Source organism: Thermobia domestica, chromosome 8, assembly GCF_964235325.1.
Source record: "Thermobia domestica chromosome 8, izTheDome1.hap1.1, whole genome shotgun sequence".
Taxonomy (NCBI): Eukaryota; Metazoa; Arthropoda; class Insecta; order Zygentoma; family Lepismatidae; genus Thermobia; species Thermobia domestica.
Genome location: NC_137461.1, coordinates 18,254,987 through 18,378,649, shown reverse-complemented (window position 1 = coordinate 18,378,649; position 123,663 = coordinate 18,254,987). Strand labels below are relative to the sequence as shown.

The following is a 123,663-nucleotide window of genomic DNA, read 5'->3' as shown; positions in this document are numbered from 1 at the left end:
ATCTAGTGATTCCAAATATGTTAAATGTTGTGAAATCCATAGCGTTATCTGAGATATTGATACATATGTGCTGTGTATATACATATATATATATATATATATCGAGATCGATTATTATACACTTAGTGTTTTGTTATTGGTGTGCGTGTGTGTATTTATTGTAGGTCTTCCTGTTGTTGATTTTTCTTTCTTTGAAAGCTATTTGTACAAATGTTTTAAAGTAGTAACTTATGTATATTTAAATCAGGAAGTACAGAGTTACAAAAGTGGTTAATAATCAAAGGAACTCGTAAGTTTTGGCACTGCCGTCTCATCGTTGAAGAGAAATGTAGTTTTTCCAATCTTTATTTTGATTTTGTGAATTTTTATGCTTGCTCAAATACAACTATTTTTGATAGTAAGGATCTTTTGCACATTGTGTTTTGAAGTCACTGGATAAGTCCACGAGGAGTTAAATCCTTCATAGCCCCGGGCTCATCTTGAGCTATGTCACGCACTGCGTATGTAAACTGTGTTATTTAAGATATGGATAGCAGAAGTTAGTTCAGTAACTTAAGAAATCTTTATAGCATTTTCGTTAGTTAATCCAAGTTATGACCTAAAATTGTATACACTATAAACTCACCTATTTAGGGTTCAATATCAATGTTACAATTCATATAATTTTAGTGACCTTTTGACTATTACTTTCATCGAAGCGGTTAAATTTTAAGTGTTCTAAAAGATGAAAAATGAAAAGAGACCGTGCCTGTACGAGGGGCGTCCAGTAAGTTAACTACTTAGACAGGAAGTAATGCAGATAGGCTTACCTAGTCATCGTTGTTTTTCAATGTAGTCCCCATGAAGATCTATGTACCGTCGCCAATTTGTGGGCAGCGAAGAAATCTCAGAGAAAAAATAGTCTTTTTCATGGCCTGCAAACCACTGGGAAACAGTCTGTTAAACCTCGTTGTCCGACGGAAAACGTTGACCCCGTAGGTGTTTCCACTGCATGATCTCTGCTTGGTCTCAGGATCCTAATGGTGGATCCAGATTTCGTCCTTTGTCACCAGTTTAGCCAGGAATTTGTCCATTGTTCGCAGCGTAACACAAGCACTCTACTCACGGCCACTGACCTCAAATTGCACAGTGGAGTTTCCCACAGTAGGCTTGACGTGCGTGTGAGCCATCGTTATGCTCCCTCCTCCCTTCCTGTCGAGTTAGACAACTTACTACACGCCCCTTGTGCCTTACTCTTTGCAATGTCGTTCTTCAAATCACTTTGTGTTTCTTTTGTACACCATTTTGTTTCTTTTCTGTTTGTTAAGATGTTTGTCTGTCATCTTGTGTTACTGTTGAGCTAAAATGCTTAAGTATCACTGAAACTGCAGATTTCTCCCCATTTTTCTAATGTGTTCATTAACTCTTTATTTTGAAAGAGACTTTTGTTAGGCAAATTATTCTTTCACATTCATGTATGGTTTCATAGACAGCAGAGTTGTTTACAGGGGTTTAATTACGACAGTATACGTTCTGGCAACACGGATTAGGAATTGAATACATAAAAGCAACGAAATTGTTTTTAAAGAATGAATTTTAAGCACAGATGGCAAAGAATATAACAATGTCACAAAATAAGATCAATTTTCTTTTCTCATTAATTTATTCTGTAGCACCATAAAATTTCACGTATTATTTCTAATTGCTTTGATAAAGGTGATGGTCATTGGGGTTATAAGCAATGTAACATTGATGTGTTTAAATCTGTGTTCTTTGCATACTTTAAATAAAAGAATATACCTTTGACCCATCTGCATACATTTCAGTTTCATCCCGGTTAATTTCGTTTAATAGCTGAAAAAATGCGGACGAGATTTAAATTAATGGAAACCTTGTAAAATACGTGTCTGTAGAGCTATTGACAATCACATGTAAGACTATAATCCATTAAAATCACTCTCTTCTTTGATGAATTCACAAATAGCATACTCTAAGCCTTGACATTGAAAAACACCTGGACAATTTCTCCGTTTATTGTGCGTATTTCAGTTACAGGTATGTAGTAGGTCCAAAAAAGTTATTTTTACTGCATTTACTGAGTAAATCTGGTGTTGGTTATCTACAGCTAACGAGCTCTTCTAGTAACATACTATTTTGTGTTCAAAATAGTTAAGGAAATTATAAAAATAAGATCTCTATTTTTATACCTTAGATACACGGGAAAGGGACTGGCCACCCTACTACTCCTACTATAGTGGCGTGGCGTGCCCAGTTCTGCCAAGGAAATAAATTGGAAGCAGTGATCGGTTCGAACACGCGCTCTTATACTGCATTGTCCGTATAACAGTTCTTCCATATTGTTTACCTGTCCGCAAATATAAGAAGAAAAGGCTGGTATATTAAAATAAATAAATAAAAAAGGCATAAGTGTAGAACAATTCAAGTATACTGGGACTTCGATCCTTAATAAATCGTTTTTAGAACTAAGAGAGTTCAATCGTCAGATCTGTTCCTCAGATAACGTTATATTCCTTTGACAGCTAAAATTGCTTGTCTACCTCGTTAGTATTGGTATGTGCTATACGAAACATACTAAGTGTCCTGAACAGAGTTATTACAATGATCCACTTTTTTCTTTAACTGCTTTTATCACACAATATGTTCACATTATATTATAAGAACTGGGAACTTTCCAAGGTTTATTAACACCATTGTCGTTTATTCATCACACGGCAATGTAAAGTTTCTACAAATTGGGGACACGTAAACAATCTCTAACGTAACGTGAAGAGTGCGGGGGGAGGGGATCATAAATAAAATAAACACTTAAATAATACTTTCCAGTTTCTAAAACATAGAACGCTTTCTGCTGCAAAGTTCCTGTTTTACTAACAGCTCGTGCTGTCGTCTGGTTAAGTGACAAAGGGAGTGAGCCACACGAACATAAAAATTAGTGCGGCCGTACTTTTCTTCACTGCTTATTGATTAGCGCTTATAAATGCAGCATTTAGAATGAAATTAAGCAAGCATTTGTAATAATCACCTTTTATTTTGAGACACGTAAATATGGTTAGTTTTAAATATTGTAGTGACGTCATACGAGTAACCAAGCAGCAAATGCGAGATGTGTTTATCCGTACATAAAAATGTTATCAATTTATATTACAACGTTCGTCACGTTAAGAGCGTAGGAGGTTAGGGCGGTGGGGACGCGAAAAAGAGAACGTCAACCAATTTGAATTAAAAAACTGACTAAAGACAATCAGCATATTTTCATATGTGCGGGACATGATCGTAGAACCTAGAGACTTTTTTCTTTCTTTTAATTTCCAGAGTTGCTTGCTCTTTAATTGCCTGTTCCATCTTAGAACTTTGATTGACATTGTCTATCCTGCGAACTTTCTATGATCTACAGTTAAAGCATCCAGTTTGCATTTATTCTTTTCGCCAGCGTCATAAAATATTATACTTCTGTACGAACAAAGCAGTTACTGCATTTATACTTGCAAATTTTTTTTCTCCTCTTCTTTCTTTAATCTCTCTCTCTGTCTCTCACTGAGATATTCTTAATCTCCATGCCACTGTAGACTTAATAAACTACAAATTTTCGTGTTCTAGTACGTAAGAAAATAAATCTGTTTATTTTTTGTACTTGTAGATGTATTACCAATTCTTTTTATTGATTTGAGTTTGGTAATCGCGGCTGCATCACTTAACTGTACTGTTTTTATAACAATAGTGATTGTATATAATCTCAGAGGGTGTCTATAAAACGCTTTATTTCCGAATAGTTATTTTAATTACTAGAAATTAACATAAGAAATATTTAGTACAATATGAATTGAAACGGTTTGTTGTAGAAATATCACTTGACATGCCAAATGGCGCTCTTTAGATATAACTTGAATAATTTCAATATGATGCGTCCTTTACACCCTATGTGTTGTAGGTTTACTCCTCTGCCATTGCTATGAATTGAACATCTATAGTTCAGAACTACTGAAAAAACAGCTCCAAAAATAGCACTTTTGTCTTTTTGTAAATTTTGAAGGCTAACTTTTGTTTCTGTGGCGATAAACCTTCTGGTTTCGTAAGCCAGACAGAGAGAGAGAGAGAGTGTGTCAGTATTAACGAAATTTGGATGTTCTCATTTTTGTTAAGAGTTGTAATGCAGCATTCAGAATATATGTCTAAAGGCAACATACGGGTACATATAGTACGCATATATATTTATATATAATCAGGATATGCATTTTTCGGAAATTTTCACTTTCGTTCGAGAAAATGGATTTTTATAAAATTGTTCCTTACTTGAAAATTCCGATTTGAAACCAGGTGAATAATTCATGGACGCTATGTTTACTGTTAAGAGAGAACTTCTTACAGTCTTCCATGAACAATATTATACTTTTATTTTATTAGTGAAACGGGTAGAAGAGCGTGAAGTTCTTTTTAAGTACCAAATATTTCATGTGTTTTGTTTGTTTTAAGTTGTCAAAAAAAAAAAGACGGTAAGTGTCCAAAGCTTACGAGAACCAACGAAAAATAAAAAGGATAGTGTTAAAAATTGCTCTGAAAACTGATAGAGCAATAGTTATGTAATTAGTAATAAATAAGTACCCAGTGATTTTGAGTGTAGTTACTAAAGTACGTATGATAATACTATGTATGCATAATTAATTATCCTTTAGTATATGATGTTAATATTCCTTTAGTAACTTGTATCAGTATGTCATTAGCTGTTGGTTATTTTTGGTCGAATCTTTGTGCTTTTGTAAGTTGTTGCTTGCACTGAAAACCCAAAATTCCAACGTACTATATAATATGTGTATGTATATGTTCTGGTTTGATTTTAGTTTAGTTATTGCTGCATAGTATTTTAGCATTGAGTGATGGTTTTGGAGAGTTACCTGGTGTATACGGTACTAGTCGATTGGTAAGATTAAAGGTTCCTGTGTGAATTGATGATGTACTCTTGATGGGAACTGGATATTGCCGTGTATATTCGTATCGGAAATTTGTGACGACCGTGTGTATTTGTAGATTAAATTTGCTCGTTTTAGAACCGAAAAGGCGCGAAGGTTGAACGATGTGAGGCAAGTTTTTGACCCATTTGTTGCTTGTTGTTTTGAGTTTCTTGGCGTAGCATTACCAACTGAATACAGTGATGATACGTCTACTGCTGAAAATAATCAGGAAAAATGCCGGTACAGTTAAAATATAAGCGCATACTACCCACACTTGCACATGTCCTCTTACGATAACCTCGGAATAAATAGGTTAGTTTGAGTATGTATTCAAAAAAAGAAATCAACGCATTTTTAATACGATTAAAATATGATATGGAAGTATCATTTTTTTTTCTTTTTTCTTTCGTGAATGGTTTCAGCCAGTTATTCTCTGGCCCTTTTTTCCAACAGGTTAAGTCATTAACTCACATGAAGATCAAACCACTTTTATGTGAGAGGCTTAATCTGACGTAAAGGACCACCGTATGTGGCAGGAACCATCCAGGGAAACTCTTAAAAGATGCAATAAACAAAATAGGTCCACATTATCACTTTCTTTAACAGTTTGGGAAGTGATTAACAAAATAAGGACTGTACGAGGGTCATAAAGACCGTTTAGTTATAGAAAATGCAAAACATAATAGGTCTTATGCAAAGTCATTTTGTCGTATGATTAGCGTTATACTAACAGCCTGAGTACTGCAGGAAACATGCTAGTCAAACACTTTAGTATGGTACTAATAAAGCTTCAGAACGACTCTGCATAAGGCCCAATATGTATTGGAAAAACAATTCTGTTACATACCTGAAAAATTCTACATAATCACCACCTACATTTGAACAGCTATCGCATCTGTTCATGAGCTTCAAATTCCCGCGTTATATCTTCTGCCGCTAGTTCATTAACTCATTGAAAAAAAAAAAAAAAAAGGAAATAAGTCTAAACTTTCCGTTCACCATTTAATTAACAGTAAATGATACAAAGTGCAGTTGATGATGGTTATTCCTTGTTCATTTGCAATTATATTTGGATAACGTACGGGAAAGCTGAGAAAATTATCAAACTTCAACCCTTAAATCGAAGTTATGAACATCCGAAGCAAAGTTGTAAGTGCAATATATTAATTATCTTAAAGTTGCTGACTTGAGTGGCTTGTATCTGCTAAAATGTGACCTCAGTGTACTAAATGATAACACGAATAAGTTTAAATCTGTAATTTTTCTTGTTATTGTCTAATATCAAAGAAGTAAGATACGGGGAAGAAAAGCGTAAAGTGGTGCGACAGTCACTCGAATAATGGTTTGTACTATGTGTAGTAATACGCAGTTTCTTTTTAGAAAGAATACACGGCATAAATCCAGCTGTCAACAGTGAATTGATATAGTAAATTTTTCAAAGAGAACTGGTCATTAAATATGTATATTTTGTTACCGTTGTTTAGTTACACTGTGATATGACCATTTTTTTCTTTGTTCACTTCAGTTTCTACTCTCAGGATAACTTTCCTTCAGGAAGTTCAGAGTAATTTATAAATAGTAATATTTACAAGAAGAAAAAAACAAGTTGGTTGAACTGAAAAAATAAACTGCCAATAAATTTGCCAAATTTGTAATAAAAATTGTACCCACAGGAGAAGCTAGTAATGTGTAGTTTCAAAACAAAAGCCATTCTTGCATTTACATTTTTGGAAGGAAGAAAAAAAGTATATTTTTGGCTACAAAAAAATGTTTGTTGAGTAAAGACAGCGTAGTTTTCCGTTATTTGTTTTCACCCTGGCACCTAAATTAGAAGCAAAAATATTACAAATAGTTCGTATAAAAAAAGAGACAACAAGTGTACAAAAGTATATTTTTAATAAAAAAATAATAAAAAGAGATAACCGTTATTTATTTCGTGTACCCATATTGTGAAATTTTTTATTCTTTCGTAACCTTTCTATTTTTTCCAAATTTTAGTAATCGAATGTTTCATAGTTTTTACTGTCAATAACTTAATGACAAATTGTCAGATAAAAATAATCGGAAGAAAATGCGTTACAGAATTAACATCTGCAGAGGACCTGACGTTAAAAATCGGTGGTTTCTTCTTCCATTAATGTCTATAAGAAATTACAACCGTCATAAATGGTCAATATTACGGACACACGGATTGTCCAATTGGCGTGAGAGACCCGGGTTGGATTCCCGGCGGGAGCTCATGTGGTTCGGATTCCACGTTAATCAGTAGGTCCACGTCCCATATAGCCTCGCTGCTGAAAGGGACGCTAAACTAAAATCAACTCCACTCAAGGATTGTCCAAGCACATCAATGATCTGTGATGTACAACCCACGTGATCTGAGTGGAAAATGAGTGGCTGTTCTGGAAAGTGGACTGGGTGGTGTAGTGGTTAATACATTGGCATGGTATGTTGGAGGTCCCGATCCAGTCAGCCACTTTTTCACTTTTTGTGCATTATAAAATTCAAATATACAGAGGAACTGGTGTGCTAAAAATCGGTTGTTTCGCCCAAAATTTGCGATAAATCGTATTAGGTACATTTGGATAATACCATCCAGTCGTTAAAAGCTACAGAATATTCTGTGGAGAAAAAGATATCCTTAGTATGTGTTTATACATTGTGCAGTTGAGAATTGTTTGTGCTATATTATACATTCTCGGAATATCCTCACAGAATATTTCCGTCAATCCACAGCAGTGTTATTTTGGCAAAATAAAATTGGATGGATTTATTCTTTACGTTACTAAACCAAAGATTAAAAAAAAAAAAGTTTGTATATCATGTTCGATTGTACAGTCCGCAGCAAAAAACCTGCAACACGAGCATGTAAGTTTATTGTGAAACTACACCTAACAGCACAGGAAATCAACATAACGTCTAAGTGGAACCAATCAAGCCAGGAGAAACCTCGGCGTCCTCCCCTGCACACTTATTTTGGAGCAAAAACCTTCGTCGTTTCATAATAAACTTACATGCTCATGTTGCAGGTTTTTTTTGCTGCGGATTGTACATAAATGGAAGCTAGCAAACTTGGACTTTAGATACAAGGTATGTTCAAAAATACGATGATTTTTTTTTTTTTTTTTTTTTTTTTTTTTTTTTTTTTTTTTTTTTAAGCAGCACCTGCTGCCGCTACTACAACCATTTGATGTAATTTGCTCGATAGTCTGTTCCGTTAAGACAAGCAGCGTCAAGTTGGAACACGTTCTGACTTGTCAGCGTCCAGAGCCGCTAGAGTGAGGGTTGTGTTTACTGTGTCTGTTGCGCATCAACAACCCGTTGACATTTTCTGTTTCAGGTTGCAAAACAATGCGAAAGATACTCATGAAATATTGAAATTGGTGTAAAGCGATTGAAGACTTTTGACAAGTTGTATAAGCAATTTAAAAGCGGAAATGAATCTGTAAAAGACGAACAAAGTTCGGAACGTCCACTAACCTCAGAAACAGACGAAAACATTTTAAAAAAAGGAGGGGAAAAAAAAATCATTCAAAGAGGCGAATGATTATTCCAAAGAACTAAACATTTCGCACTAGTCCGTAGAAAGCTTTTTATCCACCAATTTGGAAATAAGAGTGAGTGCGAAATTCGTTCCCCGACTTTTGACTAACAAACAGGGACTTTTGGCCGAAAAAATAATCCTGTCTGTCCACATCCACCGTACTCCCCAGATAAAAATGACGCGACTTCTGGCTCTTCCCAAACGTTAAAACCGTGCTTAAAGGAAAGTTTGGACACCATTCCTGACATTGAGGGGCCCACGACAGAGCAACTGAACGCCCTTCCGACAGAAACTTCCAGTTATGGATTCAACGTTGGGGTAAGTGTATTGCTAGCCAAGGACAATGCTTAAAGCAAATTCCATTTAAGAATTATTCACCGTATTTTGTGTTCATATCTAAGTGGGGAAAGCCTCCAACCTATGAGGATAAACAATTATACTACCGATCGAGCGTAGAATGGTCGTTAGGGCTCTTGCTTCGCACATCGGCATATTCCGTAGCCAGTTATGTTATGCTTTCTAGAATGATGCCTTTAGTTATAGGCTCTCCTTTTTTTAAATTTCCATTATGATTTTTAATCATTCCAGTGTGTTCGTTGTGTCTGGAAGGTCGTTACATATGTTTTCTTTATATTATTTAAAGACTTTTCAAGAAACGTATACATATTAAATGTGTTCCAGATTGTTCATTTTCTTGCTTCCCTTCAGATTGGTTATTGGTTTATAAATTCTGGTAAATCGTGTCTTCTGTCTCCTAGAATATAAAGAAGTGATTTATCAGCGTCGAAATTGAATCTACCTTTTTTTTTCTTTCTTTCTTTATATACGATACCCTTGAGATAATCATGAAGTTATGAAGTTTTCGGTATTTATAGTGGCTCGATAAAGCATTCGTAGTTATTATTTCTATAGAAAGATGTCATGTTTACGACTATTTTATGGGCAAAGTAGGTAGAGATGGTACATAGTTATATCATAAGTACTGTCACAAGTTTGAATGTGAATAACACAGAGTATTAACACCAAGGCAATTTATTTTGGTCATGTTTTATATTGATATGTTGTACACCTGATGCATGAATCATTTTTCGAAATGCCTCCCCCTTGGCCTTGATGCAGGCACGAAGTCTGTGCGTCCACTGGTCAATGGCATTACGCACCACGTCCATGGGAAGATTGTTCACTGCTCGGGTCAAGGTTGTTTCAGACTGTCGACAAATGGATGCCGTTTATGGCAGACTTTGCCTGAAGGACTGCCCAAAGTTTGTAGTCCAACAGGTTAAGGTCCGGGCTGCTAGAAAGCCAATCAGCAATAGAAATGAAGTCTGGGATGTTCCGTGCCAGCCAGTCCTGGGTTGTTTTCGCTTTGTGGCCTGGAGCGGACTCCTGCTGGAAGGTCCACCTTTCTCCAGGGAACATGGTAGCAGACAGTGGTTTCACTATAGGTGTTAGCACTGTCCTGGTACACCTTGCCATATGTTTTAACACCTTGTTCGCAAAAGTGCAGCTGGGTTGTGCCTGAGTAGCTCACTCCCCACTAAACCATCACTCAGGCAGGATGATGTGCCCTCTGAACCCTTGGAGCTGCCTCAGCAGCTACAGTAGATGACGTGGCATACACACGGTCATTTTGGGCGTTGTAGGCCTGCTCAATTGTGAACACCTTTTCGTCAGTGAACAGTATCTTTCTGTGCAGATTGTTGACGTAACACCGCAACAGTCTCTTTGATTTAAGGACCCTCTGCGACATTAATGTCTGGGCCAGAAAGTGACCAGTCCGCCTCTTATACGCCCGTAGATGTAAGTCACTCCTGAGCACATGAAACATTGAATTTCTGCTGATGTTCATCTCAGCAGCCATCACACCGTGTTCGAACAGGATTTCTTCGGATTCTTGCTGCGACTGCTTTCTGGACCTGTGGGGTTCGTGGTCTTCCACTCCTTGCTCGGTCAGCTGCCGTTCCAGTCTCGGTGCATCGCTGTATGGCGCGATACACGAATCTCTTGCTGATTTGTAGGGGTTTCAGGAGATTGAAAATCTCACCTGCTGTCTTCCCGACCTTGTGTAGTGCAATTACTGCTACACGATTTTCGTAATCGCCCCACTCCATCAGAACTAAGTACAATATCAACGTATGTCATGAACAGTCACACACACTACATGCATCTTCCGCTTTATACGCAGATGGCAGCACTGCCACTCCGGATGCCTACAGCGCCACTCCAAACTTTGTGACAGTATTTATGATATAACTAGGTATATAGCATATGAATGAACCCCTGGCATTACATCTACAATATCTTGAATCATTAGTTTGCTAGTTGAGCCATGTATGCAGTGTTGTTTGCTGGATTTGTGCCTTACCGGCATAGAAAAAGTATTCGTACACCGTAGTTTTGACTTTAGTGTAGTCACCCTCGCAGTTATACATAAAAAAGGTTGCTGGCAGGAAAATCAACTAATTTCTTGACCTCCATTGATTGCAAACGTATTTTAAAAGATAAAACAAATGGCGGAAGGCGAAAGAAAATTTATCAGATTTCACAAACAAAATCTTTGTCTGACATATCTTAAATAACGTGACAACTTCGTCCAACACTGCAATCGATACTAGATAGATACTGCGTTACCCAGTTCAGTTAAAAACAAACTTAGGACTAGTCACTCAAGACTACTATCGAATAGAGTAATATATATCAGAAGGATTCCTAAGACAAGTGTCCCTCCGATTCAAATGAGTTGAGAGACTAGGAATATGTTAAGAGCAACAGATGTGATGACCAGGTATCAAGATGGTAAATAGGCTAATGACCGTTGGGGCCAAGTGATTTTCACCGACCGAGAAAAACTTATTTGAAATGAAAAATAAAATATTTCAATTTTACGTCCCACGATTATGCCGGTTAGGCTGAAGGAGATGGTGATGATGAGAAATGAATGAAATGAAGAAAGTGGGAGAACCCAGAGAAAACCCAGGAGCACGGTGTTTGTCCATCACAAAGTCCACTACAACTTATTTGATTCAGATAGAAGAACCGCATGGAGAAAGAATACGGAGATAGGCCTCAAGAGTCTTACTCCCACAGTAATATGGTGGGGCATCCATGTGCTTGTTTGGAGGGCATTAAGTGCTGTTGGAATTGGAATTTGTGCTTCGCAGAAGAAAAATGAATGAAACGAGCTTTACCAATGTTCTGAAGAATAATCTGCTATAAAAGTGTTCTAAGAATGGGTCTCAATTAAGATTTAATTTTTATGCAGGATAACGATCCAAAGAATACTGCACATAACACCAATATATATATCTAAACAACTTCTCACAATCACCAGACATGAAATCTATACAGCATGTATGGGGAATATTTGGCCAAATATAAGATGGAGGATTATTTCTAACAAATCAGATCTAAAAAATGTGCTACTGGAAAGAATGGAACACTACATGCAAGTACAGCGAGTTAGGTTCCTTGTATTCCAGAAAAGCTTCAGGCTAAAGAAAACCCCACAAAATATTAATCCAAAATAGTTATTATTTTTTGCATATCTCAGCTGCACGAATACTTTTTACATGTGTGATTTTAAAATTATTTTTATTTATTTTATTTTGTTTTAGAGGAAATAGCTTTTAATTAAAAGTATCAACGTTAATATCTTCGTAGATGTGTAAACTAATACACGTAATTTAATTAATCACTTTATACATTCGATATGAATGGTATAATTGAAATTGTACGAAACCTCGTACTGTACAAATATATTTTAGAATCAGTGTGTTGACCAGCAATACTATTTCCTAAACTTAGTGTTTACTGTATAGCAACTACTGTTTTATTATTATTATTATTATTATTATTATTATTCCTTTCGCTTAAAGCTTCAAAGCCATTCACTTCACAGTGTGAAATTACGGTGGATTTCCAAACTGTAGGAATTTAATACTCAAACTTGAAGTAGTACATGGTTACAATAGAATAATATCAAAGATACAATCCTGTTCCTCGGACGCTGAATCCGTATTAAGAAGCCATTAATCGCTATGCGTTACTGCTTTTGTTCTATGGCGATAAAGATTGAAACCGGAAATCGTTAATTTGAACCATTTCCAGTTTGAATAGATGGTTAAGGGAAGAGATACAGGGTGGGGCAAATAAAAGTGGCCCGGAGAACAGAGTTCCAGAGCAGCAAAGGAAGTAGTTCGCTAACCTGCTTATAGCAGATGTTGAAAATGACCACAATTTCAGGTGTTCGGACACGTTTAGGAATACTTTTTGCGTTGTTCAAAACAAATCCTGTCTAACGCCATTATCTGACTAATCATTGCACTGTACTCTTTGCTGGTATTTTGACAGGATGAAATTCATGAGCAAACAACTGACCACACTCTTTTCACAACGAACATCCCATGCTGCACCATGAATATTATCTTCACCTATGCACTGCTTAACTCACACTGACACAACCCGCACTAAGATCTGAACCGATGGTGTGGTTCCATGCATACATTCACGTCTAATCGTATCCACTCGTCCGGGTCACTTTTATTTGCCTCACCCTGTAGAAGCTACTCTTGGGAAACTGCATCTCGATATCTCTTGTAGTTTGCTCTACGAAAATCAGCATTGAAACTGAAGAATAAATTACAACCACTTCCGGTTTTATATGTTATCTTGACATCTTGAATTGATTGCAGAAAACCGTTTGCCATTATGTAGTACCATTTTTGTTCCATGGCAATAAATGTTGAAACCGGTTCTGGTTTGAATAAAGAATTAATGAAGAAGGCGGGACCTGTTCCTTGAAACTGAATCAATTGGAAAGGAAAAACCGCATCTTAATATCTCCTACCGGTTGTTCAATGGAAATTATTATTGAAACCGGAATTAGTAAATTTGAAATATTTCTGGTTTTGGTAGTTTTGCGGGTTATGATGATGTGTTCTCTTGACACCCTGAATCGTTTACGAAAAACAGTTTGTCCCTCATAACCATTTTGTTCTATGGTGATTTAAAAAAAAAAAAAAAAAAAAAAAAAAAAAAAAAAAAAAAAAACAGTATTCTTTTTACCAGTTGTATACTTGCCACGTTCAAATCATCCCCTACCGGCGTCCTTTGTACTAAGGCAGAATATTTACCCTAACAGCATTTATAAATAACATTCCAAACAAACCATAAACGGCACGTGTGTTGTATCGACGGGGCGCGTTGTTGCCATCGTTAAACTTATGTTAAAAATGGTTATATTTTGGGTAGTATCAATAATAATAATATCACTAATAGAAAACACTAAAGAATTGTTTAGTTATCGAAGTACATATTTTTTCTTGAGATGTTTGGATCTAAATCCCTGAATCGAAGTCGGCAATAAAATGAAGTTCTTATGGAATTAGTTTAAAGTAATGAAGTTACACTGAAGTTCTAGTATTGATTACTTGAATTTGCATGACTAAGTACATAAATTGCTTTCAAAGTCTTGACTGGTAGACCCATAGGAAAACGACCATTAGGAAGACCTAGGCGCAGATGGGAGGATAATATTAAGATGGATCTCGCAGAGATAGGAATACAAAGTAGAAACTGGATGCAATTGGCTAAGGGTAGAAGTCAGTGGAGAGCTTTTGTGAACGCGGCACTGAACCTCCGGGTTCCATAGGCCATAGAGTGTGTGTGAGTGTGAGTGAAGTACATAAATTCGCTCTGGTCTGGGACACCGCGAACATGTATTGTTAGGTATTAAAAAACGACGTCCACCATCTCCATAGTAATCCAACGCATTCCTTTTTATTTTTTAAACGCAGAATAAATTTACTTTCTTACAGTAAGTACTTATAAAAAGGATGTAGGAATGAGATTTCTGGGCTTTCGGCATCTATGGCTATTTTAACCCGTCACGTTTATGGGATGACGTCCCTCGGCGAGCACACTTATCCGAGGAAAGGGAAGGAAGAAAACGGCCTGGGACCTATATGTTTGGTACCATCTTGGCATTTGCTTGGTGTAAATGAGGGAAACTTCACTCAGGATAGCTAGCCTGTAAAAGCCTTTAATTTTTCGACTGAGTGTCCCCACCCAGAATTGAACCCGGGACTGCTTGCACTGTACTTATAAAAAGTCAGACCTCCTGCATTTAGAATACACTATAAAACTAACAATGATTGTGCACTACCTTCAGTATCTTTGCATTCTAAATACACTTATAAACAAGTATACCAATTTGGCCTATCTCCTACAATCAACACATCTAACTTTTGTGTAATGCTTGAGTTTTTAAATTTATCATTTTTCTTTCACTTTGCAAGTTTTAACATCTTTCTTTCGAAAAACTGTATTTTCTTTTTTTACGTTTTTTCCTTTTGAATTGTCTCGAACTCTTCTGCGAAATATAGCGGATTTTCCTGGCTTTGAAAGTTAGTGTGAATCCCATTCCTCCCCCCCTTTTTTTTTAATGTCAGTTTCACGTGACGAGACCCGGGAACAATTATAAGAAACTATGAATATGTTATCATACAATACTACAAGGAAAAAGTGCACCACAAGGTCTTTCGCTAAATAATTCATCACATAGAAAAAAAAAGGTAGCTGTAAATCGTCCATGTGAGCGCAGCTTTAGAATACAATCACGTGATAATGTTCACAGGCTCAGACTTACAGACGAGCAACTCCTTATATGCGCTATTGAAATTCATTTGTATTGTCTTCATGGCGAAAGAGCCAATCAACGTTCTTTGGGATGTTGTTTCGTCGTGGGTTGTCATTGTTAGGTTTGCTCGTATCTCAGCGTTAGGTGCAGTGCAAGATCAGATCAGCAATTACCTGTATTAAAAGAAAACTATTCTAAATTCCTTTTTTGGTAACTTTTATAGAACAGGGTGTCTACTGATACTGGAAATACTTGAATTATACTGGACTTTAATTTTGATACTTAAAACACTAGAAATATACTGGAATTTTGATCCACATACTGGAAAAATTACAAAACTGGTAATTTGTCAACAATACTTTTTTTATAATTGTTTTAGAAACAATTTTTTATCCATTGAGATTGTAAATATTTCCAAAGCAAAAGTTGTATACATTTTGTAATTAGACATTTAAAACAATGGGTGGAGTGGAGAGAAGTTCGGAGGCCCTTTAAAAAATGTTAAAAATCATTGTATTAAAAAAAAAATCAAGGTTAACTAAGTTTATTAAAAATAAAATATTCTTTTGATGACAAAACAATTGCAAACCTGAAATCATCAAGAGTGTGATTATTCCTAAACATTTTTTTCTTTAAAAAAATCATTGTATTAGTACTGGAATTTTGCTGATAGTTACATTGAATATACTGGAATTTTGCAAACGAAATTCAGTAAATACCCTGTAGAAGCATCTTCTGTGTGTCTGGATTGCTTTGTTGATAACTTCGAACGTCGTTATCGAGCATTATGTTAAAATAACTTTACAAACCATCGGTCAAACACAAAATAAATGAAAAAGCACATGGTGGTATTGCACACACACACCACAGTTTCATCCATGTACCACTAGAGACGGTTATTTTCGAAATTTCCACGTTGCTGACGGCAGATAGACTGATTAGTTCCGTCGTCGTATTTTAGAGGCGCTACTGATTATAGTTGTGGTCCTTAGTCCTATATACAGAAAATTTATATACCTCTTTCAGTATGACAATGAGCCCTCTCCTTATGCCTATAAGCGTCTTTTCTTGTATAATCCATACTTTATTTTGGCAACTTTTCTGCTTTCTTTAAGAAAAGTGATTGTACAAGTTTTCTCATAATCTACAAACACCGTGTGCGTGGGTTTTCTCGGGGTTCTTCCGTTTCCTCCCACTTTCTTCATTCCACAATTTCACTCATCTCTCATCATCACCGTCTCCTTTAGCCTAACCGGCATAATCGTGGGACGTAAAACTCAAAGATTTCATTTCATTTTTTTCCCTCATAATCTCTAATCTCTAGAAACTAAATTTCAGCATCGTATGATGTCAAGACAGGTAAAAAGATACTTACCCCTTTGCTCAGAATATGTGCAGGTATCAGTTCCTATTCACGAGACGACTGATGTCTTAGGGAGGTACACTCTCGTCCAAAATTATTGTCGCATGTCTATAAATATGCTGTTGTAGGAATATAACTTGATAACGAATTCGCCCGGTATTTCTTATAATGTTAGTATGTGTATAATCGGCAAAGACATGTATATGGCACATTTCATGTCAAAAGAGCAATAAAACGAAAAGAAAAAACTTTATTGTCCATTTAGCAATATTTTCTTTTACTCACTCTAATTTTCGTATTTATAATTATTTTCCTATGAAATTTACCACAAATATACAGGGTGTCCGAGAAGTCCTTCCCTGATTACAGAAATTGATAACTCAGGCTAGAAATACGATAGAAATATGAAACTGGTGTTGAATTGTTTACAAACTATAAAAGTTTTGGTCACATCAGTACACTTCCACATGAGCACCCTTGGTAGCACGTAGCACATCTAGGCGATATTCAATTTCCATCCACACATTAGCCAACGTCACTGGAGGGATCGATGCAACGACTGTGGTTATTCGTTGCTGCAGGGTTTCAAGATCTGGTACACGTGTTCGGTAGACCTCATCCTTGACATAACCCCATAAAAAGAAGTCTAATGGGGTTATGTCAGGAGAGCGTGGAGGCCAAGCTGTTGGTCCATCACGACCAATCCATCGCCCAGGAAATGTCCTATCGAGATAGGCACGGACGTCCAAACCCCAATGAGGTGGTGCACCGTCTTGCTGAAAAACGACATCGGGGAGATACTGAAGCAGCTGAGGAACAGCATACAGCTGCAACATATCCAGGTACACTGCAGATGTGATGGTATCCTCAGCGAAGAAGAATGGCCCGATAATTCGATTGTGCAATAACGCGCACCAAACATTCACCTTTGGACTGCCTCTGGTGAACTCCCTGACCTCCCTGGGGGGTTCTGAACCCCAAATGCGTACATTATGGCGATTCACTACTCCACTGACAAAGAATGTCGCTTCGTCGGAAAAGGCAATTCGTCTGAGATAACCATTATCGTCCTCAATACGTGATAGCATTTCGACCGCAAAGTCATATCGACGTGTACCGTCGTCGGGCAACAAGGCCTGAACGAGTTGCACTTTGTAAGCACGAAACAATAAACGTTTGTGTAAAATGTCATGGATAGAGCTTTTTGGCATCTGTAATTCACGTGAGGCCCTGCGCACCGATTTCTTAGGACTTCTCAGAAAAGACTGCCGCACAGCCTCCACCGTTCTGCTGAGGTTCTTGGTCGACCAGACCTCGGAAGGTCAGCAACCGACCCTGTGTTCTTGAACTTCTCATACCAGGCTTTAATGCTCTTGACATCAGGTGGAGTCCTCCCACATGTTGTCTGGAACTGTCTCTGCACCGTGGTTGGTGATTGTATCTCATGGTACCACAGGACACACTGTGCCTTCTCCTGGTTGGTTGGCATGGCTTCTTGGGCTTCTTACTTACGTACTACAAACCTAAAACAAACAAAATTGAGACTTGGTAAAACAGAACAAACCTAACACAGACAAAAACTTTTATAGTTTGTAAACAATTCAACACCAGTTTCATATTTCTATCTTATTTCTAGCCTGAGTTATCAATTTCTGTAATCAGGAAAGGACTTCTCGGACACCCTGTACATTTCCCGATTATACACGCAGTATCAGTATTAAAAGTACCCTGCAAAATCATTATCAAATTATATTCTTACAAGAAGACATTTATAGATACGCGACAATCATTTTGGACATGAGTGTACATTGCGGAAAACCAATCTTAATGAACCGCCAGAAATTTATTTGCTTGCATGTAAACAATTAGAAGAATTACAAACAATAGTATAACAATTGCTCAAGTGTTTGTTTACTAATGCTTTGAATTTACGACGGTCACAGGAATCAAATATGAGGACACTATTTTGTTATTGACAGACGCAGCGCCATATATAAATGCCAGATGCAGCCTCTTCGATTCCTGTTTCCTCGTGTGCTTCGTATCATATGCACAACTCATGAATTTCACAGAATTGCAGAACAAATTCGTAGTTTATTTCTGGCTGTGGCCAGAGGTAAATGCTCCCTAGAGAGGATATATTTAAAAAAAAAAAAAGCCCATGTCGGTTTCTTCGTCTTTTTTAACTATAGTCTTTTTGATGGGGCCTTGGTGGCTCCCTGATAAAACGTTCACCTGTGGTGCATGGGGTCTTTAGTTCGATCTTAGCTTGTGCCAAGTAAACTTTATAGTGGACAAACACGGTGCGTGGATTGTCTCGGAGTTCTGCTGTTCCCTCCCCTTTCTTCATTTTTCATCATCACAGTCTCCTTTAGCCTAGCCGGACGTAAAACAAAAATTTCATTTCATTTCTTTACTTAATATTGTTTCTGACTACAATAAGCCTTTTTAACAGTAAGTTACTTTTATATTAAACTTTAAATTTGCAGTCACTGTAGTAGCCTTAGAATATTTAATTCTATATAGCTAATTCTGTTTGTTACAGAGAGCTTGAACAAGACTTGTTCAAGACCATTCAATGAAGAAAGAAAGAAAAAAAAAAGCCATTTTCGTCTTGAATTCAATAGTCTCGTTTCGGTCCTGTCCTAAAAACCTAATTCAACAGCCAATTAGCGCCCGCGTTGATTGCAAGAGAATACAAAGGTTTTGTGTTGGCGTCGTGAGACAGAGCGGCAGTTGTTGAATTAACTTCTTTTATGAAACTTTTCCATATTTATATGTTCAAAGTGTGCATTATCATAATAAACAAAAGCAAATATCTGCGCTGGAAGATACTGAGACTAATCTTACTGATAATATACTTGCAGCTTGTGCGCCCATAATTACTGTTAAAGTATGAACGAATGATAGGCATAAATATCAATTTGAGAATTTAATACACTAGAGTATTATTACCCTGACGCATGCCAAAATAATTGCGTACAAATTGAAAATATGCGTGCAAACTGAAGTGATCTGCAAATGAGTAACTGTTATCCTATTAAAATAGGTGCAATTATTTCATCACGAAATTCACTCTTAGTACCTTAGAAGTTGTTTCTTAGAGGATAGGGATTGCGTTCATGGATGCAGATTAACTTTACGATCGCTTTCCCGACGGGTATAAATACACGTCCGGACGGATACCATAAAAACGATTGACCACTAAAAGCGAGAATGCTATCTAACCGAGTCTCGGCAGGAACGTAGCAGGGCGGGCCGCGCGGGGCTGCGTCCGTAGAGAGTAAGTGCGTCATCGATGGAGTGTATGCGCATATACGGGAAAAGTGCAACAAAGTGTATATCGCATCCACTTATTTTGACTCTGCTATAGCTTCTCTAACGGTTTGACACTAGTAACATTAAACTTTGTAACATAGAACACTGAATTCCTACATTATGCAATAATGCTCCGACAGCGGAAATTAATATCTCAGATAAGCCTCTTTTATGTGCTTATTTTAACCATAACATTTCCATTTTTATGACGAACTATTCTTAATCAGTACCGAATATCGGCTAGGTTTGAGAAGAGTGTCTGATGTAAATATGGACAGGTAAGTCCAATATCTATCTATCTATCTATATATATATTGCTGCGCTTAATTTCCTGTGTTCTTAGTCTCTTCTTTAAAACAGTTTTCTATACCATAGCATAAATAACATCAAAAGACAATTGCCTCGTGGTATTAATCCCAATTTTGGGAAAAGTTTCGAAGATTTTTTCTTGGGTGTGATTCTATTATCCGTATATCATATAAAGAATATTAAAAAACTCAGTACAAGGAACGATTTTATATTTAAGTAGAACTACACTTAACTAAGCTAACCTGACATACATTTGACGTTTTTTTTTAAAAAAAAAAAAGGTTAGTAAAATATTGATGGCGCAGCTACAAAATGAACTGATATGCTTTTCTAAAGGATCTAATATCATTATTAAATTCCAAATGCTTGCACAAACTTAGGAATGAAACGCTAATATTGTAGTTATTCATGCGCGAGTCTGAACTAAATCAATACACAGTTTCGTTTTCAACTGTTTGCATATTTTAAATCACTTGTTTTGGACTGCTACCTATCAACAAGTACATAAAATATGAGCCAATACTTCCATAATCATATAAATGGTTTCAATGTCATCAGAGACTCTTGTTCAAGTGTCTTGAACAATATTCTTTTGAACAAGTATATTACATTTGAAGTATTGGATGGTCTTGTTCAAGCTTTCTTTGACTTTGTATAAACAAACATAACAATAATTAATGATTCTCAGGAACAATTTATGCCCTATAATCACGAACGTCAGAATTGACTAGTATAAGCATTAATTTTTCTCGATCAGTGCTCTTCATGCTATTCACTGGATGATCACCTTCGCCCACAAACACAATTACAAAGCAAACTAACTCAAGATTTTAAATCCAACTTGTAAGGATTAATTAAAAAAAAAAAACTTGGAGAAAATGTAGTTTCACACCTTTGTTGACTTTTTGGTGTAAATGAAAAACTAATGCTGCTTCATATCTCCAATTACATAGCTGATCGGTTAAGCAACTAAAAATTAGATACAAATATGAACGATGAATACTTGATGCAAGGCGCAAAATTTCAGACAGATGTACTCGCCAATCCAAAAATGAGATGGCTGCCAGTATCTCTAACATACAAATTAGGAACTTCCCCCCCCCGCCCGAATGGTCTTTGGTTTGACATAGAAAAAGATTACATCAGGGTATAAAATTTCAAAGCCAAACAATTAATACATGTTAAAAAATATCTTACTTTCAGACTTCAGGTTTGTAAAACGCTCTCCGTATCTGTTGACTCCCATTCCGTGTTTTCTCTCATTCAGTGACAATTTTTTTCGTGCGAAATAGAAACTCCGCAGCACTGTGAATTTAGGCAGAAACCAAACCTATTGAACATTGGTCGCCAGCTCTAAATTTCTAATCGCCAATGGCGCCCGGAAATTTTGCGCCCTGACGGATTTTATACAGACGAAAAAGGTTATCTTTTTAATTCCTTAAACTGAAGCAAAATGAAGAAATGATCTAACTTGTGTCAAGGGTCTTCCTTTCTTTTTTACTAATTCCACGTACATATGTCGAATGAAGGAAATTTTGATATCATTCCTTCCTTCTTATATTTGTTTATAAGAAATGATTACCTGAATCACCAAAAATTTTCCAAGGACACACTAATGATAATAGAAGATTTGAGTGGACCGTATATCATGTGAAGTACAGTGTATTCACTTTTTATGGATAAAGATGCATTCGTTGACAATTCTCAAGATTTTTCCGTGTATAAACGGCGATATTACAATACTTCACGTTGTATATAGCTTAAATGTCCTTTTATTCAATTTTACCGTCGAACATGAAGGTTTCCTTCGAAGTTTGTAAGTAATTAAAATAATTTGTCCTTCTTCAATACGTATCCTTAGCGGAAGTGCGTGTTAGATGTTTCACAGATATAGTTTTGTTCAAAAAAATGAAATTAAATCTTTACGTGTCACGTCCTACGCTTATGCCGGTTAGGCTAAAGGAGACGGTGAAGATGAGAAATGAATGTAAATGGTCGAAACGGGAGAAAACCCAAGAGCACGGTGTTTGTCCACCACAAGGTCCACACGGACCGAGCTGGGATCGAACCAGGGACCCCAAGCACCGGAGGTGAACGCTCTACCAAAACATTCTAGTCAACCATCTTTTTCTAAAAGGCCATATTATGGGTAGGAAATTTTGATAATTTGAGATTCTAAATGAAGATTTCAAATAACTTGATTTAATTCCAGCTGTGGGTAAGAGTACAAGGCTTTTTAAACAGGAATGGGTAGCCAGTAGTTTTTAAACAATACTGCACATGAAAGAGCAGTTTCCTTTAGAAATGAATATCCGTACCACAAGTTAAATCATTTGGATGGCATTTAGTATCTCCCCCATATCCATCGATGGCTTCGGAGCCGATACTGCGATTTATTTTAAACAATCTCGTTTATGTGTATACGCACAGTCACCGATGCACCTGCTCCCTACGGACGCACCCTCTCGTTACTGCTCGGGACCCCCTGCTGTACCCCTGCCCTGACTCGGTTAGATAACATTTGTACCTTTTAGTGGGCACCTAGCACAAGTTGGTTCGCTTTTATGCCATACGTTCACACACTATTTATACTCCTCACAATTACAAATAACGAACCGTAATCACTACTAAGTGAGCCAGAGTCACTATCAAGTGACTTGGGGAAGGGGGGGGGGGGCAGAGTAAATAATACCCGATCATTTGTCCATATTGCTTCAATTTAAAGAATTAGAAAGGTAACCATTTTCGTCTGTATGTAATGCATTAAGTATTCATCTACCACAATTGAGGAGTTCGATGCAATAAGGGCGTAAGATTGAAACATGCAGTTGGAGAAAAACAATCTTGAAAATTTCGGTATTAATTCTTTTCTTACATAAAACAATGTAATATGTAGCATTTTATCCCGATATCGAGTTGAAATCTTGACAGGAGGCTAAACAAGCATGGTAATAGCCACGAATGCGTTTGATGCAGAAAGGGCGTAAACTCGCTTACGCCCTTATTACATCAAACCCCTCAATTGATACTTTTCATCGGCTCTTAACTGAACACAAGTATGAAATTTGACAAACCAAGCAGCTTTAGTTATTCATCTACATTGATGAAGTCAAGAAAACGTTCACATCTGTAGCCTATTTTCTACAAGAATTTTGGGACGCATATCGACTAAATTTTAAATATTAAATAAATACAGAAGGGGGCCAATAGTATCTTTTAAAAAATGAGATCAATGGTTAACAAGAATAACAATAAAATTCCGACATAATTATATAAAAGTTATATAAACCACTTACATTTATTTCATTTATACTTTTTTTTTCTTTTTATAAAGGGGGAAAATATCCTCCACAAAATATTCGTAAAATATACATATGTATTTAGTACATAAAATTTAAAACTTCCATGTATATTTTGTACCTTACGTTTTAAAAATAAAAGATAAAAAATTGATACAATAAGTACAAATAACAGAATGTTACAGACCAAGACCTTCACAATAATAATAATAATATTATAAAATAACATAAAACGTTATTATGCAGAGGGAAGCGTGTATTCGTATTATTGAAGCTTTTAGATGCAAATGAACTTGATGAAAAACAGAAAAATTACAACACCAACTTAAAACCAATAAAAACTAGTACAAAATACAAAAAGTTTACTATCAATAATAATTATAATATAATTCTACATATGTATACAACTGATAGTTCTAAAAATACTATGCCAGCTGTATCATTAAGATACTGATTACATTTCTAAACAATGTGCTGAATCTACTGGTACATGGCATTGCTCGATTGTTCCAGTAACGGTACATTTTAATACATAAAAAAAGAAAAGTTTGAAATTTCTTATTTTTAATAAGATTCTATTGTTAGGCGTGTTTACGTAAAAAGCAATAATCTAATGTGTCAATTCCTAATCTTGGCTTCCAGCACCTAAATCCAATCCTGTAATAATTCATCTGCCTGTTCTTCCTTTCCACAGGACTGTCTTGTAAGTACATTTTTTTAAAGTTGTTCTTACAAGCTCTTCTTACTGCTGGACTTTTTTGAAATATTAGGAAGCCTAGATTTGAAAGAACAACTGGAATCCGCCGGAAAAAAAAATCGAAAAAAAAGACGATGAACCATGCGTAGATACCGAAACAACAGCGTAGGGAGATGGTAAATTCGGATAACCAGAATAAAAAGACTTCATCAACAACAGTATATGTATACAAAAGAAACATGGGTGAAGCCAACGCTCGTAAGAAGACATTGACGGATGTACTTTAATCGCAGCCATGCTGTAGTAAAAAGCTCAAGCAAATAAATTGTTCCAGAGTCAGGTTGAGGTCCTCGAAGACGAAATTAAAAACTTAGCAGATAAACTAGAGGGATTACAACCACTTGCAGGAAGAAGTCCAGCAAATGAAAGAACTCACATGTATAGCAAAGAGTCAAAGAAAGGTACGGTAATGCAACAATTGCTTACCCTTGGAATGAAGTTATTCAAAAATGAAATAATTTAGAATCATATGCCGAAATCCCCTTTTACATGATAATAAGAGAAAATATCCAACGTATTACACAATACTAAATAAGCCTAACAAATAAGTGTGAAAATATAAAAAAGTTCCTTTTGTATTTCCACAAGAGAAAATTTATGTTATTTTTTTATTTTAATCTATTGGTCAATATTTACGCAAGTGCATCAAATTAATGATTCATCACAATAACTTCGTATGCTTATGAAGATGTCGTAAGCGTTTTCTTCTTGTAAATATAAAAGTAAAATGCAATTCCTTCACTACTAAGTACCGTCACAATTAAGTAAAAACGAACCGAAATTCTATAAAACAATAAGGCTGAACACCATGTACCTACCCACACACTACATACTACTTTTTCCCCTTTGATAATCTACTGGACTCCTTTCTCCTGTGTAATTAAAGCAAAAAAGTCAGAAAAAAAGATTATGATTCGCTAGGTTCATCGTTTTTATCCTGATCTTTGTCACCATCGTAAAATTCATTCGATGGCTCAATGCGTTTGTCTTCTTCACTTTGATGAACTCTAGTATCAGGATCCAACTCCTCTGAGTTTTCCATATTAAAAGCATAATCTGGTATATCATGCATTTGTACACTAGGGGCATGTTGAATCATTTTTAAATTATCATACACATGTTTTACAATAGTTTCTAAATATTGTTTACTATTACCATTTTCTTGACGAGTTACAACATCCGGATGTAATGTAAAATCAGGGGCAAAATATTCCAAATACTCTGTGTATGGAAGCTCATTACTAATTGCTTCGTCAACTAAAAGTGAAGTTTCGTACGTCCAACACCGTGCGACATTTCTCAATGTGTACCCGCCGCCACCTACAGCCAACAACGGAACATTAAGGTCTCGCACAAACTTCACACACTCACCATGGCCTTTCGTACTTAAACTGAAACAACCCAAACGATCATTCGCAAGAGAATCTGCACCACACTGTAATACAATAGCTGTCGGCTGAAAAAATTCCATTACGTGTTGGATAACAGGTTTGAACACTTGTACATAACTTTGGTCATCGATGCCTTCTTTCAATGGGACATTTACAGAATAATATCGTCCACTTTCTGCACCTATTTCATACATGTCACCAGTACCGGGGAAAAAGTAATTACCGTATTTGTGAAAAGAAACAGTCATAACCCTATCCGTGAGGTAGAATGCTTCTTGTACACCGTCACCATGATGTACATCAATATCAATGTACAAAACCCGAGCATGATATTTTAGAAGTTCCAAAATAGCTATCACAATATCATTCACATAACAAAAACCAGACGCCTCGAATTTCTTTGCATGATGCAGCCCACCCGACCAATTGATTGCAATATCGCAACAGTTATTGTTCAGTTTCATTGCTCCTTCCAATGAAGCACCTGTATACATTGAGCAGAAATCGAACAATCCTTCAAACACTGGACAGTCATCACCAACATTAAAGTGACTCAAATATTTTGTATAGCTCTGCAAATTTTGAGGTGTTACGCGCTGCAAAAAGTCGATATATTCGTCGGAATGAAACCTACACATGTCATGCGCTGAAGCTCTGTACGGTCGATAAATTTGCATTTTTTTGTACAAACCATAATTCAAGACAAGACTATGAATCACAGATAAACGATGAGGTTTCATAGGGTGGCCTGGTCCATAATGAAAATTTCCAACGTCTGGATTATAGAAATACGATACAACTTTTTTTGAGCTCATTTTGGATTAAGTGTTTTGTTCCGGTTTAGCACATTTGGCTTAACAACTATATTGTATTTCATATACACATTTTAGACAAAACTACATCTTGAAGAATATAACACTTCCAGTTTTTCATGGAAACATTAACACATATAAATAAGCAAACCTCTTCCATGTCCTAAAGGAAATATTATGCATATCTAACTCTTTCCACTAAAACTTCGCAAGCTTCGTTCCTGACCTTCCATAACTTGTCTTGGATCGGAAGCGGAACTTTGCAGTGAGAGTAATATTATACATTTATGTGAACTCTTTCTTTACAGAGTACTCTTAATCTTACAAAGAATGATTTCATTCTATACCGTGTTTACAAAATTTAGCAGACAGCAACGCAAAGCAAAAAGCTGCATCGCAAACTAAAACGCATCTTTACGTTGCATTGACACAAATTTATACAGAATGAGATACTGTGATATAGATATAAATATAAATATACTATTCCAGTTAAGGTATCCATAGATGTGTAAAATTTGCAAAAGAAATATTGAATACTGTTTCAAAAGAGGAATGTATAAATAATCAAAATGTATTGGGTTCGATGCTGTTCCAGTTTAGGTGAACATAGATTTGTACAGTAGTGCAAATCTTTCTTCAACATTGGGGGGCACGGGTAAGATCGTCCCCCTAACCACTTTTTCTTTTTCTCTCTTTTAAGCGATGTTGAAAATATTTATGAAGTTGAAAAACAGTGCTGTGGAAGATCAGGGGAGCAGAGTTGTCTTCAGCATTGGGAGGCGAGCAAATTTGAAGCTTATTCTAGGCGGCCATCAATTTCATCAATTTCGGACACAAATAATTACATTTCTCTCCCTCCCCCCAAAACACATTTCAAATCGGATTATTGGGGCGACGGTCCCCCAGCTACAAGATTGGAGGGGACATGTCCCCCTCACCTCCGGGATTTGCGCAAGTGGATCTGTAAAATTCACGGAAGAAATGTGTTATTTTATTTAATAAGACCAATGTTTAAGTATCCAAAATGGTGGAGATTTATCATACGGATCAATACATAAATCCATGGAACATACAGTTTTTTCATTGAATCGACTGTTTACATTTAAAATAATCATTTTTCGGGTGTAATCGTGCATTTCTGAGTGTAGATAACCCGTACGAGAGCTTGTACAAGAAATACGAATCAACATTACTAGGTGGCCATTAAAATGCAAGGGGTGCTATTTAACCGAATCTGAACAGGAGCGCAGCAGAGGGGGAGGGGGACTAGCGCGAAGAGTGAGTGTGTGTCCGTGGGTAACAGTTTTGTAGTGACAAAGAGAATAGCGCAATACATTGTATACAACAAGAAATTCTTACCTTACTTGTTGGGTAATGTGTTACTAAGGATGTTATAGGAAATATGCCGATATGTTTTCGTTACTTGCAGGCTCATGTTCCTATTTACTTACGTTAACTTCACAAGTATGTGGATGCTTTAACGCTCAGACACTTCTATGGTTGCATATCATGAGTAAGCATTCTGACTTCAGATATTTCACGTTACACACTGTGGTTAATAGTTAACGTTTTGCATGAGTCCGTGATTAACAAGTTTGACTTTCATTGATGTACAGTACGTCTACGTAAAGACGCATATATAAACTTGTCCATTAACTAAATTTTACAAATACGTGGATCCGTATTCGGCATCCTCAAAGTATACCGAGACTCTAGTAATACAAAATGCAAAGTGTGCTCTTTAACACGTAATACTTCATAAACTACCCGTGACGAAGAGAAGCATTCTGTGAGGGCAGTGTGCAAGGTGATCATGTGCGTAATGATAGACGTATCGCAAAGCTATGTCACACGTAAGGTATGAGTTTTTATACCATACGAAGTGGCTCGTTTACGTGCATATTAGTTAATATTTTGCTTTTATTATAAATGTTTTGAGAGAGATGAGAGTAAGATAAGTAGTCCCCAAATAGAGAATGTAGAAAAAACAAATATCGCAATTTTTGTAGTCCAATGTCTTTTCATAAAGGATAAAGATGTTGCTAGTGCCAACGCAGAAGATAGACCTACCTGTACGAGGTTATTAAGAGTTTGTTCCAATTGTTATAAATAAAGTTATTATCTACAACACTGGACAGGTTAGATATTAGAAAACTACGGAATGACATTTTGCTAGGATTAGAGAATAGATTCCATGGCTTTCGGCATCTATGGCTATGTTAGGCCGTCACATATAAGGAATGACGCCCCTAGGCGATTACACTGGTAGGGGTTTTGGGGAATAAGAAAGAGACTGAGACCTTTATGGGAGGCACCATCACGACATTTGTCTGGTGTGAATGAGGAAAGTCCAGGAAAACCTCATTCAATGTGCCTGGCGTGGAAAAGCTTTTACATTCTTCAGACCGAGTCTCTCCACCGAGAATCGAATCCGGACCCTAATACTTTATTAAGAGAAACGGTAGTTGAGACAGAAATACGAAGCTATTTAAATTGGATAACATTGAACCAATTCTTATATCAGTATTACTTCATCGTCTATTGAATGTCAGTCGGGGAGTGATTTCATGTTGGGATCTCTAGAACGCCATTGAAGAGAAAATTAAACTTAAACTAGCAGACCAAGGTGTAAAAGTAGTTCGCATTAAAAGTAAAAAATGTTAGGTGAACTTAGTGATGACCGCAAGATCTTGGTCTTGCAGTTTGTACAAGAGTCTTGCACGCAAGACCAAGACCAAGAAAGATCAAGGGGTGCAAGACCAAGACCATACCTACAAGACCAAGACCAAGACCAAGATTCTTTCGCAAGAGTCTTGCACAAATACCGGTACTACTTGATTTTTTTATAGAATGTGAAAAAGGAAGAGGATTGAATTTCTTGACTACACTAAAAATGCCGCTGAAGTGAATGTGTTCTCAGTAGTTTATGCAATCCGTGTGAGTCGATCTGCCGCTGTAGCATATAGTTACAGTATATCGTTTTCTGAATCGGTTGTTTGCGAAACGACCGACAACATAATTCTATTAATTGTTACAAGGTATAAGAACTTCAGTGTCTGATATACTTTGGTCATTCTTTGATTCATTTACGATGGCCCATGATTGGATTTTGGGAAATCATAGAAAGAATAGTTGTATCCATAAGAAGCGGATAAGCGAAGAGTAAACTAAAACATGTTATCGTCACGGTGGCTCAGTGGTAGAGCGTTCACCTTTGGTGGATGGGGTCTCTGATTCGATTCCATCTTGCGTCATGTGAGTTTTTTGGTGGACAAACACTGTGTGCGTATGTTTTCTCGGGGTTTCCGATTTCCTTTTTTCTTCATTCCACCGTTTCATTCATTTCTCATCATCACCGTCTACTTTAGCCCCAGTGCATATTCGTGGGACGTTAAACTAGATATTTCGTTTCATTTCGAAATATATTAGTGGTGTTCTTCCAAGACTAAAGATAAATGTAGTATTGAACATCGGTAATTCCGTACACCATAGGTGCCGACTACAAGGGTATGGCCTTGGCTCCGAGGCTCTTGCATCCGTTGGAAATTTTTTATGTGTGCTTATAAAATGAATATCTAATTAACATTTTCATGACAGACAAAAAGTTAGTGCATGTGACCGCAAGTTTTATTTCATGGCCGGATGCTTATACGTTGAATAATTATTTATCAATATAACTTTTAGCCTTCTTAGGTAAATGGCATATCGAGAATTGAGCGATATAATATTATACAACATTAAATAATCCATATTCACAAGTGAGAGTGATTTTGTGCAGTTATATCAAATAACTTGGAGTTTATTTTGTATTTCTAATATAGGTCAAAAGTATTTATATATTTATAAAAATATTGAGTTTACACAAAAGACATAGGCAGTTGAGTCGTTTTCAGTTTTCACTAAAATTATTCTAAAATATGAAGAGGTTTGATTATAATTATTATTATTTTAATTTTTTTCTCTCTTTTTTGGCCAATATTGCTAAACATATCATCATGATCATCATCATCAGTGCTATTCTGCCATTATTGGAAGGTCGCTGGTTGCAACTGAAAAGCTTCGATGTACGGTGGTCCTTAGCTAGTCTATTCGTCCTAACGTAGCAGTTTTCTATACCTTCCTTCAACTACAGTCTTCTTCGCCCTTCACTCTCTTTCCTTCCCCATACCCTCTAGCACATCCCTCATAATACAGTTCCTTCTCAGCCAATGTCTAATACATAATAATTTACTACATAATTTATACGGTTTACCCAACATTCTTAGGGTCGTCAAGTCTAGGAGGCTTAGGTGGGCGGGTCATGTAACTAGAATGGAAGAAAGTAGAAACGCTTTCAAAGTCTTGACTGGAAGACCAATCGGAAAACGACCATTAGGAAGACCTAGGCGCAGATGGGAGGACAATATTAAGATGGATCTCGCAGAGATTGGAACACAAAGTAGAAACTGGATGCAGTTAGCTAAGGACAGAAGTCAGTGGAGAGCTTTTGTGAACGCGGCATTGAGCCTCCGGATTCCATAGGCCATAGAGTTAGTTAGTTAGTTCTCAGCCAATGTTCTAATCAGTTCCTCTTCTTCTTAATTACTTCTAACATTCTTATTTTCTTCTCTATTGCTACTACTTCTAACACTTTCTCATTCATTTTCCGTTCAACGCAGCTAACTCTCTAGTTTTTTTTTTATCCATGTCCACGTTTCAAAAGCCTCCATTTTTTTCATTGCTTTTGCGTAATGTCCATGTTTCTGCCCCATAGAGTACATATTGGAATCAGTAAATCAAAATTTCAATATTTAATTAGAAGTTTGTTTAATACAAAGATTAGCTAATCGTGGTTGAAAAGAAAAAAATCTAACGCCTTTAGAGTGTAAAATAATTTTGCAATTCGTGTTATTTGAGTAACCTGTGCCGTCTTGATTTTCTTTCATGTGTTTCAGGGGTAGTCTCCCCAGTTGGGTAACTAGTGGATATTGGATCTGTTAAAAATATATATATATATATATATATATATATATATATATATATATATATATATATATATATATATATATATATATATATGAAAAGATTATGAAATATTGTGATTTATTTTATAAGTAGTGAAGCGTGGGCACCCGTTGAAAAAAATAAAAGTCATCGGCTATATTGTACACTATCATCATACTTACACGAAGGTAAACTACAGGCAGTGCTGCAGTCCTAAAATTTTCAGAGGGTATACGCTATTCCTGATGACAGTCCTTGCTTAAATCACACCATTAGTAATATAAATGGGTGTGGATATGGAGAAGAAACCAACTCGCTCCAAGAAGGGACACACACACACACACACACACACACACACACACACACACACACACACACACACACATACATACATATACACACACACACACACACAAATCGCGCCCGATGTTCCAGAAGTAAGAAAATTGTGCCCAAATTTGACTCTTTAAAATGATTATGTTTTGTTTGCCGCGGTATTGTTCTCTCTGATTTATCTTATATCATAATCGTGAAGATTTATACAAAATTGACTCATAAACTGAGGGTTGCCATCAGGGATGTAATGGGGCGTATACGGGAGTATACGGCGTATACCCACCTAAAATTTTTATAGTCCACCGTATATTCACCTTAAATTTACGAAAGAATGAGTATATATTGGAGTGAGTATACGCCAAGTAGTCTTGCGTATACGCTATACGTTTGAAAACGATCGAGTGTATACCTATCAAAATTCTAGCATTACACCACTGGTTGCCATGCATATGACTATATTATAATAATCAGATCTATTATATTTATAAACAGAATACATACAATGCAAACGGTCCCAAACACAGTTACTGCTTGTATTTGGTAACCATAGTTTTGAGTATCCATTAGGCATTTCTCTCCAAAGGTATTTTAGGAGAATTTTAGTTTATTCTCAAAATTGAAATTATATCTGAATGTTCCATTTCGTATCCTCGACCGTTTGGCAATAGACAGTACTCTATCGCGTATTAATTTATGTTTTAATGAGTTTCTATAGGCTAATTCTATTGAGATACACGCGGTGACTCAGTGGTAGAACGTTTACCTCTAGTGCACTGGGGCCCCGGTTCGATCCCTGCTAGCTCCAAGTGGACTTCATGATGGACAAACACCGTTTGCGTAGGTTTTCTCAGGGTTCTCCCGCTTCCTCCCACTTCATTCATTCCCCCATTGCCTTCGTTTCTTACCATCACCGCCTCCATTAGCCTAACTGGCATAATTGTGGTACGTAAAACAAAGATTTCATTTCATTTTTTTTGAATATATTAAATCCAGTTCTTTAGTCGCGTAGCATAACAAGAACAGAACCTTATGTAACAGGAGGATATATTAAGAACTTCAATTATATATATTAGACCTATATATCAATTTTATCAATGAGAAAATACAATTATATCAATTTACTAAGTTATTGTGATATTAATGGTGTTTGTATTCATTTGTTTGGACCTTACTGTTGTCTTTCAGAAGCAAGTCTAATGAAATCTCTCTCGTTCCTAAGGCGAGAACACTTACATGTTCGCACTTGATCCAGGGGATCACAAACAGAGCTACCTGGCAACCCTTTCTTTTTTATTCAGATGCGTGTGAATCTTCAAGATAATGAGGTCTGATAAGATCGGAATGCAAATATTGTGGAAAAATAGTGGCAAACTACACGAAAACCGAGTCGTGGCAAACAACACACCACCTTTCTTTTTTTTAATTAATAGGTTCTGTATTGCTCAAAGTCACGTATTACCATTGGTGTGATGTTAAAAATATTCATACCTTAATTTAAAAATGTCTACCAAGCTTGGTTCTCTTCAGCAGCCATCCACCTTCACAACGCTTGGATATCCTGTCACAACAAAAATACTCCATTTTGCATCGATCTATCCAGCTGATCCTAAAGCTAAAAATTTTGTGTTTTCATTCCTTCCTGTGTAATAACATCCAAATAATAGTAGCTAGTAACAACAGTAACAACGAAAACCTTCGACAAAATAGAAGACTTGACACTAACCTTGATAAAGTCTTCTCCGGAAGCTACCTGCCTGTGACCACCGGTTACTATTTGTTATCAAAATAGTCTCCATCCTCTTATGTATTGATCAACGGTAATATTATCTCTCTGCGACCTACGGTTCCCAAGATATGGCTCCTTAAATCTCCCGAAACCGGCAAGTTTTTGGCCAATATTTCGTGAACTGCAAGAGTGACGCGAAAAATTCCATGACTTTCTCAGATAGTTTTTGATGCTCTGTCACAGCGTTGAGTAAGTTACTTGTAAAAATGTAACGCGTTACAAGTTACTTTACTTTCTCTTAAAATGTAACGCGTTACTAACGCGTTACTTGCCCCCCAAAAAGTAACTGTTACTTTACTTCGAAATAACGCGTTACTTTTAGATCCGAAACTTTGAGTATGTGAAAAATCTTATTACTTCAATTTTCCGTACACTATTACTACCGCCATTATTATTATTATTATTATTATTATTATTATTATTATTATTATTATTATTATTATTATTATTATTATTATTATTATTATTATTATTATTATTATTGCACGTTCTGAATTGCTTTATGTAAATACAAGGACAAATTTTTACTTGACAGCTATATGAATATTTTCATATAATGTAACATTGACTAAAATGCCATACTGCGTTACTCATAGGGATGGGCTACGGTGATGAGACGTACTGATTTTCGCAGTACAGTACTGTTTTTCAAAGAGCTGTACTGCGTGTTGCGAAGACGCCTAGAAATCGAGAAATATCCTTCTTCTTTTAAATGTCCTGCGAAATGTCCAGAATTAATTTATTTGCAATATCTTAATGTTTCATTCTTTATTCACAATATTTTGAATCAAAGGCACTCTTTTCCTTAATGATAAACCGTTGTGTTTTTACACTCCTCAAAAGACTAGGGATGGAGAACAATCAACAAACCGTTTTTTTTTTTTTTTTTTTTTTTTTTTTTTTTTTTTTTTTACAATACATCGCTTTTACTGAGAAGGGCTTGTTGAGATATCGGTAAGGTAGGAAAAGTTTATTTTTCAACTTATGTTAGTGATGATCAAGTTAAGTACCTGTAGAAGTCCCCTTGTGCCGGTCTAAATTTTCTCTCATTTCTTAAAATAATATCACTTCGAAAATCATTTTTTTTTAAGCCCAACACGAAGTTTCACTGTACGTTCATAAAAATAAACCATTTTGTCATTCATCAAAGCATTTGGAGTTGTGTTGAATTCCTGGAATACTTTAGTTCAGTGCTTCTTCTTCTTCTTTTTTTTAAATGACTAATTTAAGGTTAACATTAAATGAAATAAGGATATGCGTATTGCCGACGCAGTAAACTATCATATACTATTATACTTGTGTCCTACTTTTCGTTTGTTAGAATCTGATCACCCTAGGATGGGCACGAGCGAGTTTTCTTTGAAACTCGATTCGACTAGAAAGACATCTTTGAGCTCGACTCGAGAACTCGTCTCGAAAAATTTCCTCCAACTCGACTCGAATTCGGGTCGAGTTTCAAGTGGAATCGAGCCAAATCTGGTGTGTAGTTTCGAGTACTCTCTTCCAGTATCTTGCATAGACAATATAGGTTATCAATGATACTACTACTACTACTACTACTACTACTACAACTTTTATTATTATTATTATTATTATTATTATTATTATTATTATTATTATTATTATTATTATTAATAATAATAATAATAATAATAATAATAATAATAATAATAATAATAATAATAATAATAATAATAATAATAATAATAATAATAATAACACTGTGTATAAACATGAAAGCTAGGCGGTTTGTATTTGAATACTAAAAAGCTAGTTGATTGCCAACCTCGGTAGTCGTGAAGTCTAGGAGTCAAGGACATTGTTCACGAGCTTCTGAATTTGGGTTGAGGGTCTATGTTGAGTATTAGAGCTCGAGCCAAACATTGTTAAAAGTTATAGGACACTGACTAAATATCTTCAAAACTGCTCGGCCCGGGTTTAGAATTGTAAACGACTTGAGCAGCTCGGCTCACAGCTCATTCACTATCGACCCGAACCGAGAAGTGAGCCGAGTCAACAGCTCACCCAACCGAGTCGGCTAGAGCTTTCGGCCCAGATGAGCCGAACCGAGCAAATGGCTCATCCAAACCAAGCCAGCTCGAGCCGATTGTTCACCCCAAGCGAGCTGGCTCGAGCCATCGGCTCAGTTGAGCCGAGCCGAACAGAGCTTGTTGTAAAAAATCTCTTGTGGTCTCGAGATTGAGACGAGAAGAGATGCGAGCAGTGTCCCCTCTCGTGAGCAACACTAAAAGTATTCCATATTACTGCTTAGTTTACATTTTTCATGGCTTTCGCTTTCTAGTGTAATCAGGCCATGATTTCAAAACGAGCGAACCATTTATCAAACTCAACTCGACACGAAACTTGACACCAAAAACAGTGAATCGGCTCGGAACTAGACTCGACAATATTACCTTCGACTCAACTCAAAACTCGACTTGAATTCGAGTCGAGTTTTAGCTCGACTCTTGCTAATTAATATGCGTTAGAAAAAAATGATTGCTAATTACTCTTTTGCTAAACTAATTATATAATAATAATAATAATAATGTTGTTATGCAATATTGAAAATACAGAATATTGAGAAACACTACACTACAACTAATAAAATGAGAACACATTAACTGAAGGTGAATCAAAACTTGCCAGTAATTCTAAAATAGATACATGCTTTTAAAAGCTAGTTGTTCCAAACTCTATAATCCACGGGACTCTAAGATACGCAAACTGATCTGAAAGAACTCCAATATTACATACCATCAACAAACTATTTTCTAGCAATGAAGTAGCCTGCTCATCAGAACACAGTTTATTCATATTAACCCCTTACTCTATATCGTTAATTATGGCACCCTATTTGTTGATAAAATTTCCTGCCGGGACACCACTTTACTTTTCAATTCTGTCCACCATCATCTTCAGCTTTTAAGAAGAAGTATCCTTCAAATGTTCGAACGGTAAAATCAGGGGCGTCATTTCAGACTTCGCTTGAGGGGGGCAAGAGCACCACCGATATAAGACTTTCACGTTTTGTACTAGTATATTAGTAGACAATTTATTAAAGCATATGTATTCCTCAAACTCTTGGAAGGGCAATTGCCCCTCCTTCCCCCCTTCCTAAATGATACCCCTGGGTAAAATATTTTCGTTCTCCGTCTTTATAAAAACAACACCAATCAAAGTAAAATAGACTAACGGCACAATTGCACTTATAGTTCATTCACTGAATGGATTGGAGCTGTCAAAATCTATGACAAAACCTTCCAGGTGCTTGCAATCAGTACACGTGGTTTCCCTGAGGCTGTCCTCATCTTCCAAAAACAGCAAGTGGTACTATGATCTTATCTGACCTCATCTTTGAGTGCCGGTGACTGACTGTCGGTCAGTGATATCGTTCATGCTCCATTGCTCCATTCCGAGAAATTCACTTACAGGAAAGAAACGTTTGTTTCCGAAAAATAATATACATATATTGTAGTTACTGATCCGAAATGTAACGCGAAAAAAGTAACGCAAACTAGGTACATTACTTAAAAATTAGTAACGCGTAACGCGTTACCGTTACAGTTACTTTGGAAAAAATGTAATGCGTTAATAGGAAACGTTACTTAAAAGTAACGCGTTACTTGCGTTACGTTACTTCCCAAGACTGATTGTCATACTATATGAGCATACTTATCCTCGCTTCGCACATGTTTGTTGTGAAATATTTCTGCGCGGGCCCATCGACTTCGGCCAGCTCTGAACGAAATAGATAGAAATCTTGCTTATAGTGGCATTTGACAGAGGGTGGTGACTGTTTATTGCAATTGCTTTACTTTATAGAATTATTTCAGGATATATTTCACGTTTTTTTTTTTATATATAAGCGTGAAACAATACATTGCAACATTTGTTACTCCAAACACAGGATGGGGGCGCGGTGGCTCAGTGGTAGAGCGTTCACCTCCGATGCTTGGGGTCCCTGGTTCGATCCCAGCTCGCACCGTGTGGACTTTGTGGTGCAGAAACACCGTGCTTGTGGGATTTCTCGGGGTTCTCCGTTTCCTTCCACTTTCTTCATTCCAATATTTCACTCATCTCTTATTATCACCGTCTCCTTTAGCCTAACCGGCATATTCGTGGGACGTAAAACTTAAAGATTTCATTTCATTTCATTTTCCAAACACAAGAAACCATGGATCCGGCTGCCTTGACTGTTCCGACTTCCCGCCGAAGCATAAAGTACTCATTGCTGTCAAGGTTTACCTTTTGCATTCTCTGGACTCAGTTTTAATTCAGAGCGTATCTGATAAATCTGATGGGGAAATGACTGGAGAGTGCGCCCTGTAAGGAATCACTTGCGCACCAATTGCACATTGCAGAAATATGCATTTTAGGATGGCGTACGTGTACTGTTACAGGTTGTCTTTCCATGGTTCCTCGTGTTCGAGATAATGCTATTGCAATATAGTTTTTCTACGCTTTCTGATGCCACTAGTTCTGACACTTCCTTGCAGGTCCACATGACCTTTTTGATTTTGTTGCGAGGAATCATCTTTTACTGTTTGTAGGTATAATTTATTAACACCTTCTATATATCGGCGATTGTAAAAATTTCCTGTAAAGGGGACACGTTTTACGTCAGTTTGAAAAAATGAAATAAAATCTTTAAGTTTTACGTCCCACAGTTATGCCGGTTAGGCTAAAGGAGACGGTGATGATGAGAGATGAGTGAAATGAAGAAAGTGGGAGGAAACGGGAGAACCCCGAGAAAACCCACGAGCACGGTGCTTGTCCACCACAAAGTCCCACGGCGCGAGCTGGGATCGAACCAGGGACCCCAAGCACCGGAGGTGAACACTCTACCACTGAGCCACTGCGCCCCCACTACGTCAGTTTGAAGAACTCATATCGAAAACTATAGACTTTTCACGTAAACTTACAGAAAATGACTTAGTATTGTTACCAATAGTGGCAAGAGCGACTGGCAGCAATGCCGTATTATCGCGCCGCCACTTTATATACCTCGTATAAGATAAATTCCTCGTCTTCATGAAAATTATGATGTCATGCTAACTTTTCATACACAAATAACCGTATTATAGTAATGCTACTATCTTTACAAACTCACAGAAATTATGATTATAGCATGAAGGATTAAAATTTGTTTGTAAATGGTTGAGAGATTATTTTTCAATGCTACTTTGTACTGTAGCATTCACTTAAAAAAGAAGTAAGACTATTCTGCTAATTTTCAATGCTACTTTGTACTGTAGCATTCACTTCAAAAAGCAGTAAGACTATTCTGCTAATTTTGAGTTTAACGTCGCGTTCAGCAGCAAGGCTATGTGAGACGTGGACCTACTGATTAACGTGGACTCCGAATCACTTGAGCTTCCGCCGGAAATCGAACCCGGGTCTCCCGAGCCAAAGGTACGTACGCTAACCGCTTTTTTAAAACTTCCTGACTTATTTTCTACTTTCACCACTTTTCAGGACTACTAGACTCTTCAGGGACACGAACACAGAAACATTGAGGACAGTTAAAATTCCACCCTTGGTCTTCAGAGGGATTCGAACCCCCAATGGGTTTCAGCACACGATTGTCAGCATAACGCTTCAGACCGCTCGGCTACACCCACCGGCTTTAGCCACAAAGGAGCTTACTGCTAATTTTATACCATATAACAAACAGAATATAGACTTTGATTTTAGTATGCTTTATTCAGCTGGTATTCTAAATACAGTTTGCTACAATGAAAGAATAAACTTTTTGCACAGTATTTGGAACTAATTTTGTTTAATGTTTGACATCGCACAGTACAATTGTCCACGTTGAACAAAATTTATCCCTCTTGAAATGTTTTATTAATTACGCACCAAATTCTTAGACATTTTCTTACAAATTCTAGAGAAAGACAAAGGCAGGTAGATTTAATTAGATAGGATACGTTATATTTAATGTGTAATTAATATACACAGACACATTTGAATTAAACATTAATGACTAAAATCAAAGGAGTATATTTATAAATAAAGATAATAAGTAAAAAAAAATACCGCTTAATAAAGTTTAATTGCTTATTTGGCATCTTAACTGTGTTTTATGTTAGCATATTTTTTAACTTTACATATTACATGCACTTAGAAATAGTTATAGATATTAGGAAATATCGAAACATCATACATGGGCATGGGTGTACTTCGATTTTTATTTTCATAACTAATAGTATTAGCTAGAGCCTGCCTATCTCAGGTATGGCCACAGAAAATATGTGCAACATACTTCGGCCCCACTCACGCCACCCTCTAACGGGGGAAACTCTTCCCTTGCTTAAAAAAAAGAAGTGAATGGCCTCAGCTACGTTGCCAATTTATCATTCAGTCGTTTGGTCTTGGCGAGTGAAGATCGTAGGCTACTTAGACTGGCTAATAAGACAGAGCACAGCGAAGTCCGTGAAATAATTCATTGTGACAACGTTTCCGCATCCAAAAATTGAAAGATCTCGACCGCAGCAACTTTTCCCTCCTCTTTCGAGGGAGGTACAGGAAAACACACATCGACAGTAGCGCCAATAGGGGCACAGTTCAAATAGAAAGGATGTAGTAATATTAAACACCTACAGAGATTTCACTAAATATACTAATTATTCCTATTACATCACTTGGGGATTGAAAGTAGACACGAGAACAAGCGAAAATGTTTATTACACCGAAGTTGAAAGCTGCGTCTTTTCCGAGTTATGAGCCCCGGAAAATGCAGAAAATTGAACTTTGAACAAAGACCAATAGTGTTAGAAGAAGTGGTATAGTGAATTTCAGAGGAAACCATATTTGTACTTTCGAAAAAAGCCATATTCAAGATATTCGAGAAATTACGTAAGATTTTAATAAACCTTGCCCCATTCGATTCATAATTATCTATGAGACCTTGACTTAATTTGTGAAATTACGTATCTCCTTTCCCCATACCCTTGAACTTGGTATTTCCTGATAACACAGGTATGGTTTCCTCTAAAATCAAGGTGACCAGAACTTTTACTTTCAGAAACGGGACGCATAAGAATCGGCGACGAGGGGGGGGACTTCCACAATGCATTTTGGGACTCAGCAGTGTTTTCAATTTACAAAATACACAAGTAAGAATGATAACACAGCGTTTCTAATTTAAGTACTACCCAAAAATACATTTAACTACTTCAACACTCAGAGTTACTACTCAATTCCTACTTGAACCACAGAACACTTAATTCTCATTTGAATATTCAGAAGTTCTAGGCACGGCTGAACCTTCCCAATGAGTGTTGGTACGGAAGAGTGGAGAATTAGCATTGGCCATTTATATTTTGAATAATAATTACGGGACACCTGGGTCATGTTTCCTTAAAAACGGGACATTTAGGCGTCCCGTTTGAGAATCAGAAAAAAAACGGGACAACGGTTGAAAATAAGGGACTGTTCCGGCTAAAACGGGACGTCTGGTCACCTTGTCTTAAATTTACCACACCGCTTCTTCTAACACTATTAGTATTTGCACTATTAAGGTTCAAAGTTCAATTTTCTGCATTTTCCAGTGCTTATAACTCGGAAAAGACGCAGCTTTCAACTTCGGTGTAATAAACTTTTTCGCTTGTTTTCGTGTCTACTTTGAACCTCCAAGTGCCGTAATAGGAATTACGAAACACTCTATATTGGTAAATTCTAGCGAAAGACAAAGGCATGTAGATTTAATTACATAGGATACGTTAATATAATAAGCTAGTTTCTTGACACAATAAGATATCGAAATACATTATTTAGAAGGAATGTTATTAATGTTTTGAAGTGAATACTGTGTAACGGATAAATTCTTTAACAGCAGGGACAGTTGGCCCTATAATAGTAAATTGTAAGCTAGCCAATTGCCTAATTGGATTTGCCGCTTTGCCGAACAAGTGCTAGCTTATTCAATTGGCATCGTATCTCCTTCGAATCAAGTAACATTCAGATTGAGAATGCAAAGTCGGAACTGTTGAATAAAAGTCGGCAAGTTGTTGGTTGCCAATCATACACTTTATTTAGATTGCGTTAGACCAATGCATTTTTGAACGAATTCCCAACTATGCCGACTATGAGCCTACGCAGGGCCAACCAGTATACTGCTAGGGTGGTTGTATATTTATTACAGTATACGTGACTTTCGTAATCCTAATTTTAAATCTATTTTCACACTCCAATCTCTATTCCTTTCTTTATATTCCGGCTCTCCGTCGTGAAGAACAGAGCAAGGAGTTCGATATTTTGCTCCTGCTTTACTAGATAAATGGATCAACCTAAGAATGTTCGACAAATGGATTCAACCATCCCTGTGGATTCGACAGTTAGGCAACAGTTTGATGGATGTTAGGCTTCATTACGTTACTATTAGAACTGTTGCAACTGATAGAACAGCACGATGTTTGAAACAGATCTTAAGTAAATCTAATTCTAATTTGTTATAACGAATTTTTAAGTTAATATCTTGACATTTTATGCTTATAAGAAACTAGCAGAATTTATTCATTTTGGACATAAAGGGCACCAAAGCTCTCACCAATAACTTAGAGTCCCCGAAAATCTTGAATTCTACACTAATATCGGTCATTTTCAATTATTTTTACGGCACCATTTCCCTTTAGGAATACTAATGGTGCTGAATTTGGGTTTAAACTGTATCAAAAGTGTTACTGTTTGTCTCCTCGATCCTGAAAACTATGGATTGGACATTAATACCGGTCATATTCATGTATCTCCTCCTGTCCTCCCTTAAGTTGCATAGTCAAAGTGAAATGATTTAAACCATTCCAGGCCCGAATCCATCTATGCGACAAATTTGATCGAGATCGGTGGGGTGGTTCAAGAGTTATTAACTTTTATTTATTATTACATATCTCCTCCTTCCCCGAGGTTGTACTATAAAAGTGAAATGATAAAAATCCATCCCAGGCCCGAACCTCATCTATGTTGAAAATTTGATTGAGATCTCTTGGATGGTTCAAGGGTTATTAAATCACAAACATAGCAACTTTCACTTTTATATATGCAGATATATAAGCTACTCTTTCCCTGAAGATAAATGAAAATATTCTTATGTACCCAATTGGCGAACCAAGCATTTTAAAAGTAAACTACATTCTCTTTAAAGGTTTTAGCCTACTTCTGTTTTTGAAGAGAAATGTTCAAAACGTCTTTTTATTTTATATATATATACGACGTTTTGATCGTGTGATTCTTATTTTTCGACTTCTAAGTTTTCTTAAGTTAAATCTTGTAATATGGTACCATCTCAGACCAAAGTAGCTCACGACAAAAATTAGCTCAGTTGAATAATATTAAATGGTGTCCTAAGCGAACTAAAGCTTTGAATGTGTTTACAGTATACGAGGCAAACGTATCTTACAAGTTTGGAATGGCTAGAGTGTGTGACACCATATCTTGGAATGGGGTAACGGTGGTAGAACCATATCTACTATTGTGCACTATCATCATTGTGGCCATTTTGAAGTGTTCCATCTTGGATACAGATGTCCAAAATTTTTAATAGGAAGGGGGCAAGTGACATATCGTTTTGGTGTACTTGTTCACCACAAATATACATCTGATGATATTTCCATCTTATCTCAAAGCATTTAACAGTTATTAGCTACATAATATATTTCATTAGCTTAGAATTATCTTTTCAAACTTACGAGGAACATTTGCCTCATATTGTGTAATGTAAATGTATTCAAAACTTGAGTTCGCTTATGCCAATTGTAGTGTGCCTAAACTTCATCACCGCCTAATTCTTTTTGAAAGTTGAGAGAGTAAAAATTCTGCAAAAAGCTGTTCTGAAGTGTTATTTTATCGTTAGACTCTATTTTATATTGCTATAACATATTACAACTTATCAAAGCAGGAAAGTTGTACTCCTCCACTTCCGCGGGATCGATTATTTCACTTCTACAGTCACATTTCGATATACGATTTTGAGGTTATAATACAGGCAGATATAAAAGTGGATCTGAAAAGGTAGGGGGACGCAAGACGGCACGCCATCCCCCATGCCTATCTTTGCCCATTGTATTTATTATTATTATTATTATTATTATTATTATTATTATTATTATTATTATTATTATTATTATTATTATTTTTAGAAAGTGGAGGACGCCACATATATTTTCTGAAAGTTAGAGGATGACGCCCCTCCTCGTTCCTCTCACTTTTACTCCCGAATACAGAGGAAAAACATGTCCCCAGTAACAGCGTTATATAGAGCTTCCCCTGTATATGGAAACCATTTAGTTTACAAGATTGCAAAATGAGACAGCACAGCTTACAGAAATAATATTTTAACAGATTGTATTAGAAATATACCACATTACTTATCTTTTTACAATATTTTAAATATATACGCCCTAATGACATCACATCGAGACACTAAAATTCTTTTCACTTCATGCTTATTTGATCCATGCTTATTTGATTCAATCTGGTATATCTACGGGTATTGCGTTTATTTTATTTATTTATTTATTTATTTTTACAAAAGCTATATAAGACGCATATTTTTCACGCTTGACCCTAGCAATAGAAACTAAATACACGCTTCTGATTGGTTGCGTGGGGTCAAGATGGAACAAAACGAGCCATGCGGGGCTTGTAATCGGTTCCTCCTCCTCCTCCTCCTCCTCCTCCTCCTACTACTACTACAACTACTACTACTACTTATACTACGGATTCGTATAGCAAAACTGCACGCGTAACGTAAGTAAATCACTTTTTTAACATTATTTTCATCTTATTTTAATGAAAAAAGTGTTATGAAAATTTAAAAAAATAAAAAAAAACTTTCCTTGTGCTGGGTTTGAACCCACGCAAAATATCGATTATGATTACTAGCCTGTTGCGCTAACATGCTCGGCTACGAGAATCGATAGCAGACAATCTTTGATTTCTGCTTATATGTATGCTACATGGCAAGAAACGGAAAACTTCAACCAATCAGAACAGTGTATTTAGCTCCTATGACTAGGGTTGAGCGTGATTATAAAATATGCACAAGATACAGATAAACTACCGATATCTATAGGAAGACGGTACCACATCTAGTTTCTGTTTCTTCTTTTTCTTCTTCTTCTTACGAATGCACTGTTCTAGGGGATCGCCAGTGTAGCCAGCTGGACAGCTACATACTGGTATTCGCCTTCGAATAGTACACTTAGCATCGATTCCACATGCTCCCTGACAAGGGTCTATGCATGCTCCTAACATACACATTTGATCTTCTGGGCAGTCCGTTTCCAACTGACAATTGAGTCTAATACAACCTATACGAGGATCGCCTGTGAATCCAGGAAGACAATTACACATTGGAACATTATTGGCGTTGACTGTGCACTGCGTGTTGTTACCACATGGAGAGATAATGCATGAATTAGGACTTTGTCGTGCTGCGTCAGGTGGAATTTGGTTTGTCATCAGAGATTGCGGCTGGAGAGGAACTTGAGGACCTATAAACATAAATGAAAATAAAAATTGAAATATAACAAAATTGTACTGGGCACTCATAGCAAAATGGCGACATTTTATAATTTCTATTTTATACTTTATTCAGGTGTAGCCTCGCGACATTGGGAAGGGCACCTTTAAAATGTGATGTTGCTATCATCTCTTTAGAGCTCTCTCCATTTTTACACGAAAGCGAGTGGTTTTCAATCGTATTCTTTCATAGTAGCCTACTAGATTGATTGTGCTAGAGGTATGAGATTCCATCATACTTCGCTGGCCGTTTCCTCGAATAATCTGACAATAATGTGAATTTTTCTTTGTAAATTAGTCAAAGACAACTTACACACCATCATTATTAGTTACCCTCTTCAGGAGATGAGGTACCAAGAGTGTATACATTGAAACAGAAGAATTAATTGCAGTGGTGGCGCTACAGGGGGCGAGGAGGGACGACCACCACCCCCAATATTTTTTCTCGCCCCTGATTTGCCCTCCATTTTTATATGTACAACCGGTGAATAATAATAATAATAATAATAATAATAATAATAATATGTACAACCGATAATAATAATATTCAAAGCAAAACAAGTGTGTTTGCCTCGCCTTCCCTTTTACCCCTAATATTATGAGTCTAGCGCCGCTACTGTTAATTGGGTCTCAAACTTATACCTACACAGTATAAAAATGAGGTGTTGAAATAACATAAAATGACTACCACTTTAACATGTTACTTCTATGCTGATTCAACACAAACGATTTTTTGTCCCTCGTCCCGTTTAAAGGGTTGTGCCCTTTCTTCGGGTAAGTGTTGTAATGTAGATCAATGGAAATGTAGGTGGTCTAAGGGATTGTCATGTTTATTTCTTTATTCATCATATTAATATTAAACATACAGAGATTGAAATGATTCCAAGAAAAAATTAACAAATCTAAATAAATATATAACGCAAGCAGTAATAGGTTAATGGCTAGAAATAAACATTGATAGTTATTACATAAACACAAACAATGGAAGGAGCACCACGATTTTTTTGTTCGTCTCCCGTTTAAAGGGTTGTGCCTTTTCTTCGGGTAACACCAACGACATCGCCTTCCAACCATATCAGAAATAACGAGTTACTGGCTATGAGAATTTGCATTTGCTTTTATTGTTTGGTATAAGCAAAGCTTTACGCAGTATATTTGGTATTTATACCACGTAAAGAATATCGTTCTATATTTTCTGTAATCAGTCACAATAATAATTTTGTAAACCTTGAATTGTCTCAAATTGTTACATGAAGAGCAGTGCTGCCATCTGTTTTCCATATCTGTTATTCTTGTCTTAGCACGTAAGAACAGAAGATAGCAGAACTGCTACTTGTGTAACTGTTGTGAGACAATCCACAGGTTTACAAAACTATTATTGTGACCGATTACAGAAAACATAGAACTTTATTCGTTCTTGGTATAAATGCCAAATATACTGCGCAAAGCTTTGCTTATACCAAACAATAAAAGCCAATGCAAATTTTCACAGCCAGTTACTAGTTATTTGTGATATGGTCGGAAGGCAATGTCCTTGGTTTAAAACAACACATAAGTAACACGCTAAAGTGGTAGTCATTTTGTGTTATTTCAACACCTCATTTTTTGCTGTGTATCCCTTCGTGATGGCACAGGCTACACTCGAAAGTGCATAAAGTGTAAGGTGATATACAAAAATGACCATAACAGCACTTCAAGATTTTTTTAAAAAAATACATGGTATTTAGAACAACGATAAATAGAACCATAAGATCTTCTCTTATGTTCACTGTTGCCACAATCAGGTAGTTTAAAAAGTATTGGGTCTTTTACGTGTTAATCTCCCGAACTTAATGTATATTAGTCACAGCCGGTCACGCCTAGCGTCATTTGATAGCTAACAATTGAAGCTTGTAAATGAGTCAATCCATTCTAAGTGATCAAGCATGTGCCGCTCGACCACCTCCAAAAAATCTCATTTTTTTCATGAATGATTATAATATATCAGGGTACTTCAAAACCACAATTAATTATTTTTTTAAAACATCTCGTAGCGACGCAGCTTCTGCCGCCATTTTGCGTTTTCTCGACTTCGGGCGTTTACGTTGTTTTGAATATCGGTTTTGAATCTAATTAATTGTGGTTTTTGAAGTACCCTGGTATAGTAAAAACATTCATGAAAAAAATATATATTTTTGAAAAGGTTGAGCGGCAATTTTTCTTTTTTTCTCGATCACTTGGCATGGACTGACCCAAATGTAAATGTTGGAATTCTTATAGTCAAATGTAAGGTATTGTAGCGTGAAGATGAGAGAACTTTCCACAAAATTGCAATATTTTGCAATTCTATTTTGTTAAAGGCATAAATGCTACACAGGCCCGTGATGGAATTTGTGCTGTTTATGGGTAAGACGCGTTATCAAAAGCAACAGTCAAAAGATGGTCCAGTTGCTTTCGTTGTGGAAATCTCGATGCCCAAGATGCTCCTCGTTAGGATTAATCACAGAAAAAAATGGATAATTTTGTAACAGAAGTCAAGCAAGACCGCCATGTAAGCAGATATGGCATTGCCAATGGCGTAAACATCCATTACCAAACAGAGAAGACATTTGGGAAATCTGGCTACGAAAAGAAGTTGGGACATTCCATGTGAAATCAACCAATGAAATGATAAAATCTGATCTGACGATCTTACAAGTAAGGGACCATATGGTTGTCGCGCAAATAAGATGCAGACATACGCCATCTGATTGAGCATGAAAAGATATGGAGAACACAGAAATTTAAGGTGCTAAGAGCCATAGGGAGCGGAGCGAGGAAAGAGGAAACATTGAATGTCGGCAAAATTGAAGAAAGTCAGGAATGACGGGAAAAGTTAATTTCGTGCAAACAGGGAAAGAAAGTCAACCAAAAGAACGAAACTAAACATAACAAGGGCATCAAGGACGAAGAAAGTACATAATCAGGGTTGCCATCCGGACCGCAGTGTTGCCAGCGCTGCATAACATTGATATGGAAGATATAGCACAGTATAGCAATTCATGCACAAGGAAAAATATTAGTAACACAAAAGACAATTGAAAAGACTCTGTACACGTGCGTAAAAAGGTTTAACGTAGTCGTGAGTGAATATTACACCCGCGTGAATACAAATGGAGGAAAATAGAGAACAGTACGCACCATTTGTAGTTTAATTGCAGTTGACGTGAAGATCACGAATGAATGCGTGGTCAACACACAAACATTTCTCGCGGTGAGCACAGCGGATGAAAGCAAGCTGGCCACACGCGTCTCTGCAGCATTCCTCTGTGAGTCCTTTTTCAAAGCAATATGCGGAAGGTGTTTCAAACTGTCCAGGATGTTCATTGGAGTAGGCACATTTGAAAAACGCAAAGCGTATCATCTTTTGGAATCGCCTAGAGGAAAACTGGTAATGAACAAATGACTGAAGGCGGAGAAAGTTCTCACGTTGCCACACATTAATACTGCAGAACACTAACGTACCTGAACTTCACCATATTTTTGAATGGACGAAAGAAGAACACATCAGCAGGTTGTATAAGGTCTGTACATTTCGGAGGAATCAGCTTTTTGTAGAACTGAACACCGTCAGGAACTGTCATGTTGTAAAGAGTGTCATCCTTGTTTGGAGTCCAGGAGTCAAGCAAAAGCAAAACACGATCCTTACCCTGAAGATCAGGCCACAAAACTTCTTCCAGGAAGATTTGCAAATCCCGTTTGGTCATATTCGCTGATCTGCTTGCATATGCTTTCACATTGGGGAATTTAGCGACCATGCGCGCTGGAAAGTTACCACTAGGTTCCGAAACAATGTACCGTCCATTCCAATCACCGGCATAATCATATAGGAATGCGTCGTTGCGGTAACTGAACCTACGGCACCAAAGATTGGGTTGCTTCCTTTAATGGCAAGGGTTCTGCCTGCATGCAACCCTTTAGCAAATCTCGACTGATCTGTATTAAGGACCTGCTCTGGTGTCAACTTGTGCTCTACAATGGAAGACTCGATCTCGTTAACAAAGTCTGTGGCGGATGCTTGAACTGCAGCAGTATCAACGGCGACTCGTGTACTAACTTCATGTCTATATTTGTCCTCCCTCATGTACATTATTCACTCATGACTATCGTTAAACCTTTTTACGCACGTGTACAGAATCTTTCCAATTGCCTTTTGTGTTACTAATATTTTTCCTTGTGCATGAATAGCTATACTGTGCTATATCTTCCATATCAATGTTATGCAGCGTTGGCAACACTGCGGTCCGGATGGCAACCCTGATTATGATCTTTCTTCGTCCTTGATGCCCTTGTTATATTTAGTTTCGTTCTTTTGGTTGACTTTCTTTCCCTGTTTGCACGAAATTAACTTTTCCCGTCATTCCTGACTTTCTTCAATTTTGCCGACATTCAATGTTTCCTCTTTCCTCGCTCCGCTCCCTATGGCTCTTAGCACCTTAAATTTCTGTGTTCTCCATATCTTTTCATGCTCAATCAGATGGCGTATGTCTGCATCTGATTTGCGCGACAACCATATGGTCCCTTACTTGTTAGATTTTTTTAAAAAAAATGTGCACAGCTTTATTACAGTGGCAGATGAAAAAATCCCAAATATTACCTCTCTCATCCTGAAAGTGTCCCCGTATTCAAAAGTGTCTAAAAACGACATTTTTCAGTTACAGTGATTATTAAAAATTGTCATAAAATGATTAATATGTGCACTAGAGACGTGAAACAAACACCTTTGGAAAGCTTAAAGATTGCTCTACAAGTTACTCTATATTGAAAAAACGTATAAAATAAAAATAACACTTCAAAAATTCAGATTAAAATTTGAATTTTTGAAGTGTTGTCTTTTATTTTACAGTTTTTTCAATATAACACAACATCTAGAGCAACCCTTAAACTTTCCAAACGTGTTTGTTTTACGTCTCTAGTGCACATATTAATCATTTTATGACAATTGTTAATAATCACTGTAACTGAAAAAATGTTTATTTTTATTTTTTTTTTTTTTTACATTTTTGAACAGCCTGTATGGGGACACTTTCAGGAGGAGAGAGGCATTATTTGAGATTTTTTCATTTCCTACTGTAATAAAGCTGTGCACCAATTATTACAAAAATCTGAGATGGTCAAATCTAATAACTTGTTGATTTGACATAGAATGTCCCAGTTCGACGTTTGAGTACAACATGATTTGATTCAAAAATATTAACGCAATCTAATTTCTACATGCGAATCTCAACTGAAACGTAACGATGTCGAGCCATTTCTTGAAGTGGTTTATCACGAGTGATGGAAAGTGGATATTGTACGATAGCAATGCGTGAGAAAGATCGTGGTCGAAATTAGAAGCTCCACAATCTTGACATAGCCCACACTAACGACCAGAAAGATAATGCTGTGTGCTTTGTGAGATTGGAAGTGCATCGAACAACACGGACTGCAGCCCGTATTGTAGACTCTTGACAATCAGCGCGAGTGAACCTAGGAATTCAAAAGAAACGGCCGCCGAAACTGGTGAACAGAAAGGATGTTGTATACCACGCTGACAACGCCAGACCACATATAGAAGGTGTGATTAAAAAAAAGTACGGTGAATGTAGTAACACAGTGCCATCTATCGATGTTGTACAGGTGTATCAATTTCAACTAGTAAGGCCGGTAGCCTAAACTTTTGGTACAGTCAGTGTCGGGTTTGAACGAGTTGTGACATGTTGGTTGGCTTCCAGAGGCAGAAGAGTGAGGACGTGTTAAGAGTATCTGTCTCGTTCTAATATTAAGTTTTGTTCTAAGCTGTAAACAAGTGCCAAAGAAGCTCACGAATTGTCGAAATCAGGGTATGGCGATGAAATGGTGGCATTGAAGACTATTTACAAGCGGTATGAGCAGTTCAAAAGCGGCAAGGGGTCGGTTAAAAATGAGCAACAATCGAGACGTTCTTCGACGTCAAAAAGAGATGAAAACGTGCAAAAAATGGCACAAATGATTTGTCCAAACAGGCGAATCACTATTCGAAGGCTTTTCGAAGAACTAAACATCTCGTATGGGTCCTTGTAAAGCATTTTAACCGCCGATTAAATGGACAAATGGCTTCCTTCTCCACTACGAAATCGCGCCATGCCACACTTTGCTTTTAATCCGCGAGCTTTTGGCCAAAAGAAATATTCGTGTCTGTCCACATTCGATGTGTAATGCAGATATAGCACCATGCGATTTCTGGCTCATCCCAAAATTAAAACCGTCCTTAAAGGAAAACGTTTTGACATCATTCGTGACACTAAGAGGGCCACGACAGAACAGCTGAACGCCATTCCTGAAATGATTCCAGTCATGGATTCAACGTTGGGATAAGTGCATCGCTAGCCAAGGACTTTGAAGGAGATTAAATCAAATTACATGTAAGGGTACTATTTTGTTTCGAATAACATTATTAACCGTATTTTTTGATTATACTTCGTATATCTTTAATGACCTGTTAGAATTGGGAAAAACTTGGCTGGCAGATTTTAATGCATTCACCATTTAGCTCGGACCTAGCAACGTCAGAATATTATTTGTTTCTGTCTTTACAAAATTCCATTAATGGTGTTAAGTCAGTTTCAAAAGAGGCATCTGAAAACCACATATCACAATTGAAGAGTTTGATGTAATAAGGACGTAGGCGATTTTACGCCCTTTTTGCATCAAACACATTTTTGACTTTTACCATGCTTGTTTAGCCTCCTGGCAACATTTCAATTCAACATCGGAATAAAGTGCTGCATATTACATTGTTTTATGTAAGATAAAAAAAAAATACTTAAATTTTCAACATCGTTTTTCTCCAACTGCATCTTTCAGACTTGCATCAAACTACTCAATTGTTGACCAGAAACCTCAAAAGTTATATACTGGCCGGATTTTGGTGTTGTCAGAAAAATGGCGGAAGGTCATCAAACAAAATGGTGGTTTCATATTGTTATTTTTAGATCGCAATAAATATATTCTCAATTTTGACTTCCAAAGGCTGAATTCTTTTTAGACAATCTACTAGTTTGTTCTGAAACGCTAGTTATAGTTGCTGTTCTTTTGCCACAACATTTTTGTTTAGATATGAAGGCGTTGCTCTTTGCTATGTATTTACCTCATACATATTTGCTCATCATTATTTATATAGTTTACTCATATTTATAGTGACAATGCCAAAGGTACTCCTCTTCCTCATTTATTTATTTCACTGAGTTCTTTATTTCCATATATTTTGCATAAACCTTGTTCTTCCCATTCAAAAAATGAACATTTCAACTAGTGAAAAAAAAATTTGCTCCCTGTTAAAAAAAATAATAAGATTACTTTCCTAGTGCAGATTTTATTTTTCTAAGTCTGGATAACTTTTTAGATACAGGCTTATGCATTTCAATGACAAGTAAACAATATTTTGAAACTTGATTAATATTATACTGGTTCGAAATAATCTTTAAAACCCAAGGTGGAAAAGGAAACAGCATTACTCGAATACAAGTAGCTCCCATAAAATTCATTGTTTCGGGCTGTGTGTGATTCTTTTAGCGTATTTGTGTGTGCACAGTATAATGCACATCCTGATTTTGATAAGAGGAAACGAAGAGAAAAAATCTTGCACATAAAACGCGCCATACTAATTTAATGGTAGAAAATCTTCGAATTTGAAGACGAAAATTTTGTCGAAATCTTGATTGAGAAAAAAAAATCATTAACCCTCATTCACTCCTTATTACATTAAAATATCTTAAAATCAAGGTTTCAGTAGATGTGTATTTATCTTCCGCTGGAAAATTTATTTTCTTTTTAAATATGAAAGTATGGATTCCACTAAAGAATTCTTAATATCTCTCCGAAATTGTGCGCTGCATGCAGTGAATTTTGAAAGTGCATATATTGTTATTATTTTTTTTTTTTTACTAAACTAGTTTTGCGATGCTAATTTATAAATATGCGTAATGCTCAAGTATTTGCATTTGCTAAGGTTTAACTTTAATTATTACTAATTAAAGCACGTGTTCTTTTGCACCGGAAGGAAGTTTATGTAATATGTCATAATTTATGTAATATAAATAAATAAATGAATTAAATAAATATATAATGAAGAGAAATCCTTTCGACCTTATCTATATCAATTCCCGGACCAACTAACATATGCCTTTTTGCCTAAATTTGACCTTAAATGTCATCGGGACTGTCACCAATCAGTTTGGCGATCCAAAAACTATGGATTCGACACTAATACCCGTGATTTTGTATGCTATTTTTCACCCACCACCATTCCTCCAATGACGATGGGGTCTAAAATTGGATTTTAAGGGCGTCGGAAGTGCCGGTTTATTTAAGCGACCTCTAAAACTATGAATTTCTCACTAATACCAATTATTCTGGTATTTATCCTCTCCTTTTGGATACTACGGCTTACAAAAATTAGAATTATTTTAATTATTCTATTTGCTAAATACTTCTGCACCCGTACAATCATACAAAATCTACGTGTCGTGTGCAGGTACTTAGTGTAAAAGAACTATATCTGTGGTTTCATTTAGCTGTCGGAAGCATATCATCTAGATTGCATATCCTGTACTTTACACCTTTTTTTTAAGTGTGCATACTATACGCACAGATATGGTAATAAATCACTTCAATTCCAGTTTTTATTATTTTACATTGAATACTAGTTGCTTTCAGTACTTTTTAAAAAAAAATCTTGAGAAATATTAACGTTATTAATTCCTCAGTTCTATGTGTTGCCTTTACTTATATATGAATATATATCGCAGCCTTGAATACAGATAAATTTTTTGGTGATTAAATTTGAAGTGAATCATTGTTTTATTTTAAAGAGTTCATAGTTATTCATGAACAAAAGTAAAACTAAAATACAAATAAATTTGGATTAAATAATTGGGGCGCACAAGACCTCCTGAATGTTATGTGGGTAGGTGGAACACTTAACGTATATCAGTAAATGCGAGGACGGGGGTTCAATATAAGAAATTACCATAATTTTAAAACGGCATGGGATATAAGAAAATACAAGAGCTATTTTTTTTTTTTTTTGTAAATTTGTGAATTTAAGTCTCACGACTTTTTACAGTTGAAATTGTAATAAGAAATGCGACTTTTTGAGTCAATATTAATACATACATATATATATATATATATATATATATATATATATATATATATATATATATATATATATATAGATAGATATAGATATAGATATAGATATATAGATATAGATATATATATTAGTTTGGTCCTTAATTTTCGATTTCCGAATTTCTTTGCTCCCAACCCCTAAATTGGTTCCATGTCGGACTAAATTAATCTGTGAAAAAAATGTGTTCAATCGAAGAATATTTAACCGACCCCCAAGCGACCTAAACATCTAAATGATTTACAATGTATAGTATATGGCAAAAGTTTGTAATAAACTCTTGTAACTTAAAAATGGCTGAGGGAAAGGAATCATACGTTGGATACAGGTTGTAGAAGTAGATCCATACTTGATACTGAGTAGTGACCGAGATGAGGCATATCTTTACGTCCACCATCTTGGATTCGGGCACAAAATTGTAAATAGAAAAGACCTCGTATGATATATAATTTTGAGGTAGCTTTTGACGACAAACAGACGTCTGCCTTTATTTTCCACTTATCTCTGAACATGTAATAATTATCAACTATGGAAAATAAAAGCTTGGAAGTACTAAAACTTAATATTCTGTGAGTTTATATCTCTGTACGGGCTGCAGATTTATAAGATTGTTGAATAGTTTCCCTTATTTGAATTAAACCATAAAGTAAAGAAAGAAATGCACATGTCCATCTACTTGGAAAGAAGATGTGAACTTTTAACGTGGGTTGAATATATTGAAAAACATTGTGGTGGTGAAAGATGTTGCAGAGAGAGGTGTAAAACTGATACACGGGAACATTTTAACAAAGGCCGAAAAAGAGAAACAATAGATATCGCAGATAGTCAGTGAAAACAGAAAATGTATCCAGATGCTACAAAAATTGGCTTAATGATGCAGTAGAATTTGGCTAATTATCCACAGCCTTCAGCTTTCTTTTATTATCATTTTAAACATTCATTATAATTTCATTTCATATAAATAATTTCAATATAGCCTAGGCTGGTGTGTATTTCGAAGGGATGTAATTATATAACAACGTATATAATTATTTCCTTGTTACATGTATGTAATAGTCTATTAATACTATTAATAGTTTATTAATAGTAACCTATAAAGAAAAAAAAAAACAATATTGAAATATAATGAACTATTATTTCAAAGCTAAAAAGAATTAAATGACCAGAGATAAGTTGACAATATAGGAAGATATGTTTTTATAATGTAAGGTTACCCAAAAACGATGTCACAAAACATCATTTCCATTTAAAATTTTGGGTCCGAATACAAAATTGCGGACTTCAAAATGGCCGCCATGATGCTATTTCTCAGAGTCAGATGTGGATTACTCCCAATCCCTGTATGCAAGACTTGGTCCCTTTCCCTTCAGCCGCTTTAAAATAAGAAGGGTTTATTCCAGACTTTTCCTATATATTAACATATTGGATATGCATTCAAACTTTAGGTCGCTTGGGGGTCGGTTAAATATTCTTCGATTGAGCCCATTTTTTTCATGGATAAATTGGGTCCGACATGGAACCAATTTAGGGGTTGGGAGCAAAGAAATTCGGAAAAAGAAATTTCGCCATGTAATTAAGGACCACCCTAATATATATATATATATATATATATATATATATATATATATATATATATATATATATATATATATATATATATATATATATATATATATATACATACTGAAAGCATATCTAATGTAAAGTACTCACCTTCAATAGGAATTCCCTCACAGGCTATTAAAGGATTTCCGCTGGTTCCTTTGGGACAGCTACAGTATGGGACATGCATTCGTACATTACAATTGGATCCTCTGCCACAAGTAAAGCAAGGATCCACACAATTGGTACCATTGCATGCCTTATTTTCGTCACATTCTGTGTGCTGCCTACACTGATTGTTAATGAAGCAACGATTGTAAGGGTTTCCGATGTAGCCCGGAGGACAAGTGCACACGATGCCTCCTATTTGTTCGGTACACTGGGCACCTTCCCCACACGATGTAGAACATGGATTTGTACATTTGAAGTTGGCACAGTGCTGTAAGAAGAAGAGAATCTTTCAGTTTAACGTCCCACGTTTATGTTCTTTAGGCTCAGGGAAACGGGTGATTAGGACAAGTGAATGAATGATGATGGAAGAATTGGTGGAATGAGGATATGGGAGGAGTACAGTAAACCTATAATAAATACAAATATGTCGTGAATCAGCATATTAAAAGACTTACGACTCATCCTTGTAGAACAAACAAAGCTATTGGTTCTTTGCCATAGACAAATCGGCTTAATATTACATTGCTAAAGGAATTTAATTTACGTGGAGTTGACGAGAGTTTAACACCAGAGTGTCTACTGAGTTTCATTTTCAAAATTCCAGTATATTTCCAGTATATTCAGTATAACTATCAGCAAAATTCCAGTAGCTAATACAATGATTTTTTTAAAGTTCTTTAGGAATAATCACACTCTTAATGACTTCAGGTTTGTAATTGTTTTACCATCAAAAGAATATTTTATTTTTAATAAATTTAGTTAGCCATGAGTTTTTTTTTTAAAAAAAAATACAAATGATTTTTAACATTTTAAAAGGGCCTTCCAACTCCCGTCACAGCCCTCCAATCCACCCATTGCTTTAAATGCCTAATTACAAAATCTATACAACTTTTGCTTTGGAACAAAAACTTACAATCTCAATAAATACAAAATTGTTTCTACCAGTTTAATGACTTTTCCAGTATGTGGATCAAAATTCCAGTATATTTCCAGTATCAACATTAAATTCCAGTATTTCCAGTATCAGTACACACCCTGAACACGGAAAAGGAGATCGGAACTTTATTGGTTAAAAATATCAAAGATCTATTAGAATGAGGCTGACGACAGAGACATTAATACTGAGACACATTTCATGACATTTTGAAAATTGCACAGACCTGCGTTGATCGTGTTTTTCTAACTTTCTTAACTGATTCCTATATACAGAGTCCGCCAGAAAAAATGACATCCTGTATCAGGGTATTGGCATTGACAATTGTTCTGGAATTTAAGTATGTTGTAGTATGGTTTTTCGCCCAACAGATGTCGGCATTGTTCAATTGTTTTCAGTTAAAATTATGTTGTAGTACGGTTTTTCGCTCAACAGATGTCGGTACTGTCGGCACGGTTAGTGAGGTAAGAAAATGGCAGGAGCACGCACACGCCTTACGTTCGATCAGCGTAAGTACGTTTTGAAGTGTTTTTATCAGGTTTGGGAATGCTATCGGAATGCAGCGTCTGCGGAGAGGGGAGTTTGGCACTGTGGTATTGAACCACCAACCCACCTAACAATCAAACGCATTGTTGACAAGTTTATGCTCGAGAACCTTCACCAGAAAATTACAGAGGCATGTGCATTGGTGTCCACTGATAAATTGATCGCTGTAGCTAGAGCGACAGCTCGTCGTTCTGTTAGGTGTTTGGCCGCCAACAGCCAACATTTTGAACATATAATGTAAACATATGTTTACTTGAAGGTTTGTAACACATGTTTGAAAAATAATTAAATGTAATTAAGAAATATGATATATAGTTTTTTCTTAAACAGTGTATACACTTTTCTGGCTGACTCTGTATTTTTGGGTACCGAAGTCAGAAAAAATAATGAAAAGATTCCATGACGAACCAATTTGCACATTTTTCATCAAGATAAGAAATGACTCACTTCCTTCAGCTAATTCCCGGATGATCTCTCTGATTTGCTTTCAGTAGATGGTTTATCATGGACCCTGAGGCAGCTCCTGTTCTTTTGTATCAAAACGTCAATAACTGTTTACCTTGCGTAACAGTTTCGCGACCCGTGTACAGAAGCAAATAAGCAATGTTGCCAGCAATGATAGTGTGTTTGACCTGATATCTCTTTACATAAGAGCTATTTTTTGAATAGATTCTTCTAACTTATTTTGTTATATTTCGACCATTTGGATGCCAAGTGTCCTAACTCCAAAAATAAAAAATAAAAAATGACTAACGCTTTCATTCACTTCTATAGATGGGCACCTTTTCTAAAAATATTTTTGTAAACAGTAAATTATAAAACGATGAACTACGTAGTTCAGGGCATTGTTTAAGCTACATTTTGGTATCCAAATGGATACCCAGGCCCAGCAGTTTGGATACCCAGTGCACTTCTTAAATATTCAAATTACTGGAACAGTACTTGAACAATAAATTACTTGAATTACTGTAAATTTAAAATTACTTCAATATACTTTGGTCTTGTGGCTATATATATTAGCGTGTATTCTGTGGATAGGTATAAAATTGGAAAGATTCTTTCCTAAAATTGCAGATATTCGTCTTTCCTTCGTTTCGCATACTCATTTGTCTACCTCGAGATGCTAGCACTTTCATTCTACTGTACTCTGGTACAGAGAAAGTTAATAGACCGACTAAAGAAGTGGAAAGGTTGAAGCCAAACTCTCACATGTAACGGTGCAAATGACATTTGACTTATATACCTTTTGAACAGTCTCTGAGAGAAAATAACAAAAGAAAACAACTTGCTATTTGGATATTTAACTTTTATGGAATGGAACTTTTACTTATCTTTAACTTACAACACTGTTTTGGTTCGTTACAATTAAAACACATCATTTCTGATAAAATATTATGAACAGAACTTTTACACTTTTGGGGAACACTTTGGTTGCGACGATAGCCAGTTGTGTTTTTGATTTGTGTGTTGTGTATCATATCCATCTGTACCAGTCGCGTTTCTTTGTCCTTGTGTCTGTTTATATCCAACTTAAAAATATGGATATATAAAAAAATAAATAAATAAATAAATGAAGAAAAATATCCAATTATGATAGCACCGTACTGGCCTGAAGACAGATCTGAGCCAAAATGTAAAAAAGAAAATGTTAGCTCCTGTATTGATGGCGATGGCGGAAATGAAACAATTAGCGAAAATCTGCCAAATACGTCATTTTGTATGTAATTATTTCTGAAGTGTACATTATACAAAAATGCACTTGAAAAAAATCTCTGCGTTTGAATTTTACTGTATGTGTCAAGGGCCCTTGATACCCAGTAGAGATTTCTTAAAAAATGCACTGACATAGTTGAGTTTATTTGCCAACATAACAGAAATATGAATTGTTCATGAGATATTAAACTTCAAACTTCACTCTTGAAAAATTTCAATTTTGGAGCTACGTTACTTGGCACTCAAACGCGTCCATTTGTTGTGAGTTTATGGTGAAAGCACAATAAAGAGAAGTTACTGCGCTTGTGAAGTATGTGCACAAAGCATACTTCGGTATAAAATTGAATAACCAAGACAAGTCTTTGGCGCCCCTTATATAGTGTGTTATACTTGTGTTGAGGTACTTTTAAGGTAGTCTAAAGGTATTGATGAGTTGATTTTGAGTTTAAAACCCCTTTCAGCAGCGAGGCTATATGAGACGGGACCTACTGATTAACGTGGAATCCGAACCACACAGCTCCCGCCGGGAAACGAACCCGGGTCTCCCACGCCAAAGGCGCGTACGCTAACGATTTAGCCACGAAGGAGCTCATAGTATAAAGGAGAATAAGAATTTCTTTTTGGAATCCCATAGCACAGGTTGTTATTTTTGCTCCAGTAGTTTGCATGGTTTGCATGGTTTTAGCATATATCCTACTTTGTCTGCAATTCGCCTAGTTGACCATGGTTTTTCAATCCCCTTGCCAAAATCTCCAAAAAATCTAGAAGTTCTGCTCAGGCCGGTAGCCAGCCCAAAATGTAGGGGGGAAGAAGTTAGGGGGGCCCGGTCCAACCACATTGTTTATCACCATATTGTAGTTCATTTGCAAGCCTACCTTGAAAATTTTAGGGGGGCCCAGCCCCCCTTGACCCCCTTGGATACGGGGCTGGTTCTGCCTTCTATTATGTCAAGTGCAAAGGAAACGTAAAGAACTGAAAGTACACGAGTAGCACTGGTGATCCAGAGCGGTCTTCTCAATCAGACTGGCTTGAACGATTTGGTGAGAGCTCTATACTTGCCAAAAGAAAGTGCAGAATTCTTGACTCAAGGTTACAAGAAATAAGGTTGCTTGTGCGCCTCTTTATTCTATTGTCTGTTTCACATAAAAGGATAGGAAAAAGAAGAAGTTTTTTCCCCCACTACGCTCAAGTACAGGTGAATGTTGGTGTTCCGTCTTCCACCATCAGCCCCCGCACACGGAGGTATAGAGTGTATTTAAATATGTCTAGGCCTAAATAATAAATTACAACTTTCATAATAACATTGAGTATTTTAAAACACTTAATGACATTTACCTGCATTAGTGAGTAAGTAGCACATTTGTCATTTTAATGGAAATTTTATTGAACAGTTGTATTGTTTATTTTCCTTCTTTTTTTGGCAGTCGGGGCTATGACATAATGTTGGAATGGCAAGGGATGTCAGGGTTGGTAATTGAATTGGTATTTACTGCTTTGATGCATGAATTTCATAATATAAAATCGGAAACCAAGTACAATACGTATGTATGGGTAAATTATCAGTGCGTTAAGATAATAACAATAGAACCTGAAATAATAATAATAATAATAATAATAATAATAATAATAATAATAATAATAATAATAATAATAATAATAATAATAATAATCACTTCTTGTTTCCTCTCTTATATACATGTGTTCTTACCTTAAAAAGAACCAGAAGAAAAATAACCATATGTATACACACTGATAATAGTGAATAAATGCGTCTCGCCCCGGGCGCCTCAACTCAGGCAAATGCCCTGGTTTCTATTAATTATTTTTCAATGAAATCATTTTCCTACGTTTTTCTCTTCGTACGTACACCTGATGTGATGGTGGCAAAGTATATTTTTTTGTTTGTTGTTTATTAATACGCGGCGATAAATTTACGGTAAAGCATCATACATACAAGATTCATCAACATTGGAGTCTTCTGAGTTTATTAAGGGGGAAAATTTGTTATGGTGAACTTAGAAAAAAATACCAGATTGATTGAAGCCTGACATGAAATAGTAACTGCAGATGCTATGTAATTTGAACAGGCCCATGTCTGAGTCTGTCGTTTCAAGCAAAATTGTAATATTGGAGCTTAACCATCATAGTGAATTTGACGCCCCTAAAATCCCCTAAAATTTGGCGCCTTGTGTGGTTGCAATCCTCACCCGGCCCTTTCGTTGGCCTTGAGTTAAGCGAATTGATAATAGAGGAAATTGACTTTTGAATTGTTACTTGACTATTTTAATAAAAACGGAGTTGTCAACAGTCCTGACGACCGTTGAGGGGGAGGGAGACTAACAGATGTTTGGAAATGAAATTAAATCTTTGAGTTTTACGTATCGCAGTTATGCCGGGTAGGCTAAAGGAGACTGTGATGACGAGAATGAATGAAACAGTGCAAAGAAAAAAGTAGGAGGAAACAGGAGAACTCCGAGAAAATCTGCAAAAACAGTGCTTGTCCACCACAAAGCCCACTAAGCACGAGCTGGGATCGAACCAGGGCCTTATGCCCCAGAGGTGAACGCTCTACAACGGAGCCACCACGGCCCCAACAAAAGTTTTTAGTTCTCACAGAACTCTTGTCTGGAGGTCAATGCAATTAATGGGTGCTATACATACTTGAATTTCATTATTTTCAACAGTCTATGGAGAGTTGAGTGAGAAAAGCAGGGCAGTTCATCATCGGTATTTATAGCTATCAGAATTTTATTTAACGTTGGCAATTCATTACGGGAAAAGACCTGATGAACCTTTGATCGAATTGCCGATTTCGTGAAGTCGTCATAGTTTTCCGAGAGGGGAAATACTTGTACGCGTATTTTTGAGACTTCTTAATTTATTTTCATTAAATTTAGCCTCCCGCCTACTTCTATAAACAGTTGCCTTTCCTACACTTGCCTGTTTCCCAGTCATGTCGGCGAATTCTTCAACAGTTAAATTAGGGTGTTGTTCTCTTAAAGCATGGAAGATATTCAAAATGCAACGCTTCTCACCACTTCGTAACGCTGTCCCGGGCTCATGTTTTATCACAGAACTACTGCAAGCATCATGAATTGTCGCTTCACAAAGCACTAAATACGCAATTATTTACAATTTAATATGCACTAAAATTTGTTTCAGATAATATAAACTATACAAAACATAATGGATACAGAATACAATTTAATATGCACTAATTTCACACGACACTATATATAATATGGTTACCACACACGCTAAATTCATACAATATTTGCACAGGTCGATAGTCTGCGCACTCGATACTCAGACAGCCAGAAGATTACCTTTCTTGAAATTGTAAATAAAGACAGAATGTCGACAGGATTGGTTTGCTTTTTCTCCCGATTCTTAAGTGAAACAATAATGGAAATTAACTTTATAACGAATTAGTTCTTATTTCTAGAAATGCAATTTAATAAATAGGACTAAAGCCAAAACTTTAATACATAAATAGTAAAAAATACTTTTCTTAAAGACAACAATTGAAAACAGTAATTGTTTGTTATTCGGGGTTGACAGGTAAAAACAGCAGTCAGTGCTTTCTCACCATCAGGTGCGAGCGAATTGACGTACGAATTTAGTGTGTACACGATTTTGTTTATTAGAAAAGCTTCCCTCCCTGTGAAGGTCAACGGCTTGATTTCCCCTCCGTACTGGAGAGTGGTGGGAGGAAGGGGAGTTTCCTATCAGGTTGCCTGGAATAGATCTTAGTACAAATCAGGCCCGTATCCAGGGGGTCTAGGGTGGACGGTCCCCCAAAACTTTGGCTGCCTCCCTAACATTTTCACGATAGACTGGCAAATGAGCTATAATATGGTAATGAACTATAATATGGTTGCATTGGGCCCCCCTAACTTCAGCCGGGCCCCCCTACATTTTTGGGCTGGCTACAGGCCTGGTACAAATCAAGAGAGAAAGATATCATTTGCCATTGTTTTCTAAAGAAGCTAAATTCGTTTATTGGGAACGATTTTCCGGAACTACTGGACAAATTTAACATCGAATATGACAAAAGTGAGTAGCGAGTATTCATCGACTTCATAAAGAGAGGTCTGAGACCAGTAATGATTCACAAAAGTAATGAGCATGCCTCATTGTCTATGGGTCATTCTGTGCACACGAAAGAGCAATACGAAAATTTTCTCTATCATACTTTAATAAAATAAATTACAAGAACCTCCAGTGGCAGATTTACAGCAATTTAAAAATAATATTAATGATATTGAGACAGTAAGGGGAATACATAAAGTATCCATGTTGTTTTGTGCCTATGGAACAGTCAAGATAAAAAAAAACAGCATTGGGCACAAAATAGGTGACCCAAAAGAGCGTCTCTACAACCTAGAATCAAAACTGTGCCCGACGAAAGTTTGATTGAGTCGAATAAAGTGTTATTACTACCCCTCACCATCGAGCTGGGGCTGCTGAAACAATTTGTAAAAACCTTACCAAAAGAAGTGGAATGCTTTAAATATATCTTAAGCGAGTTTCCAAGGTTATGAGCAGCAAAACTTAAAGAAGGTATTTTCGCTGCACCCGATATCAAAGAATTTATGAATGACAAGCAATTTTTTTAAAATATGACAACTTTAAAGTAAGAATCACGCAGCTCATTTAAGGAGGTAGCCACCAAAATTTAAGGAAACAACAAGGGCCCAAATTACAAGACAATTGCGGAAAATATAATTGAAAAACACAGGAATTAGGAATGCACAATTACTTTAAATTTACATTTTTCAAACTCTCATTTGAACTACATTTCTCAGAACTTAGGTGCCGTGAATGAAGAAATAGGTGAACAGTTTCACCAGAACGTAAAGGAGATGGAACGAAAAAAATATTGTCGTCGCTTGGATACCTCAATGATGGATGATTACTGCTGGATGTTCTACTGAGATAATTCACAAGAGAAAGATAAGAGATAAAGTTTGGAAAGAAGCATGGAATATCAAAGAAAACATAACCACAAACAATAGTTTATTTCGTGAATACTTAACTTCATTTTTGACTTTCAGAACGATTTACAAAAATATCCATGGTTGTAAATTTACTTCCAGAGTGAACGTAAGAGTGAAACAAAACATGGCAATCCTAATGCCAATTTGTGTTTATTTCCGTAATGGTTCCGGTCTTTCCACCTTCTTTGGGGGTTTGAAATCCCCTAAGCATTCTTTTAGGTAATGTTAAAAGCAGGGGCGGATTAAGATTTCTGGCGCCCGTAGGCACTCTGACATAAGGCACTCCTTCTCCAATATACACCTACGCACTTCTCATAAAATACCAGCAAAACTTATGTTTAAAATATACAAGGTGTTTCAAAACAACACCGACAACGTTTGGGAAGTGATTCCTGACACCAAGATAAGACAAAAGGTATAGACAAACTTGCGTGCACAAATGCTTCCTTTCGGGGTTATAGGCTCCCGAATGCATGAAAAAAAAAATGAATTTTAAAGGTTCATAGCTCCAAAACTATGGGAATTAGCGTTGTCAGGCTTGACTTAGGAACTAATATGTGCCCTATCCAAAAATCCATGTTTCAGATTCCTAAGATACGCAACAAATTTTATAGAGAGACTTTGGCTACGGACATATAATTTAAAGTACTCACCAACTACCAGTATGAAAATTGTTGCGGAAGTACCGCAGGGTTATGAAACATGGATATTTGGATAGGACACATACTAGTTCCTAAGTGAAGTCTTGACCGGAGTACGTTAGGTCCCATAGTTTTGGAGTTATAGACCTTTAAAGTTCATTTTTTCATGTTTTCGGCAGGCTATAACTCCGAAAGGAAGTATTTGTGCACCCAGGTTGGTCTATACTTTTTGTCATATCTTGGTGTCAGGAATTACCTCCCAAACGTTGTTGGTGTTGTTTTCAAACTCCCGGTATACATACCAGTATTCAAAAACTCCGCTCATCACATTACATAAAACAAAAGGATATGACGCTTTGAATCTTACAGTGGTTATAAACCGCATCTTTACATGTCATAATTTGGACGGTAACACTATCTTGTTATCTTTAAACATCAACAGTTACTGGAAATAATACGATATTTGTTACGGAGTACAACTCTTCTTTCTGATTTTAGCGTCTGCAAATAAACTAACAAATGGTTCAAAATCTATCTTTCTTAACAGTTCGCTTTCAATACACATTTTACTAAGAGCTGAAAGTATGTTTGCTGTGCATTCTGGACCGTAAATAATTCTCAACGCGTTTTAACACAGCGAAAGATCTTTCCCCTGAACAGTTTGAAGTTGGCGCTGATGCAAACATTCGTAGGCCAATATCTACACTGGGAAAGATGGTTTCGAGTTTCTTTGTTCGAATGTACTTCAACATTTCAGATGCAGTTTTGATGGTTACACCACATGCTTTCAAGTGAGCTTTGAAATGAATACAATCATTCGAAAAACTGTCATTTAAGTCATCTTTGTAATGAAGAACCAATGCATTGCTTTTGCTCAGATGGTTTTACAGTCCACACTATCCAGTTTCGCGAGGAAACTAAATTTTTCATTTATGATGTTGTATGGCTTTTTCCTTCTGCACGGTTCAGAGATGAGGGAATCCACAATTTGCATTAAAAGTCTCTATACGGAATAGTTCTCTTCCTGTAAACATGTGTTCTCTCTCTTTTGTTTCATCGGGAACAGTTTTCCTACTTTTCTTCCGTCCCTTGTCATGCAGATATTCCTGACATCCACTTACGTTCTTTGCTTCCTCTTCGTTATAAGTTACGAATCATTTTCATTTTATTAGTAGGAAAGTGGTCAACTCAATTAATTGGCCTATTAACATAGCAAGGGATACGGCAAGCTATGAGACTCGAAGTAACATAAGAATTGGGAGATCAAATAGACAGGCACGGAACCAGGATCGCTTGAGAGCGTGGGCAGAGGGCCCTAGTTTCTGAATGGGTCCATAGAATTGAAACTATAAATTATTTATTTTGAAGTATAGGATACTTCATACATTATTCTAATTCTGTTAGAGTGGCGGATGGGTGGGCAAAGACATCTATCGGGTGGGCGGTCGCCCATCTGCGCCCTGGCACCGTGCCTGCCAGTAGAGACTGAATTAGAGTTCATATTTGACCTTACTTATATCCTACCATGAATAGTTTTATTGTTAGTTTTATAATAAGGCCTATAACATTACAAGTAGCCTATAAGACACCAGATAATTGAATCTAAATATGGAAGATGTGAGGATATACGAATAAATTTGCAAAATTTTGATATACAGGTCTATTGTACGAACAAACTATAAGTGGATCATATTTTCACTAATTTTCGTACCTTCCTTTCTGTAGTAGTAGAGTGAGCTGCAGGATGGGTATCGGTATGCCTATTCTCAAAAATTTGTTATCGTTATTTAAATTTGTAACTTTTTCCTGTGAGTCCAAACTGTCGTTTCTTTTACAGGTCGTCTTAGTCAAACTTTCGGGATTTTTCGGTCACTGGAGTTACCGCAGAATTGTAAGCATTAACTTCATCTCTGCTACTGTCATTGATGTTCACGTTGAATTTTTGCTGGATACTATCCGCAGCTGTATCATGTCCTGACGTGTTTGTTGTCCTATCACTTTCCCTGCCACCAAAAAACGTTTCGAGTTTAGGATTTTTTTTCAGTTGTTCTCTTTCGTTTCCCTCCTTCTTTCTGTTTAACTTGTCTTTCTGCAGCTGATAACTTTCTTAAACAACTCATACTGTTTCAATTATCGGCACGACGTATGAATAATAACAACGTAAATATAGAATTAGATAACACTACCTCGATAACACTACACTAACACTTATGCGGATGTACTTGAAACAAACATTGCAGTGTAGTGCTCCGTCTACAATCTTTTAAAAAATCCAATTCGACAGCGCCTCTGTTTAATATTTTAATCTTTTAGGGAACAGAAAGGAACCGAATGCGATGTTCATTCACAGCTGGGCGCTTCAGCAAATAAAATCCGTGCCTTATTGCCACCAAAACTGCACAACGGTTTTAAAGAATAAAGTACAAGTGCAACATTAGATTAGTGTTTTATTCTAAAACTATAAAATAAGCTTATCAAGTGATTTTTTTTGTAAACAATGACTGATTTCTCGATAATTGTTTTTTAAATATATTTTTCTTGAGCGCCCCTGCAGCGCTGGCGCCCTAGGCACATGTCTATTGTGCCTGTGCGTTAATCCGCCACTGGTTAATAGTTTAAAACATATTTTTGTAAGGAAATATAACAAGAAACAGTGATTTTGATTCACGAAACTTCTTCAAATGCATAGATTAACTATATTTTCTTTACGTTCTTTTATTTTGTTTGGCGTCAAATTCTCGCATGATAGAGACACAGAATCTTGATTTTCGAAATCAATGTTCAAAAAGTAGATGGGAATCTGTGATCAAACCTTAGAAAACATTTCAAATATTGAACTTCGAAGGTCTGTTACCGATAATCATGATCAGTGATTTTTATTCAACTGTCTTAGTTACTATTGTCTTTATTTGTATAATGTTTACTATTATTTTCAAATCGGTTAGAAAGATATATTACCGATTTCTTTCACTCACTTTATATCGTCTAGCAAGCACATAAGTTATTATATATGCTACAGTAAAATCTGTGTTGAGGTCTGACTTTGAGATCTGCTGAATTTGGTAGCACATACATACAATCACGTAGATATTCCTACATACTATTTTCTTTCTAAGGCGACATTTTTCGTAGAATCACGAATAGCAGCTTAAACACATTTTAGTGTGCTAGAAATAGATTAAAGCATGTTAATGTTAATTGTCTGTTGCTACACGTAGTTTCCAAAGTGTGTTTTGTAAATCCTAGCTAAAAGCTACAGGGACGGGAGTATTATCTTGCTTAATGGGTTTAAGAAAGATTCCCGAGTTAAATTTTTCTTTTTTTTTAAATCTCTGAATATTTGTACCAGCGTGTCATCCAAATTATAAAAACAGCGTGCCCACAAAAGATATTCTTTGATTTGAAATGGTTAAAAAATCAAAACTTATTGGAAAACATTGAAATGTAAAATTTCAGTGAATGCATTGACTCAAAAAAACTTGTTTCTGGATTTGCAGAATCCTTGTTCCACTAAAGGGCAGAGAAATCAACTTTAAGATGGCACTCACCCAACGGCAACACATCTGATCTGTATTAAAATTTCATCCAATAAAAATTGTTGTACTCGTGGAGCGTACTTTCAGGCGCAAATTTTGTCTGAATTCGACTAAAAACAAGTCACGTTTGAAGTGGTACAACAATTTTATTGAGGAGGGATGCATCTGTGACCAGAGAAAGGAGCACTCAGGTCGACTACTATACTCAAATCAAGTTGATGATTGCGTCAGACCAATCTTTTTTGAGGAGCCCAAGTTAATGTGCCGAGCTAGGCTGGAACTACAAATCCTAAAAGACACGTTAAGTAACATCTTATACAGTGTCTTGAATTTCCATTCTTATAAGCTGCAATTGATCTAGAAGTTACAACTGGATGACAACGCAAAGTGATCTCAATCCTGCACTGATCGCCAGGAATTATTGGACAATAAAGACAACCTGTTGTCAAAGATCAATTTTATTAATGAAGCAATATTCCACATAAATGGGAAAGTCAACAGGCAGAAAGTTCGGATATGGGATAGGGATAATCCGTATGGGCTGACTGGAAGTTGAACGTGACACTCAAAAATGTACCGTGTTTTGTGCCGTTTCAGAACGAAACCTGAGAGATCTGTTTAATTTCGGTGATGACATAATGACTGGTCAAAGTTAGCTGCATACATTATGTAACTGATTGATGCCACAATTGGTTGATTGAAGTACGTATATGTCTACTTTCTTTATTAAGATGGATTTTTTTAAAAGCAGACTGAAAAGTAGTTTCGTGTGAGAAATAGAAATTTTTGGTGAATACTTTCAGCCAATGATTCTTTATGATTTAAAATGTAGTTTAACACCGAAGCAATGCATCGAGCAACTTTCTTTGTCTTTTAGAGGCCATCACCATCTAATAGTACTGTGTACAATTGGTTTCCTGAATTCCAGCATGGTCCCATATTTCTCAGTGATGAATTTCGTCAATTTCGTCTATTTCGCCTGTTGTTGCCAGTAATGTTTATATCACTCGTGAAATGATTGAGAGAATAACACGTGATATACTGTAAGATTCAGGCATTCTTTAACATTGACATGAGATCAGTACATACGATTTTGCATGTTCACCTGAACGTATGGGAATTATCAAGCCATTGGATCGCACATAACTTGACAGAAGCTCAAAAACAAACCCAACTTTGATTTTTTTTTAATTTGACGAGGTAAGTCAATTTTGGTTCACTACATCGTTATCAGGAGACGAAACTTGGGTTTATTCGTACAGCCGAAAGTCAACAACAATTTAAATATTTCAAAGTGAGCCAAAACGAACAAAAATAGTTCGTTCGAGAAGTACTGCCGAACAATTGCATGTTTCTTCGGTTATACTGGACATGTGAGAATCATAGCTTTAGAAGATAGAAGGACTGTAAATGTTAAATGTATACAACAATTTCTTTGCCAGAGCTAATCAATGAATTTGGTAAAACAATTCAATATCGTGTCATCAATCTTCAGCACAACAATGCCAGTTTCCGCTCAACATACCAAACTTAATTTTTGTTCAGTGAAAATGTCGAATTAATTTGTCTGTACTCACCTGGTTTATTACCAAATGCCTTCTTTTTGTTCCCATATATGAAATTTAAGATGCGTAGTGAGTGATTTGTGTCGTCTGATTCAACAGTTGACCCATTGAGAACAACAGTTTTGAGCATATACCGTTGCGTGAGAACCAGAGGAACGTAACTCCAAAAATGCGGTTTTCGTTTTCTTCATATTTGGACATAATTTTGTAAGCCCCACTTGGAGTAAATGGATCGTAACGCCATCTGTTCACCTTGTCAATCATCTGTTGTAATGTAGCTCAATTACCATCTTATTAGAAACACATCTTTCTAAGAAAATAATATTTTTGTCCTCTCGCCTGTAAACCTACGAAAATGGAGATACGTTTCTCTGGTTCTTTTGCGACGATACAAAAGTGAATCATCTTAAAGGCGAACACTTTGAAAAACAATAAAGCAATTTACAGAAACTTTTGCAGCATCGAGTGTAAGCACCTCCACTACCCCCAAATGCATCAATGGAGGTGTTAACTCAGTATGAAGACCTTAACTAAACGGCGTGACAAACATCTTGGCATTTGAAGGCGGCGCTCCAAGTTCCTTTAAATGCTGCTAGCAAATGAGAGGCCAGCGGTATTGCCACGTTTATTTTGTACACATCCACGTCTATCCTCTGTCACCTGAAGCGCTGTAGTTCGTCTGCTTAGCCATAGCCACACACCTTAGCACTCGGCAACATCGCGTCAAACCTCGCGTTTTATTCGTTTAGCTGAAATGCCAAGATGATTGTCACAGGCTTTAGATATGCTTTAGAAAGTATGATCCGAGTTCGATGATAGCATCGATATTTTGCCTTGTAAGACTTGGGGCGCCTGTAAAACATGGAGTGCCTGTAATGGACTGACACCATATGAAACGTAACAAGAATATTCTTATAATTTTTTGATTTTATAATCACTTTAAATCAAGGAGTATTTTGTGGGCAACCTACTTCTTTCACATGTACACCATAATCGAGTTTTTTTCTTTATAAGTACAAGTGATGATAAGTCTTACCATGTTATTTTTACAATCAGCATTTGTTTCACATTCTCGTTTACATCCTGTGATAGCGCTTCCGCTGAATCCTGGGAGACATGAACACGTGGGCATCCCGTTCTTCACACGACAGCGAGTATTGTTACCACAGGGACTTGGCTCACAAAGTTCATCTGCAAAGAGAAAAGATAAAAAGTTTTTTTTTTTCAGTTCAATAAGATATTTCATTTGGTGTATGTGTTGTCTTTGCATTTGTTTCTTCGTTATAAGCTAAAAAATATATACTGTCAGTCACATAACACCTTAACAAAGATGGAATTTCGTACATACACCTTAGTTCCTTACATACAAGGCATTCTTTTAAGTAGGAAAAAAGTATTGATGCGTAAGATGTTGCCGAATTGTAAAATAAAGAAGTTTTCCTTTAAAAAAAAGAGTCATATTGTCATCAAACAGGCAATCCTCCATGGGTTACTAGACGAATGACAGATGGTATCACTGGGTATTCGATCTTCCTCCTCTTCTTCGTATTTATACCTTTCTTCAAGCAGGGTAGCATGCAAAAGTAGCAGTCTGTACTATGGTTTGTTGGTTCACGCCAAATGGCGGACACAGCAAAGCGCATGGAAACGTTCTTCCCATTTATCCAGGTATTGAGAGTAGATGAACAACTCGTATAACAAACATGGGGAGCCCATGATTTATCCTGGTCTCCAACACGACACCCAAAGTATAGTAAATATGCTCTTCACACTGCAGCAGTCAATGGCCGCTTCCCTGGAACCACAAATCACGTCCGCACATATGTAACACACACTGTCCACCGAATTTTTACAAACGCGGGGCATTGCTGCAGTTTCCATGAATCACTGACACTTTGCAATGAAAACAATATGTACAACAGCGATAATGTCCTCACTCACTACATTCAAACTGCTGGTTCACCAGTAACACAAACAGTCTGCCAAACTACTGCTTGAAGCACGCCACGAATACAATTAGAGACGTTAACTGGAGCTAGTTGCAACTTGCAATCATTGCCTCACGTGACTCGTGAGACGCTCGCAAAACTAGCTGTTGATAACGTACAATGTTGCCAAGTCAAATATGCAGCAAATACTTGTCAAGAACGACACTTTGTACCGTGCAAAATAATAATTTAAAATCATGTACACTGGTTTCAGAGCATTTCCCACAGCGTTATATGCAAAATATAAAACGCTAAATTACTCAAAAACCTGAGCCAGGAGAGAATTTTAAGTGCGATTTTCGCGTTTTGTGACCAAAAATAGTAAAGAACGGGTACTTTCGTTTCTGTAAGAAATAAAAAGTGAAAAAATGTTGAACATTATTTTATCTTTTTCTTGTTTTAAATTCTATAATAAATATGAAATGCTAACCTGATTGCATGACAGTTTGTGTGGGGTAGCTTTTTTCTGGAAGATATTTTACCTCTATTTACCATTTGCGTTCTCAACGAACGCACTCATGCCTTATGAGTTAGGCAAAACAAACAAAGGGAGTTATGCCTACTGTAAAATTTATTGACATATATGGTTTTACTAGCTTGACAATTTTCTTATAATAAATCTAGATTTGAGGGGATTTTTAATGTGGATGTGGAGAAGAATGGAAAAAAATAGCTGGGTCGAGCGGAAAACGAATGAGAGGATCTTAGAAATGGTGGGGGAGAAAAGATAAATTTTAGATAGTATTAAGAAGAGGAAGAGAAACTGGTTGAGACATTGACTAAGAAGGTAATGTATCATGAGGGACATGCTAGAGGGTATGGTGGCAGGAAAGAGAGGGAGGGTCGAAGAAAACTACAATTAATGGACAATATCAAAACAGAAAAATTGTACATGAAGACGAAGAGGTTAGCGGAAACACCGTGAAGCATGGAAGCTTCTCAGTTGCGGCAAGTGACCTGCCAATAATGGCAGAATACCTATGGTGATGATCACGTACTTCTTCCATTAATTTCGTTTTCGTTTCTTAAAAATTTATTTAGTGTAGTTGACTTACGATATAGAAAGCGATACTATTGAATGTTTAGCTTGTATTGTATTGATATTATATAAGGAATTCACGAAACTGTGAAAGGAGAGTTTACAATTGTTATAGTCGAAACCATTTTTGAAATCATAATTTCGATAGAACAAAAAAGTTTTATACATGTAACTAGTCTTTGGCTAGTTGGGGGCTCTGTCTCCAGACCCCTCCGTTTGCTTGGCCTACCGCCTCGCGTCTCTTATGTATCAGCCTTTGCATCAAGAGTGAATTCTGTGCATTTACTCTTAACATTTCCTGAATTTAGTCCAGCTGGGTGCTTCGTCCCCAGCCTACTCGGCCTATAGCCTAGCATCTTTTAAACCCACAATTCTACCAAATTTCAAATTTCTTTTCGTATTTCAACAGTCTAAAAGATAAGATTTTGATCCCAAGAAAACGTCTATTTAAATAACATGGGAATTGCTTCATCCCCCCTTTAGACCCCTTAAAAACTAAAACTATTCACTTTCGGCAATAATTTTCCTGTGTGTTAGTCCCAGAAGGCTACAATCATGTCAAATTGCATCATTCTAATCCTGACGGAAGTGCCTAAACCTTTTGCGGTGTAGATGTTCCATATAAATAACATGGAAAAGATTTTTCAGTTTCCTGTAAACCACTCTACAGTTGGAAATTTTTATTTTTAGTTATTTACTTAGGTAACGCTAACGAAAACGTACAAGCATAGCGAATTTCGAATTTTTATTACACTTCCAAGTACCTAAAACACAATATTATAGGTCAAAAAAAAGGTCCATTTAAATAACGAGGAATTTCTTCATCCCTCTTTTAGACTCCCTAAAAACAAAAAAAATATTCACTTTTGGCCATTTTCCTGTGCATTAGTCCAGAAAAGCTACAATCATGCTAGATTTCAACTTTCCACGTCAACCAGAAGTACTCATTATTTTATGTCAGTTCATGTGATGTTATATATAATTAGAATTTTTGAACGTTCCTAAATTTTAACTACTGATCGGGTTCGTTTATGACCTTTCATCATTCACAAGTAATAACTTATCAGAAATAACAACTACATACAATTCAACTTTAAAAAACAAAACAAATTATTCTAAATTACTACCACATGAATTTCATTGTTTGGGCCAATTTAACCATAACTGCACAATCCATTGTTATTACTTTAAAATGGAATAAATTAAAATATCATTCTCCGTTTTATGCTGCCAGGGCTTACCTGAATACAGTTTATTTTCGAAAAGAATGAACACTAAAACTAGCCACTAACTGGCTATTTTATATTCTGCAAACACACAGGAAATAAACTTAATATATGATCGGTTATAAACAGCAAATTGATCGTATAATAAAAGCCAAATAGCATGATTTTTCTCTATGGGAAAATTCTATTAGGATTTTTCTATATTATAAAATTTCTATTAGTAGTGAAAATAATTTCAAGACCAGAAGAATATTAGATCTACTGATAAAATTCTCCAAACCTAAACGCTTGGAACTTTTGTGGTTAATGTAATGACCAGAACTACAGTAAGAAACAGTGCAGTGATGTGATACTAAACTGAAACATTGAATTTTCATACAAAACCTATTAGTATTTACATCAAACGTGGTATTTACCAGAACAAATGTAAATATGAAATATTTGTGGAACTTAAAACTTAATTCTTGCAAAGGATTTAAGTGATTTCTTGCGTGAAATTAACCAAATGTCTTATAGTGAAATCTTTACATTTTAAGAATGTCCATAAAAAATGTAATAACAAACAATTTATTTACATTAAGAACTCATTGCAACTTATTACGGAACTGGATTTTTCTGTGTTCTGTACATACATGTTTCTATGTGAAGCAGACATTGCAAATTAAAAATTTTATGAAGTGTGTCTTGAAATTTTTAACACTGTGTCAAGGAAATATTTAACTGTCTTTTTATAGGTTATGGTTTATCATTATTTATAGGTTATACTTCAAAATAGTTTAGGGTACATTACAGGGTTCGGTGTGATACTTCATTAGTTTTTCTAGATTTTCGCATTATAGTTTTTTTCTTTTTTACAGAGTGTTGCTAAACAATACCGACAACGTTTGGAAGGTAATTCCTGAAACCGAGATATTACAAAAAGTATAAATCAACCTAGGTGATTGTATGCTTTCTTTCGGCGCTATAACAAGCCAAAAGTTTGTCAGAAAAATGCAAAAAGAGCCATATCCCAAGAACAAAATCTAATCAAAGTCGGGTAAAACGGAATGGAATGCTCACCATTTTTTAACTTCGTTGATTCCATTAATACCGGTATTTTATTAAAAGTTCAACGTATATAATACATTGTTCAAGTCCTATTTTCTCTGAATTTGTAATCAACTTCTTTATATCTTCCAACACGGTTTGTGGTGATCCTCCAAGAGTTCCGTCATCAAGGTAGAAGACATTTAGCTCTGAAGAAAGAGAAAGGGCAATTGGATGTATTGCTAGACTAAATAACATCGGGCCTGCTGGATCGCCTTGCTGAACTCCTACACATGAGGATATTTTCCTTTCTTTGTAAAATAGCGTTCAAGTTAAAAGAGCATTGTTAGAATTCGAAAAAAGAAGAGATCTACATGCTTGGCTAAAATAACTTTTTGTACTCCATTTTTGAATCAGAAATAGTTCTCAATTACTTTCTCTTTAGAAATTTCGACTAACTATAAAATGTTGCAAGTGCGAACACTGTATTGAGAATGATACAACCATAAAATTAGAATTTCTATTTAAGTAACTTTGGGTCTCTTTTTTACATCTAATTGTAAATCTGGCTTTGAGCCATTAATAGGAAATTTGGGGACCTTAGGATCACTTGCTAAATATCTCTTAAAATCATTAATTACTAATGGTGTATCACTACTACTACAATTTCTTATGACCTCTCGTGGTTCATTTTCTTCATTTATTTCTTCCTATTACTAAATGAGTCATTTCCAAATCATTTATGGTAACTCGGTGATAACTTTCCACACTTGAAATTTTTTTTCAAAATCATTTACAGCTCAAAATCCCCATTGTAAAATTAACAAGAAAAAATAGTAACATGTTTAATATTATCAAGAAAAAAGACAGACTTCCATTCAACCGGGAGAAAAAGAGCTGTTGTAGAAACGAAGCGTTACCAGGAGAATGAAAAGTCAGCTGAAATAAGACATTGATTGGAGTGCAAACAATTGCAGATTGCAATGTGAGCGTCCCGACACAGACATGGACCAGGAAACTTAGTGTCGGCTTACAGCTGACAAGAATGAGAAGCGTTAATCCATTATTTATTTTCTTAAATTTGCGTTTAAGTCTTGCTATAAAGTTTTGATAGAATGTCAAGAATCAGAGGTGTCAAAATTAGCCTGACTTTTGGACTCAGCCTAGAGTTCAATAATTAAAAGCGAACACATGTGAGCACAAGCGCTGTAAGCGGATAAAACTAACAGGAGCTTCAGTTCGAGTGAACGAGCAAATGAGTGCCCCATTGAGGGTAGTGAGCCCTATTCTTTAGCGACCTTAAGGTAAATGAGCGTGAAATCGAGTTGGCGCGACCCTTATTGAAGATAGTAAGCCCAAGCTCGAGGTGGAACGAGTCTGAGCAAGTCTAAGCCCTCAATGACGAGGGGAGTAAATGGTTGCTTAACAGTATGGATGGAAGAATATTTTATTTTTTTACTCTTAGCACACATTTCCAATGCAACCTTCTTAGGATGAAGAAATTCCGACCCGAATAAATTAAATAATTTGGAAGTTATGTCAATTTAAATATTACATTGTAAAAATCACTGCGACGTTGTAATGTCCGAAGCATGTGAAGAAGAGGTGATCACTTCCACATAAATAGGTCGGAAGCATGTGAAGAAGAGATAACTACCACGTAGGTAGGTTGCAAGCATGTGAAGAAGCGGATCACTGCCACCTAGGTAGATCGGAAGCATGTGAAGAAGAGGTCACTACCACGTAGGTATTGGAACCATGTGAAGAATGTGAGGCCACTACCATGTAGGTACATCGGAAGTATGTAAAGAAGAGGAGATCAATATCACGTAGATAGGTCGAAAGTATGTGGAGAAGAGGAGATTATTACCACGTAGGTAGGTCGGAAGCATATGAAGAAGAGGAAATCACTGGCACATAAAAAGATTGGAAGCATGTGAAAAAAAAGAAAATCATTACAGCGTAGATATCTCGGAAGCATGTGAAGAAAAGAAAATCATTACAACGTAGGTAGGTCGGAAGCATGTGAAGAAGAGATCAGTATCACGTAGGTATGGGAACAATATGAAGAACGGCAGATCACTAGCACGTAGCTAAGTCGGAAGCATTTGAAAAAAGGGGAAGTCACTACCATATAACTATTACAAAATGGTCATCTCTAATAAACATCAACATAAAAGATTTTCCAAATTAGGAATAAATAAATTATGACTATCTACGATGTTAATTATGTCATCGTCTGATACTCATGAATACGTATATCTTTATTATATCAGTTTGTAGAAAACGTTTTTGTTTTCTTATCAACGGTTCAGCTGCCCCTTAAAAATTAAATATAGATTATCCAGCTTTTATGTTCCCGCACTTAAGGTTTTCTCTCCTTTTACGTCATTTTCTGCAGGTCACTTTAGTTTTCCTGTACGAATAGTTTGTTAGTATGTTATTTTTAATTTTTCCGTTCATGAAATTTAAATTTCCCACTATTTACGCCATGCCATGTTGATATCACGTGTCAGTTGCTATCATAGATAATAGAACCGGCATAAGACAAAAGTGAATTCAACCACGGGTTGCTGCCTCTTGCTAAAGTTTTACGACATAATGCTCGAGATCCGCGCACTACCTATTGGATTCCATTACATTTAGCACACAAAATATTTGCTCGTTTTCTAAAGACATGGCACATTGATTAGATCCCTAGTCTTCCGTAGCAAGCGCTGCTATCGGCTGAAGGAATTCCACTCGCTTTCTCTCGCTTAGCAACAGCTGAACCCTTATTGGCTCAACGCGTGGGTGTGTGAGGGTGAGCTTTAGTTCGCATTTTTGCCACGGCTCAAGACATTTTGGCAGCACGTCAGCTCACTCTAGTAGATGTTAGCACTACCACATTCACCGCGGAACCCCAAGGATACTTTCTTTTGGGCTTTCCAACCACTCCCATTGTTTGGGATTAAAATTGTCCTTCGTTCCTTCGTACCGTTGCGGGTATTATATTATTAGTCGCAGCTATATGGGCCTAGTCGACTTTATCACTATTATTGTTTCAAAGTAAAAATTATCAAAATGACCCGTCCATATTGATATGATTATCGAAATGACCGATTATAAAATAAACTTAGTGGGAATCAGAAGCACCGAACACGCTTATTCTATGCTAAATAGTGTTATAATTGTATTCAACATTAAATTAGTCAAACAGTAAAAAATGATTAAAGATAAAATTAAAAAGAAATAGGAATTTGCCCCTCAAGTACTTTTCTGTCCGGCAGCTATCTTGATTCCCCCATTAAAATCCGTCAGCAGCAGTGGTGTATTTTATGGGCAACCGAGGCTACCGGCGGTAGCCCTGCAACATTAACAAAGAAAGTTAATTGAACACGTATAAAGTAATTAAAAATAATAAGTTTACAGTTTATTATCTTCTTTTCATGGTACTAGTGTCTCTATATTTTTCGCAAACGTGAATACGTACTAAGACAGCCGTTAACGCTTAGAACGCAATTTCTCTCGCTTTCTTGGAGACTGATGTGGCAACTCCCTGGTAACCACTGTCTGCAGAAAGAAAAGTATAACTACTTGCGCGCTCACGTAAGTTCGCAGTAATAATATGCTAGCGAGTTACGGGCTTGCAACCAAGCAGGTTTCCTCTCTGTGGATCGGTTTCTGTAGATGGAGCGAGTAAATCGAAGTTAAGATCAACTTAGTAGGGCGTCATCGCTTGTAAAACATATTCCTTTCAGTCTGATCTTCACATGGGGGAACAACACGAAGTCACAGGGAACGAAATCTGAACTGTACGGAGACTGCTCTAACAGTTTTAGTCCAGTGTTGGCCAAATACTCTGAACAAACTTCTGAACGGTGCACTGGAGCGTTATCGTGGTGAAGAAATCATTTGTCCAGTCTTTAGTTTGGGAGCAATTGTTTGAGAGCGGTAAGAACTTTAAGCAGACATTTCTCGGTATACCATATCCCTGTGACTGTCTTCTGTGTTTCTTAGACAATTCGCTCCACAATTCCTCGCACACTGAAAAATACCACCACCATTCTCTTCTTCACTGATGTGGACTTTCGAACACTTACAGTTTGTTTTGAGCCCTTGTCGGGACATCGTAGTAATAGAGCCAAGTTTCGTCATAATACTGTTCAAAGAGGAAGATTTTCCGTTTTTAAATTTTTTCAACCTATCACGGCATCATGAAACACGGTGTGCCATCTGCTCGTTGGTTAAGTCATGTTTTACCCAAGGGTACAAAACTTCCTAACTCGAAGGTGATCGCGGAGAATAGCACGAATTGCTGCAGCATTAATGCCCAAGCAAACCTCTATTTAATGATATGTAACCCGTCTATCTATCTCAAGCATTTTCCTTGTTGCAGTAACGTTTTCTTCAGTCACAGATGAAGATGGCCGACTTGAACTTGGAGCGTCCTCAAGGCTGAAATTTCCTTTTTGAAACTCTCGGTATCATATAAATATCGTTCTAAGATGAGAACAATACTCTCCAAGCATAGGAGTTATTTCCTCTAGACACTGATCAACATTTAAACCACGTGCAAAATTGTAGCGCAAAGTTACCTGGTATTCAGTCTTTGACCACGACGTCATCTTCACCTCTTTTCACTAACACAGATGAAAATCAACTGGCACTCTGAGGCAATGACTAGAGCTTCTATAGTGCAGCTTTGGACATGTTTAAACACGTGCTAAGTTGCAAATTCCAGTGATTATCCGTTCTGTTCTATTGCAAAACTTTCCTAGTTATCTTTGTGTATGTTACTATGAACAATGGTCCATAATGTATGATATCACTTCCTTTTATGGCCAGATCTGCCTATTTATGTTATTTAGCGTGGGTCAGACATAAATATCTAGGCTTTTTAAAGTTATAGAAAGCGCGCTCAGACGATAGCCAGTTGGGAGATTTTGAATTTAGCACAAAGAAAGCGTCATAAAATTTGTGGTTTCTTCGGAAGAAGAAAAAGCTAAAAGCTACGTAGTGCCTCCCTTCCCCTCGCCCCCTTTTCTCTCTCCCTCTCTTTCTCTTCCATCCATGTGTCTAACAGTGTGTGTGGGTGAGGTTGTGTCAAAGAAAAAGGATCATTGACAAAGATTTGGCAACAGTTTGGGTTCAGTTTATTGCCTGTCAGTTACTTTTCAGGAAAAAAAAAAAAACAAACAAACAAGACATTATAAAAAGAAACCTCTGACGGGGCCGGCATCCCTTACTGAGCAAGTGACTGTCTTTAGACTGAGGCTACTATAGTTTAGAATATCAAAGGTACACCATTGTGGATGACTGTATATTCGTTTAAAAAGATATTTTGTAAAAATTAAAAAGGTAAATGTTAAAATATTTTAGCATTTAAAATACATAAATTCGAATATATCGCATTCCGTGTTATATCATTTTGAACAGTTAAACAGTGAATTACATTTAAGTAATTCTTTATTAAATCAAAACGAACTTAAGGCAAATATATAATGAAGTGTGAACTGAATAATGAAAAATTAACGTTATAATCCTTAACAAGCTATCCTATAAATTACAGAAACTGAATTTTTCCATTGTTATTAACAACATAAAGATACGTATAGTGAATTACTCACAAATGTTTTGACCATTACTTGCTTCACAAATAAAATCGTTTATAACTGTGATTACTATTGCATAGGCTGAACGCAACGTTAACAGTTTTCGCTCCTATTGGTTTCGTCGCCTGTGTTTTAATCTTTCAGAAAATAACAAGTTTCGATTAATGTTGTGTTTACAATATCTTTGTGTACACGAATATAATTTGTCATTGTTTGTTTACAGAACATTAAAACGCAATAACGACTGTAATGAATGAATTTTATTTTTTATTATTATTATGGATATTTACATGATTTATTGAAAGTAGAAAACGCACATTCCTCAGAAATTCATTCATGCTGTTATATTAACATTAAAATTTTCTATAAATGTTAAGTACTTTGTTTCTATAATGATATCTTCATTTTGAGTCTTGTATTAGTTAGAATATTAGTTACTTATATTCATCCAGACAACTAGATTTTCTTGAAAAGTACAATTAATACTTTAATATTCTTGTACAAAATCATTAATTCTAATTCCTTCTTGTGGAATAACTTGATTAAAATGAAGTATACCTATCATGTGTTGGTAGGTGCTTAAGAGTCTGACAATAAAATAATACAAAATTTACCATTTTTCTTTTGCTAGTTTTTCATAAGTGAAAGAAGATAATGAAATGCAACTTACCACAATCATAGATAATGTTATTCTACAACAGAAAATATAAATTTGAAGAATTTTCAGTGTTGCCATCCATAGAAATTACAGTGTTGCTAGAATAACATTTCCCAAAAAAATTAAGTTAAGGCAGCGACTAGAGGAACGAACTCAACTGATTTGATTACGTATCATGTTGTCTTGGAATCCTGTGAACTACTTTTTTAAATGACGTTATTATTTAATTTTAATAACTGTATGTTAAAACTATTTTCTTTATTACAAACTAAACACAACTATTATTTAAAAAGTAATTCACAGGATTGCAAGACAACATGTTACGTAATCAAATGCAGTTGAGCTCGTTCCTCTAGTCGCTGCCTTAACTAATATTTTGGGGAAAATGTTATTCTAGCAACACTGTAATTTCTACGGATAGCAACACTGAAAATTCTTCAGGTTCATATTTTCTGTTGTAGAATAACATTATCTATGATTGTGGTAAGTTACATTTCATTATCTCCTTTCACTTATGAAAAACAAGCAAAAGAAAAATGGTAAATATTTTATTATTTTTAGTGTCAGGCTCTTAATAAACTATTCTAGAAATTTACATGGCTTAGTTGTTGATTAGAAATAAGATTTTGTAATGGTACATGAGAGTTCAAGAACGCTAATCATTCCAAATTTGTATCAAGATCATTTGTGGGGGCAATGTTTTGTTGTTGAAGAACATACGGATTTAAAAACCCTGCTTGTGTCGATGGACTTTTCAGCTGTTCATGTTGTGATTCACAGGATGGTACAAAGATCTCTTGTGGATTACTCGTTTGTTGTTGCTGCGTAGGATTCAATGATTGTTTCTCTCTTTTAAAATTCGGAAATTAATTATTCTCATGCACATGGCTCATTGCTGTTTGTTCTAATTGATTCTTTATGTTTTATCGTTCGAGGCAATTTAGTAACTTCAGTTGTATAACAATTGTTATTGTCTCTGATTATGTTCCTTGATTTAACAAGCTTTTATGATTTTACTATCTGGAAGTGTCATGTCTTAAAATAAATTTATAGTTTTAATCTGTCATTCCTTTACAGATTTCGAAAGTGATGAACTGTCCACCATACTCTTCAAGTGCTGAAGTTGGTTCTCCTTTTCCGTTGGTTCCTACTTGTTTTCAATAGTTAGAAATGGCACAATATCTTCAACTTGATTGCTGATCTTCATCTTTTCAGGGTGTTCATCAGCTTCAAGATCTAGAAGTGATATAATTTGTTCCACCGACATATTAACTTCGTTTTGTTCAGGTTTATCAATCTTGCTCTCAGAATCTGAAGGTGGCATTGTATCTTCTATCAGATCCATATTCTTAATCTGTTCACGTTGTTCATCTATATTTAGAGCTTGTTTCTCATTTTCTGGATGTGAGGATGTCGTAATATCTTCTAATGGATTCGTATTATTTTGCTGTTCATTTTCTTGATCAATACTCAGTTGAGTCTCTTCGTTTCCAAAATCCACAGGTTCTTCAAAATTCGGAGATGGCATAATATCTTCCACTGGATTGCTAATCTTCATCTTTTCAGGGTGTTCATCAGCTTCAAGATGTAGAAGTGATATAATTTGTTCCACCGACATATTAACCTTGTTTTGTTCATGTTTATCATTCTCGTTCTCAGAATCTGAAGATGACATTATATCTTCTACAGGAGCCATATTCTTAATCTGTTCACGTTGTTCATTTATATTTAGAGCTTGTTTCTCATTTTCTGGATGTGAGGATGGCATAATATATTCTAATGGATTGGTAATTTTTTGCTGTTCATTTTCTTGATCAATACTCAGTTCAGTCTCTTCGTTTCCAAAATCCACAGGTACTATAACGTCTTCACTGGGGTTACTAATACTCATTTGCACTTGACCGTCTGGATTTGATAATTCCTGATCGCTTTGAGGGCTAAACAAGGAAGGAATATCTTCAACTGGGATTTTAACAGGTACACTATCTATTGATGATTTATCGGGATTTCCTTGTTTCTCTTGGTCTTCATCTCTCTTCTTAACTCCTATTGCTTCCTTAATCTTCCGAAGTTCCTCTTGGGCGGCTATCTCTAGAAGTGTTTTCAAGATGGAGGCTTGCTTCTTTTTTCTCTTTTTCTTCCTTGCTAGAACAAAAGGTTAACAATTCACAGTTTACATTACATTAACAAAACTTAGTAAATCGTTATAATTTTCGTAACTCCCCATATTACATAGGTGGATAACTCAAAGCACGTATTTTGATGGCAAATACATATTGAGTAATATTAGGAAGGACAGTGATAATCTGGTTACGAGCCTACGTAATATTATAATTATGAAGCTCAAATAGTTGAATATGGAACACTATGGAGGTTTAGGGAGAGGAGTCAAGGGCCCTTGCTCGGAAAATTTTGAAAACTGCCCCTCCTTAAAATGTTGTTTTCAGGAATTTGTGAATAAAAAATTTTTTTTTTTGTTTGTTTTCTTTATTCACAGTAATGTATTGTTAAATGAGAGTATGACAGCATAATCAGGGAAGTTCAAAGGTTCTAACCCCTCGATCTAAGTTCTCGTCACGCCATTCTGAACGCCGACCATTTGTGATAAAAGAAATGTGAAAAACTTTGGCTGAAAACAGCATGGAGGAATGATCGTTCACTTTGTCGTTTAAGTAATCCTCAGCGCAGCACTTCAGGTAGCTTAGGAGTTTTCATTTCTCATAAAGTCTGCTCAAACTTTATGTCCCTCTTCTCTTCTCTGCTAGATCTTTCAATTCAACCTAAGAAATTAACTCTATACCGTAAACTTTAAAGTTTCTTATAGATTCTCAAAGATACATCAAATATCTTCTTTTCGTCAATTTGGATTTATGTACGCAGTATGTATGGTATGTTAAATAGTAAAAACAAGGGTGAAATGCTAAAATACTTTTGTGAGTATACACTCTGTCATATTGAAGAAATAACAATTTTCTTCATAAGATTATTGCAATTGTCTTTCTCACCAACATACCAGAAGTCCCTATTGATTCAACTTGTACTAAGGTCATCTTCCTGGAAACAGCAAGATGGCAGACGACGAGGCATTTTCATTCAGTTTATGGTTAATTTCTTTTATTTTTCTTTTTTTTAAAGGCTAACTTTAAAAAGAAAATGAACGAAACCATTTCGAAACAGCAGACAGTTTTCTATCAAATTGTTTTTTTCTGATTTTTTCCCCCCCCAAGGTTCATCATTCACCAGAAGTGATTCTCATTTTTTGGAAAATTGCATTACACATAGATTGTCAGCTTTTATCGAAATATTGAAATACTTTTAGGAATAATGACTATCATTCATTTCCAAATGATATTATGAAAGTTGAATTTTAGGTTTTTCTTTTTTTCCTTGACTATCAAGGAAATATTGTCCCCACCCTTGTGGTAGTCAGCGCCACCACATCGTCCCATGCTTTTGAAACGTCTCTGGATGGTTCCCAGTTTTCTCGCCAGATGGCAGCGCAGGATCCGGCCAAGGGGGCTGTATACATCAGAGTGAGAAGAGCCCTTCTTCTTCACGTGGGACCCGAGTAGAGAACATCAACAGTGGCAGCAGCGGAAGGGTCGGAACCCGTACCGAGGGGGCACCGGAGACCAGGCTCTGGGAAGATGAAGTGCATGGAGTGAAACACGAGTACGACAAGAATTATAGACTCAGTTTTTTTTTTTTTTTTTTTTTTTTTTTGTGAAGTGCAATAGACAGCTGGATGTCATGATAAGTATCCTATCTACCTCATTATACCTGCACAGTCTGTATCCGATACTCATAGCCCTAAATATTTTTATAAAATATATAGGAAATCTTTAAACCTTGATTCTTATTTAAAAATAATATTGGATACCACCTCACCACTCCACGCGCCATCTGCGCAACTAAGGAATATGCACCCTCACATTTGCTCTAGCGTAAATGCGACGGTGACACCCTCGAACTGCCTTGGCTCCTAAAGCTTTTGTGTTGTCATTTTTTAAAAAAAATGAAAAAGCACATGCTACTATTCATTTCGTTCTTGTTATTAATATCAGAGCTGTATCCAAAAGACGCCAGTAAGCTATGGTACATAGTCAAACAATTATATATAAAAAGAAAAAGAAAAAAAATGGTCACATAGCTCGAAAATGATATTAAGGTAACATAACACTGATGATCATACGCAAATTGTATCATAACGACATATTTAATATTATCTATTTAAATTAGTATATAAAATTCTCGTATGCTTCCCTAGAAAATACTCGAAGAACAGCACCGGCCCCACTCTCTCAACTCCCCTGAGCACGGTGAAGCATCACTAAAACAATTTAACTTCGTTTATCTTATATATATTAGGGGCGTCATCAAGGGCGCCGATTTCTCTATAAATTTACGGGGGCCCATTCAGATGCAGAAGGTATGTATTTGAGGATTTTAAGACAAATTGCATTCAAATTATGCCAAATATTGTATATTCATAAATACAATACGGGGGCCAACATAAGCTTTGGGGGGGAGGTCCGGGCCCCCTCGGCCTCTCAGGATCGGCGCCCTTGGGCGTCACACGTCGTTGATACATATATAAATTAGGTGGACATACGTCATATGTTCATCATTGTATCTCTGAATATTAGAGCCGTAGCTAAAGAGGAATGTCATAGGAAACTCCTAGCTATTAAAGAAAAGAAAAAAAAAATGAAATGAAATCTTTAAGTTTTACGTCCCACAGTTAATGCCGGTCAGAGTAAAGGAGATGGTGATGATGAGTAATGAATGAAATGGTGGAATGAAGAAAGTGGGAGGAAACGGGAGAACCCCGAGAAAACCCACGTACACGGTATTTGTCCACCACAAAGTTCACTTGGCGGGGGATGGGATAAAACCAGGGACCCCAAGCACCAGAGGTGAACGCTCTACCACTGAGCCACCGCAGCCCCAAGAAGAAGAAAAGAAAGAAAGCAAAAGTAAAGGAAAAAAGGATTCAATTAATTCAATGTTCTCGGGATTGCTGCCAGAGTGAATGTTGATGTGCTGAGCTTTTGTTACCAGCATAGCAACATTGGACAACGTTCGAGAACATTGGATTAATAGTAGACGCCAGCAAAACCTCAAGATCAAGAATGAAAGTGCTTAATTTAAGGTACTACGGTTATGCTCTTTACGCTCAAGAATGATTAATAAAAGTAAATGATTGAGAAATTAAATTCTTAAGCTCTCCCACCGGGAATCGAATCCGGGACCACATGCACCAAAGCCACATGCGTTAGTCACTTTTTAATATTGACTAATTAATCGAACATTTCATAGTAACTTGACTTGTGTAATTTTCCCTGATTGCACATTTGTTTGTTTTTTTTTTTTTTTTTACCATTTTCTACTTAACACGACAGGAACACGATCTCAGAAATATCGAGGACACTTAAAATTCCACAAATGCTCTCTTACCAGGAATCGAACTCAGGACCAGCTACATCAAATGTGCACGCGCTAGCCACTAAAACAGCAGGAAGGGTGCCACTAGACTAGTGGGTGAGATCTATCAAATTATAATTGATATTTATGATAAAATATAGGTAAAAGTAGATAAGTCTAGTTAAAGGAAAAATATATTAAGATTTTATACTTTTGTTACTAAATAATTCAAGTTACAGGCGAAATAATGAAACAATAACTGGATTAAAAGTTTATGGGAAGATTTTTTTTAACACGACAATGAAAGTTCGCTTCCCATTCAAAGTAATTGCTATTTTTAGTGAAATTTTTGAGAACTCTCTCTTTCCTTATATTAAACGAAATTAACGTTTTGCGGTCCTTTGTCGAGTAGGACTCGACATTTAATTTTATCCGTACCAGTTCGATATCGGATCACGCTCGACGTGCTGTTTGTGGTTAATTTCCTCCAATACAAGTTTTAACAGCTTAATGTTTTGTTACTATACCTAATAAACTATTTTCAAGCATGATTTTCATCTCAGATTTTATAGATGGCGTTAATGCAGTAGATGGCGTTATTATACTGATGGAATATATTGTGTGTGAAGGGAGTTGTGTTCATGTATGTACGTGACAGGTTATCAAGACATTTACAGTTTGATATTAAGACAATTATGATATAAATTTCTGAAATAGACAGTCAATTCTATTACTGATAATTAATTTTGAAACCCCTGATGATGACAAGTGCTTGAGGCAAGAAATAAGTATACGACTTACTTTTCATTCATTTAACTTTGTACTCCTTCCCAATAAAGCCAACAAACGTCTACTCTTACATCCACATTCCTAAGATTGCATCAGATTCTTTACCTCTTAGTACAGTCATTTCCACGCATTCGAATTTGGTCTTTAATTGATTAAAATAAGAAAGCAGAGTTCTTTTGTGCGGAATGTGATATACGCCTTCGTACGAAAAAGTTGCAGGAGAATATTTCACGAAATGGCTCACTAAATACTCCTCAAGACGACAAGTCTTTTGTGAAAAGTTCAAGCACATGACAACTGCGATCAGTTAACTTTTATGTAGTGAATTGATAGAGAATGTTTCCATGCTTTTTATTATTAGGTTTACAAGAATTTCTACGCCTTTGTTTTGCCTTGAAGAAAGTGACGAGTGTAGTGGTACCGTAACTGTGTTTGGGCCAGAGCTATCCGTAGCAGTTATCAGTCAACCCCATTATGAAGAGAGAAGTTGAGCTCATGTTGTTGGGATTCCACCTTAATCAGCAGGTCCTGTCTCAAATAGCCTCTCTACTGAAAGGGACGTTAAACTCAAAATCAACTCAACTCAAAAAATTAAAAAAACAAAAAGTGAAAATTCCCACCCTTGTAGCTTAGGGAACTAAATTTCGAGAATTAGTTATCATATAAACCTATGGCTGCTTACATCATTCGGGTTCACAAAATTGTACTTTTTCCTCACGATAAAACTACTAGTACAGGATTATAAGTTATTTTAAGACTACATTTATGCTTGTTTGTTTAGGATCGTCATCATGGTAACATATCAGAAATGACGTGCCACTGTCCCAATTTATTACACCACTGTCTTAACTTATTTGACCTTAGGACATCAGATTTTACTCTAGAGAACACGTCAAGACGTTCGTTCCAGCGAAAGTACTAGTATACTAATAAACAACCCAATTTTATTCGTCAGCTTGATACAATATCAATTGTGATGATTGAAACACTTAAAAGTTCTCGTATGATTTCTGTATAGCTGACATCAACAGATTGGCGACTCTCTTAAATGGTAGTGAACACCCATTAGTCAGAAGACAGAGCACAGTAGTTCGACAGTAGAGTGAAATGAATAGAAAACATACCACAAGTAGTAAAACACAGGATATATCCTCGATGTAAATCCAACAGTTTTGGATAAATGAATTCATGAGACTAAACCATGAAGCAATTTCTTATATGCTCAATGCGTTAGAGGTGTTAAATTGTCTAAAAAAGTTAGACACGTAATAACATTGTTCAACTTTTCATCCCAACGAATATGATGAGTTTAAAACAGAAGGGAGAACATAAATTGATAAATAAAAACAAAGATGCAACAACTTCTGAAACACTCCTTTTGGTTCGTTCTACTCGTGAGGAAATTGGCTCCAATTAGATGACTTTCGTAAAGTGATTTTTAACTCTCCAATTTTAGTAAAGTGATTTTCTTAGTCTATTTCGCATTACTTACCTGTGAAATGTAAAGAAAAAATATTGGAAGGAACTCATATTTGAAGTGTACCTACTTCCTTGTGCTTCCCTGCAGGAGACGAAGGGATCTCCGATGAATCCTCTGGGACACTGACATACGGGAATGTGGTCCTTCACTTTGCAATCAGCTCCTTGGCCACAAACTCCCACACAAGGATCGATGCACTGCGCTCTGATGCAGGCTTTATCTACAGGACAGCCGGTGTTATCTGAAATTTAAAAACAAATTGCACTATTGTAAAAGCCAACGGTGTTATTTATACAGTATTATATTTTAATAAGCATTAAATTCTGCAACATTAATTTGTAGTAGACGATTTGTAGCAGTCAAGTGTACTGCAACTATATATATAAAAAAATAACCTTGGACTGTATCACACGGTTCCAATAGATCACATATATTTTCTCATGAATTTCTTATACATCACCATGTCCCATGGAATCAAAACAAATCGATTCTTATGGCACTATAGAATTCCGTTCCATCAATGAGCCTCATGGAAACAATGTGAATTGACTTTTTCCAACCAGCGTCACCAATTCTTACCAATTCAGGGAAATGTAGCAAAAGCAGAGGAAATAATTGTACAATTAGATATAAATCAATGTCAAATGAAAAAGCATAGGTAAATCAGAACTACAAACTAAACCAACTTTTCTTATAAAAGTATGTCTTTCAAAAGACCCTTAAGTGTCAATCAGTTAAGCGTTGCCTTCCTTACAAAACAAACTAACCTCTTAGCCATTGTCACCAGGAGGCACAATACTTACATGGTGTCTCATTCTGTAGCAGTTTACGTCAGCGCAACACAAAGTTTGCGTTTTACTTTGTGATATTCGATATCACATACTGATTTTGCGATATACCGTAACGTAAATGTCATGTTCCGAAATAATTTGTCCTACCTCAATATTTTCATATACTATCAAAAGTTCTTAACGAATATTTTGCAAAGACTGGTACGGAAGGAGACTCTGGCTCTTTCCCTAAATAATGCTGTGCTTTGAGATTTTCATCTTTCGTAAAAGAAAAACATTGCTTTTTTCTGTGCAAACTGTATGTTAATGTAAGAACTAATGACATCAATTACGTAATAGTGTTTGTATCTTCTTGAAGTATGACATCATCATCTTCTTTTTCTATGTCATTTATCCAATTAGCTGAGGTTGGCCTTTCGTATTGCTGTCCTCCATGTGTTTGTATCTTATGTCATATCCACTGTGATACCACACTGTACCATATTGTTTTTAACACAATCTCCCCCTTATCTCGTTTGGCCGGTCTTGTGCTCGTTTCCTTCAGTTCTATAACATGTACTTTGTGAGCTACGTATTCCGAAGGGCTTGTTACACGTCCAAAAGTCGAAATCTACAGGGTGCCCCGCAAAAAAAGCAGGAAATTTGGATTTTCTACAATAAGAGCGATTGTATGTGAAATAATGTGTGTTATGTGCAGTTGTATAGCTTTGCGCTGTTCCATTGTGTATATTACGTATGTGCACCCAGATGTTCCAAGACATTAACACAGTTATGGGTGATCACGGATGGACATGGCAACAAGACGGTGCGAAGGCCCATACAACAATCGATACTGTGGCATGGATAATAATTAATACTCCTGACTTCATCGAACCTAACGATTGGCCGTCTAAAAGTCCAGATCTCGACGTGATGGATTATTGCATTTGGGGTATACTGCTACAGAAGGTTCAAGAACACAGGGGAGACATCACAAACATTGATGGGCTGAAAGCTATACTGACAGACGCCAGGAACAACGTTACACTTCAAACTATCCAGAATGCCACCGGAAATTGGTTACAACGTCTACGCCGCGGTGTGGAAGCCAAAGGAAATGATTTTCAGCACTTACATTGATTATGAACATTGAAGTGACAGCGTCAGTAAAATATAACTGAAAATATGTGTGTCCACCTCATATTACAGAATCTACAATAAATTTAGTGCTTTTTTTGTCGGACACTCTGTACTTTCTTGCTGGTTTTGTATTTCTAGCCTCACCTTTATTGTCTCCCGAATCACTTCATTTTTAATTCTGTGCTTCTGAGTCACTCAACACATCCACCACAGCATCTTCATCTCCACAACATACCACTTCTGTTTCTCTCTCTCCTCCTCGTCCAACATTACGCTCCATGTAATATGGCAGGTCTCACTATTCTATTGTGATATTTTCCTCTAGATGTATTGGTACTCTATGATCACACAGGCAAGCTCCTGTCGCTTCTCTCCATTTTGTCTAACAACTGCTAATTCTGCTATTCACACCTTGATCTATTTCTGTATTTTCCTGCAGTATTGGTCCCGAGTATTACTGAATTTCCTTGTTATTACTATCTCTTCTTCGTCCAATCATATTCTAGTATTCTCGATTACATTTTTCTGAAAGGACAATGTAAATATTCTGTCTTGGTTATACTAATTCTAAGCCCATTGTTCTCTAATACTTCTCTAATTTCTCTTAGGTCGCGCCTCCATTGTTTCCGAGTGCGATTGCGAATGCGAATGCGAATTTCCCAGTACGTGTAAATAAATTGGAGTACCTCGAGTAGTTCCGACTTGCGAATTGCGAAAACCGACGAAAAGATGCAAAGGCGAACAATTCCAATCTGCTGCGAGAAAGCAGACGACGTTGTGAGGTGTGGAGATAAACAAATAATAATAATAATAATAATAATAATAATAATAATAATAATAATAATAATAATAATAATAATAATAATAATAATAATAATAATAATAATAATAATAATAAGTTTAAATATAAAGATGAAAATAGATATCGATGATTTAATAAATTGTTTTTTTTCTTTTTATAAAGTTCCATTGTGGAACCAAGCTCATCCAAATTACCACAAACGTCACATCGTGAACAAATGATGGACAGTTGTAAGCAAGGAACTTGGAGTGGAAGGTGTGTATATATTTCTTTGTTTTGTCTTTGAAATATGAAGGTAACTACAGGTGAGATTTTATGGAGTATTTAATAGAATGATGCAGATGTCATTCTAAAATAGCTACTCGAAAAACTTTTCTTGTTTTGCTCTAGCTGAGGCAATAAGTTAAATCCTCCCTCCTCATTTCTTGATAAAAAATACTATATGTTATTTATACACATATGTATTCTTCGTGCTCTCAAGACTTTAGGGTACAAATTTTCAAGCAAAAAATTTCACATTGAAGCTTTGAAAGGGACATTGCTACTTGATTCGCATTCGCATGCGCATTCGGAAGCAATGGAGGCCGGCCTTACAGTGCTGCCTTGCTATTATTCATCAGAAAGATGTCGTCCGCGAATAGCATATTCCAACGTGCTGTCTTTGGATGTCCTTTGTAAGCTCATCCATCACAATTCCCCCAAAAAATCTAGATCCCTGATGAATTCCCACTTGAACTGTGAACTCTTCTGTTACGTTATTTTACGTACGCTCTTCACTCATGTTCTACATATCTCGAATCACAGACGTATGTGTTCGTAATACACTTTTCCTTCACCGCCCACCAAATAAAATCCCGTGGCACTCTATCATACGCTTTCTCTAGGTCGATGAAAACCATATGAAGGTCCCTCTAGTACTCTGTGTACTTTTTCATTAGCATCCTAAGTGCAAACATTGCATCCGTTGTCGATCGTCCTGACATGAAGCGAAATTGATTCTCTGTTATTTCGCTCTTTCTATAATGTAGTGCATAAATTTAGTCAGATATCTATGTTCAAGATAGCAATGGAGTCTCAACATGTATGCATATAAATACTTGTAGGTGAACTGTGTTAGTATTAACTGTAGTTAATTGAAAATCTTTGCATGATTGAAATTATAAAATAACGACGTTGGGTAAATTTTGTGATTTAAATTTAATGTTTTCAGTAAGCACAGAAACAGTTGCTGGAAAATAAATATAAGACCAATCAAACTAGTCTTAGCAAACGGCAATAAGGTGAAGTTATTCTTGGATTCCAATGTATCCGTGCTTACGGAATTCTCCGACTGAAGTGCGACTATCAAGAATAATCGATGTATCACATCTTTACATCAGTGAGTTTGAAGGACAGGCTTTCTACAGTCTCCACTTAACAATGAGATGACGTCCTGTAGTTTTGAACTGGCCCTATTTATATTCCATATGTATACAGGATTAAGGGAAAGCTGCAGAGGACAACTTTTGCTTCGTTGTAGAACTACTAGAAAGGGCTCAACGATGGCTCCTCTCACATGGCTCCAAGAATTCTTCGAAATAATTACGTATCTGCATTCTAGTATCACAGTGGGAAGAATGTGTTTCCAGTAGTGGAAACTGTTGACACAGTTATGAAACCGGATACTGATCAAGAATGAACCTTAAGAATGAAGGTGTTAAGCTAGGGAGTTGAATCTTTTGTGGTGTAGTTGTCAATGTCTTTATGCTTAACGATGCAATAATTTGATTACTATTCTTTTAATTTCTTGTTTATTTTCAGGTAAAAAGTGGCAATAGCACAATCTAAAAAATGTTCAATAAAAATGCCACACGACCAAACCCAATTTTATATGTCTCTGGAAGATAGTGTGAAGAAGCAAATTTATAAAGAAAGCTCACAAACTTTAGGTGGTAATGCCCCTTTATATGCAACAGTTAAACGGTAGAGTTAACTGTCAGATTTCCAAATTTAAAACTGGACACTTCAGTGTTAGAAGTGGAAAACTCACTGGAGGATCTGATTCTGTTTCTGGAAATATAATTTATTGAGGATCGCCGAGTGTCAGTCAAAAGTCATGTTCGGCATTATTACGTAGAGAGTCGGCGCCATTGTTTAAATTGACTTAGACATGAGGAAAATTTCAGCAAAGTTGATCCCTAAAAGTTTGACAAGTGAACAAAAGAAGGAACCTGCAAATTCTTCGGTGGTTGTTTTCAAACATTTTTGCAAAGAGCGAGTCACATTTCCCGAACAACTGACAATTGGTGATGTAGACTTTTTTGTACTCTTACAATCCTCCTACCAAAGATCAATCTAAAGAATGACGGCTGGTTTCCCAGTCCAAATAAGTTCCGTGAGCAGATACAAATGGCAAGAATCTTTTGGGATAAGAAGGAAGTTTTGCTAGTGAACTACCTCCAACAAGGTTCAACCATTAGTGCAACATATTAGTTGCTTGTAGGCGTATTTGAAGGAAACATCAATAACAGACGTTGAGGAAGTCTCTGCAAAGGTGTTATCATGTTGCATGACGATACCTCATCACAGTGCGTTTAAAATAACCACAAATTTAACCTCCTTAGGCTTCGCAGAGTTACTCCATGCATCCTATTCGCTCGACCTGGCACCTTTCAACTAGTAGTTCTTTCCTAATCTCAAGAAACATCTAAAGGGATAAAATGTTGGAAGTGTTCAGAAGGCAATTAATGCCACAAGTGAGTTACCACACCAGCAGAGCAGTTTTATTTGCAGAGAATGCAGAAGCTGTATAACGGAACTCGTAAGTGCATTCATTTACAGATGGACTATATAGAATAATGTGGTAGTTTCAGCTTTCTAGCTCAATTCCTTTAAGATAAAGCTTAATTTCTTTTATCGGCATACCTCTCTTTTCTACGTGGAGGAGTCCGACAATAAGTTTCCCCAGGCGACTGTGGACAGAGGCGGGGACGCAAGATCAAAACTAGCATGTGGCATTAAAGATCATACTACCTTTATATTTTTCTACATAAGTACTACTGTATTGAGACGTTTGTCATACCTGTCTATAAGCTTCAAAAACCCTTCCAAGAAAAATTCAGGGCTCTGCATATGAAAGAAGCTTCTGTGACTTCTGCATTGCTTCCAAAGCGTCTTCTTCAAAGCCACAAATAGGTGGAAGTCACTGCGTGCGAGATCAGGACTGTATGACGGATGGGAGAGGCACTCCCACCCAAGAGTTGCAATATGGTTTTGCGTTGCCGTTGCTGAGTGTGATCTCACATTATCACCCAACAATAGAACCCAGGTGTAGGAAGGCCAGGCTACATTTCCGAATAGCCTGGACAACCGCTCACACTTCCTCCCTAGACCACGCCGTCAAAACGAGTCTTCTCTCCATTGCTATTAGGCTGAAACTGAAAGACTCGTCTCCACTTTGCGCAGGCGCTGCGACGGCGCCATTTGCAGGATCGCGGGCGAATGATACCCATTTGTGTCTGGGTGTGTTGCGCGTTCAACCACTGTCTTGTTTCCCCCCACTGCTGTTCGTTTTCCTAGGAAAAACGAGAGGAAAAACTTATTTTCAGACTCCACCTCGTGTTTCTATTCCTAATTCCTGTGATATTATATATTTCTTTCTTTTACCAACTTCCGCTAGGTTTCACTTGACTGTTCTATGTTGGATAAAGTACTGTAAATTTATATATTTTTACCTTTACATTCTCCAGCAACACATTGCACGAACGGATCTCCATCAGTCCCTGGCGGACAAGTACATAGAGCCGTTCCTTGGTGGTCGCGACAGTTAGCGTTCATTCCACATGGGTTGGGATCACACACTCCACCAGTACCAGTGCCAATACCAGTACTAGTACCAGCACCAGTACCAGTACCAATACCAGTACCAGCACCAGTACCAGTACCAATACCAGTACCAGCACCAGTACCAGTACCAGTACCAGCACCAGTACCAGTACCTAATCCTCCTTCTCTTCCTCCGAGTATAGGTTTTGCTGTCGCCTCAGGTGGTTTGTTACTTTGAGTTCCTATCTCTTCTTCTTCTTCCTCTTCTTCATCCTCCTCCTCCTCCTCCTCCTCTTCTTCATCTGTTTCTTCTTCAGCGGCAACTTGCTGGGGAAGACCTGGTTTTCAAAGCATAACAGTAAGTGTCAAATATCAAAAATATATTCTTAAGTCTTGTTACAGTTCTGTATAAATGGCGCTGGAGAAGTTAAAACATTTAATGAAACGCTTACTACAAATACTGTATATGGATATGGGTAATACAAAAAGTTTAACCTCAGTGCAACCATGTACGTATCATAGGGTGATTCAATCGCTAAGACTACCCATCAAAGCCTCCAACACTGAATTATGTACGGAAGGACACACCGCGCTGAAAAAAAAATGTTCTTTACTCTTGTTTGTTCTGATTTCTCCACTTTTGGGTAGCAACTTTTAAGACAAGTATGTAGGATACACAAGATCCAGGCTATCCTGTTCCCGATGCTCAGGACGTGGAATTGATTTAACACCTTCTGACGGTGGATCAGCACTGGACGGCGAGGGAGTTAGCCGCAGATGTAGGACGAAAGCACATGACAATGTTTCATTTGTTACACCTTATCCTGGGGTGCCGCGAAATTGGATCGCGTTGGGTGTTTCATTACCTTACTGATGTTGAAAAGTAGACAGGGTCCACTATTCTTCAAGTGAGTTTATGGCGAGTTACAACTTAGAGAGACAAGCGCTTATGGATCGGCTCATTATCATGGACGAACCGAAAACGCGAACATGCAAATCGAAATTGAAGTATAAATATATCCGTCATTCGGTCAATGAACGGTACCAGCAAACTGTAGAGGTGATTCCTCGTATCAAAGTTCATATGGACTTGTGCATAGTTTCAGAATTAGGTCTGTCCAAAATCGTGGAAAAGCTAAATTTCAATTCGAGAAACCGTGGAGTGGTGGTCCGTATCAGCTTAAAGAAGATCATGTATACGCAATTCAAATATTCATATTTCATCAATGTGCAATGAGTGTGCAAGGTATTTCCTACCTTGCAGAGAATTATACCTTGTAGGGAATTCCTACAGAGATAATCTCAGATATACTCTCTACAGAATTCTCAGACATGTTCTGACTTGAAGGAGATCCAAAGTTGGCAACAGGTAAAACTTTACAACAGTGGACGCGGAATTCCTCAACAGGAAGACAGAAGTGTTAGGACTCACCAGCTCCAAGGTTCCTCGGGTTCAACATAACTCATGCTTCGATGTATTTTCTCATGGTATATTTAACTTTTTTTTTCAGATATAAGCATGAGACAAAACATCGCACTACGCGTTGTTCCGAATATGATAGAGCGTAGTGCTGTCGGTGCCTTACATTTCTGGTTTCCCACCTAAGCATTCGTGTCCAGTGTTGAGGAGGCTTCCCTTTCGCCTACTTTGGACCCACCTTCAAGTCTGAGTATATCTGGGGATTCTGTTGAGAACATGTCTGGGAATTATATCTTGTAGGGAATTCCTTGCACCATGCGCAACGACTACGTAGGTGCTCCGGGGCTCCGGCACCCACACAAATAATCTTGTGGGTGCACCGCACCCACAAGGGTTTTAGTTTGGCCGGGTTTGAACCCGTTTCTCTTACTTTTAAGTCAGCCGTGTTACCTACTGATTTAATGGAAGCCCCAACTTATCCTTATAGTACAGGTATATTTTACTTTATCACAGCACAGTCCTTTATGACCGTGTTTATAAAAGATTCTTACTAAAAATAAATCAATCAAATATCTAGATTTTCCTGAAAACATAAGCTAACACGCATGTCTCTTATGGTCCCCCGCATTGTAGTTATGAATATGCAATATTTGTCTAATTTGAATGCAAATTTTCTTAAAATTCTCATATATGTCTTCTGCATCTGAATGCCCCTCCAATTTAAAGAGAGATCGGCGCCCTTGCTAACACGCCCCGTTATTGATATGCACCCACATAAACTTTGAAAATTCGGCGCCTTTGCCTTGCACACCAATTGCACATTTTTATTGCATACGTATATTTGTTTTAAGCTGATATGAACCGCCACTCCACAGCTTCTCGAATTAGAAATAGCGCGTCTGAGCTTGAGCTATTCCACAATTTTGAACAGCCTTAACTCTGAAACTCTGGACCCACAGGTTCATATGAACTTTTTCTCTTATTTTGATGTGATGTGAAAGTTATATTTGTTTCAAATAGCACTACGTCAGGTTATTACATATTTTAAACCTAAATGCAAAACGAAGTTACAATTCCACACTTATTACATAGTGATGCAGATTAAGAACGCTACAGTATAACAAACATCGAAAAACAACCAAATTTTGTAACGAGGTAAAAAAAATTGACGTACATCCAAAGAACCTTAATGTCAAATACTACGATCATGATATGACGTATTTCGAACAAGGAGAAACAAATTTACAAGGAATTAATATTTTAATTTATTACCAATGACTTTATTTCGAAAAAGTGTTTAGATAAATATCACATAGAATTGTATATGTGGCTTCCAATAAACATAAAGATGTCGTTTACAGAGATTTGATATCTCAAATCATTCCGAAGATATGAAAAAAAATTGTTAAATTTGAAATATTGCTTAAAATGTATTTGTGGAAATTTTTGAAAACACTTTTCAATATACTTCGCTTCTATGACACTACAACACTCCTTTTTGGTTACAAGTTCTCAGAATTACATAATTTTAAGAAGTGTCGCAAATTTTACCAGTATTTACCATACCTCCAAAATGGTTTGAGATATCAAACCGCTGTAAACATTATGGTCCTTACCTCTATTGGAAACCTTCTCTGTGATTGTATGAAATACTTAGCTGTTTTTCGAAATAAATACTTTTGAAAAATGTCTAATCTTTCAATTCCTTGTTGCTTTCTTCGTGTTCATTCGAAATCCCAGGGGCGTCATTTAGGGGGGCAGGGAGGGGCATTTCCCCCCTGAGTTTGAGATTTATATAGATTTTATCAATAGAATAGTAGTATGTCAGTGAAAAACGCAAAATTTTACTTATATCAAGGGGTCTTGCACCCTCCCCCCAAGCCAAATCTGAAATGACGCTACTGATCTTGCCCACATAATTAGACACTAAAGTAGTTTAGATGTCCATTGCCCCGTCCGTCTCACTTGCGTTATTACTTTGTAGGGGTCACCAAAATTGGAGAGTTTGTAATACTACAGCGCCCTTAATTTGCAACACTGAAGAAGAAATGTAATAGTTTTCGTTTAGCATGTAAATTGGACATGTGTAATAACGTGTCGTAATGCCATTTGAAAAAAAAAAATATTGAGTTGACAATGATGGGATAGCATAGTTAAGATTTGTTCTTTCTGGAGAAAGGGGATGGCAAACAGGGGCGCCCGAAGATTTTCTAGAGGGGGGCCCATCATCACGGTTGCTATATTACATCTGGTGTTTCTGGTATTTAATACACATGGGTTCCTATATTACGTATACATTTTCGTGAGCCAGAAAGGAACAGAGCCCCACCATGTCCCCACATTCGGGCGCCCATGGCCAGGCACGTAGCCAAGGGGGGGGTCCGGACCCCCCCCTTCGAGACCAGAAATGAAAAAATTAAGGAAGGATGAAACAAAATGAAATGAGAAAAAGAAGGATCAGCTTTAAAAATAAAAAGAAAAACTGTAGAAAGCTTTTAGTTACTCTTTCTTATGAGGAGATTTGTATTACTTGCAATACATGGTGGCGAGGTGAGTGAGATATCCTGGAAGAGTCAGGGAATTTGAAATTTCTATTAAAGTTACAGAATTCTCAGTTTCTGCTACTAGTCAGGGAGATTTCATGCTTCCGAAAGCATAGTGCCGTTGAGTAACAGCGTGGACATTTTTTATCATAATTTTTCGTCATTGTATCCTTGCAGAATCAAACACGTTATTTCAAAAACAATTTTCTACTGCTCCTTTAACCTGTCATTTGGAACCGACAGTAGTTGACGGAATAATAAAAACAAAATTTTATATGGAAAAATAGCTACATTAGCACTTGATTCAACAGAAAAAAAAAACACAGATATTGTAAAATATTTTACAAGAGATTATTCAGTATGTACTTTTTATAATAGTGAATATGTACTTTTCATAATAGTTGAGATCATAATGAAAGGAAAATTGTTATATTTGAATGAAGAAAGAAAGGAACCTTAAATATTGAAAAATCTTTTTCAATACTTTTTTATTCTTTTATGACTCGAGATTTCTTCATAGTTTGTTATTAAAATACTTACCAACATATCCTCATTTTACTGTCCTAACAAACCAATATATGTTGGTAATAAAGCAGTTTACATTGATCAACCTCCTGAGCCTTCAGAATTTCATATCACACTCAACCTCCCCCACCCCCCCGGTTACGAAATCCTGCCTAAACGAACCAATATATGTTCCACTAAAATAGTTTAGAATGAGCGAGCCCCTGGTGTGATGATTACAGTATTTCATGTCACGGACCCTCCCCCTTCATGAAATCCTGGCTACATGCCTGCCATGGCGGCAAATGATGCTATTGCACGGGGTGGCAAATTGCCTAGAGCTCGCTCTGAACACATTTAATTATACCAAAAACATTTAGAAGAACAGTAATATAATTTCTTTTGCATTGACTATTATCCTCTTTGAAGTGATCAGAAAAAAAAATCCTTATAAATTATACTGTCAAGAAGCTGCGTAAGATTAGAGAACTAATTTTTGCAACATATAAATATTAAGCTATGCAGATAAAGAAATCTCTCCAAATAAAAATATTACTTCCCAATAACTACGTATAATAACAATGAATCGTATATAAGTTGACGTCAATAGATTTTTGACGAATTATTATCATTTTCAACGGTACAATATTTATGAATACTTGAGTGCATTTCACTCTACCAGCATCACATTAGAATCTTTTTTTTCGATACACAATCGAATGGGCGCCATGTTGTTTGTTCACATTTCGTTGCTATTGCGCAAGCATGTAGTGGAAGACTTGTGTATGGCGAGAGATTGATTGAAGGGTGTGGCTGGGCGCATGAACAGCAAGATCTTTTGCATCTGTAACACACAGGGGTGGATAACTTAACGTAACTGTAACGTAACGAAAATAGTTCTCTGTAACAAAATTATTGGTTATTTAATGTAGGTAGGTACAAGGTATACCACCAATTTTTGTTACGACACCGTAACGTTATTCGAGCATGTAACGTTATTGTACCGTAACTAATTGAAGGAACAAATCTGTTTCGGGTATTCCTTTCACGCTTGGTGGGAGAAAATCAACAACTGGTACCAGCTGAATGAGATTCTTTCCTCTGCGGGTATCTAATGGAACGAAAATGTGTGGAACAGAAGCTATTTCGTTACAAATACTATTTGCCACATGAGTAACACAGTTGACCAGACAGGTTTGGTAAAGGTATTGTGTTCATCAGTTACAGATCTTATCAGATCTTTGGATATTCCTCGGACATGGTATCTATTGTATTGTTCTTCAGAGGGTCACATTGAATTTCGTTCTTCAGGTGGTGAAGCAGAATGAATATTTCACTTTCATATGTTGTTATTGCAAATATGAAGTAGAGACAGGGAGAAAGAAAGAGATCGATTTCTGTGAATATCATAGGAGGAAGTCAGTCACATACAAGGAAAAAGGCAGGTGGAAGGGGATAGCAGGGTCAGGGGGAAGCACAGAGTGAGACAAAAGTAGCAAAGGGGAGGGAAAATAGACAATCTCTTTCATTCTTCATCTTGCTTTGTTTTCATAGCGCTCTTAGCTGTCCACAACAAGAGTAGGATTAATTTATGTTAGAACTGTTCCATGAGTGGTGGGCGCAAGCCTGTGAAAATCATATTATTATTATTATTAAAACAAAGCCCACAAAATAGCTAGGAAATTGTGTGATGCATGGCCACGTCACTGGCTATCAATCTGCATTATTTTTGGAATATTTCACCGTTGTTTGCTGATTCTTAATCCAGGCACATCCCCAATTTGTTCACTATATTGAATCAAACTATATTATTATTATTATTATTATTATTATTATTATTATTATTATTATTATTATTATTATTATTATTATTATTATTATTATTATTATTATTATTATTATTATTATGTCTAGCGAGCATAGCCTAGTGGCTAGCGTTCTTCTTTCGCAAAAGGGAGATCCTGGGTTCAAAGCATGTGGCCTGCTACCCTGACCGGTTTTACCAGCTTTTTTTGTTGTTCCACAAAGTGAATGTCGGGAGGTTATCTTTAAGGGGATGTTATATCTTTTGCCACTGGTTTCTCAGTCCCCATAAGATAACATGTAAACTTTATTTCATGAATATCTAACGAAATATGGTACGTAACAACTTAAAATTTTTCATACGTATACAGAAAAGAAATAGAAATGAAATGATTGTTTCAATTTCACGCTTAATGACGTAGATCAAGAGTAATGAACTTTTTAAAGTAACATTGTAATGGACTATATATTGAAGGTTGTGTTTTCCAATGTGATCTTCGCGAACAGATGTCCTGTTGACAGGCAGGTATTTCCCTCCCCCTCTGAAGTCCTTTTCCAAAGGGTGTGGTAGAACGCCGCGGGGTGCCACCCTCATCCCATTTCTTTCCTCCGTTTCTGCAGAGCGGATAGATTTTCTGTAAATGTTACAAAGAAAGAATATTTGCTTCCAAGACAATTTGAAATATTTGCTTCTTGCGATTTCATGCTGTATGATGTATACTGCGAAAGCAAAGATCAGGTAGAGAACGCCAATTTCTTCATTACTGGTAACTCTAGTTAGAAAATTATTGCTAACCACTAATTTCATATTAGTACGTTCCAACTCTTTGTAATAACACTGCCTCAACAGTAGAAAATAGGGGAGAGTATATACTTTGAAGAGGAGGATCAACAATTTGATACAGATCATGGTTGAAATTTAGCTTTCCTTTGCAGCACTAAGTTTGTATGAGACGTTTGCATGGATACAAACTACAGAATTCCCTGTAGTAACTGGGATTTGAAATTCGTGACAGGTAGTTACTTTTACTTTCTGGCAACATTAGCTATTCAACACATATTTTTCTGGATGTAATAAAAAAAATCAACTTTACTTCAAGCTAAATTCAACAGATTGAAACGATGGATTGAACCCGATGAACCAACTTTCCCGTGAATAAACATACATAGGTAACATTCTAAAAAAATACAATAACCCTTCCCGTTCGTCTGTCTAGTGGCTAGCTCGCGCAACTTTGGGTCACAGATCTCGGGTTCGATACCCGGCGGAAGAGCCTTGAAATATCAACAGATCACTAAGGACTCGGATTCCACTGAAGGCTCACGTCTCTCATAACATCAGTACAGAAAGGGACAATAAACTCTAAACCCACCAAACCAACCAAGCTAATGAAGAACGGACATAGTAATGTCACTATAATTTAGACTACGTGAACGATTTTTTAAAGTTTTCATTATGGTAATAAATATAAGTGGAACTAGGGCCTCGAACATTTCTAGATCTTGTTACTCGAAAATAAGCAAATATAATATATACACATGGTGTCAGGAAATAACTTCGGGATGTGAATCCTCGGACGAAAACATGAAAAAGCCTATAGACCAACCTTGGTGCACAGTTGCGTTATTTCAGATATATTGTCCACAGAAAATTGGTCGTAACGGTACAAGAAAGCAACAACTCGAGCAATATTTTGGAGTTTTCCGAAAACGCCTTAAAGTTTTGTTGTATTTGACAGCAACATAATATGATTTAACCTAAGAAATTTAAGCGAGAATGTTTTTAGTACGGTGACCCGTAACTTTCACTTTATGTTCTCGTGTAAGGATTAAATTCCTTAAGTAATTTGATGTCGTTTTCGAACACCCTGTGAACATACATAGCGAGACCTCGGGTCACGAACTTTATATCTATTCCACTGTAGGGATGGATGAGTTTTCTTTGAAACTCGACTCGACTCGAAGCAGACATTTTTGAGCTCGGCTCGAAAAATTTCCTCCAACTCGACTCGAATTCAGGTCGAGTTTCGACTCGAGTCGAGTCGTGTGTAATTTCAATTACTATTTTTAAGTATCCAACATAGATAATAGGTCAATGATACTACTACTACTTATATTATTATTATTATTATTATTATTATTATTATTATTATTATTATTATTATTATTATTATTATTATTATTATTATTATTATTATAACATCATGTATAACCAAGAAAGTAGGCGGGGTGTACCTGTATACTAAAAACTAGTTGACTTCCGATCTCGGTCACCGAGAAGTCTTCAGGAGGCAAGGACATTGTTCACGAGGATCTGGGTTTGAGTTCCGGAGAAGAAAGTATTCAGGCTCGAGCCAAAAATTGTTAAAAGTTATAGGGCGCCGGTCAAACATGTTCAAAACTGCTCGGCTCGGGTCTAGGGTTGTCAGTGGCTCGAGCGGCTTGGTTCATAGCTCATTCACTATCGAGCCGAACCGAGAAGTGAGCCAAGCCAACAGCTCACCCAACCGAGCCAACTCGAGCAATCGGCTCAGTTGAGCCGAGTCGAACCGAGGCGATGAACTCGTTTCAACGGAGCTGGCTCGAGCCGATGGCTCATCTCAGCTGAGTTGGTGAATCATCTGAGCCGAGTCGGTAGCTCATCCCAACCGAGCAAGCTCGGGCCAAAAGCTCAATTGTGCCAGCCGACGGCTCGTCTCAACCGAGATGGCTCAAGCCATTGGCTCAATTGGGCCGAGCCGATGGCTCATCTGATCCAAGCCGGCTCGAGTTGTTCGCTCAGTTGAACCGAGTGCCGAGCCGATTGACATCACCACTCGGGTTGGGCTTCTGCTTGAGTTCAAAAATTCGAACGTGCAGATCTCAGCTTTGATAGTAGGAGCTACAGTGTATACTTATATTGATGCTCATGACACTTGAGGCTGTCTCGTTATAAAAAATAAAACATTATTGTCGTCTCGTTATCGAGACGAGACGAGATGCGAGTAGTGTTCCTTGTCGTGAGCAACACTAAAAGTATTTCACACTGCTGCTTACATTTCTCATGGCTTTCGCTTTCCAGTCTAATCAGACCATTATTTCAAAACGAGTTAAAACGAGCTGAACGAGTGAGCCATTTAACAAACTCGACTCACTCGAAACTCGACGTCAAAAACAGTGACTCGGCTCGGAACTCCACTCGAGAAAATTACCTTTGACTCGACTCTAAACTTTACTCGAGTTTCGAGTCGAGTCGAGTGTTAGCTCGACTAGTGCTAAAATTATCCAAAGATCCAAAATTATTTTCCTATTGAAGTTCATAGAATTTGTATGTGTATGTTAAACAAACAATTGATTTAAACCAATAAAATAATATAAATGGTTCAGAACCAGAGTGAACTCAATTGATTCATATCTTTATTCACTTCTTATATTTATATGCAAATTAAATTAGGTCGCTAAATTTTTGACTCTGTGAACTAACTTGGAGGAATAAAGTATATCTTCTGTACTTTGTACTGATTTAATTGTGCAGTTTTTTTTTCTCTTCTCGTAAAGCGATTCTTAAAATATTCACAAGTACAGTACATGCAATATCAGTACAATATATCTTTATCAGGTGTTCTCCGTGGATGAGTCTGTAGAATTGTCACTTTTGTAATCAGGCAGGGGTCCCAGGTTTGAGCCCAGCTAGAGGACAATTTCTCTCCGATTCAAACCGAGTAATGGTTTGTAACCCACTTTAAACTGTAGGTCCCGTCCTTCATAACCCCCCTGTTACATAAGAACAGGCTAGAAAATACTTGTTTCTATCCATATGTAATCTAAATAAATTAAAAGTTTTGTAGCCATGGCCCCTTCTTTAAAAAAAAAAATGAATAACTGCAACTTGAGGGTGCTAATTCGACTGATCTCGGTCTCAATCTTAAGAAGTGACCGCAAACCGGTCCAACTCGAGGTCAAAGGTCAACTAGCTGTTTTCGCTCAGAATCAAGACTTTCATTACAAAAATGTGTTTTATACTTCCCGCTTTATCCCAACTTAGGCTCTAGCCCAATCTATCTTATTCTCTTATCAATTTCTTAACTGTAACTGTGTGAACCAAATAACCTCTCAGATGTTTAAGATTTTTTATCTCTTATTACAAATCTAAAGTATGTTTTATTCATGCAAATAATCTTATGTATTAGCTTCCCTAACTCACTCCTTTGTTCAGACACGCTACTCGGTTTGGCTTATTCAATCTTGAACAGTAATGAATGGGCAGACTAGTAAATAATTTGTACTCTACTGGTAAATCATTTGTAAAACTAGTTTACATATGACCTCGAGTTTGACTTATTTTATTATTTAAAAAATAGAGGCCACGATTATCCACAAGATAAAGAAAATGGTTCAAAAACAAGTAGCAGTGCCACGTGTACATCACGCAGAAGAGTTTGGTGTCTGTGGTACGATATTTTCACAATTAATATTGAAACTGTAAATTGTAGTAGATTTCTACCACTTCCGGTTTTAGTAGAGAGATTAGACTAGAGACGAAATATATTCTTGGAACGCCTAATAAATTGTAGAAAACCGCTTCTTATCTATTACAGTTTTTATTCTATAGCCATCAAAGTTAAAATCGGTAGTAGTTGATTTCCACATCTTTTGGAAGACAGAATATAGTAGTTATTTTTAGAAAGCTGAATAGAAAGCAAAAACCCGCTTCATTCCTGTTCTATGGAGATCACTATTGAAACCGAGCTTTCAATTGAAGATCACAAGAAGAGATGAAAGGTACACCTGAGACGCTTGAGAGCTGCTCGATTGGAAGAAACCGTTTTCATCTATTTTTTTTTTTTTTACCGTTTTTGCTATATATAAATCAATATTTATTGAAAGCAGAAATTATAGTTGATTTGAACCATTGTAGGTTGTAGTAGAGTTAATAATAGAGTTAATAATATATTCTTACGAAGCAGAAAACCGGATGTCACTACATATTGCCATTTTCGATCTATGGTGATCAAAGATCAAACCAGAAATGGTTTATTTAAATCACTTCCGGTTTGGGTAGGTAGTTTTAATGACAAATAAAATTCCTTACTCTTGACTATATTTTGAGCAAATTTGGTGATGATCCATCAAGCAGTTCTTTAGTTTTTTCTTTTACTTTTTCTTTCTTTTTTTTTCACACACGTGCACACACAGGTATGGTAAATATATAAAGGAGTAGGTAAACCAAATTCTAGTTATTCAAAAACCAAACAAGGAAAACTTGGTTTTTGCCACCCCTGCATACAATTAATCCATTCTAACCACAGAAACGTCGCACTGTCTGTTTTCTATGATAAATAATATAAAATGAAATGAAACCTATCCTTCCAGAAAACAAAAGATAGGTAAATAAGAAACATTTAGACTTTTCTTCGTTGTATAGTTTTGAGTGGCAGAGAGGTGAAAGCTACTGCTTGGAAGAAGAATCCATCCGTTTCAAGGCATGGGCGCCGATCCTGGGGACCAAGGGGACCCGGGACCCCCCCAAAGCACATGTGGGCCCCCTTATTGTATTTAAGAATATATAATATTTGGAATAATTTGAATGCAATTTGTTTTAAAATCCTCATATATGCCTTCTCCATCTAAATGAGGCCCCCCATTTTACAGAGAAATCGGCGCCCTTGTATACAGGCGCGGAACCGAGGGAAGGCTATAGGAGCTATAGTCCCCCCTTAACGATCAGGTATACACTGGTTAAAATGGGCTTCAATTCTGCTTTACACTGGATAAAGCTGCAAGCTATGGTTTAGCCCCTCCTCTGTTCATATCCTGGAACCGCCACTGTATCTATCTATCTATCTATCTATCTATCTATCTATCTATCTATCTATCTATCTATCTATATATATATATATATATATAGATATAGATAGATAGATATAGATAGATAGATAGATAGATAGATAGATAGATAGATAGATAGATAGATAGATAGATAGATAGATAGATAGATAGATATAGATATAGATATAGATATATAGATATAGATATAGATATAGATATAGATATAGATATAGATATAGATATATATACAGGGCCGGATTTAGGGACTGCAAAGGTGCACTTCCCCCCTTTGTTGTAAATATACACTATCTAAAATGAGAAGCGAGCAGTGAAAATAGCAACACATTCCGAAACTTTTTGCCATCATGTATCTGTTTGGGGCTTAAAAGAAAGCAGAGCTTTGGAAAAGCATGATTTTCTGAAGGTTGAAAGAAAAGAATTCACCAAGCAAAATAATATAACTTTTGTCAAGCAAGTAAGAAAACATAAGGCAAGAGGAGAGAAGGACATTTTTGTCCTGCATTCCACTTGCGTCCCTGTTTAAAATATTTCGGCCAGTAGTTACTGAAAAAGAAGATATAACGTACAAGACAAGTCGAGTCGAGACTGTCGGCGACCGAGCCCAGACATAATATATAAGATGTTTATTCCTTAAGCGATACTTGGAAACCAAATTTGATTTAAATCTGACCAATAGTTACCGAGAAATAAAGTACAACATACAAACAGAGCCGAACCGAGCCTGTCCTTTGCCGAGTCGGCCACCAAGTATAGAGATGTTTATTCTTAGGATAATGGGCTATCTGCACACCAAATTTCGATGATATTTGGCCAGTAGTTACGGAGAAATAAAATAGAACATACAAGGCAAGCCGAGCCGAGCCTATCGCCGACCAAGCTCGGCCATCACATGTAGTGATCTTTATTCCTTAGATGATTGGGTACTTGTACATCTAATTTGGTTTAAATTTAGCTGGTAGTTACCGAGGAATAAAGTACTACATACACACATACTTAATTACATCTGGAGTAAAACTACAAGCTCCCTTATGCTTACTAAGGAAACTAAAAAGAAAAGTTCCAACATTACAAATGTAACATACTTCATGTAAGCAGAATCCACTTTCAACATTACAACACTAATGGGGAGAGCTTGAGGCGGGTGAGCCCCCCTGACTACGCCACTGCACTTTTGAGACACTTGAGAGCTATCCGAATGGAGAAAACTGTTTTCATCTACCGCTCTTGCTCTATGTAGACCAATATTTATTGAAACGAGAAATTATAGTTGAATGAACCACTTCCGGTTTTATTAGAGAGTTAATAATAGAGATTAAATATGTTCTTACGAAACTGAAACCCGGATCTTAATACGTATTACGTTTTTCGATCTATGATGATCAATGATCAAACCGGAAATGGTTTCTTTAAACCACTTTCGGTTTGAGAAGACTATTTTAATAACAAACTCACTTCCTAATTCTTGACTCTTTGTATTTTTACCAAATTTGGTGATGATCCATGAAATACTTTATTTATTTATTTATTTATTTATTTTTGTCACACACTAACACACGCGAATAAGGTAAATATATAATGGAGTTTTGATAAACCAAACTCTAGTTATTCAAAAAAAAAAAAAAAAAAAAAAAAAAACAACGAAAACTTGATTTTTGTCATCCCTGCACACAATTAATCCGTTCTAATCACAGAAACATCGCACTGTGTGCGTTTTTGTGATAAATATTATAAAATGAAAAGAAATCTATCCTTCCAGAAAACAAAAGAAATAGGCAAATATATAAGAAACATTTAGACTTTTTTTGGTTTACATTTGTGAGTGGAAGAGATTAAAGCTACTTCTTCGAAGGAGAATCCATCCGTTTCAACCAACAAAAGATGTAGAAAAGCAATTGGAAAGACATTCCATACTGAGGTTTCAAAGATCATTATCTTTGTTCTACGAAGTATTTTGTTGACACGTGAATCATACCAACTTACGCCGAAAAAGCACATTCAGATAGTTGTGTCGTAAAGTTGTGGGAAATCAGTGGGAAGTGGGAGTGGAAAGGGAGACTGCTCAAGGCATAAATGATTATGAAACTGGAGGGGTAGACACGGGTTTCACTTTTCAAATTGTCATAATACATCCCTCCTCAGCATTTGTTCTTCAAAGAATGTCATCCATAGTAATTCATGAGATTTGCAAGTGGTCTTTTGACTCTTTACCTGCAGTAACTCAATACGGAAGAATGCATTACAATTAATCCAAGTAATTAGGTGCAAAATTGTGACAGTCATCTGAATTGTATTACTCTTTGGCAACAAAATTACCAGTTCCTAAATGCAGTATTTTCTAAGATATTTATGAATTAAATTGTACATGTTATCTTATAAAGATTCTGAAGCCTCTGATGATGGGAAGACATCCCCTTAAGCTGTAGGTCATGTCTGACAGTGGCGTAGTCAGGGAGGAACACCCGGCTCAAGCCCTCCCCCCCCCCCATTAATATTGCGATGTTGAAAGTGGATTCCGCTTACATATAGTATGTTCTATTTGTGATCCTGATGTTAGGACTTTTCTTTTTAGTTCCCGGCGTAAGCTGACCGGATGTTGTACTTTTACTCCAGATGTACTGTAATTATGTGTGTGCATATGTAGTACTTTATTCCTCGGTAACTATCAGCTAAATTTAAACCAAACTTGATGCGAAAATACCCAATCATCTAAGGAATAAAGATCACTACATGTGATGGCCGAGCTCGGCCGGCGATAGGCTCGGCTCGGCTTGCCTTGTATGTTCTATTTTATTTCTCCGTAACTACTGGCTGAATATAATCGAAATATGGTGCGCAGATAGCCCATTGTCCAAAGAATAAAGATCGCTATACTTTACAAAGCGACAGGGCAAAGGACAGGTTCGCCTTTACAACAACAAAAGAACTACGAATATATTTTGTTTGATGGAAGGTGAAGGGACTGAAGTATAATCTTGGGTGTGAGAATGTGTTCATTTGGCCCTGTACATTGTCAGTTATTCGCTTCAAACGCCATATTTCTTACCTTTTCATGCCGGTATATGTAATGACTTCTATATATTGATTTGCTATATATTACAGGCACGCCACGAAACCTCAAGTCTGAATCCAGCAACAGGATCATATAGTTTTTTTTTTTTTTTTTTTTTGCAAGATATAATTTATGCAAATGTCTATCGCCAAACTGAAATATTCAGTCATCATTGGCGATCTAGCGATCGAAAATTCCAACCTGGCGAACAATTTGGTACATGGTTTTGTTTTATATTACTTAAACACCAGACAAGGGTTGGAAAAAATAGTTTTATTTTTTTAAAAAATAGAACAAAACATGTGTTTAAAACATAAAAAAAATGTTCAAAACGTTTTAAACATATTTTAAAACACAGACGAAAAAAAAAAAAACATGTCAAATATTTTGAACAGTTTAAAACATGATTTTTAACATGTTTCAAAATCATGTAATAACTTATTTCTTAGGACTTTTTGCTCTTTACTAGCAACCGACCTTTTCATTTATTTTATCCTGATTAATAACACTGTGCTGGGTACAGAATATTTCAGTATAGATTAGTAATTCTCAACTTATTTCATATTCCAACCCGTTTTTATTACACCCTCTTGCCAGTGATTCTCATAAGTACTTTCTTGGTTGTAATTAGCTTTTTAGGTAGATTTTAAAATCTACCCACTGTGGAGATTTCACACAATCTATCAATATGCATGGTGAAACAAAAGTCCTCACCACCCTTGTGCGTTGAGAGCGGGTTGAGGGAGAATGATGAAACTTTTAAGTGGTCTGACACATCAGATAGTGCTATCAAGCATCATGGCTGCCATTTTTTATTGGAATTCAAAATTCCAAATACAAATGGAGTCATGTTACGTGTTTTAAGGCTAGAACTTTACCAGAAATACGCTTGTGCGGTTACTTTAGCCTTAAAACAAGTCATTTCGGAGTTACTGCTTCTGAAAATTTCCTAATTATGCTCTTAGGGGCTAAGATCGCGTTTCATGGAGGCGGGTGTGATTTTTAATTGCAAAAATTTGATTACTATTTCAGAACACTCATACTAATGAAATTATCTTAAAATAATAAATTTTCGAAAAGTAATGATAGTTTGAAGCACACTTCATGTTGTGCTAACTTTAGAATATTTTCTGCAAGCCTATGTAATTGGTTGTTTTTTAAGTCAATAATTCATTGAAGAAAAGTAATATATGAGGCGTTCAGAGCACTATGGATCCAAGTCCATTTTCAATAAGGTTCAGGTTTGCTCAGCAAATGAATTCTATTTCCAAACGTAATATTTTCGCAGTCAAGAGTCCGCAATAAGTATAACTAAAGCCACGTTAAAGGCCGTGGGATAGTTTCATATGACAGCCGCTAGATAGGGGCGTTAATGGGACAGGAGGGCATCCGCCCCCATCCCACCCTGAATTTCAGACTTTGCGGGCAGTAAGGCAGTTTTAAAAACCTTTCGATAAGCAAGATCCAACAAAATAAGTTTGAGGTCCTTACACCGAATAAATAAGGAGGAAATACAGATGATCGAAACTGGAAAGTTGTTCCAAATGATGTCGTTTTTTTCTTCCCGTAAAACTAATGTTAAGCGATTCCAAGTTGTACGGAGACTGACAAGGTACATTCGCGAAGTGTCCCCTCGGAATTCGTGTAACATTGATTCAAATGCAAAGTTCTCCGTGGCCCAATGTGTATTGTACTAATTTAAGCGGCCCATACCGGTAATTTCCATATTTATGGGCCTTCATGTATCCGGAATTCAATCATACACTACTATAACACTCGGACACAAAGTTGCTTTTAGTTTCTTTAGATTTCACTGGACATGAATATGGGCATATGCAGAACAAATTGAATCAAGTACTCCTTCTCTGACATATGTTACCCACCTTGGCCGCCATCTTGGATTTAACTTTCGGTTTTCAAATGGCAATAGGGTCAAATGATACATCAAATTAATGTAAACTTTTCTCGGAATTTCATTGGTGTACTGAGTTTTATCGTAGCTTGTATATACCATTAAATGTCAAGCACTTCATATTGAACCAAATAGAAAGTTGTGCAGGGCCCCGTGTGTATATGCAATCTTTTAGGTGTTATCGTTGATGAAATATTCTCTGAACTTATATACATGCAGACACACAGATGTCAATACGGAAATGGTAGGTCTTCACCCAAATCTGGCCGTATCTGGATCTACATTAGGCATTTTGACAGTAATACAATACTTCCTTCTTATAGTATAACATGGAAGTAATAACAATCACTCATGGAAATGTAATAAGATTATGACGCCTATGTTGTAAGGAGTTTACCTGTTAGAAATTGTTTTGATTTGTCAACACCAAAAACGTAAGCGTAACTGATATTAACCTGCAATGTCTATTCGCAAAGTGGCTGGAGGGAATGAACATGTAATACCTTCCAAATGGTACAAGCTACGGTAAAATACATTACACCAGTGAATGTAAACGTAAATGTCCGATGTAACACTTGCACCTATTTCCATTTGAAAAACCAAAAGTAAAATCTAATATGGCAGATCTAAGATGGCGGCCGGGATGGGTAACATGTGTCAGAAGCAGTACTTGATCCAATTTGCTTTTCATATGCCCATATTCATGTCCAGTGAGTAACATCTAAAGAAACTAAAATGAATTTTGTGTCCGAGCGTTATGGTAGTGTATGATAGAATTCCGGATATATGAAGGCCCATAAATATGCCAATTACCGGCATGGGCAGCTAAATTTAGTACAATACACATTAGACAGCAGAGAACTTTGTATTTAAATCAATTTTACACGAATCTCGAGGGGACACTTCACGAATGTACCTGGTGAAAACCAACATGTAGGTTACTATATCAACGAATGCCTGCGATATATTAATTTCAGAACCGCAATTTAGAACCGCAAGAACCCTATGTTTGTTTTCTGAATACAACATGAAAAAATTGTTTCCATGATAATTCTTTTATTTACTTTTTAATATCAGTTCTACAAGGGGTACAACCTTCGACTATGACACTTTCTCGCAAGTTAACTTATAAGCATTTAAACAATACAATGAACATTAAAAATCAAAGGGAGAAAAAGAGACAAAATAAACTGTAGATTACCATATTGTCACGAGAAGTCAAAACATTCACATGAGAAGAAAATAGTCTTCTGAATGGGTAGCACTTTTTGACAATTTTCTTTCTCTGGCAGATTTTTTTTTTTTTTTTTTTTTTTTACAAAAATAAGATAAAATAGAAATATGTTTAAAGGTGCAAAGGTGCACGTGCACCCCCTTCCTTGTAAATATGCACTACCTAAAGTGAGAAGCTAGGGGTGAAAATAGCAACACTTTCCGAAATTTTCCTCTGTCATGTTTCGATTTGGGCTTAAATCAAAGGGAAGTTTTGCAAAATCGATAGTTTAAGTCAATTTTCTAAAAGTTCAACAAAAGGATTCACCGAGAACAGATACTTAGGATATCCAGGGCATTTCCTCATTCACACCACAGGTGCCTAAAGGCATTTAAAAAAATCCAATTCAATTCAAATGTAGGCCTACTGGTAGTTATTGGTGCACCCCTCAGAAGATCCTTTCTACCAAATCTTGTGTGTTGGTCCCCCTTGATGAGTTTCTCGCTACGCCACTGATGTTTGATATGTATTTGATTTATAAACTAAATTGCTTGCAAGCAAATGAAATGTCCTTCCTGCTTCCCTGGGGGCCAGTATATGTGTAACTTTGGTGAATGTAGCTCCGGGCTCGATCCTTGTTGGGAAGTGAGCTCGAGCTTCAACCACATTGGTCAGTGCAAGACTGTTGTAAAATAAACATATATGGTGATTACCGGTAGTGAACTCCTTCATGCCTAAGCGCTTAGCGTACTCGTCTTTCGCCTGGAAGACCCGGGTTCGATTCCCGGCGTGAGCACATGTGGTTTCGATTCCATGTTAATCAGTAGGTCCCGTCTCATAAAGCCTCGCTGCCGAAAAGGACGTTAAACTCCAAATCAACTCAACTATCAGCAGTGTCATCACAAGAAGTAAAAATCTGATCAATAAGCTTACATTAAAAACTTCACTCTGATCATTTCTCTTTTTCCTCTTTTTAAATACAGAGCAATCAAAGTAATGCTATTCTCAAAGGACATGTACCTGAGGGCTTAAGGCAGCGTTTCCCAACCTTTTTCAACTTGCGGCACACTACAGGTGTAACTTGAATTCTCGCGGCACCCATATATATATATATATATATATATATATATATATATATATATATATATATAATTACCGTGGTATTTTAATGTGATTACTAATTTCCTTCTTACAGAGAAGAAAGCTCGATCACTGATTTTCCCCCGTGCTAAATCATTATACTTATTTTTCATTCTAATTTTAAAATAGAGAACAATAGCAATGAAATATAGGACTCGGGTTTTTAAAAATCTACTTTCTCTTTCGAAAACTGTATCTAACCTCTAACTAAAAGGGAAGATCACTAAATAACGAACAAATAAACAAATCTCCTATACTTTTAAAACACAAATGTAGGTAATTTGTATGCATGCTTGCTTTGTTGAATTTATTGAATGGTATGTTAAAATTTCAAGTTACGAAATAGTCTGCAACAATAAAGAAGTAATAATGGTCATGACAATGATAAATACGTGAAGGGTGGATAACTCCTTGCCGTTATCCTCCCTTACTAACACAGTGAAAACATGAAAGAAGAAAAGGAATAAAAGCGCAATATTCCAGGAAAATGATAAATTCAGAGCAAAGTCTATATCATAATAAAGAAGTGTCATTTCATCGAAGAGATACAATGTCATAGCATTTAAGAAATGTGCAAACTCAACACATATAACACAAGGACTAGTTAAAACACAGACATACTAATCTTCTCTGCCGGGACAGCTTGGCAGTAGGTAAACAGACGTGGGGCTGCCCTTAATTAGTAGTGAATATGACTATACAGAGAATAGTAAAGGAGAATGAAAGAAAGTATTTCACAAAGACAAGAATAAAACCAACATGACAACAGAGATATGGATAAAATGAGAAATAATTAATTCTAATGGGGAAAGGCCCTCAGAAAGCAGCCAAGACTTGGGTATGCTACAGAAATGAGAGAACATATGCAAATATTTGGGTATCATCACCAAGCAAAGAGGTAGATTGGCAGGCAGTCCAAGGCGGGCTCGCTCTCGAGTAAGATGTACGTACACACTCCACGAGACAAGATGGCGAATAGTTAGAAATTCATCATAAAAAGTGCAGGTAGGTGGATTCCGGCGATGTAACAGATAGCTATGAGCAAGGTGACTATGCCCAATAATGCAAGCGTGCTAATCTCTTTTCTAGCCGTTAAGTAACGGAACTCATGTCCCAAAGACCAAGCTGAGGCTTGACAGAGCAAGAGATTTTCATAATGACGGAAGATTTAAAGTAGTAAGTAGTTCGATGTGTTATAAAATGAAATATAAGCATTGCAGAAATTATAAACATTCAATGGTAATTCATGTAACCAGAAGCGATAATATAGCTTCATTAAATTTACTTTTTAACTTGTGAATGCACTAACTATTTGGAATGGCCCTCTCGTATGTGTATATTGCCAATAACGAGCTTAGCAATGCAGTACTAAGAAGTGAATTAATGATAGTAAAATATTCGTGAGGGACTATTTGTAAGAATTGAATTCATCCTGATCGTAATGACAATAAGTACTGCCAAATATTGCAGTAATTCTTATGAGAGGGAAGCAGATTATAATTATTTGTATTTTAAAGAAGCGTTGCCAGTACTTAGCTAACTTTCAAAATTGAAGACGATACAACGTTGTGAGTTAATTTTATGTTGTAACGAAATACAGTGGTACTTAGATATGTAGATTAAATAAACAACATTAAATAGTAATTAAGAATTTAAAAGTTTTTTTTTGAATAAATGACCATAAATATTGCGTAGATAGTATAGCATAGAGTAGCAGAGGATGAATTTGAGTGAGGTAGCGTAGATAAGATCAAAGTAGTTTAAAGAAGAATAGAATAACGTAGCATGCAGTAGGGTAGCATCTACATGTAGCATATTTTGGAGTAGAGTAGCGAATAACTGAAGAACAGCGTGGAACTGGATAGTCTAGCAGAGCACAGTAGGATAGAACAGAGTAGCGTAATGTAGCATAGGATAGAGTAGGACACAAAGGTAGATTACCAAAGTAGAGTTGCGTAGTATAATACAGAGAAAGGTAAGGCAAGAACCATTAGGATAGTGGCAGGGCGGGACCTAGGCAATTTGCCGCGTCGTGCAATGGCACCATTAGCCGCTTGCCTTTTCCCAGAAAGAACAAATCTTAAAAAACATGATTTTAAATATGTTACACCATCATAAACAACGAAGGGGAGGAAAATGCACTTGCATTCAGAAAGGTCTAAACACTAGAAATACACTCTCGTTGTGTTTTTTTCCTTAAATACCGTAATAATCTATTATGTTAGTGAAAGATATATCAAACACACATGCAGAGAAAAGATTGTAATCCCTTTTATAGAATTCAATATTAAGCTTAAATCAATACATTAGTTTGTAATTCCAGTGCACTAGCTCTTTTATCTTTATTTCCTGATTTTTCTTCTACATCTGTTAATTAAAAAAAAAAAAACTTTTTTCCACCTTTAATGATAAAGAACTTGTTTCAGACAAAGGCAAGACTAGTTTTTCTTTCAAAACTGTGATAACTAACTAAATGGAACAGGTGTTCGCTACTGTTCGAGAATTATGTTCTTGTATTTGACAATAATCAAGCCATTTGCTTTAGCACTATCCATGTGACCTTAAACTAATGCGACCTAAGCATGATTTATGAATGTAGTGTTCAAATAGAACGTCAGCTTAGTAAACTTAACTACCATCATCATGAAGTCTGTTTCCAACGAGAAATATTTATTTTAAATAATATAGTTACGACAGATTTTGCCGCTCCGTGCAAATAAACGTATTACACATATGGTAGACTCGGCCCTGCATAGTGGTATATACAGTGGCGTATTTACGACATTGTTTCGGGAGGGGCTTTGCTAACTTTCGGGGGGGGCTTTGCCTGGAAATGTAAAAATTCTGCAAGATATTTCATTTACTTTACTATACTAAGTAAGATATCGGGGAGGGGCTTAAGCCCGGAAACCACCCCCCTAAATACGCCACTGGGTATATAAGTAGAGTATAATGGGGTAAAGTAGTGTAGCATAGAATCATTTAGAGCAGCACATGAAAATAGTTTACTATAGATAAAAGTAGGTTAGAGAAAATAAGTACGTTGATATCAATTAGGTTATGTTAAGTTAGGTTGGTCTTATTTTACATAAGTAAATCTACTATAAGCTAAGTTATAAACACAAATTATTTGTTAAATATTACCTTACTTTCTTGATGAAGCAATATATTTTACCCTTCTGAAATTTGCTGCTCTATTCTTTCCCAGATTTTACTAAAAGGTACATTCCCAAAGTGTCCGAGATTCGAATAAAATATTGATTCAAATGCAACGTTCTCCGCTTCCTCAGGCACAAAATTGCTCTGTTTCTTTAGATGCAACTGGACGCGAATGTGAGCATATACAAAACAAATTGAATCAAGTACTCCTTCCCTGGCACATGTTACTCACTCCGGTCGCCATCTTGGATTCGCCATATTTGATTCAAGTTTTGTTTTTCTAAATGGGAATAGGTGTAAGTGATACATCAAATTCATGTACAATTTTCTCGGAAATTCACTGGTGTAGTGAATTTTACCGTAGCTTGTACCATATGGGATATACAGGGTGTCCCAAAAGTCACCGAACCCGATGTTTATGACAGTATAACTAGAAAACTAAATGGAATGAGAAGGAACGCTCTTTGCAACAGAAAGCCCTATATATTGAGAAAATTTTCGGACACAAACATGTTTCTTGCCATGCATGATTTAATAATAAACATTAAAAATGTTGCCAGAGTCGGATTTTTTTTTTTTTTTTTTTTTTTTTACAAATCGATTATACTAAATCACAGAAGCCATACCGGTAAACTTTTTGAACATTTCTCAATACTACCGAACAATCTGGATGCCTATATATTGAATTTGACAGAAAAAGTACGTTGATGAAGTCTTACAAACATTAGCACAATGTATTATTGAGCTATTCACAAAATCCATGTTTTTACAATAATATGAACCACGCTGGCAACAGTGCTGCTGTAAAGTGTCACTGACAGATGGGTTTGACTTCTAGCTAGCACACTAAGGTACTTTTAATGAAAAAGGAGAAAGTTGATTTTTTAAGGAAAAATCTGACCATTTTCTTGGATACATAAGATTGTACGTTTTATGATATTCTCGGACACATTTCTGTTGGTTACTGCACAGATATTCCCACTTTTCTGCGTAATGTTTCTTTTTAGATGCTCCAAGTTCTTGAGTTTATTTTGGTTACTTTCGCTTTAAAGTAACCCCACAGGAAATAGTCATCAGACGTCACATCTGGAGAGCGACTGAGTCTTAAATATTTGGAAATCTAACGATTGTCAAAAAATTCGCGCAGCATATGAAGCGAATCGTTGGCTGTGTGGTAAGTTGCTCTCCATCTTGTTGTAGCCAAGCATCACGTTCCTCTTCTTCCAGGAGACCAACGAATTGCATTTGAGATCCCCGTACACAACAGTATCCACTGTTGTCTCAAAGCATAACGGTCTGACAATACGACGTCCTGAACACAACCTGTCTGCTACTGATCCAGTTTCGCGAAACCATTGAACTAGGGGGGAAAATGATTGACTTCTGTGGCAAAGGACACCATCATCTATCAAATAACGAACAGCTAACTGGATAGCAACTATTCTAGGCACATAAACAAATGAAAAATTAATCGCTACATTTCAGGGTTGCAAGGTGTATGTACGTTATCAGATTTTTCCTTAAAAAATCAACTTTCTCCTTTTTCATTAAAAGTGCTTTAGTGTGCTAGCTAGAGGTCAAACCCATCTGTCAATGACACTTGACTGCAGCACTGTTGCCAGCGTGGTTCATATTATTGTAAAAACATGGATTTTGTGAAATACCTCAATAATACATGTGTGCAATGTTTGTAAGACTTCATCAACGTACTTTTTCTGTCAAATTCAATATATGGACATCCAAATTGTTCGGTAGTATTGAGAAATGTTGAAAATATTTACTGGTATGGCTTCTGTGATTTAGTATAATCGATTTGTAAAAAAAAAAAAAAAAATCCGACTCTGGCAACATTTTAAATGTTTATTATTAAATCATGCATGGCATGTTTGTGTCCGAAAATTTTCTCAATATATAGGGCTTTCTGTTGCAAAGAGCGTTCCTTCTCATTTCATTTAGTTTTTTAGTTATACGGTCTTAAACATAGGGGTCGGTGACTTTTGGGACACCCTGTATTCCATGTTAAATTCCTCCAGGCACTTCGCGAATAGACATTGCAGAGTAATATCAGTTACGCTTACGTTTTAGATGTTGACAAATCAAAACAATTTCTAACTGGAAAAATAATATAGGAATAAAGAAGCTCTTTACAACTTTGATGTCATAATCTTATTACATTTCAGTGAGTGATTGTTATTACTTCCATGTTATACTATAACAAGGACGTATCGTATTACGATCAAAATGCCTAATGTAAATCCAGATAGACCAGATTTGGGTGAATATCTAACATTTCTGTATTCACGTCTATGTGTCTGCATGTAGTACGTTCAGAGAATATTTCGCCAACTATAAATCACGTAAAATATTACATATATACACTGGGTCCTGCACAACTTTCTATTTGGTTCAATATTCGTGAAGTGCCTGACATTTAACATATAATACTTGCAAACGGTACAAGTTACGGAAAAAACTCACTGCACCAATGCATTTCCGAGAAAATTGTACCTGAATTTGGTGTAACACTTGCACCTATTCCCATTTGAAAAACCAAAAGTTTAATCCAATATGGCGGATCCAAAATGTCAGCCGAGGTGGGTAATATGTGCCAGAGAAGCAGTACTGATCCAATTTGATTTACATATGTCCACATTCAGATGTATATTACATCTAAAGAAATTAAAGCAATTCTGTGTCCAAGCGTTATAGTGTTATGATTGAATTCCGGATATATGAAAGCCTATAAATATTCAAATTACCGATATGGGGCGCTAAAATTAGTACAATACACAATGGGCCGCATAGAACGTTGCATTTGAATAAATTTTTCCACGAATCCCGAGGGGACACTTCACGAATGTACCTTGTGAGAGGTGGTTCTGATTCAACTTGTACGAGATAGTGACCACAAAACTAGTATTTTATTTAACTCTGTACAAGATGGGTAGTGCTAGGAAGCCACGCGATTGTACAGGGGGAGGAATCCGTAAGATCAGGTACGGTTGCGTTGGTAGATAAGCCTGTAAACAGACTCTTTTGTAACGTTAATGACACTTTGTACATACATGTTGGTTCCATGCCGCTGTGTTATATGAAATATTAGTTCCTTCTTTTATAGTGGAAGGGGTAATGTGATACATTGTTAGTAACTAATATGTCATGTCATCATTTGTACATAATAAGGTACTTATAATACATATAACATATATTCGATCTCCACATATGCAAGAAGACCCACATACCAAGAGTCGTAAAGAATGCTTTCTGTGCTGAAAATGTGCTTTTTCATATTTTACTTAAGCGATAAGCTCTTTCTTAATAAATTGTGACGAGAAACTGTAATATTGTTCCGCTGAATTAATTGTCCAAATAATGTAAACTTACCTGAAGTTTCTTGTAATGTTTCAACACTTAATAGAATCCAACATAAGCCAATCGCAAAGATTGTCATGGTGTTAAGCACAAGGATCCCGAGCTATGGTCTGAAATTTCAGCATGTGTTTGCAGCGTTGAATAACAAACACTTTATTACTTTTTCTATGAGAACATAAAAATGTTCAAGCCATACACATGTTTCTTCTTACATACATTTTTCTTTTAAGTATTGATTGGGAATGTTGTATTCAGTTCCCTCCTTGTTAGTTATTAATTTTAAAAAATGTAATGTACATCTAATGTTTACATCATAACGTGCCAAGACATTCTCTTGCTATCGTGCGTTTTTTCCTCTTAGGATTAAATGAACTTTGAAATACAATTCGTGTTATTTCCCATTTCAAACGGGAGATTTTATTATTGTGACGTAGATGCTAGTTCTCTCAAACAGTCGTTATCGAGCTGCGATTTGAAGTGCCCCCCCCCCCCACTACATTGGATTTTCTTAAACTCTGCAGTGGTAAATGTTTAGTGTCTTAACAGAGAGTTATGGAATGCATCAATGGCTGAGCAAATGAATAATTCACAAGCAGAACAGGACTGTCTTTAATCTCAGTACACAGTATATACAAATAGTTTTCTTCTTCTACATTTTTTTCCTGAAAAGAATCGTTTTTAATTTTCGGAATGTACAGCAATAACTCTCGTCGTGGTTATATGATCATTTTATACAACCATTTTGGAATAAAAGTAGCTTGTTTCTTGACGTATGATTTCAAAATACGTGTAGTTTTTTCAGAGAAACTTAGATATTAGACTTAATTATATAGTATTGAGGTAAATATATAACTTTTATATATTTATATAGTTTATTTATGATATATCACTACTGTTATGAAAAAAGCATAATAAACTTATTTTATTATTCCCAGTGTGTTCAGGTCCTATTTGTATTGTACACAGAAACGTGCTTAAGTCAAATTGAGAGTCTCTAATCAAACTACATGTATACAAGAGATTTAATTAGGTTTCTATCCTAATCAGAGTTTTCAACTTGAAGAGAGAAAAAAATGGTCGTAAATATAACCATTATTTTGTTTCAAACATCAGAAAGAAGAGTAGTTTCATAACGAGACAAAGAAATATGAAACAGTTATAATTTTTTTATATTTATGAATAATGAAGTACTGTATATAAAAGTTTATAGCTGTACTTATTTCTATTTATATTAGCAATACATGTAATTGTAGCTAATGATATTTCTATGGATATTTTATATTTTGCACAATTTATATATATATCTTATTTGAAACTAATATAAATTTATTAACTAGAATTAGCTATTTGTAAGAAAATTTGCGGAAATTTTTTCCATACCTAATGAAGTAGATATTATATTCAATTTATCAAGCCTCGTTTGATTTGTACCCATGATAACTTTTACAGTATAGAATAACGTATTTAATGAAATCTTTATATTTTTGTGTTTATGATTGCAGACCAAGATATATCAAATACCTTGCTAAATGTTCTTTGTTAGATTCTGTGATTTTTTCTAGTTTAAAGTTCTGTATATGTATATATTTCTCCTTACATACGTATATATTATTATCCGAACGTTGTGATTGCGGATGTTTTATAAGCGGAATTCAAAATGCTAGAAAAGAAAGTTTAAAACCTATTTTTTTTTCTTACATTTCCTTCCACAATTTAAGTATTCGTGTTATTTTATAACATGAGTCATGCATTTGTAACTATTTCAAAAATCCGTATGTTGCAATATACAAAAAACAAGTAGAAATAATTAGACATATTTAGTAATAGGAATATTAACATGTTTCATTCTAATAATGCAAATTAGCATGTATTTATAGGTTTATGTATAGTGACTTATTCTGAAAGCCAAGAAAGTATGCCTTGAGCCAGAAATGAGTTGTTTCCTAAACGACGTATTGGTGGACAACATGATAATGATGTAATTCATAGACAAAGTGCCAGAACGCTAAAGATGACTCTGCTCCTTATGAATCCTGTGATTGTATAGTTCCAAAAAGCACAAAATTCGACCTGGAGAAGCAGTACAAGAACAATTGAA

General features: G+C 36.3%; 2 protein-coding genes across 2 annotated transcripts; both read right to left on the bottom strand.

Moving 5' to 3' along the window:
• Positions 1-23,385: 23,385 nt before the first annotated feature.
• Positions 23,386-26,642, bottom strand: HDAC3 (histone deacetylase 3). The gene has a single exon (XM_081768166.1). It carries the CDS (start codon positions 26,377-26,379, stop codon positions 25,081-25,083), a length of 1,299 nt encoding a protein of 432 aa, XP_081624292.1. The 5' UTR covers positions 26,380-26,642; the 3' UTR covers positions 23,386-25,080.
• A 17,081-nt stretch (positions 26,643-43,723) lies between these two features.
• LOC145691576 (uncharacterized) lies at positions 43,724-122,083 on the bottom strand. Its single transcript, XM_081766985.1, has 6 exons — positions 121,578-122,083; positions 95,531-95,959; positions 89,173-89,346; positions 70,918-71,072; positions 55,887-56,214; positions 43,724-44,976 (listed from the first exon to the last, which is right to left on the bottom strand). The coding sequence occupies exons 1-6, from the start codon at positions 121,642-121,644 to the stop codon at positions 44,540-44,542; spliced, it is 1,590 nt and encodes a 529-aa protein (XP_081623111.1). The 5' UTR covers positions 121,645-122,083; the 3' UTR covers positions 43,724-44,539.
• Between the last annotated feature and the right edge of the window lie 1,580 nt (positions 122,084-123,663).

Bases quoted from the DNA above. Each gene is read 5' to 3' on its own strand.
- HDAC3 (XM_081768166.1), bottom strand. From the start codon at position 26,379: ATGAGCTCAAAAAAAGTTGTATCGTATTTCTATAATCCAGACGTTGGA.
- LOC145691576 (XM_081766985.1), bottom strand. From the start codon at position 121,644: ATGACAATCTTTGCGATTGGCTTATGTTGGATTCTATTAAGTGTTGAA. The intron at 89,347-95,530 runs GTAAAAATATAT...TTTAAATTTCAG, and splicing joins TGTTGCTGGAGAATGTAAAG to ATAACACCGGCTGTCCTGTA. The intron at 56,215-70,917 runs GTAAGACTTATC...TTCTTCTTACAG, and splicing joins CTGATTGTAAAAATAACATG to CACTGTGCCAACTTCAAATG.